At 38.5% G+C, this 144,179-nt stretch overlaps 3 protein-coding genes across 7 annotated transcripts; 2 read left to right on the plus strand and 1 right to left on the minus strand.

Annotated features, from left to right (window-relative positions):
• The first annotated feature begins 39,712 nt into the window (after nt 1-39,712).
• On the plus strand, nt 39,713-78,027 carry LOC127801240 (protein LATE ELONGATED HYPOCOTYL-like). 4 transcript variants are annotated; one of them, XM_052336174.1, is made up of 8 exons: nt 39,713-40,026; nt 40,143-40,168; nt 40,439-40,631; nt 40,849-40,960; nt 41,261-41,322; nt 75,527-75,754; nt 75,908-77,377; nt 77,462-78,027. In XM_052336174.1, the coding sequence occupies exons 3-8, from the start codon at nt 40,593-40,595 to the stop codon at nt 77,873-77,875; spliced, it is 2,325 nt and encodes a 774-aa protein (XP_052192134.1). In that variant the 5' UTR covers nt 39,713-40,026; nt 40,143-40,168; nt 40,439-40,592; the 3' UTR covers nt 77,876-78,027. The 4 variants fall into 4 exon arrangements, with proteins under 4 accessions (XP_052192134.1, XP_052192133.1, XP_052192132.1 ...); XM_052336173.1 differs by having other exon boundaries at nt 40,522-40,631; XM_052336172.1 differs by having other exon boundaries at nt 40,143-40,631.
• LOC127801242 (uncharacterized) lies at nt 44,105-51,456 on the plus strand. Its single transcript, XM_052336178.1, has 2 exons — nt 44,105-48,681; nt 48,890-51,456. Exon 1 carries the CDS (start codon nt 44,365-44,367, stop codon nt 45,493-45,495), a length of 1,131 nt encoding a protein of 376 aa, XP_052192138.1. The 5' UTR covers nt 44,105-44,364; the 3' UTR covers nt 45,496-48,681; nt 48,890-51,456.
• A 114-nt stretch (nt 78,028-78,141) lies between the features above and the next one.
• On the minus strand, nt 78,142-99,529 carry LOC127801241 (serine/threonine-protein kinase ATG1a). Of its 2 annotated transcripts, none has more exons than XM_052336176.1 (13): nt 98,998-99,529; nt 98,803-98,920; nt 98,643-98,701; nt 98,273-98,343; nt 85,844-85,937; nt 85,675-85,755; nt 85,349-85,460; nt 84,879-84,933; nt 84,421-84,743; nt 83,994-84,346; nt 78,763-79,054; nt 78,604-78,674; nt 78,142-78,517 (listed from the first exon to the last, which is right to left on the minus strand). In XM_052336176.1, exons 1-13 carry the CDS (start codon nt 99,268-99,270, stop codon nt 78,308-78,310), a joined length of 2,112 nt encoding a protein of 703 aa, XP_052192136.1. In that variant the 5' UTR covers nt 99,271-99,529; the 3' UTR covers nt 78,142-78,307. The 2 variants fall into 2 exon arrangements, with proteins under 2 accessions (XP_052192136.1, XP_052192137.1); XM_052336177.1 differs by having other exon boundaries at nt 78,763-79,051; nt 98,998-99,528.
• Nucleotides 99,530-144,179: the final 44,650 nt, after the last annotated feature.

Consider the following 144,179-nt stretch of genomic DNA (forward strand, 5'->3'; position numbering starts at 1 on the left):
GAATTCATCACTTATCGATAAGATGAGAAGATGTCCTGTGTATTCCGATGATTTCATGACTGATGAAATCCTTGGCCAAGGTGAGGTGGAAATCAAAAGGTGTTTTGATTTCACCTATCAAGTCATAAATCTGGAATGGATACATAGTTATTGAATTACTAGGGTTCCGTCGTAAAACCATACCCTAAATTCAATCGGAACATAGATTGATGAAAGGATTTTACTGTACGGTAATTGCAATTGAAAAGGTCTGTGTTTTCTTTTTTCATCGTTGGCTAGGTATTCATGGCATGTTGCTAGACGTTAACCATGATATGTAGGGTTTTAGAATTAATTTGATTAATTCTAAAACTATTAATTAAAGAGTTTAATTAAGAAGCCCATGAGATGAGTTAATGATGAAGCCCACAAGTTTAATTAAAAAGTTTAATTATTCTATTCAGTTGGGCCTTCATATAGCCCAATAGAATTGGCCCTACATCTAGCCCAATGGTGGACCTAAGGGGTCACACACTTAGGTCGAGCCCGTTCCACAATTTAAAAGAGAAATTCGGCCCAATATGATTTTGGGGCCGAGCCTAAATTGTTTAGGGGATTTCCAAGGCACAACTAGGGTTTTTAACTCTATAAATATGCCACTTATGAAGTTGAAAAAAAAATGGAAATTCCGATCTCTCTTGGAGGCGCCTAGGGTTTGCTAGCACTACTCGAGGTGTCGTGGAAAAGGCTCGATCGTGTGGACCGACTTGGAGGAGTTTGCGCTTGTAACTCTATAGATCAAAGAAGGCAGAATCGAAGCTACACGGTTGGCCGGTTCCTAACACGGACACCCGGCAAGAATTCTGCAGTGGAGTCCATCTATCAAGGGCATGGTTGCCCAGAGATAATTTAGTACTCCAGCCCCTGGTCGAAATGAGATCTTTTGGGCATTCTAGAGCACTTAGTTAGGGCAAGGTGCTAAACCCGACTCCCTGGCTAATATTTTTTACTCTTTAATTTTGTCTAAAGACAAAACAGAAGAGTAGGGGGCAATTGTGGTGCCATGGAAAAAAAAGGGGTCAAAAATGGATAAAAATAAAAACAATTTGGAGGATGGCGGCAAGGCTTGCGGCCACTTAATGGCAGGGCGCAAGGCTGATGCCTTGCGGCCTCACAAATGATGGCCGCAAGGCTCAGCCTTGCGGCCGCTGATTGGCTGGCCGCAAGGCTGATGCCTTACGGTCTCTTAATGGCAGGCCGCAAGGCTGGTAGCCTTGCGGCAGCTTATTGGTTGGCCGCAAGGCTCAGCCTTGCAGCCCAGAAGCTAGCCGCAAGGCTGGCAGCCTCGCAACACCCTACCGCAAGTTGACTCGCAGTAGGTTCGTGGTGATCCCCCTTCTTCGTTGAAGTTGTCCCATCTATCAAACGCCACGTGTCAACACCAGCCACTCTTGAGAATCGTTCCCTATAAATACCCAGCTATAGGACATTAATGGGGACTTCCAACTTCAATAAAATTTGGATGCTTTGAATACACTTTTACTATTTTTGTGAATATTCATCAGGATTAAGGACGGACTTTGGCATCAGAGGGTCTTCGCGGGGAAGATTCCCGCGAGCCTTCTAACCCATTTTCTTAGCATTAACAGGGCCGAATCCTTGCGGCGAACCTCATGGCGAGAGCTAGCGGCGAAAGCTAGTGGCAAGAGCTAGTGGCGAAAGCTAGTGGCAAGACCTCGTGGCGAAAGCTAGTGGCAAGACCTTGTGGCGAGAGCTAGTGGCAAGACCTTATGGCAAGAGCTAGCGGCGAGGGCTAGTGGCAAGACCTCATGGCGAGAGCTAGTGGCAAGACCTTGTGGCGAGAGCTAGTGGCAAAACCTTCTGGCAAGAGCTAGCGGCGAGGGCTAGTGGCAAGACCTTGTGGCAAGAGCTAGCGGCGAGGGCTAGTGGCGAGAGCTAGTGGCAAGACCTTGTGGCAAGAGCTAGTGGAAAGACCTTGTGGCAAGAGCTAGCAGCAAGACCTTGTGGCAAGAGCTAGCAGCGAGAGTTAGTGGCGAAACCCTGTGGCGAGAGCTAGCGGCGAAGGCTAGTGGCAAGACCTCGTGGCGAGAGCTAGTGGCGAGAACTAACGGCAAATCTTTGTGGCGAGCATCCTAACGGAAATCTCCCTTGAAGAAACATCTCTTACGTAACCTAACTTCACCCGACACCGAGCTCGAGTGGACCCCACATCACAAATTTTAATTGTTGTATTTTGGCAACAACAGTATGAGTCCTGATTTTAATTGAAAAGTAGTGTCTAAATTGGGCTACTCAATAGATAAGGGTTGTTGGTTTAAATCAAGCCTATTATTTACGACCATGACTTCATCTTCTTCTGAATTACTAGAGGGATTGGAAGAACTGTTCAAAGCTATATTGATGCCCAATGTTGTTTCCAAAGCCTGTTTTGCTGAAACTTACCTAACTTCTTTCCTTAACAAGTGGACAGTTCTATTAATTTCTGAATCAAATTTCAATTCACCTTGATGAGAAGATTTGGTCATGAACCTAAAAACACACAAAACTCACAAACAAACAAACAAAGGTAAAAACACAATGGACTATTATTAAAATTCACTAAATAAAAAATAATAATAAAAAAATAAAATAAAATTTTTAAATACCAAATTTGATGATAATTAGTCCCAACAATGACACTAAAAATTTATTGCGTGTCCAATGCACCAAAAAAAAATTTACTCTACTTACAATTTAGAGTAATTGCAAGTAAAGGCCGATCCACAGAGACTAGTCAATTAAATTTAATATCACAATAAATCAATAAAAATAAAAGAAAAAATGAGGAAATTTTAATGCTATAAATTAATTGACAAAAGAATAATTTAAAAGAAACAAAATTGAGTGACAAAATTTAATTGAAGACAATATTGTTTCAAGGAAAATTTCAAGGTAGCAACTTGATCACTAATTTCTTAGATATATATATTTTTCAATAGTCAAATATTTAATCAAAGATTGTCGAAAGGCAATATAAGCTTTATCTTCTCTAATTTCATTAATATGGGCCAAGCACCCAAATTAATTCTTATCAATAAACCAATTAGTATTAAGCAATCCTCATGAATTTATTAATAGCATTACCATTGCTCATAGATTTGAGAAATGCTTCCACAAAATTTGAGTACTTAAGATATTTCTCAACCTTAAGTTTATTCTAAACATCATGAAGTCCACATGATACTCATGCACTACAAAAAAAATTGATTTTTATGACGATTTTTTTTAAAATTTTGTGGTGGTTTCATAAAACTGCCGCAAAATTCAGTAAAACATTTAATTTTACGGCAATTTTCAAAAAATCGTTGCTAAATTTAAAAAATAATTAAATTCAATTTCGCGGTGATTTTTAAGAAACCGCTGCTAAATTTAAAAAATTTAAAAAATTAAATAATTTAAAATTAAAATTAAAATAACATTTGCGGCGGTTTTCAAAAATCGCCACAAAATTTATTAACAAATTAAATTTGGTGGCAGTTTTTGAAAAATCGTCTCTAAATTAAAAAATAAATAAATAATTAAAATTAAAATAATATTTGTGGCAGTTTTCAAAACCGTCGCAAAATTTATTAAAAGATTAAATTTAGCGGCGATTTTTGAAAAACAGCAGCTAAATTCAAAAAAAAATTCAAAATTAAAATTAAATTAACATTTGCGGCGGCTTTTATAAACCGCCACAAAATTCATTAAAAAATTAAATTTTTGCTTAAGAAAATAATTAAAAATTAAATTAATAAATATAAATATAAAATCTTAAAAATAAATTTAAAATTGAATTTAAATTGATAGAAAAATTCATTAAAATTTTAATTTAAAAAAATAAAAATAAATTTAACAAAATTTTAATATATAAAATTTTAATAATTTTTAAAAAATATATAAAATCTTCTTTTTATTTTTAATCAATTAATTTATTTAATTTAACTCAATTAATTTATTTTTAATTTATTCCATTATTCTTTTAAAAAATAATCAATTCATAAATATTTTTAATATAAATTAAAAAATATAAAATATAATTCTAAAAATTAGTTGTTATATTAGTATATAATATATATGTGCATATATGTCAAGGGGGCTTCGCAGATTAGTTGGTTCGTGTGCGCGCATAAGAGAGATCCTGGGTTCAAAACTTGGGGAGAGGAAGACTGAGATTTAATTTCTAGCATTGTCACGTGGTGCGTGTAAGGGCCAGGAGCGCGCATGCTGGCTAGGCCCAGGCGGCCGAGCTGGCCACGCTTGCGCACGGGCCTGGCAATTAAAAAATTAATTTTTATTAATTTTTGTGACAGTTTTGAAATCGCCGCTAAAATTAAAAATTTAAATTTTTTTTTAATTTTTTGCGGCAGTTTCAAAACCGCTGCTAAATATTATAAAAATCACCGCTAAATCACTTATTTTGTGACAGTTTTTTAAACCGCTTCCAAAAAAATAATTAGCGGCGGTTATTCCAACGGTTGCTGAAAATTGCCGCTAAATGCTCCGCGATAGCTGACTTAGTGGCGGTTTTCGAAACCGCCGCTAAATGCCGATATTTTTGTAGTGATGTAATATGGATACTTAAGATATCCCTTGAAATTCTAGAGCTACCTATTGACTTATTAAGCATATTAACAAATAAGAAACAAAAATAAGATTAATCACAAATGAAACATATTAAGGTTATTAGAACAACCTTAACATAGGACAATTTAAATTCTACAAATCAAAACTTTTTGAGAAATTTGTATTTTGATTTATGGATAAAATAATCTTGAAAAATATATTTTAAATAAATTTGATTTATTGATAATTTTCAAAACATTTATGATTTTCATAATCATTTCATAAATTCTTTTAAATTGGAGAACTTCAGGCTCGTATATTCTTATATTCTCAAAAACTGTAAAAATATATTTTGTGTAAATCGAGCATGGTATTAAACTTTTGAGAAAAACGTTTTTGAAAATAGGCTAAGTATGAAAGCCTTTTATTAAACTAAGTATATGTATCATTGAAGCTTTTGAAGGTAAAGTATTCAAACAATCTTTTAAAGGTTCTACACTTGTCTTCAATCTAAAAATGTTTTTGAATCAATCAAGTAGTGCTTAGTTTTCTAATTAATCAAGTATTGTTATGTTTAAATCGAGTATTATAAATGTAACGACCTAAATTTTTCACCTTAATTTTAATTTCCAATAGCGGAAGCAAATTGGTTAACATTACACATTGCAGGGGCTCTTACATGCATGACATAGCATCAACTAAACAAATCTAACAAAACACCTCATCTGAGCCCCTGTCCACACTCACCTCCAAGGATCTTTTCGGTCGGGAGAGCCCTGTATACATGGCTAATGGCAATGATCTGACACCATTGAATCAAACCTTGAACTTTCCCCTTTCTTAACCTAGAATGATGTTAAAACAAAGTGAGCCACAAGGCTCAGCAAACATATCTGAATTAAAGGGGGCATCATAGGAAATTATATCCCGAAAGAATCACACGACTATCCATAATAAGGATTCCCACATTTATTCCCACGCCGTGTCTCAAGTTATTGCATATATTTGTTATACTTTACGTTACATGCCCATGTCAAGTTGCATAGGTTTGTATGGCACATAATCATAATCATGTAGATGGCCATTCGGGCCGAGTTCATATTGTATACCATGCACAGTCATGCATGTTCACGTTCACATTGCTTTTTATATCATGTACCCCTACGAGAGGTTTCATATTATAATGTAACACATGCACATGCTCAATAAAATACAAATAGCCCTTAGCCTCACACTTGTCAATATGCTCAACAATATTATATATAACATCAAAGCCCATAATACTCATCAACCATACGTCACCCTCTTTGGCATGGCACCACACGCCTAACCTGTCCGAACGTCACCCTCTTTGGCATGGCACCACACGCCTAACCTGTCCGGACGTCACTGGCACAGCGATAACAGTGCCCTCGCTCAGAGGCCGAGAGGACAAATACCCATCATAAACTTTACTTGATAAACATATATACAATATCATGCATGATCATATGCAACTCACACCACCATGTATATGCAAGGGTCTTTACACAGTTGTTATGGAAATATTTATTTGAGTAGTTCAAGGGCAAAAACCCATATGTTCAGCATTATGCAAATCATGTTATTGAACCCATATTTGTACATTCCAAACATATTTATGGCACAAGGTATTAACCCCATATTCACAAGTCAATATATTGATATATGGCATGCTTTTATCGTACAGTTATGGATCCTCTGTATGGGTAAATATTTGTACCATCTCATCTTCAAGATTAGGGATACCTCTCGTTGTTACCCACATTATTGACTAGTCCAGTATATTTGATAATATTAAATATTGGACAAAGTGTAACACCCCCTCTCTTAGAACTGCCCGAGAAGAGGTGCTACGGGAAAAAATAAATAAAGTAAATAAAACTCTCTAATAAGCTAAAATCTGATACCACAACTGAACATCTCAATCAACTGAAATAAAAACTCTGAGTCAATATAAACTGGAAACCATAAACTCTGTCTAAGGGAAGATCCCTCATATGAAATATAAAATAAACCTAAACTGGCAAAACATTATAAAACTAACAAAACTCCCAGACATCTTTGATCTTGAGCAGCTCCACGTACACACACTACTGACCAACGTTGCTAGGCCCTACATCTGATACTCTCTCGCTAGAACCTAGAATGGTGAAGAGTACAAGGTGAGCTATAAAGCTCAGCAAGTAATAAGCTAAGAAGAATAACTGAAGATGAATCGAAGAATATCGATACTGAAAATTACATACTGAACTTGTACTGAGTATAATCATTGTCTATTTGCATTCATAAAAATGTAATGTACATAAACTATAAACTAAATGCAGGTATGCAACTTTGGCTCGCCCACATAATATGATAAAACATACCTGTCTAATTTGAATCTCGCATACATAAAAATTGTAAGCAGACTATGGGCAATAAGCCCCTAGCCCCCTGGTCGTCACCAAGCGAGCAACACATAAATTGAAACTAAAACTGATAGAAACCCCGCGGACAAGCCGCCTAGCGCTCATAATGCAATGCTCACATACATGCTAGCACACGATATGTAATGCTCCATAGAAAGTCATGCTCAATGCTCATACCAAGATGTATGCACATAATCTCACAGAATAATGCTGATCAGGTCAAAATAAATGCTAAACATGTAATCTGATCTTTAATATATTGGAATACAAAGATTTTATGAATTATATATTATAGTATGGGCATGTTTAACTTATCATATTCTGGCATATGAATTCAATATTGGAAGGTATTGAATACATTAATTGAATAAAACTTGAATTAGGACTCACTGGAAGCATATTTGAAATTCTGGAAAGGCCATCAGGATATGGATGAAGACATCTGGATATGAGTGGGGACATCCGGATATGAAACAAGTCATCTGGATACAGTGGAAGCACAAGGAACGAGCTATTCGGATATGATGGAAAGTATTCGGATATGGTTTAGGCCATCCGGATATCTCACTGATGCATTCGGATACAACTAGAACTATTCAAATATAAAAATTCCAACTTTTGAGAGGGGCTTCTGGATATGAAACGAGATATCCGAATATCAACTTGACTCATCCGAATGCATGGGAAAGACATCCAGATAGCACACTGAACACATCCAGATACGACTCAATGTATCCAAATATCACTTATAATAGACACATCCGGATACAGCACGATGTATCCGGATATCACTCACAAACCAATACTGACACATCCGGATATGAGAACAAAGCGTCCGGATATCACTAAGACCATCCGGATATGAATAAGGCCATCCGGATGTCACTCACATAAAACTTTTTAACTCATCCAGATAGCCTCAAGCCCATCTGGATGCTACTCACAAACTTTGAAAAATCTATCCGGATATGAGGAAACCTATCCGGATGTCTGCAACTTTTAAACTCGAAAACGAATGCTCATAGAGACTCTATTCTTGAACAATTCTTAACAAAACTACACCATTCCGAATAAAAACTTGGAAAAATAAATCCCACTCAACATGCAACAATATCAGGGATGATTCAAAGATAATATTTAATTGAATCGCTGGAAGAAACATGCATGTATTGACTTGAACTCACTGTAACGCATATATATATACACATATGTATCTACTGGCTGATATAAACTGAAAACTCAACAATGATACTGAATAATCTGAAACAACTCACAAGAACATGTAATGGAAGAGATTATAGGAAGAATGCTTGTCTTTTAATCCCTTTGATCGACTTCTACAACTTCAATGGAAATCTCCTATGCCAATATCACTATTATCTCTCTTGGTTCCCTCTGTTCTTGGCTTCCTACTCCTTCATGCTTTGAGGAGAAAACTATAGCTAATGGGCTATATATATACATAAAAGCCCTAGATCACACTCCCTTTACAACTTGGATTCCTTCTCCCAATTCAACTTGGAGACTTCCAACCCAATTCCTCCTCTCTTATGGATCATCTAATCCCTTAATCATAATAATTCTAATTAATTATTTAAATTCTAATAACAACTTCTTAAATGACCCTCATGTCCCTGCATTTAATTTTCACAATAAATAAATAGAATTAAATGCTATTTAAATGTTATTCTCTCAATAAAAATCTAAATTGCGACATTAAACAATTAAATGGAAATTTTCTTAATTAAATACTTTAATAATTAATTAAATAATTCTAAATAAATACTGGGCCCTCTAATGGGCCGTTACATGAAAGTTGGTCAATTGACCGCCACAATTACATTGAGTCTCCCTGACTCTCTAAGAACCTAGCCCACATCAGTTTGGCATCATTCCCAAAGAAGTAGGGGCGGTACAAAGCCCCGTGATGGTTAGAATCAAATATTACTCGGATTCACATATTTAATTTAAGCCCACCATTCACAGATTCAACAACAACTCGCATATTGTAAAATGGTTACCATGCGTATTAATGCGTGGAATCGAATCATGGTAAGGAAGGAATAAATTATGGAAAACAGCGGAGACTTGCATAGAGATTAAAGATCATAAAAAGAGGGTTAGGAGCTTGCCTTTATTCGGCTGATTCTCGCCTTTTCTACTCTCTTGCTGCGAAGTAAAATGTTTTATAAGAAGATGATGAGATTATGGTCTTTAATAATCAGATCTAGCCACGAAAAATATATAATCTAACCGTGAAAAATCTATAATCTAAACATATAATACTTTCAATAATTTTACTCACTTACCTAGGTATTTTAGATACCAAATAATCTCCAAAATCTCCTTGATTTCTCCAATTTCCTTCCCTTTTCCTTCCATTCCTAAGCTATCATGCACCTTCTCCTTCTTCTCCTTTATTTCTCTCTTTTCCCTCTTTATTTTCACATCAGAATTGCCAAAATTGGCCTTAAATATCACACAGTGCGACTGCTTGGCGGCCAAGGTAAAATAAGCGGTCTAGGGCACGCCATGTGGCGTGGCCAGCTGCTGTCGCATCGCCCCCACCGCCTTACCAAAACGGCACCATTTTGGCGCCTGGTCTGCTAGAAAAATCCAGCAAATTCCCTCAGCCTCGCACACCCAAGCGGAATCTAACCTGCGACCTCGCCTCTGCCTCCCTCGTGCCCAACCACCGGCGCCACACGCGTCCTTTAACCATTATAGGCACGCGATTTCTTTTAAGGTGACCCGAGGCCAAATTTTTGAAATTACACTTCAACCCCCAAGTTTTCTGGAATCTCCACTTACACCCTGAACTCCAATTTCTGCCTATTTCACTTATGCCCAAAATTTCTAGAAATTCACTAATTTAATCTATTTTATTATTTCCATAAATACTCCAAAATATAATAATTAATTACCTTAATTTTTTATTTCCTCAAAACATCATAAATAAATATTTTCTTTGAAATCTCCAAATATTCAATAATAATCCCAAATACCAAAATTAATAATTGTTATTTGTCTCAAAAAATTCTGGGATGTTACAATTCTCCCTTCCTTAACAGAATTTCGTCCTCGAAATTCATGCTCGATCGGTCTCTTTCCTCGAGATACATTCGCAGCTCCTACGATATTACCCAACATCTCCTTTAGGACACTCCATATCATCATTTTCTAGTATCTCACCTGGCACTTCGCACCACATGGTCACTCCTTAGGTCTCGCCTATACTGGTTCATATTACACTTATTGAGCTAACTACCAAACTCAACCTTCTTGTACCACTCATGGCTTACACCTGAAGCTTACCACCTATCATTATCCCTTGATTACGGGGTTCTTAGCTCCACTAGCATCCAATTGCTAAACGTACCTTAAACACTACCCAAAAGAAACAATATGAGCCACAAGGCTCAGAAAACATATCTAAATTAAATGGGGCATCATAGGAAATTATATCCCAAAAGAATCACACGACGATCCATAACAAGGATTCCCACATTTATTCTCATGTCGTGTCTCAAGTTATTGCATATATTTGTTATACTTTCGTTACATGCCCATGTCAGGTTCCACAGGTTTGTTGGCACACATTCATAATCATGTAGATGACAATTCGGGTCGAGTTCATATTGTATACTGTGCACAGTCATGCACGTTCACATTCACATTGCTTTCTATATCATGCACCCCAACGAGAGGTTTTATATTATAATGCAACACATGCACATGCTCAATAAAATACAAATAACCCTTAGCCTCACACTTGTCAATATGCTCAACAATATCATATATAACATCAAAGCCTATAATACTAATCAACCATACTACACCCCCTTTAGCATGGCACCACAAGCCTAATCTGTCCGGACGTCACCGACACAGCGATAGTAGTGCCCTTGCTTAGAGGCCAAGAGGACAAATACCCATCATAAACTTGAAAAACATATATACAATATCATGCATCATCATATGCAACTCACACCACCATGAATATGAAAGGGTCTCTACACAGTTGTTATGGAAATATTTATTTGAGTAGTTTAAGGGCAAAAACCCACATGTTCACCGTTATGCAAATCATGTTATCGAACCCATATTTGTACATTCCAAACATATTTATGGCACAAGGTATTAACCCCATATTCACAAGTCAATATATTGATATTTGGCATTCTTCTATTGTACAGTTATGGATCCCCTGTATGGGTAAATATTTGTACCATCTCATCTTCAAGATTAGGGATACCTCCCGTTGTTACACACATTATTGACTAGTTCAGCTTATTTGATAATATTAAATATTGGATGAAGGCTGGTCAGTTGACTGCCACAATTACATCAAGTCTCCTTGACTCTCTAGGAACCTAGCCCATATCGGTTCGTCATCATTCCCAAAGAAGTAGGGGCGCTACAAAGCCCCGTGATGGTTAGAATCGAATATTACCCAAATTCACATATTTAGTTTAAGCCCACCATTCACAAATTCAACAACAACTCGTATATTGTAAAATGGTTACTGTTGTGCCATAGAATTCCCAAGTGTTTACCCAAGGGTATTTCGATCATCAGCCGCCTAAGGGTATTTTGGTCATTTGGCTTAGGTGGGTCCTAATCCTAGATTTCAATCCCTAGAAGAGATCGTGGTCAAATAGCGAAGAAATTATCTAAATCGGAGTTTAAATGAGCAATTTAGAAGTTAAAGGGCCAAAGTGGCATAAGGCCAAACTAAGGGCAAGGGTGAGAGTGTAATAAAAGGGAAGTCCAAGGAGTATAAAAGAGGGGAGGCCTGGCACTATTCATCATCTCCTTCCTCCCTCCTGCTCGCGCTCCCTCCCATTTTCTCTCTGTCAATCTCTCTTCGAGAGAGATCTTCTTCTCTCGGAGATGAGTCGTCTCAGCCATCTCTCTCGGAGAGACTCTAAGTCTCTCCAAGAGCTCTCCCGTCTCTCTCGACAGCAGGGTGGTCCTCTCGGCAGCAGGGTGGTCCTCTCGGAGAGGACCAATGTCTCTCGAAAACATCGCCGCCTATCGGTGTTTCCTCCCGAAGAAGGAGCAGCGAGCTCCTAGAAGCAGTTATAGCGGATCTCTCTCTCCGTAACCCCAACCTCGCAGCAAGCTCTCGGCAATGGCGGCAGCACTCTCGACAAACGGTCGCATTTCTCCTCTCCGCAAGCCTCCTCATTCTTCTTCTCTCGGAGATCGCAACTTTCTCCGCGAGCATGGAAACCGTCGGCGATACTGGTCTCTCCGCAGTGGCGCGTATCCCTCCACTGGCTTTCTCTAGGAAAAGCGCTAAGCGCCTTGACAGCCCTCTCGGGAAGATTTCTTCTCGAGAGTGTTGGTCTCTCGGGAAAAAGTTGCTCAGAATGCCTCTTCTCGAGGGGTTTCTCTCCGCAAGGCCTTCTTCCTCGCCCATGTTTCTAGCTTATGTATTATATGTATGTATGCATATGTGTATAGTTGCAAAGCTTGCGTGAGTAACAATCCAACTATGTATATATGTATAGGTATGTCATATATGCTAAGGTTGGCATGTAATGCGTAAAGTGGGCCTGCTGGCCTTGGCCCGAAGCATGGTCGCAAGACAATGTGTATGATGTTAGATGATATATATATATATATAATGTCTAAATTATCTAACACATGGTATACCTATAGAATATAATATGTTATGTTTATGCACAAGGAAGGTGATGCGTATCTTAAAGAAACAATGGTTAAGTAATTATTGCCTCCAGGTACCTCTCACTAAGCTCGAGGTTGTGCCCAGGTAGGTCCCCTAGGGACCGAGACCCTGCTTTGGTAGCCAGCCTGAGGCCCGCCTTCTCTCAGAGAACCCCCTATACAGCCTGCCTCTCCGGGAGGGATTCCTCTTAAGCCTGTCCAGTTGCCACTAACGTGTAGATCTGTCCCCGATACCCCGTAATCGTATCATGATCGACCCCCTCTCATCAGGAAAGGTATAATTGTCTCCTATTCAATAATAGCATGCCCTATTTGTATATTGTTCCTATCTCCTATTGGTACTGACTTAAGCATCGAAGGGCATACGCGGGAGAGGAATCCCCGTGTGCATTCTAACTTGTTCCTGTGAGTGCAGATATGTCCCTAGCATACAGAAGGCCACTTCCGGGAGTTCCCAAGGATGCCCTCAAAGGTCCCCATGTGACCCTGGTTAGTACATCAAAGACCGAAGCTACCCGATGCCTATCTACACCATCAGACTCCTTGCCAGCTGTTAACTTCACACTGCCTCGGCTCTAGCTTTCCCCCTCTATAAATTCTATTGTCGTGATTTTTTTCTAGTCACTACAGTTACCATGCATATTAATGCGTGGAATTGAATCATGGTAAGGGAAGGAATAAATTATGGAAAACAACAAAGACTTGTATAGAGATTAAAGATCATAAAAAGAGGGTTAGGAGCTTGCCTTTATTCAGCTGATTCTTGCTTTTTCTGCTCTCCTGCTACGAAGTAAAACGTTTTTTAAGAAGATGATGAGATTATGGTCTTTAATAATCAGTTCTAGCCACCAAAAATATATAATCTAATCATGAAAAATCTATAATCTAAACATATAACACTTTCAATAATCTTACCCACTTACCTTGGTATTTTAGACACCAAATAATCTCCAAAATATCCTTGATTTCTCCCATTTCCTTTGCGTTTCCTTCCATTCCTAAGCTATCGTGCGCCTTCTCCTTTTTCTCCTTCATTTCTCTCATTCCCCCTATCTTTTTCCTCTCTATTTTGACATCAGAATGGCCAAAATTGGCCTTAACTATCACACAACGTGGCTGCTTGGCGATTAGAGAAAAATAAGCAGTCCACGGTGTGCCACATGGCGCGACCAGCTGCTGATGTGTCGCCCCCACCAGCTTACCAAAACGGCGCTGTTTTGGCGCCTGGCCTACTAGAAAAATCTGGTAAATTCCCTCAGCCTCGCGCGCCCACGCGGAATCGAACCTGTGACCTCGCCTTAGCCTCCCTCGCGCGCGACCGCCCACACCACACGCGGTTTTTAACCATTATAGGCACGCGATTAGTTTTAAGGTGACTCGAGGCCAAATTTCCAGAATTACACTTCATCCCCCTAGTTTTCTAGAATCTCCACTTACACCCTAAACTCCAATTTCTACCTATTTCACTTATGCCCCTAGTTTCCAGAAATCCACTAATTTAATCTATTTTATTATTTCCATAAATACTCCCAAATAAAATAATTAATTACCTTAATTTTTCATTTCCTCAAAACATCATAAATAAATATTCTCTTAAATCTCCAAATATTCAATAATAACCTGAAATACCAAAATTAATAATTGTTATTTGTCTTAAAAAATTCTAGGATGTTACAATAAAAACTAACTTGAGTATGTGTTATACAAAAATCTTATTTCTTAAACCTAAAATTGAGTATGGTATCTCTAAAATTGAGTATCTTTATATAAATTGAAATCTGAGCATATTTCTAGTCGAGTAATATTTTGTGTGTTTTTCCAATCAATCGATTATATGTTTTAGCAAAATCTATTTTCAATCGACTATTAAGGTTTTCTACTCGAGTATTTTATTCAAACTCTCTGTATTTCAAGAATCAATCGAGTAAGGATGATTTTTAATCGAGTATCTTTCTGATATTAAAAGTCCAAGTATCTCCTTAGTCAAGTATATCTTTCTTTCAATCAACTAATGTATTTTTATAATCGGTTATCTATATGTTTTAATCAAGTAAAGATTGGATTGAATTTGGCTAAGTCTCTATGTTTAAGGTTAATCAAATATCAATTATCTATACTTGAGAATATGTCCCGGTTAGTCGAATAAGCTTAGCCTGGTAGTCGAGTGCTTAAAGTAAAGTCTCTGTGGTCTGTGAGTCAGTCGAGTAATGCTCAATCATACTCGAGTGAGGCTTCTATATAATCAATTACATGTGTTATCCAATCGAGTATACTCTTATATTAGTCGAGTATGTCCATAAGTTAGTCGAGTAACTAGCATCTAATTTCAAATTTTATAATCGTTACTCAGAAAGCTAAAAGAGAATAGTTTTGACTGTTAGAGCTTTATTTCTTTATTTCTTTTCTTCTAACTGTGTTCTCTTATAAGAAATTGACAAATTATATTTATGCAAGTGTGCTTAATGCTTAACTATATAATTTGCATATGCTTTTAACAAATTTGATTATTAATGGTCAAATCAAAGAAGCTGTAAAGTTACGCAGGTCTCAATGTTGAATCAGACTCTCAAGCTTCTAATAAAAAGGTCAAGAGTAGCAAGTGATAAGAAAGTTATGAGAGCCCCACCCAGATACCCCAGCCAAGCTGAAGAACCCGAGCGAGAGCCCCACGAGGGGTAAAGAAAATGAGATAAAAACCACCCTGACTTGCCATGCATGTTCAACTAGGATCACCCATACTCATACATAAGAAACAACAGCGGAAACAAAACTCACATCCTAGGCATGCATACAAAAGATAATCAGTTATCGGGTTACATGGTGTATATACATATAGACATACAAAACCGTGCCAAGCACTCAAGTGCTAAACATCCATGGCACAACATCACAAGGTACACACCAAACTAGGATCTACTAGGACTACCCTGTACACCACCTATCGGGATAACTCAAGACCGCTAGCCTTACCCCCATACTTAGTTTTGCCCTTATCTGGAATGAAGAGAAGCAAGAGTGAGTCACAAGACTCAGCAAGCATATAAGGAAAGAAAGGCTGATAAGAGTATGGAAGCTAAATAATAAACTGCACCCAAGTGCAAAACTCATGCAAAGCATGACAACCAATCATTTATCCCATGTCTATGAATCACATGACAAATATATATATGAAAATGCTGCATAATAAAATATGTGCATATTGGTGCTTAGGGCCCACATAAGATACACGACACCTAAGTCCCTATCACAAACATGTCATTGCCTTGAAAGGCAATGTAAGTAACATCTCAAGCCATAGCACCTTCGGGTGGGAGTGACCAACACCCACTAGGGCATGCATAAGCGTCCATAATCTAAGTTGGGGCACACCAAAGCGTCCATACTCTAAGCTGGGGCATGCCAAAGCGTCCATAAATCTAGCGTAATTGCATCCATAAATCAGGCACGCCTACAGCTATCATAAACCCATCACAACACACCCACATGGCTCCAGTAACCATGCAGTGCACAAATATAATGCGGTGACATAATGAGCATAAATGATGATACATAGCCCCCATAAGCCATGCATCAAGCCTTGCTCACCCATATAGGAAATGACATACAATGCAGTGCCCATGTCTAAATATAATACAGAGGCATAGTAAGCATAAACGATGATACATAACCCCCATAAGCCATGCATCAAGCCCTTCTCGTCCCACTAGGAAGACACATTTAATTCAATATGCCCATGGCCAAGCACAATAGTCACATGAAACCCCCAAATGCATATCCCCCAGTCATGTATGCTTTTAAATGAATAATACAATGCCATGACCTCAATAGAGAACCCGGGTAACCAACCCCATAACAATACCTAGGCCGGGAACTACCCCACTAAGCCTAGCTTCATTCCACAAGGAGAGGAGGGGTGAACAAACCCTCCTAAACCACAACGATGACTCCATACTCACAACTATACTGGCCAATATTTAAGGTTAACCTCAAAAGCCAACTTACAACATCAAACCATTTTCATATCAAAGGTGTCCCTCATTTCCATGACTTTATCATAACACCATTTGTTTTACTCGTAGGCCCTGGATAGTATACCCACTGTAAGCCTCTTTCCAGATCATGTTTATGTTATAGCCTAGGTCACCTGACAACGAGACCCCATTTGTACGAGTCCAAACGAGACTGAACAATGAACATATAAGGCTAACAAATTACAATCCAAATGGATCGACATGCTCAATATGAGACCCACAATCAGAATAACCCAAAGGCCAAAGCTCATAGTACTACCACCTCACAGGACTACCAATTCATAGAAACATATATACCCTATTAAGACCACAACGGAAGAGATGAGGAAATACAGACTCCTCTCGACTTGTACCATGTTACTACAAAAACCCTAATTAATCCTCTGAGACACCCACTAGAACTCGAGAGAAAGTCCACCTCAACATCCTAATAAGGCTAGCAAGAATGACTCATAACCTATATACGCACAGTTGATAGACAGAGAGATAACTAAAGCTAAGGGAAAATAATAACTTGTGCAACAAAGAAGGAGAAGAAGAAGGAACTTGAGTATGCGAAGGAAAAAGGAATGAGAAGCTTTCCTAAAACGAGAATGAAACCAACTCCAAAAGCTAAGCCCAACCTCTACTTCTTCTTTCTCTTCTTCTTCTTCCTCACTACTCTCAGCCAACTCTCTTCCATTTTACTTCCCTCAACATTCCCTCTGATATATAGGCAAAGGTAAGAGAAAGAATAATGGGCTTAGACACGTGGGGAGCATAGAGGAAAAGTCCTCCGATATGTCGTCTGAAAGAATTGAGGTTGAGAAAATGGCTTGGGAACTCATTCCCAGAAACACGCATTCAATGGATTAAGAAGATATCTGGATGCCTAGGCATACATCTGGATATAAGAGGCTTTAATGAATAATGGAAGATTCTAGATAGATTCAACGCCCTTTCAAATTTCAGGCATAACTCTCTCTTTCGAGCTCCGATTGAGGTGATTTAAGATTATATGGAAAGAAAAGAGAAATATATACAACTTTCATATTCTGAGTTTTGAGAGATTCAGACTAAAATAAGGTCAAAATTAGGTTGCAATGGGAAATTAAATTTCTGAAACATGGGACATCCAAATGTAAAAGCTCATATTCGGATATCACCAAATCATATTCGAATGCTACACCCCCCCCCCCAATATTCGGATGTCACTCACAAAAACTCATAAAGACATCCCAATATGCCTCCAGTCATCCGGATATCACTCACAAAACTTCAATGAAGTATTCGGATATGCCTCAATCTATTCGTATGTCTTATCCCTATATCTGAAAGCATCACCACCACATCTGAATACACTAAGGCTCATTCGGATACCTTACTGACACATTCGGATATCCCAAACTCCTATTCGAATATAAATTAAATTCATTCGGATACTCCAAACATATATGCAACACTTAGAAAATAATCACCAAAATAACATCCTACACATCAAGGCCAACCAATTTAATCCTCAAGGCATGACACAACATTTGAATAACTAAATTCGAGTCATTACAAAGGCAGTTGAGGAATCATCCTAAGCTGCTGGTGTTGTTACAAACTTAACTAGCTATATTTTTTTCAAGTTATAGCAAAAGATTAAAGTAACCGTTCTTCAAAATTATTCTTTTTCACTTCCAAGCTATTATCTGGTGAGATTACTTGTATGTCTTTCTAGACCAAATAAAAGTAAGAGAGTTGAGTAGTTTATTCATTCATATCTTTCAAACTCTCTTTTGTTCAAGAGAAGTTTTTTGGTATCATTGTAATATCTTGTATTTTCTCTTGATTAAGTCTTTCACAATTCTTTGTGAAACTCTTGTAAAGGTTACACCTTATCCTTTAAAAGGTAGTGGTTATGGCTCAGTCTAGAAAGAAAAAACCTCACGTAATGGTTACTACTTAGCCTATGAAAAGCCGAGATTCCTACTTAGTTTGTTAAAAATGGAGATTACTGCTTAGTCTGTAAAAGCTGGGGTTCCTACTTAGCCTGTAAAAATGGACGTTATAGTTGAACTTGTTAAAACTTCTATCCTTAGTGGATATTATCAAATCCTTTGTGAGGAGCTACGCTAGTGGATTAGGTAGTGAGCCAAACCACTCTAAATTTGTTGTGTTCATGTTGCTTTTCTTCTATGCATATGTTTTTTATACATAAATACAACTTAATGCATTGTTTTTCTAACTGTCATTAAAATGTTATCTTGGTTGAAATTATCTTAAAAATCATATACTCTTGCATTTCATAACTGCTTTATAAACTCCTCAAAACTATATGTGTAATGTTTATCTTACATTTAGTTTTCATAAAACATTTTTGTTTCAGCTTTTAACAAATTTCATAAAAAGCTTTTCAAGCATTAGTTTCTCTGCATATAAGAACTTATTTGGAATTTTCTGACTGCATAGTCATTTCTCATTGCATTCATTTATTTCATATGTTTGAAACTAATTTATGTATTTTCAAAAATGTCTCTTACACTCTTTCTTAAATGCATACAACTTCATATTAATATTTTCATATATAAACTTATCAAATTCCTGAAGTTCACTCAAATCATGTTTATGAAAGATCTTGTATGTTGCATACTCATTCATGAATATTCCACCTGCTACTGCATCTGTTTGTAGTTTAAAAAAATAATTTTCTTTAAATAACTTTACTGCATCATTTTTCTCAAGATATTTTTATTATTTATAAAAATAGTGAAAACACTCGATTCACCCCCGCTCTTGGGTAATCCTTCAAAACTCAAGTACCATCACTTGAATGTCTGATCACTTACTCATAGAACACATTACTTTTGAACTTTGAGTAATGCTTCCACATAAATCATTTAGAATATCATGAACTCTAAAAAAAAAACTCATTCATTATCTTTAGGATGACCTCAAAGAGAAGCATATTTAAAAAAACATATCATATGGCTAAAACAATTTTAGCACATATGAGAACATTAATAGATAAATCATGCCAAAAGATAAACCTATCAAGATTCCTTGACCTTGTATATTCTCAAGGCAAGCTCAACATATATTCTATCAAGATAGGCTTATACCTTTACCTTCACTAATAATATAATTTCTATATATACAAAACATATTAATAAGCCTATGAGAACATAATATAAGAGGACATTAAAGTTTTGGCATAATGTAGTCATCATCAAAACATTCAGAACATAAAACACAACAAGATGCTTCCATAATAGTGTCAAAGTATACGAATCCACATGTAATACACAGTGGTGACCTCAAGTCGAATGATCACTTGCACAATCGCCACTAGAGATTTCCTCATATACTCTTGCAAGATCCATAAGTAATTCTTTTAGTTGGGTCACTATCCAGTGAACTTGTACTCACCAACAAGTACCCATGTACTAGCTTAGGTGTCCCATACCCATACTCTGTAAGATCAACTACTACCTTTCTTAAAAGTAACAACATAGCACACACGGGTCTCTTTGTGTCATTGATGTCCCGCCTTGATGACACTTTTAACCAATGACAGGTTTAAAGTTGTACTCTTAGGTGTATCAAGGATCTTATAATTGAAGTCACACCTCAATTACTTTTTATATAGAGTAAACTTAGGGATTTTGTCTTTAGGCATGTTGTATTTAAGTAATTATTGAATGAATAAATAAATACAAAAAATAAAGCTTGCCAATAGATAACGCAAATATGAAACAACTAGATATATTATTCAACAAATATATCACATCTTAATGTATCAAGTATAACTTAACACTTAAGCTGCAAGGCATACACTAACATGCATGTCTTGAACCTCGACAAAGTTGTAAAGTGTTTGGGAGAGCGTCTTCATTATTCGGGAGAGCATTTCCCTAGCTTGGAAGAATGTTACAGTTGTTCGAGAGAGCTGTGAACTTGTCTAGGAGGAGGACTCAACATGGGCCAACCTTGCTCCGATGAATATTATTGCCTCAAGTTCCCCATGTTGTTGTTCGAAAGGACTCCACATGTGACCAGAAGAACGTTGTCATGGAGAAGAGACTGGGAAAAGTTCTTCAAGAAGACTTACTTTAGCTTTGGTAGCTTCATTTCCTTGATGTTGCTGTCCTCTGAAGCAAGTTGACTTAATTTTTACAATTTAGCTTGACTTTTTGTTGATTTCCCATAGACAACGCCCAATTGTTATTGTTGAAATACAACAATTAAATTTATAATGTGGGAAGATTAGGCACAAGTAGAGCTAGGCAAAAAAATCAAGGTGATCTATAAGCCAAGAAAAAGTAGAAGGTTGCTTCTCAAGTAAGAAAGCTCACACCATTGTTCGAGGGAGAGCTCATGTTACTATTTGGGAGAGAAATCAACAGGCTTGAGTCTCTTGAAGAAGTAGTTATAGGCTTGAATAATTAAAGGTTGAAGTGGGAGAGAGATGTATGACTGGCTGGGGGGCTGTCTAGGAAAGAGCAATTACAAGGCACTACATGGTTGGAAGGCATGCGAGGATTCCTCCCTCGCGATCCCTTTGATGCTTAAGTCAGAAAAAGTCATGGTGTTGCTGTTGAATAAGCAGTTGAAAGTGTTTGGGAGGAGTAGTGTTTATTCCTCAGGATAAATAAGTAGTGTTATGTCATAGATTTGTCACACGTCCACTTGGAAAAGTTTTTAACGAATAAATAGAAGTGGGCATATTTTTTGTAAAAATAATTATGGATAAATAATGGTTAATGAATACTATTAATAATGTCAAATTGGTGCAAGGGTAAAATTCTACAAGGGGTAAAGGTGGTCATAGATATCCTATAAATAATATTCAAGTGAATAGTAAGGGGGTGAAGAGTAAACGAGCAATTTCTTTCAGGAAGAACAACATTCTGCCCAAATGTTTCTTTCATCCCGGATGGTGTATTTTCTTCTCGGATGGCTGTGGATGTTTCTCTCTTCCCAGATGTTGTATTTTCTTTTCAGAGGGTTGTATTTCTTTCCCGAAAGCTGGATTGTGTCCCCAAAATGCTAGAAGTTCTTCCCAGAAGCTAAAGCATTCTTTCCAGGGCTAGAGCATTCTTTCCGGGGATGGAGATTCTTTTTAGGGCTATGTATATTCTTCCCAAGAAGACTATGTATATTCTTCCTGGAAGGCTTTGTATATTCTTTCTGGAACACTGTGTATATTTTGTTAGAAGCTAAATTTAAATTAATTATGTTACTAATTTCTGTTGATTTGGTCAATTGTTAGTAGTAGTTTTTCTATTACAAAGTGGATCTGGCCCTATTATTTAGGAACAAAGTGTGGAATAGGAACCAAGAAAATAGGAAATAGATTCGGTGATAATCCTATTTATTCAATGTGTGCCAGGAATCTACTATGTGGGTGGTATTTTTGCAAAGCAGAAAAATACAGTTCTTGAGTTACCTCTATTTTGATGTAGTTTCCGTCTTCTATTATCTGTAGAAATTGTGTGTGTGATTGCCCACTGATCGAGACTGTCGAACCTCGATGATTGTAAAAAAAATATATTTCGGATCTGCAGCAAGGGTGCGACCCCAAAGTCATCTCTCAAAGGAACCTCAATACAAATCTGTCATGACAAGAACTGAACGAGGGAGGTTTTTTGATGAAAAAGAAAGTATGAAGATTGAGTAAAAATATAAAAATGAAACTGTCTATGGATCCAAACGCAACCAGTTACAAATCTTTCCCTTAAACCAGGTTTTCATCATCCCTTCTTATAGATTAGATCTAGCCGAGTTTCAACACCCAAAATCTGCATAAATAAATCTCCAACAACCGTCTAGAGATCAAATCAAAGCTGATATAAAAATCAAAGAAAACCTCCTTCAATCAGTCTACCAATTTTAATCTTCATTCACACAGATTCCAGAACCTAGTATCCGTAACCATCCATACCAAGTTATTTGTTTCTGCTTCGTTCCTTCGTGTGTTGTATCAACCGACTATAACATTAAAACCGCAATATAGAAAAGAGAAATCCACCCCGTATATGTTCATACAACCGTCTTGAACATGCACTAGAATAAGCAGAAAAGAAGTAGAGAAAACTTAAAACAAATATAATTGAAATTCAAACCAGATTTCGTAGAAGCTTTCGGGATTCAAACCATGGAATAAGTTCGGATTTGCAACTGATTACAAGTGTTTAGCCCTCCATGGAGAAGAAAACAAAAACAAAGAAAAAATGGCTACTGTTCAAGAGACAAAAAATATATATATATATCTATATGTCCCCACCTAATGGCCTCCTAAGGTGCTTAAATAGAGCTTAAGGAGGAAACCCTAGGTTATCGCAACTTCACAGCCAATTTTGAATAGGATAACGTGCGTTATGGGCTTTGTCCCCTTCATAAAAATTATAGATCAGGAAGATTATATGAATTTGGGATTTTTAATCACTTGATTTGGATATCGGACGCCCAAGTTATGTCCTTTTAAAGAATCAGTGTTCAGTGTAGCTTTCCTAATTTAACCCAGCTATCTAGTCCCGACTTTGAAGCGATGTTTGGAGGCCCAAACGAACTCGGATTTGGACAAACCATACCATTACAGAAAGACTAAGAAGTCCTCTACAATATCTCTGAAGACATCATTCACGTTCTAGGATTATAACTTGGCCAAAAATTTGAAAGAAGCACAGAAGGTCAAATCTGTCAGCACACTTTTGCTTCTTTGTCTCCAATCTCCTTTTTTCCCTTCTTGCCATCAAAATTCCTTATGACCCAGGAAGCCCTAATCTGTCCAAAATAAAATAAAATAGTGTGAAGCCCAATTCCTATAAAATAAAATAAAACAAAATTAAGATGAATAAAATGACACAACTAACGTGCAAAAAGACTAAATATGAGGGCTAAATAATATGAAAATATGCGCTCTATCACCCACCATTCTTCAGTATAGTGTGCATCTGTAAGTGCTTTCATCTCTATCAATGTGGTATCAGAGCCTAAGGTTGAAGACAACAACGCCAACATGGAATGGCGAATTTGGTAACTAGATTTGTGTTCCTGTGCCTCACTAACTCCAACTATGAGCATTGGAGTATTCAAATGAAGGCATTACTTGGGTCCCATGATTTGTGGGACATCGTTAACAACGATTACACAGAACCAAGCGAAGACTTAGCTATAACGGATGATGTGAAGGACTTACAGAGGAAAGACAAGAAAGCTCTATATTACATCTACCAGTCGGTAGATGAGTCAGGGTTCGCAAAGATCGAGCAGGCTGCAAATGCAAAGGAGCCGTGGGAGACGCTGCAAAAATCCTACAAGGGAGTCGAGAAGGTGAAGAAGGTGTGTTCTAGATGTTGAGACACGAATTTGAAGAATTGCACCAAAAAGAGTTCGAGTGCATCTTGGATTATTTTACAAGAGTCCTCGCCATAGTCAATCAACTGAAAACAAATGGGGAGACAGTGAAAGATAATCGTGTAGTGGAGAAAGTGTTGCACTCTCTTAATGACAAATTTGAGCATATCGTTGTTTTCATTGAAGAGTCCAAAGATTTGGACAACATGCATGTTGATGAACTCATGGGCTCGCTGCAAGCCCATGAACAACACCTAAATAAGAAAAGACAAGAGAAGTTGGATCAAGTGATCAAATCAAGTTGTCTTTGCAAGAAGATAAAGAGAAGGCCCAAATCGAGAAGAATCAAGGCAAACGAGGAAGAGGTTGTGGACAAGGACGAGGATGAAGTCGTGGTGGTGGTTGAGGCCATGGCCAAGGCCGTGGCAGCGACAACAATGAAGACAACAATCAACAATATTCACGAAGAGGACTTGGTCGAGGAGGTAATACAAGAGGCCGTGGCAGTAGGAGTGACAAATCTCAAGTTTAATGTTATACGTGTAACAAATTTGGTCACTACTCTATGAATGTCGGGACAATAAAAGCAATCACATCCAAGAAAAGGCAAATTATGCCAACAAGCAAGAAGAGGAAACAAATGGCACTATGCTGCTCACAAGAAGAGAATGTGATAACAAAGATGAATCAACATGGTTTCTCGACACTAGCACCACCAACGATATGTGTGGCCACAAGCATATGTTCATGGAGTTGGAGGAAAATGTGAAAGGTAATGTATCTTTTGGACCTTCATCCAAGATCCCAGTGAGAGGCAAAGGTAATATTTTAATTTATTAAAAGATGGTAGGTAGAATTTCATTTCAAACGTTTACTATGTTCCGGAGATGAAGACCAATATTTTGAGCATTGTCCAACTGTTGGAGAAAGGCTATGAAATCCTCATGAAGGATAAAAAACTCTATTTGAGACACCAAAATAGTAAGTTAGTTGCAAGGGTGGAGATGTCAAAGGATAGGATGTTTTCATTAAACATCAACAGCGTCACACAGCAATGCTTGAAGGCATGTGTGAAGGAGACCCCTTGGCTATGGCATTTACGATTTGGTCATCTCAACTTTAGTGCACTAAATCTATTGTCCAGTAAGAAGATAATGCAAGGTCTACCGATAATCGACTGTTTGGATCAATTCTGTGAAGGGTGTATTTTCTCTAAGCAACTAAGAATGAGTTTTCCAAAGGAAGCAGCTTACTAAGCACAGGAGCCACTTGAGTTGATCCATACCGACTTATGTGGACCAATAACGCCCATATCCCTCGGTGAGAATAGTTATCTTATAACGTTTATTGATGATTTTAGCAGGAAGACATGGATTTATTTTTTAAAGGAGAAATTAAAAGACTTCAATGCCTTTAGTAGATTCAAAGCAAAAGTTGAAAAGAAAAGTGGGCATTGTATTAAGGCCCTACGATCAGATTGTGGTAGGGAATTCACTTCGAAAATGTTTAATCAATTCTGTGAAGAACAAGGCATCAGGCGATTGTTGATGGCTCCATATTCACCCTAACAAATGGAGTTGTTGAATGAAAGAATCGGATTATTCTTGACATGGTTCGAAGTATGGTGAAGATAAAAAATCTGCCAAAAGAATTTTGGGCAAAAGCATCTGATTGTGCAGTGTATTTGAAAAATCATTGTCCGACCAAAAGCTTAGATAACAAGATGCCTCTTAAAGCTTGGAAAGGATATCAACCTACCATTACTCATCTTAGAGTCTTTGGGAGCATTGCTTATGCACATGTTCCTAACTGCAATCGACAGAAGCTTGACAATTGGAGTGGAAAATATATTTTCATTAGCTATGATTCACATTCTAAGGCTTACAAGCTGTATGATCCAAAGAGGAAGAAAACTCTTGTTAGCCGTGACGTGGAGATTGATGAAGCAGCTTCATGGAATTGGGAAGTCAACAAAGAGAAGCTGGTACAGCTCAAATAAGAATAAGAAGAAAGTCAGAACACTGGTTTGGTTGGCACTCCTCTGCCACCAACATTTTCACCACCAATATCTCCATCTTCCTCAACAACTTCTAGTGAAAAATTTCCAAGGAGGAATGAGAGGACACAAAGCATACAAAAGCTGTACGAGGTAACTAATGAAATTAGTCTATTTTGTTTGTTGGCTAATAGTGATGAAATCTGTTTTAAAGAAGAAGTCTGAGATGAGAAGTGGAGAGCAGCCATGAATGAAGAGATAAGAGCCATAAAAAAGAATGACACTTGGGAGCTTGTAACTCTCCTAGCAAGCCATCAATCCATTTGTGTAAAATGGGTTTATAAAAAGAAGAAGAATGCTAAAGGAGAAATTGAGAAGTACAAGGCGAGATTGATCGTGAAAGGAGACAAGCAAAAAGCTGGAATTGACTATGAAGAAGTTTGTGTTCCAGTTGCTCGGATGGACACCATTAGAATGTTGATATCGACTATTGCACAAAACAAGTGGGAGATATATCAAATGGATGTCAAATTGGCATTCTTAAACGGGGTTCTTGAAGAAGAAGTCTTTGTCAACCAACCTGAAGGCTATGTAAAAAAAGGCCAAGAGCAGAAAGTATTAAAGTTAAAGAAAGCCCTTTTATGGGCTAAAATAAGCGAGGGAACAATCGAATTGATGCATATTTCAAGGCAAATGGATTTATGCAATGGCCAGCATGCACTTTATGTGAAAATGAATGAGAATGAAATTTTGCTGGTTGCATTATATGTTGATGATTTGATATTTACAGGGAACAAACCAAGTCTATATGAAGACTTCAAGAAGGCAATGGTGCGTGAATTTGACATGACAAATTTGGGTTTGATGTCATATTTCCTAGGCCTGGAAGTAAAGCAAAACAGTGAAGGAATCAGTGTCTCGCAATAAGCTTATGCAAAGGCACTTTTATAGAAGTTCAGAATGGAGGACTACAAGCCGATAAGTACCCTTGTAGATTATGGTATGAAGCTCTCAAAGTATGATGAAGGAAATCCAGTGGATCCAACACTCTACAAAAGTTTAGTTGGAAGTCTGAGATATTTAACATGCACAAGACCTGACATCCTATATGTAGTTGGGTTGATCAGTTGATTTATGGAAGAACCAAATGAGAGTCACTGGAAAGCAGCCAAGAGGATCCTACGATGTGTTCGAGGTACAACTAATCATGGTTTATTATATTTTTGATCAACTAATAGCTTCTAGTTAGAAGGATTCTCAAACAATGATTGGAGTGGAGATGTTGATGATCGAAAGAGTACTTTTGGGTTCGTGTTTTATATGGGACCTACAGCTTTTACCTGGTTCTCCAAGAAGTAGCCTATCGTAGCTCTTTCAAGTTGCGAAGCTGAATATGTTGCAGTAAGCTTATGCATATGTCGTGCTATTTGGCTAAGGAAGCTACTGGAAAATCTGTGTTTACCTCAACAAGAAGCTACGAAGATACATATTGACAACAAATCAACAATTATGTTGGCCAAGAATCCAATACATCATCAATGAAGCAAGCATATTGATATTAAGTATCATTTCACATGGGAGCATATTAAGGAAAAAGCTATCGAACTCATCCTCGTAAAGACGAAGAATCAAGTGGCGGATATATTCACCAAACCACTTGCGGAGGAGAGTTTCAATAAGTTCAAGGAGTTGCTAGGCATGAAAGCTACATAGAGAATTCAAGCTTAAGGGGGGAGATGTTAGAAGCTAAATTTGAATTAATTGTGTTACTAATTTATGTTGATTTGGTCAATTATTAGTAGTAGTTTTGCTGTTACATAGTGGATCTGGCCCTATTATCTAGGAACAAAGTGTGGAATAGGAACCAAGAAAATAGGAGATAGATCAGGTGATAATCCTATTTATTCAATGTGTACGAGGAATCTACTGTGTGGGTAGTATTTTTACAAAGCAGAAAAATGTAGTTCTTGAGTTACCTCTGTTTTGCTGTAGTTTCCAGTCTTCTGCTATCTATATAAATTGTGTGTGATTGCCCACCATTCTTCCTTATAGTGTGCATCTGTAAGTGCTTTCATCTCTATCATATTTTTCTTGAAATGTGGTTGTTTTCTTTTCAGAATGTTGTTGTACACTCTTCCCAGAATAATAATTTCTTCTTCCCGAAACAATGCCTCTCCACGAAATGGTTTCTTCACGGAGCAACATTTCTTCCTGGATGTTTCTTCCTTCCCGTTTTACTGCCATTCTTCTCGGAATAATAGCTCTCATTCTCCTTAGTTTCCTATTTCTTCCCGGCGACCTCCAGCCACCAGACATTTCATGCAAGCCATTCCTCCGTGCAAGTGACTTCCATATACTTTATTGCAATTGACATTTCATATATTGTATTATATGATAGCCACACATTACAACCCACATACATGCAAGCACACGTGGGCTCTCTTGAGTAAGACCCATGCCTACCACTAACTCTCCCGAGCTCTCATACTTTCAATTTGGCAACACCTACATGCTCCATGTCTTCTAGTTTTTAATTATATCCCATAGACCATGCATTAATGGATTAAATATATATTGTGCATATAATTAATTAATTTTTAGTGGGAGAGAATTAATCCATACCTTATGTAACCAAACTATAATATTTATTGGAGATATTATACTAATTTCAGAATAATAGACAACTCTCGAAAACATTCTTTGTCACCTCGAGATTTCGCCAAAGCGGGCCGCTTAGAGGGTGAGAACTTGCTTTTGTAGCTCGCCGTGAGACCCACATTCTCTCGGAAGATTCCTTAGGTCACTAAATCCTTTGGGGGTTTCCCTTAAGCCTATTTGAATTTGACCAAGGACCACAGACCTTGTGCCCACGTTGTGCATGTCTATCCCCGACATCTGTTAAAAGTACTATGATTAGACCCCATCTTGCCAGGAAAAGTACCTTTTTATATTCATTAATTGTATCCGTCATTTATTGCAACTATTTTCCTACATGTACTGATTTAAGCATCGAATGAGGGTGAGGAATCCCCGCATGCTTCTAACTTGTTCTTGTGAATGCAGTTATGTCTTGAACACACTGGAGGCTACTCCCAAATGGATTAATCCGCTATCGAAAATGCTCCTGAGGGCTTATTCGAGACCCTAGCCAAATAATCAAAGACTAGAACTATCCAACATACATTTCCACAAGTAGACACTTGCCAACTCCACCTTGGTCTACTGCGACTCCAGTATTCCCGTATCACAAATCTTAATTATTGTATTTTTGACAATAATAATTAGGTTAACTAGGGCTTAGGTATAACTATGAGGAAGGCTGAAAGATTAAAGAGAAGATTCTAAAAAGATCCCTTTAAATGACGTGTTGTGAGGAAATAATAACCCCTAAATGTCAGTAGTGTGACACGTGACACACATACACGAGGAGTGCGTGGTGTTGTCTAGGGTTAAACACAGATTATGCCTAGAACAATCCACTTTCTCTCCCTTGGATGAGTAGGCATCTAGGATAATGAATGCCTTGAGGTGGGCTGTCATTCCATGGGATAATGATAGGGTCGCGAGTTATCTAAGATAAGATCTCCCTTAGTGTTCCTCTGAGAGAATGACTTAACTAGATGAATGTTATGTGATACATGTCATGCGAAGAAGACTTCTTTAGGAGAGCATCATTCTCCAGAAAAAACATTTTTTGGGAGAATGATCTTCTCTCAAAAACTTGTCCTAGAGGTGACATTTCCTTCGAGAGAACAATTTTACCCCGAGATTGGGTTACAACAATGTCTTCGTAAAATAATGGTTTAAAAATGTTTTGATGAATTTTTTAAATAATTTTACTAAACATCATATATTTAAATTATAAACTATCCCACTTAAACAAGTTGATAGTATAAATATGATAAAACTAACAAGATTAAACGAGAAATACCCACCTTTAAAAAGATAAACTCCTATTATATCTCATTTTTTTCTAGCAGTAAAGTTCAGAAATGACGGGCTACCTCCGCTTTTAGCATGAAATTGCTTAGGTGATTTTTTTTTAATAAATTGTTAAATAATCTGAAGAATCTAATAAGTTGTTAAATTATTTTAAAAATTCCTCAATTTAATTTTGAGGGCACACCTAAAAGGTAAAAAGTGAAAAAAGCCTGTTAGTGTGGAGTGCAATTTGGGACGAATTCATAAATAACCTAAAAGAAATTTAGAAAATTGTTTTTAACCACTTTCTAATAAAAAAACGTTTCTGACAAATCAAACAAACTAATTGCACTCTATAGCCACTTTTATGTGAGATGCCTAAAATACCCTTAATGAGATTTTAAATTGGAAAGCCCACCTTGCCCTTATCTTCATTTACCAAAATACCCTTGCCTCTTTCTCTTTCACTTTACCTATCCTCTCTCTCAACATTCACGCTCTCTTATTTTCTTTCTTCTCCATTGTTGAAAGCATCAAAACTCAACCATTCTTCCTACATTCAATATTCTGCTGCTTGGGTCATTCAATCTTCTTCGTCAATCACAGTTAGGACTTCATTGAAGCCGCATTCACCAAGTTTCACCATCCTCACCAACAAGCATTCTCAATCTCAAGGTATCAATTACGAAATTTAGGTTTTTAATTATTTTTATGTTCACATTGCTTATTAAGCTATGTAGAATGATTGTAATTGTGAATAAAAAACATATGGTTAGTCTATTATTCCAGATCTGAAGGATTTGTGTCGAAGAAGAGAAAAAAAAAAATTTAAATCTGCACAACCGGACCGGGTTTGGTCGGCGCCACCAAACCCGGCCGACCTAGGGACCGGGTTTGGTCGGCGCCACCAAAGCCGTCGACCCACCCCCCCACCAAATCCGGCGGCAGGTTTGGCACCTACCAAAGCCAATGCCGGGTTTATCAGGGGTATTATTTGTATAAGTTTTTCATAAAATTTTTAAATTTCTAGGAGTGAATTTTAAATTTTTGTCAGAAACTACAGAACTAATTTTTTGTCAGAAACTACATAATTATTCAAAAAAATAATATTGTAGTTTTTATGAGTCAAAAATCATTTGAATTGTACAAATCTAAAAAAATAAGTCTTTTATACTTACTAATAGTTAAAAAGAAAAGAATTGGGGAATATTAGAGTTTAATAGCTTAACTTCTTGCTTTTAATTTTGCAACAATGGATAAAGTGTCGTTGGTCATCATGTGGAACGGGAAATGGAATGATGATGATAAGTACATTGGAGGGAATAAGAAGTGTATGATGGCTAACAAGAATGCGACTTTTAGTCAATTGATTGATATTGTTTACACGGTGACGGGAATTGATAAAACAATGTACGACATCAACATTCATTTTTTTAAGTGAACCATCAAGCAATCTTCCAAGTACTAAGTTCCCTATCGATGACGACTATAGTGTTGAGTTTGTTATGTGCGAAGGAGGCAGATATAAAGTGATTTATGTTGATATGATTAGTAAAGATGCTGGAGTTTGTGGTGGTAATCAAGATACAGGTGTTGACATTCCACTTACATCAACACGTAGTCCAATGTGGAATGATGATTTTGGTACATATGGTACAACAGGTTTGTCAGGTGATGCTGCACACATGGATGATGATGGTGATAATGAAACAGATGATAATGGTGATGGTAATGAAGGAGGAGCCAGTTCGGATTACCCTGAAGTAAGATTTTCAGGTTCACAATTTGAGGTCAACCCTTTACATGGAAATTGGGTTGTTCCTGGAGTAGAAAATTGTGCAATTGAGGCAATGCGACCTGAAGTGTTGATTTCCCTCCAGGGTGATTATTTTTACCAAGGCGCACTATTTAAAAGTAAACAGGAATTGATATTGGCCTTTGGACAATATTGTGTTCATGTGAAGATGGACTATCGAATCAAACGTTCGTGCACTATTCGATTTGAGGTCGGTTGCAAAGATGTGAACTGTAAGTTTCTGTTTCGTGCAAGATGTAGACCTGGTTGTACATTTTGGCATGTGGTGAAGTTTATCCCGAGTCACACATGTACTCCAGATGTCTACAATTCACATTTTCGAAGTGTGAAGGCTATTGTCATAGGGAGTTTGTTCTCAGAACGAGTGGCAATTGGTGAATATACACCTGGAATGCTAATTGGGGAGTTGTTAGAGCAACATGGTGTGCAGATCATGTACACTAAAGCTTGGAGGTCTTTACAGCATGCAAAGAGACTTGCTTACGGCAATGCAGATGAGTCATTTCAGCAACTACCCTCATATTTTCACATGTTGAAAGAAACAAATCCAGGCAGTATCACGGCAATAGAAACAAATGAAAATAATTGTTTCTTATATTCATTTTTTGCACGTGGAGCTTCCCTTAAGGGTTTTCGGTCTTACATAAGACCAGTTGTTGCCATTGACGCCACCCACTTGAAAGGTAAATACAAAGGGGTGATTTTTGTTGCCACTTGTAAAGATGGGGAAGAGATGATTTATTCTATCGCTTTTGGATTTGGAGATGGTGAGTCTGACAAATCATGGATTTGGTTTTTGGAAAAATTGAGAGAGGCTATCGGCGTGCTAGAGGATTTGGTCATCGTATTCGATCGACACCAAAGCATTGCGAATGCGATGAGTTTTGTCTTCCCCAATGTCCCACATGTATTCTGTTTCTTCCACCTTAAGCAAAACTTAAAGAAACGATGTAGATAGCGAAAGGATGTGATGGAGACATTTTACCGTGTAGCATACAGTTATACCCAAGTAGAGTGTGATACATACTTGGCAGAAATACAGTCTATGCATCCTCAGGCGCATCTGACATTAGTGGAAGCAAGAATGGAAAAGTGGTCGCATGCATATTGTCCGAGAAGAAGATATTCCATGATGACCACCAATATTGCATAGTCTCTCAATAAATGCATGATGAAAGCACGTCGGTTGCCTATAACGAGTGCACGTGAATTTCTGAGACATATGCTTCAGAAATGGTTCAGTGACAGACGTGCTACTGTTGTCAGACTCGAAACTGAGATTACCTCAGCTGCAGTAGCGCATGTCAACTTTGTCCATAGCAAAACATTAGATCGAGGATGTAGCGTAGTTCCTATAATACACGGGAACAAGTTCCTCGGGGAACAAGTTCCTCGTGAAACATGCTAAGGAAGGCGATGGGATCGTTGACATTGCTGCGAAGATATGCAGTTGTCGTAAGTGGGACCTTGATCAATTACCATGTCTTCATACAGTTGCTGCTAGCAGGTATCATGATTTGACTTTATTATTCTTATTTCATTCATAACGTGATATTAACATTGTCTTTATTTATTGTATGGTGACAGTTTCATGCGGGTGCACTACTATTCGTTTTGCCATCCATATTACACCTCAAGATGGGTCAGAAAAGCATATGAATTTCCCATCAATCCGGTCCCTAACAAGTCTGCTTGGGTTATTCCTTTGCACATCAGAGGGGTGGTTGTACACCCACCCGTACAAAGAAGACAACCCGGTAGACCGAGAGAGGGTCGGATTCCATCCGCTGGGGAAGCTCGTCGAAGGAAAAAATGTGGAAAATGCGGTGCACAGGGACACAACCGTCTTGGTTGCCCTTAGAAATGATCTCTTTTTTATTATGTTTTAAGGGTTGATTGAACTTAGGGTGCACAACAATGGGAAGATTTGATAATCAATCAAGCAATACATGATCAAAGTGTTCTAGCTACTAAGCATAATCTTGGACAAAGATGATGTTATGATTATCTAAAAATTGATAGTGAAGTTTATAAACAATAATTTTATATAATGTTTCACGTATCGGTTTCAATGAGAAATAAAGAAAAGGCAAAAAAAAAAATCGGGTTTGGTGGGCCACCAAACTCGATTTCGGGCTTAGTGGGCAACCAAACCCGATTTCGGGCTTAGTTGGCCATCAAACCCGAAAATGTTCGTTTTTCTCTCTTTTTTTTATTTTTTTTTTATTTCTTTCCGTGACTTGTTTGACCTCAGAAATGATTCTTTTTTATTATGTTTTAAGGGTTGATTGAACTTAGGGTGCACAACAATGGGAAGATTTGATAATCAATCAAGCAATACATGATCAAAGTGTTCTAGCTACTAAGCATAATCTTGGACAGAGATGATGTTATGATTATCTAAAAATTGATAGTGAAGTTTATAAACAATAATTTTATATAATGTTGTGCGTATCGGTTTCAATGAGAAATAAAGAAAAGGCAAAAAAAAAAAAAAAATCGGGTTTGGTGGGCAACCAAACCCAATTTTGGGCTTAGTTGGCCACCAAACCTGATTTCGGGCTTAGTTGGCCACCAAACCTGATTTCGGGCTTAGTTGGCCACCAAACCCGAAAATGTCATTTTTCTCTCTCTTACATACCACAAACCACAACCACATACCTTCAACCATTATTACCAAAAATTTGTAATAATGGCAAAATTACAACACAAACCACAACCTGAAGAATACTACTATGTCAAAATTACAAAATATTTTGGCAGTTTCATGCCACTAAACCTGCAACACCACAAACCACAACCACATACCTTCAACCATTACCTTCTACAACAACACAAACCACATAACAATACACTATTTTGTTGTGTCAAAATTACAACACAAACCACATAACCTGAACAATACTATTATGTCAAAATTATAAAAAAATTTAGCAGAGTCTACCCTGTTTTCATGCCACTAAACCTGCAACAACACAAACCACAAACCACAACCAACAACACAAACCACCTTCAACCATTACCCTATATAACAACACAAACTACATGCCATCAACACAAATCACATACCATCAACCATTACCCTCTACTCCAACACAAACTACATGTCGTCAACACAAACCACATACCATCAACCATTACCCTCTACAACAACACAAACCACATAACCTGAACAATAATGTTGCTATGTTTATACAAAAAAACTAAAACTAAAATAAAAATATAATATACATCAAGTACTAGTAATCTAAATAAAACTACCTAATATATCAATCTACTACAAGTTTGCTATGTCTATACAAAAATATTCCAATCTGTCTACGAAGAGTATAGACATCCGGATTCGGGTCTGTCTGCCAGCTACCCTCATTACGCCTAAGGATGTCCTCGATGTATTTGATAACAAAGCATCCGTAGCTGGCACTGTATTAGACATACGGGTTAATTGTTGTTTCAATTGACAAAATAACCATATATTCACAATGTCTCTATAATATTTAAATTATTTACCTGTCCACTTGTTGAGGCACCTTATGAGGATCAGTACCCTCCACATCCCATTCTCTGAAGTCGTAGTTGCAGATACATGCTTGTAATATCCACTGCTTTTCAGTATAATGGGTAGGAGTTTCGCCAGTGGAGTTACAGCTGCTACCCTAATCCTCCGACTGTCTTCACTCTTGGCGCTAGAGTCGTATAAGAACAGTATTTTATTCTTCAAGCTAATTTTGATAAGAAACCAATGTTGATTCTTGTAGTTACACGGGAGCAACACCTGTTTTCGTACGTTAGTCATATACTATATTAAAATCCATCAAATCAATTAAAGAACACTTACATTGTCGACCGTCCACCAAGGGAGATTCCCTTCATTGCTCCCGTCCACAAAACATGTCCACTCCGTCCGGACAATCGCCGTAGAAGGATAAAAAACTTTCCCATTGTCTCCATCATATTCTTGAGTCCAAAAAGTTGATATATATGACTGCAAAATAAAATAAAAAATTTATATACTAAATTGAGATACAACAAAAGAAAAAAGGAGTAATGGTTGCAACACTCACAAATAGCGGAGTCGACATGATAGCATAATTGTCATCGTATAGAGGACGCGATTGTATACGTCTAAGGCAACACATGTAACTATCAATGTGACGCCCGTCCAACCATTCGCTCATGTCCTCTATGCATCGGAAGTCAGCCGAGGATAGATATTCAAGGTACTCGGTGTCACGACTACAATAACCAAGAATTATAATTTGTAAATGTCAAAATGTATTGTTAATGTAATTTTATATGGGACTAGTTACTTACAAAATGTTTTCTTTGGATGCTATGAACTTAGTGTAACCCTCAGGGGGGTTAAGATCATCGTCCCCCACTTGCGGCACTGCGTCCGACCCCTCCACCGCGACATCCACCTTTCTTTTCTTTGATCAAATAGGATCAGTGAAAGGTGTCTTACAAAATTGTGATTTTTTTCTGTCTCGCATAGGTCGCTTGCCGACCCTAACCACATCCTCTTCCTGCAACTGTACATAAACTAACTATTACAATATTGTACTTCAAATTCTGATATGTAAACGTATAAATTTGGAACTTACTACGAATGTAGATGCTTCGTCGTCGCTATCGTGATGACTAGGATATATCTGATCACCACCTAGGTGCTGCTCATCGCCATCATCGATGTGAACTGAGGAATGGTCAATATGCGGACTACATTGCGCCCTCTCTAGTTGTAGCAACTGGGCCCTCATTTGACCCATTTCTCGGTCAAAATGTGTCCTCATTTGACTCATTTCTTGGTCAAAATGTATCCTCATTTGTACCATTTCTGTCCTCATTACACTCATTTCCCCGTCAACCCTCCTCAACATCTCCAGCGTTTGAACTAGCATCTCGGTGATCTACAAAAGGCAAACACACAAATTTTTAAACATTAAAAATAATTACAAAAAAAAAATAAAAACCATTATTGTAATAATATCATACCCCGTGCTCATCTGGTCTGTGTTGAGGACTATCAAGGACTCTTGCCCCCTGCCTACCTTCTTTATATGTCTTTTTATGTAAAACTTTCTCCTCATCCTTCTCCTGATCCTCCTCCATTCTCTGCTCATCTCCATGGCTATGTATAGGCTCATCCTCGTCACCACCCTCCTCCTCCTCCCTTCTCTGCTCATCTCCATGGGTATGTATAGGCTCATCCTCGTCACCACCCTCCTCATCCTCGTCACCCCCTCCACCCCTAAATTTGAATACGTACTCTCCGACCAAGTGCTTTGGGTTGAAGGACCTCCAAAAATCTGTTTCTCGCTCATCATCAGTGGGCTCAAGTGTCGGACTCAATCCTCGTACCTACAACATAGTATTATTTAGATAGATATTAACTAAAACAAAAACAAAAATAAATGAAATTTAGATTCAATTGCACACTTACTTCATTCGTTAGATAATAGTTGTAATTTTTTATTTGTGGCCTTTTTTTTGACAACCACTTTCTGCACCTGGGAATGAATGCGCCGGGTAGTGGGATGGCCCATTTATTTTGAATCCATGTAAATTTTTTGATTAACCACCACTGTAAAGAAGAGAGTAAAAAAATTAGTAATAGAAAACAAAAAACGAACAAAACAAAACAAACATTTAATTATAGACAAATCATATACAATTAATGTAAAACAATACAAAGAGAGTAACTTGTACCTGAAATGCCCACACAAAACCATAAATGTTTTTTTTTTTTTCCAACTCCACTCAACTTGTCCTCGCTCGTGGCCATTCGAATGTAATGTTGACTTTTACTGTACACGTATGTCCCCCAAGGGAAGGCCTCAAATGCATCTAAATTCTCAACCATAGTCCACAAAAAATCATCCACACGTGCACGCTCATCTAGGCCCAACAATAACAGGTTAACCATAGCAACATAAACCAATCTAAGTACATCATCTAAAACCAGGTCCTCTCTGTTATTAAGTAGGGTTTTGATGTCGTCTCCAGACACTCCTTTATGGTGCTGTGGAAATAATCGCGCACGTAAATTGTTCGGGGCACTAGTCCTCATTTCAAGAATTTCTTTATCAATTGCCCCAAATCGGAGTCCGGTAATAAGTATGAATTCCTGCTTCCCGTACCTATATGCCAAGCCACCGATCTCAAACCACATTTCATCGTGGCAGGCACCGGGGAATGTCACCTCCCTAACTAGAACATTATATATCAATTGCGGTGCAGTCAAATGGAGTGATGGAGGGATTTTCAAGAAATGTCCTAATAGGCCCTCTAGGAATCTATCCAATCGCTCATATTGGTTTAGAGCAATCCTCATCGTCTCGAGGTGTTTGATCCCGCAATGAGTAGTAACCCGTGTTCCGGACGGTAATGCTCGGTGAGCATGAACATAAGTAAATTGCCTAATTTGTTGGCCAGCCATCTATAAGAAAAAGAAAAAAAACAATACAAGAATAACAATTGTCTTGGTCAAGATGACAAAGTGTGCAAGTAGGTGTATTCATTTACTTGTTGAAATAAGATACAATACTGCTAGATATTCAAACTCAAGATCTTATTGAAGCATGTAATAGGCAAATTGAAATTGAAATAAAAATAAAATAAACAAACAATATTTTTTGTTTACATATTGAAGTAGAATAACATATGAGTAAATTGAGATAGAATTAATATTAATTAACAAGAATCAATTGTAAGAAAAGAAAAATAAAAAATAAAATTTACATTTTTTTTAATTTTTTTTCATTCTGGGCCCGGTTACGGGCTTAGTTTGGGACTAAGCCCGTACCGCCAATAAAGCCCGGATGCGGGCTTCGTTTCAAACGAGGCCCGTATCCGGGCTTCGTCTGCAACGAGCTCGTTGCAGATCGGAGAAGACGAAGCCCGGATACGGGTCTCGTTTGAAATGAAGCCCGCATACGGGCTTTGTATTTACGAAGCCCGAGGGCTTCGTCTTCTCCGACGAGGCCCTCGAGCTGTCTGCAACGAGACGAAGCGACGAAGCCCGAGGGCTTCGTCTTCGTTGCAGCGGGCTTCGTCGGAGAGGACGAAGCCCGAGTTAGCTATGCCGGCGGCAATGGGGCTTTGCAAAGCCCCATCGCCGCCGCCCAACCCACCCAACCCAACTACAAAGGAAAACGTTCTTACCTCTTTGGGGTTGCAGGGGCGACGGTGCAAGTCAGAGCTAGCAGTGGCTGCGGCGGCCGCTGTTTGCGTTGGCGGTGGCGTGGAAGATTGGGTAAGGTGCTATCGGGTTTGGAAGACAATCGGGCTTGGTTTTGGGTGGGTGGTGGGTTCCACTAGGTAGAGGGGTAGTGGGTTTCATTTTTATGGTCAGGGTTATTTTGGTCTTTTATATTTTAATTTTTTATTTTGAATATTTATATAAAGTGTTCGATTTGGTGGGGTTAGAATTGAAAAAGTGGCTATAGGGTGTAAATCATTTGTTTGGAAAGGTCTAAAACGTTTTTTCACAAAATAGGAGTTAAAAAGGAATTTACTGTTTATAAAGTAGTTAGTTTATATAATTTTCACGTGCGATTTTGTTCACCCCTTTAACGAGTGAACAAAATTGCACTCGTTAGTGTGGAGGCTGATCACTGCCAAAGACCGACAGCGGTGGTGTAGAAGGGACACCTACGAGGTGGGACCCAACAACACGGCACAGCTGGACGCACCCCTTAAACGGTGACGAAATTGAGGCTTACAACCCGAAGCACGAACTTGTGGTGGAGATTTAAGCAGAGTTAGGCGAACTAAATCTCTCTCTCTCTCTAAAAAGTGCAGGGTGGGCTTCTCCCAGCAGCAATACCGCCACTGAAATGGTGCCACTTGGCATCATCCAAGGGCCACACGAAATGAACTCTTTCTCCTCGGCCTCCTGGTTCCATGACAGCCTCAAATTTACCCCCATTTTTCATTTTGCAAGAAAATGGAAAATTCCCCAGAAATAATAGTGGCTCAGATTGCTCCTCTCTGCAAAAATTGAACCGTTACCTGCCTCCGTGCCTAAGCTCACATTTCGCTTCTGCTTCCACTTCCGACCTTCATCTCCCGCATCGTGGGATTTCAGCATCGAATTCTTGACATTCCGATCCACCATTACCCCCTAAACTTCATGTTTCCGGGTGAATCTCCGGTGAGTTCAGCTCGTGCATGATTGGATGTTGGATCGGAGATTCGGAGGTCTCGTAACCGATATGGATTTCTCGCTAGGTATTGTCCGGATTCCTAGGGTTTCTTTTGGGTGGATTGTTGTAGTGATGGTTCTTCTTCCTGATAGCTAACTGATCGATGCCTCTTTCTTGTTTTTACTTTTTTGGGTTTTAAAGGTTTTGCCATGGTCGAGTTCCTTTTGGTGAGCATTCTGATTAAGGAATTTGCTTTTCAGTTGTTTTGGATTCAGAGAAGCTGTCTCTCTATCTATCTCTTCCCTTCCCTTCCGGTGGATTGTGATTCACATACCCCCAAATAGAAATAAGAGGATATGTTCTCCGCACTCCATGCAGTGATTTTACCGTTGGATGTGAACATTGGAATTTCTTTGCAATAGTTTGTTTTATTCAAAACAGCGAGACGGGATCTCTCTATCGACTTCTTGTTACTCTTTCTGTTCTCTTTCTTGCAGTAGAATTAGCTTATCAGGTTTTCGACCGTCTTCTGCCACGGCTAATAAGCTATTTCTATTCTTCTTCTTTGATGTCACGAGAGGTGAAAGGAGGCTATTGTTTTATCCATCCCTTGTCAGGGAGAACCTGAAGCAGCATACCCGTCTTTCTTACATGGACACTTACTCCTCTGGAGAAGACTTGGTTGTTAAGGTGACATAGACACACACATCTATACTTGACCACGCGTGCTTGAACACACACATGCACTTGTAAAATTTATGTTATGATTTTTCTTCGAAGTGCCCGCAATCTTCCGTTCTGTATTTTACCGGTTCCTTGAATATAATTGGTTAATACTTAATAGCAGTATTGCAAACTATACTTCGGGATTTGATCTCATTGATTCATGATTTGTCTTCAATGGCAGGTACGGAAACCGTACACTATTACCAAACAACGTGAACGATGGACGGAGGAGGAGCATAATAGGTTTCTAGAAGCCTTAAAACTTTATGGGCGAGCGTGGCAACGTATTGAAGGTCACGGCCTGTTTTCTGCCTTTAGTCAACTGTCCTTTACTTGCTCCTCCTGTAGTTTTACATATTATTTGAGTCTTATGTTGAACAGCATTTCCAGTTAAGATCAATTCCAGTTATTGTCATACAAAAAAAGAAAGACATTGAAATGTTATCACCCAGTTACATCTTCACCATGTCAGTTCACTCAATCAGATATATCCTCACATGAATATAATCCAAAAGCCATTTCTTTTGGGTACTTTGTGTTAATTGAAATCTATTCTTGCCTAATTCTTTACTGTCATTTTATTTGGTGAGCAGAACATATAGGAACCAAGACTGCTGTTCAGATCAGAAGTCATGCACAGAAGTTCTTTACAAAGGTGAACCTTACCTCCTCCCTTATGCTTATATGACCTAGATCTTTGTGCTCCTTGTTGCTTTGTCTTCACTACGACCATGCCAACTGAAACTAAATTCATTACTTAGTCTGCCTTTTTTCTGTACTATTTCATTCTTAATCTGCCTTGTTCTCTTTGTTTCATTCATCCACCCACTTTTGAGTTTAAAAAACAGCTTTTGTTGCATTATATAGACGTAGGAGAAGAAACCCATATTCAATGCACATCCGTGGAGCTACACAAAATAATCAGCAGTGGTAATGTCTGAGCAGTTAGTTTATTCTTGAAGTTATGGACTCTAATGTATATCACAATTTGGAAATTATATCTTGCACAAGAGCAGAGAGTAGCTTTACATACTGATGCTTTTTGTTAGGCCAAACTTTGTTCATGCTAAAAGTTAATCTACTAGCGTTTCTTTAATGTTTTTCTTGCCTTGAAGACTGCTATATTTGACACAAAAAACAGTCCATTGCAAGGTTTACTTTGAGGACTGTGTCCATGAAGTAGTGAAGTAATTGTTCAATGGCAAAAGGGAAATGGTGCATTAAAACACTGAAGCACAAACAACCATCCCCCAAAGCACTAACTAGAAGGGGCAACCTTCTGACAAGAATAATTGAGCAAGTTCATTCAAATATAATGTGGCACAAAAAGGCTACTTTTAGTAGGTAAGAACAGTTAAGACTTACAATTAATATCATAGATTTTGTTTTATTTCTAGAAAACTTGTGTTAAATCTTATCACATTTTAATTTAGACTTCTCAATAGGATGTCTGATTACTGATAAATCTGGATTTAGAACCAAGCACATTGTTCTAGTTGGTTTCCGAAACTTATTGTATCTAAGATCACAGGTATACTTGAAAACTATTTTGTTTCTGCTGGATTTATAACCAAGCACATTGTAGCATGAAGCGTTTTAGTGCTGCTCATAGAATAGTTGTTTCCCTGTGTTTGTCTGATGGGCTGAACTTCTTGACCTTCAACTTCATCTAGAAAGTGGCTGCGCTCAAAGGCTGGTGGATTACTTAATTCTTAAGCCTCTCTGTGTGTTCGTGCAGAACTTTCAGAACCAAATTAATCTCAATATTCAGCTCTGAATGTAAACAGAAAAAAGAAATGAAGAGTTCCCTTTCTTTAAATGCGTATAGATTTTTCGGTGGAGGCTCATTATAAACAAAAGCAGAGGAATAATGCGGGGATTACTTTTACTTTGTTTAGAGTATAATGCAGTATACCATCATTCCTCTTCTTAAAATTTGGAATACTTTGTGACATCATAAAACCCTATAGGTGTTTGAGGTTACAGTGCTGATCTAAGAATTGTGACACTTCTAGCATAGATGTAAATTCTGTTTTGTACTGGCTGCTACATACAATATTGGATGAAAACTGGTATGAGATGGTGGTTGTGTCCTTCCGGTTGGTACTGGACAGTACTGGCTGGTATCAAAGCACTACCCACTGTACCACTGAACACAGAGAAGCACTACATCCCAGCCCTGTCAGGGATGCAGAGAGTCTTGCAGGGATGAGCTAAACCCTGAGCATTCCTGCAATAGGATGAAGCAGGGATCAGCTCCCTGCAACAGAGACAAGATTTTATTGTTAATGGTGCTGAATACTGTACTGCAAGGTTCATATGTGTGTGCGTGTATCACTTGTAGGTCCCTTAGGATATGGCCACTCAAGAGGTGGGGTGAATTGAGTGATTAAATTTTTTTCCAATTTTAATGAATATTCTTGATTAATGATTTTACTAAAGAATATATGTTTGAATAGTATTTGAGATTAATGATAAAAGCAAGCCACAAGATATATAAATAAATTGAGGCAACAAACAATATATAGTGGTTCGGTGTCTCCACACACACCTACTCCACTCTCCCAAGTTACTAACCCCCCTTGGGGTTCTACTAATTTCACTAAAGTTTTTTCCCTAACTGACATTGGAAACTAGATACACCTAGATTTCAATAGCTCTAGGCAACCACCAAAGTTTGCACACTAGCTTACATTGAAAACTAGATCAGGGCCAGCTCAAGGCATAGGCCAGTGAGACCTATGCCCCCCAAAAAAGGGGGGGGGGGGGGGGGGGGAGGGGGGGAAATTGCAGCAGCAAGAGGCACTTCACTGCTTCAACCGTTGCACTGCTTTGCTGTTGTGAGAGAGAGAGAGCTGCTGCATTGTTGCTCTCTGAGAATATGAGAGACAGAGAGAGAGAGAGGGGGGGGAGGTGTGATTTGACTTTTAAATATTTTCATATTAAACTTTGACTTTTGACATTAGAGAGAGAGAAAGAAAATCATGAAATAATAAAAAATAAAAAATAGAACAAGGAAGGTGATGAGCCTCCTGCTATAACTCCTATTATAGCTTTTCAAGTTACAAAATTCAGTCATGAGTTATCTTTCTTTAAAAATTGAATAACATAAAGAAATTTACCTACAAATCGTAAACTATATTTTTTTATAAAATATTGATGTGAATAAAAATAAAAGAGAAATTATATATTAAAGAAACTTCTAGAATTAATTATTTTACATATTTAGTTGATTATGTTAATTCTTCTTTTTAAAAAAAATTGAAATAATTTAAAATTTATGAAGATAATTTAGATTTCTGATAGGCCGCCGGTGCACCAAACCTATCATAGACGCAGCAAGCAGCCGAAGGAGTGAAGATGAGAGTAAGAGGGGGGGGGTCCGCACATGCAAGTGTAACAACCAGCATGTGCGCATGGGAGGGGTAGAAATGTAATCCACATTGCTGAGGGAATAATCAGCATGTGAATGGGGAATTTAGTTAGACAGGTGGCGGGGAGAGGTATAAGTAGGAGGGGAGGAGAGAGAGTGAGATAGCTGAATTTTGATAGAGAATTGGGAGAGTTAGGGCCTCTCGAATGCCCTGTTTCATTCTTGTTTTTCTGCTGTAAGGAATTGGAAACTACTGATATTGGATTGTTATTGGAATTCAATTGGGGTTTCTATCAATTTGGTATCAAAGCCATTCCGAACCTGATGGTGAACTTGACGGAGAGAGTTGGTGAGTTGGAGTCGAAGATGGACGGCGTACAAAGGGGAGTTGAAGACATTAGAGGGAATGTCCAGGCAGTGGAACGCAATGTAGCGGTGATGCTTGAACAGTTCGCCTTCATGCGAATGAAGTGGGACGAGCTGGAGCGGGAGAGGAAGAACAAGTCCAAGGAACGAGAAGGACCTTCGGAATTCACTATGGATTCCGAAGTAACCCCTGGGGTTGTGGGGGGTTGCGACTCAAAGGGGGGTATCGGGGGCGGGTACCAGTCGGACTTACGTGGAAAACGATTGGAGATGCCCATTTTCGAAGGAGAAAATCCGAATGAGTGGATTTTTCGAGCCGAGAGGTATTTTGCTGTCAACCAACTAACGGATGAGGAGAAGATAGAATCCGCAACCCTGTGTTTCAAAGCAGCGGCGCTGTCTTGGTTTCAATGGGAGACAAGGCAAAGAGGAATTCGGAGTTGGGAAGGCTTGAAGCAAGGAATTCTGGGCCGGTTTCGCCCCACTCAGGAGGGGTTGCTAGAGGAGCGTTTCTTGGCTCTTCGGCAGGAGGGATCAGTGAAGGAGTATCGCTTGAAGTTTGAGACCATGGCCGCGGCAGTGCCTGATGTTCCTGAGGCGTTTTTGGAAGGCCAATTCCTCAACGGCCTCAACCCAGAGATAAGGGCTGAGATCAGGGTGTTACAACCACGGGGGCTCGATCGAATTATGGTGGTGGCCCAAAACATTGAGGACAAGAACGTAGCTCTTCAGAATTGCCATCGGGCAACCAGACCAACCAAGAGCGGTTATTCCATAACACCCACGATCGCGAGTCGGATGTCACCAGTTCCAGCGAAGAGTTTGGGTTCCTCCCAAAAGTCCGTAAATATGCCAGGGCCCAGGTTTCACCCCACTGGAAATGGTGGCAACTTCCCTTTCAAGAAGCTTAGTGAGGCTGAGTGGAAGGCAAGGCGGGAGAAGGGCCTTTGCTTCCATTGTGATGAGAAGTATTTGATTGGCCATAGGTGCAAGAACAAGGAGCTCCAAGTGTTGATTTATGACGAAGAAATGGGCGAGGCTGCAGCAGAAGAAGAAGCAGTGCAAGGGGACGATGGCTCTAAGTGTTGATGATTTATGACGAAGAAATGGGCGAGGCTGCGGCAGAAGAAGAAGCAGTGCAAGGGGGCGATGAAGGGTTGGGATATGGGGGAGAGGTGATTGAATTATCCATGAATTCGGTTGTGGGATTAACTACACCTCAAACGATGAAGCTAAGGGGACTCATAGAAGGGTAGCTGGTGATAGTTCTGGTGGACGGCGGAGCAACTCACAACTTCATAGCATCCGAATTGGTGTAACGCTTGAGTTTGTCGAGGACAGAAACGGCTGGGTATGGGGTGATAATGGGAACTGGGATGGCTATTCAAGGAGCAGGAGTGTGCAAAGGGGTGAAATTGACACTTGATAACCTGCAGATAGTGGAAGATTTTCTTCCCCTTGAGTTAGGAAGTTTCGATGTCATTCTTGGCATGAAGTGGCTAGCTTCGGTAGGGAAGATGAGTGTGGATTGGAGGAATTTGACCATGAAGTTTTCAGTGGGGGGAGTGGTCGTGACATTGCAGGGTGATCCTAGCTTAAGTAAGACATTAGTTTCCCTAAAAGCTATGATGAAGGCATTTAAAGAGAATGGGGAGGGAGTGCTGCTGGAAATTGGAGAGGTGGCTGCCGAGTACAATGAACTGCAAGTGGGACTGCCCCGAAGTTTGAAGGAGTTCTCTCCAGCCCAGAGGGATTGCCACCCATCAAAAATAAAGACCATGCCATCAATCTCCTATCCGACACTTCCTCGGTTAGTGTTTAGCCTTATCGCTACCCGTATCTTCAAAAAAATGAGATCGAAAAGATGGTACATGAGATGTTGACAGTTGGTATTATTAAACCAAGTGTCAGTCCTTATTCCAGCCCGATGTTGCTCATTAAAAAGAAGGACGGGGGATGGAGGTTTTGTGTAGATTACCGGGCTCTCAACAAGGTAACAGTTCCCGACAAGTTTCCTATTCCAGTCATCGATGAGTTGCTGGATGAACTACATGGTGCGAAGGTTTTTTCGAAATTGGATCTCAAATCTGGTTACCACCAGATTCGAGTCAAGGCTGGAGACGAACCAAAAATCGCATTTCGAACGCACAAGGGCCACTATGAATTCCTCGTCATGCCTTTCGGATTGACGAATGCCCCGGCCACCTTCCAATCTTTAATGAAAGATGTATTCAGGGAGTATTTGCATCGGTTTGTGTTGGTATTTTTTGATGATATTTTAATTTATAGCCAAAATTTTGAACAACATTTGCAATACTTGCGTTGTGTGCTGAAGGTGCTGGCTGCAAATCAGTTGTTTGCCAACAAGAAGAAATGTTCCTTTGGGCAGTTGGAGGTTGAATATCTTGGCCATATCATCTCCCAGCAAGTTGTGTCGGTTGATCGCTGCAAGGTACAAGCCATGTTGGACTGGCCTGCGCCCACTACCTTGAAGGAATTGAGGGGATTCCTAGGTCTTACGGGGTACTATAGAAGGTTTGTTAAGGATTATGGCAAGTTGGCGTGGCCCCTCACCGAGAAACTAAAGAAGAACAATTTTCTTTGGGATGGAGAGGCTGAATGAGCATTCCAGTAGCTCAAAATAGCAATGGTGTCGCTGCCAGTTCTAACACTACCGGACTTCGATCAGCCCTTTATAATTGAGTCTGATGCTTCAGGGCAAGGGTTAGGGGCTGTGTTGATGCAGAATCTTAGGCCGGTTGTGTACTACAGCCATGCTCTTAAACCATCGGAGAGGAAAAAATCGGTTTACGAAAGGGAGCTGGTGGCCATTGTGTTTGCAGTCCAGAAATGGAGACATTATGTAACACCCCATGTTCGTATGAGGTTGCCACGTAATTTCGATGAGTTTAGAATACCGAAAAATTGGCTTGATAGTAGTTATAAGTACCGAATCAACTGCAGAGAATGTCTCGAAGTGAAATTGTCTAAAGAAAATTATATGGTCTCGACGAGCGTATCAAGATAGGATTTATGGTATCGAAAGAAATCGAATTCGGAACAGTTTTCGGTACAGCTAAAATACAGCTGCCATTTAGGCTATAAAATCGAATCGTTGTAGGAGACTCCCGAAAAATCAACGGAACCCTAGGGGGGCTCCGGTTTTGCGTAATGAGCAACCCTTCAGTGGTTTAAGGATGAAATAATAGCCCGATGAAGACATTGGGACAAAATTGTTTAAATCGAGTAACTTTAAAGTTATTAATTGTGGATTTTCGGTATTGTAATGCAAATTAATTTAAGATTTAAGGGTCTAGTTGCAATTAGAAAATTGCACAAGTGTAATAGGGATAAAATTTGGGGTTTAATATATACATTTCTTTAATTTAAAGTGTAATATATAATTATTTATACATATGTCTATGTAGGCGTTGCTGTGTGCGCGTGGTGGCTGAGCAAACTTGGTGGCCAAGTTACAGAGGGGAATGGTAGCAATTTGAATGTTTCTTATGCCAAGTTTGCTGGAGTGGTGGCCAAGCTTCCTTAGCTATAAATAGGAAGAAGAATTGGAAAGCATAGCAGAATCAAGTGAGTGAGGGAAGAGAGATTGAGAGAGTGGCAGAGTGAAGGAGAAAGGCTGAATTCGGCCATAGCCGCAAGCTGGCCAAGAGTTCGTGAAGCAAAGGCCGAGCTTGAGAGAGATTGAGATCGCGAGAAAGCTGGGATCATGATGGCTGACCGGAGAGCATCAAGCAGCTGCCATAGCCGCAAGTCCAAGCTTCCAGCAAGCTCGGCCATGGCAGCCAAGCGAACAGCATCAGCAGCGCAGAGGCACTGAAGCTTGGGCGAGCAAGAAGCATGCAATAACGGCCAGCGGAGGCTCGGCAGCAAGCGAGTGGCGGCTGTTCGTGGCGGCGACGGAGGCAGGCGAAGCGGTTGCTGGGCGTGCGGCCATGGTAGCAGCCGCGCGCAGGAAGGAGAAGAAAAAAGGGAGGAAGAAGAAGAAGAGAAGGAAGAAGAAAAAAAAGGAAAGAGGGAGTTGCAGGATGCAGGAGAGGCGAGAGGAAGAAGAAAAATGAGAGAAAAAAAAAAGAAAAGAAAAAGGAAGAAAATAAAGGAAATGGAGAAAAATAGAAAAAAAAATATAGAAAAATTTTAGAAAATAGGAAATTATGTTTTGATGATATTTCAGAGATTTTGGACAAGAAAATAGTTCGGGCACGCGTTTCAAGATCAGGGCACGCATATCGAGGAAACTGGAGATGCTAAGTTAAGGTGATTAAAATTTCCTAGAAAATTTCAGAAATTCAAGAATATTATTTTATGAATTTTTGTAGTGAAATATTTGAGAAAATATTACAGGAATATTTAATCTGGAATTATTGAGGAAAAATAGGAAGAAATAGAGAGAAAATTAAAGAAAATGCCAGAAAATTATGAAAAAATAGGTTTTAATGTTTATTTAAATAATTATGGTGAATAGGATGCTTTGAGGCTTAAGTTGAAGTGACTCGTGCAAATATTGAGGTTGACACGCAAATCGAGGCGATGCACGAATTTCTAAATAGCCCGATAAGCTTGAGAAGATAAGTGGTACTCCCCAATTAAATTTAGTTTTATGAAAAATGTTTTCATCATGTTGATATACCCTGATATGTATCCATCACGTAGACTGCATACATGACTATGAAATGCATAAATACACGTTGATATCATCGATCACGCGCATTTGTGACCGTAGGGAGTACGAACTGGCACCGCTGCTTTACCAATGGTGCACCCATACACCTCGGCTTCGAAAGAGGGGGTCGCAAAAATGGGAGGTAGCATGAGGGGTGCAGTTGACACTTACGATGAAAGACATTGCATACACACATGACATAACATTATGTACCCTTAGATGATTCATCATCTAACTTGGGTTTTGCCCCTAGAATATTCAAACGTTCCCTTGGAGATTGTAGCAGATACGAGAATAGATAAGGCATGAAATGGCACTTATCAGAGTGCATGAAGAATGAAATGTATGTTACGTAGCCCTTGTATTTAAGTACTGCTACTTTAGGTTCTGAACGTTTTGACGAATGTTGAAGATGTAAGAATTTATTTATGATTAATGTTAAGATATCAGGTTTCGATCTTTGCTTTCGCATTTGAGGTATATAATGATTCTCTTTCGAGATTAATAGTTGGGAATTCCGGGACGGATTTAAGGAATGATGTAGTTTAGCCTTAGTGTTTGAAAGAAAAAAATTTATTGTCCCGGAATTGTCCCAATTTATAACGCGCTCGGAAAATCGAGGTGTTACACATTACCTCTGGGGAAGGAAGTTCATGGTAAGGACAGATCAAAAAAGCTTGAAGTTTTTGTTTGAGCAACGAATGGTGAGCCCGGAATATCAAAGATGGATGCTGAAACTGATGGGCTTTCATTTTGAGATACACTACCAGCCGGGGTTGGAAAACAAGGCTGCAGATAGCCTTTCGAGAATTAATCACCCAGCAGCCCTATTCGCACTAACGGTTCCAAAGGTGGTGCAACTCGATCAGCTGGTCCAAGGGGTGGAGAAAGATGCTTATTTACAGGGGATCATGAGAAAGTTACGGGAGGATCCGGCTTTCAGCTCAAATTTTCAGCTGATGGGTGACCAGCTCCTTTACAAGGGGTGGCTGTTCCTCCCTAAGGGTTCTTCCCTAATCCCATTAGTGCTCCATGAGGGTCACGATGGCAGTGTAGGGGGTCATTCCGGGTTCTTGAAGACATATAAACGAATTGCAGCGAGTGTTTATTGGGCTGGTATGAAGCGGGACATACGCCAATATGTAGGAAATTGTGACGTTTGCCAGCAAAATAAGTATGAGTCTTTAACGTCAGGGGGTCTTTTACAGCCTCTTCTGGTTCCTGGCCAGATTTGGGATGATATAGCCATGGATTTTATTGAGGGGTTACCGAGATCGGGCCATATGAATTCTTTACTTGTGGTTGTAGATAGGCTCAGCAAATATGGACATTTCATTAGACTCAAACACCCATTTATAGCAGGAGTAGTAGTTGGTATTTTCGTAAAAGAGGTAGTGCGGCTACATGGTATGCCTTGAACTATTGTTTTAGATAAAGACAAAGTGTTTATGAGCCGTTTTTGGGAGGAGTTGTTTCGGCTTCAAGGTACTAAGCTTAATCGTAGTACGACCTACCACCCACAAACGGATGGGCAAACGGAGGTCCTCAACTGGACCCTAGAGACGTACTTGCGCTGTTTTGCATCAGCAAGACCTATGGGGTGGTATGTGTGGCTGCCATGGGCTGAATTGTGGTATAACACATCATACCACACTGCTTCAAAGGTTACTCCCTTCCAAGCTGTTTATGGGAGGGAACCACCAACCTTGATCAGGTTTGACAAGGGGTCAACCTAGGTATCTGCAGTAGAACAACAACTGATGGAGCGGGATTTAGCATTGGAAGAACTCAAGGACCAGCTGGTAAGAGCTCAAGCGATCGTGAAGAGGGGGCTGACCGGAGACGAAGGGATGTGCAGTTTGTGGTTGGTGACTTCGTCTATTTGAAACTAAGGCCGTACAGAAGGAATTCCCTAGCTGCCCGCCCTAATGAGAAGCTAGCTCCTAAGTACTATGGGCCGTTTGAAATTGAGCAGAGGGTGAGACAGATGGCTTATAAACTTAAACTACCAGCCCACTGCCATGTTCACCCTATTTTCCATGTGTCCCAGCTAAGAGAGGCCAAGGGAGAGGTGGGAGTAAGGGTGCAAATTCCCTTCCAGCTGTAGCCTGACTTAGAAATGAAGGTGGAACCAGAGGCGGTATTGGGAGTTCGGCCTAGAAAGGGTTCTCACTTACGCGGGCTAGATATCTTGATCCAATGGAAAGGCTTACCACCGTTAGAGGCAACTTGGGAGCCCTACAACATGATTCAGCAATGGTTTCCAGCTTTTCACCTTGAGGACAAGGTGAAAGTGCAGGAGGGGAGTAATGATAGGCCGCCGGTGCACCAAACCTATCATAGACGCAACAAGCAGCCGAAGGAGTGAAGATGAGAGTAAGGGGGGGGGGTCCGCACATGCAGGTGTAACAACCAGCATGTGCGCATGGGAGGGGTAGAAATGTAATCCACATTGCTGAGGGAATAATCAGCATGTGAATGGGGAATTCAGTTAGACAGGTGGCAGGGAGAGGTATAAGTAGGAGGGGTGGAGAGAGAGTGAGATAGTTGAATTTTGATAGAGAATTGGGAGAGTTAGGGCCTCTCGAATGCCCTATTTCATTCTTGTTTTTCTGCTGTAAGGAATTGGAAACTACTGATATTGGATTGTTATTGGAATTCAATCGGGGTTCCTATCAATTTCCTTTATAATGTAAAAAAGTTAAAATTGCTTGATGATGATAATTTGAACATGTTGACACACATTTTTGTAACACCCTGCATCGAGCGATAGGAAGGTCCGGGACAACTTACCCTAATGGGCCTACGCAAACTTCCAAAGGGGTCACCCATCCTTGGATTACCCTAGGTCAAGCACACTTAACTTGGGAGTTCTTTGTCTACATTCATCTCAAATGATATCCAGCTGGTGTTGTTTCCTTTCTTACTTATTCTCGATATATACTACTCTCCTCTGGGCTCTTTGGGGTATTACACACATCGTGTCATCATGGGCCCACAATCACGGGTTAGCTCAAGCTATCGCCATTTGACGACCAGGAGTCCTGCCGCACTTGTGAGCCTCTCAATCACTCTCTGGGTAGTTGCCTTTTGGGCGACCAAGGTAGGACGAGCCCCGTGCTAACGCACCACCGCCAGAGCCTCCCCCCCTAAGTGCGGTGGCGCTCGTGGGTGCGGACCGTCTCAGGGGTGACAGAGGATAGTTCGGCCAAGGGGGTTCCCACATACAGCGCCAAATGTTGACACACATTTTTGTAACACCCCGCATCGAGCGATAGGAAGGTTCGGGATAACTTACTCTGATGGGCCTACGCGAACTTTCCAGTGGGGTCACCCATCCTTGGATTACCCCAAGTCAAGCACGCTTAACTTCGGAATTCTTTGCCTATATTCAGCCCAAAAGGTATCCAGCTGGTGTTATTTCCTTCCTTACTTATCCTCGATATATACTACCCTCTTCTGGGTTCTTTGGGGTATTACACACATCGTGTCATCATGGGCCCACAATCACGGGTTAGCTCAAGCTATTGTCATTCGACGACTAGGAGTCCCGCTGCACTTGTGAGCCTCTTAGTCACCCTCTGGGCAGTCGCCCTTTGGGCGACCGAGGTGGGACGAACCTGGTGCTAACGCACCACCGCAAGATGGCCGATTGGCCCCTAGGCATGAATCCCACATCGATTGCCCAGAGGGCAACCATTGAGGGGCTCATAAGTGCGGTAGGCCTCCCGGTCGTTGAAAGGCGATAGCTAAGAGCTGACCCGCAACTGTGGGCCCCATGATGATAACACGATGTGTGTAATACCCCAAGAGCCCAAAAGATGGTAGTATATATCGAGAATAAATAAGGAAGAAAACAATACCAGCTGGATACCTTTTGGGCTGAATGTAGGAAAATAACTCCCAAGTTAAGCGTGCTTGACTTGGGGTAATCCAAGGATGGGTGACCCACTGGGAAGTTCGCGTAGGCCCGTCAAAGTAAGTTGTCTAAGACCTTCCTATCGCTCGATGCGGGGTGTTACAAAAATGTGTGTCAACATTTGGCACCGTCTATGGGAACCCTTTGAGGGTACTTACCCATCACCCTCCCCCCCCCCGGTGGGCATTGGGGGGTCTAGGGGGCCGATTTGCCCCTAGGCATGAATCCCACATCAGTTGCCCAGAGAGCAACCACTGAGGGGCTTATAAGTGTGGTGAGCCTTCTGGTCGTTGAAAGGCGATAGTTGAGAGCTGACCCGTAGTTGTGGGCCCCATGATAATGACACGATGTATGTAATACCCCAAGAGTCTAAAGGATGATAGTATATATCGAGAATAAGTAAGGAAAGAAACAACACTAGCTGGATATCTTTTGGGCTAAATGTAGGCAAAGAACTCCTAAGTTAAGCGTGCTTGACCTGGAGTAATCCAAGGATGGGTGACCCCTTGGGAAGTTTGTGTATGCCCATTAGGGTAAGTTGTCCCGAACCTTCTTATCGCTCGATACGGGGTGTTACAAAAATGTGTGTCAACATTTGGCGCTGTCTGTGGGAACCCCCTTGGCTGAACTATCCTCTGTCACCCCTGAGACGATCCGCGCCCATGAGCGCCACCGCATTTAGGGGGGAGGCTCTGGCGGTAATGCGTTAGCACTGGGTACCCACCTCGATCACCCAGAGGGCAACTGCCCAGAGGGTGATTGAGAGGCTCACAAGTGCAGTGGGATTCCTGGTCGTTTAAATGCGATAGTTGAGAGCTAACCCGTAGTTGTGGGCCCATGATGACACGATGTGTGTAATACCTCAAAAGCCCAGAGAAGGGTAGTATATATCGAGGATAAGTAAGGAAGGAAATAACACCAGCTGGATACCTTTTGGGCTGAATGTAGGCGAAGAACTCTCAAGCTAAGCGTGCTTGACTTGGGGTAATCCAATGATGGGTGACCCCACTGGAAAGTTCGCGTAGACCCATCAGAGTAAGTTGTCCCGGATCTTCCTATCGCTCGATGCGGGGTGTTACAAAAATGTGTGTCAACAGAAGAAAAGTTGTTTAAATCTTGAAAATTTTCTAAAATATGATATGCTTTCTGATATTGATGGTTTAATTTATTTTTAGAATTAAAAGTTTAAAGGAAATTATAATCATAAAAATTAAAACATTACTTGCAATACTAAATTTTATAAAAAAAAGTAAATTCTTTTCCAAATGCATAAATAACTTGTAGACTATTATTAACCATTTTTGTTACTATAATTTTACTATGAAGAAGTTTTTTAAAATTAAAATTAATAAAATCTTATTTACATTCAAGTATGTTGATGTTGCAAGAAAGAGTAAGTAATTTGATTATATTGTCAATTAAAAAAGATTTATTTTTTAAATTAAAATACAAAAAATTAATTAGTAATTTTGTATCTTAAAAAAATAAGAAAATCAATTTTTAATAATTTTTATTATTTTTTAAAAAACCACTAAACTAATATGCCTAGTGCCCTCGATAGACTTGAGTCAGCCCTGAACTAGATACATCGCTAGATTTTTTACGATTCTAGGTAACTACCAAGGTTTTTTCCCTAACTCACCTTAGAAACTAGATACACACCTAGATTTTTAATGATTATAGGAAACCAATACAAACTACAATAAGTTTAAATGGTTACAAATATTTGTCTACAATTGGACACAAATAAATAAGCAATAAAGCACAAATATACAAGGCAATGAAATATAAATAATTAAATCAGTGACCTCGGTTGGAGAAATTTGGATTTGTCATAGAAAACTTGAAACGCTTTTCTCTTCTTGCTTTGTGGCTCTTCGGTGGATGTACAACGAAGCGTTGAGAGCCTTGCATTGCTTGGATTTTTGCTTGAGAGCTTTCAGGTGCTCTAAATATGCAATATGTGCAATTGATGAACTTCAAAACGAGCTTGGGGGCATTTATAGGCATTTGCTGGAAAACACTGTAGCATATTGTAGCAACAGTCAAATTCACTGTAGCCAATAGTCAAAATCACTCTAGCAACCCGTTAGGTCATTGGAGCGATGGTAAAATCATTGTAGTAACGGTAATATTACTGTAGCATTTTGAAAATATATAAAAATTTTACGAATTTCAAATAATTTTAATGGAAAATAATATTTTTAGAGATACATATACTATAAAAAATATTTTATCAATTAATCAAAAATAATTCAGTACTATAATTAGTATATTTAAAAATACTCTTTTTGTTAATTATCAAAACTTAATTAGTATGAGCAAATTGACTCAACATCATCCTCACTCACTTTTAAGTTTCAAAACAAGCTCCTGTTGTTATATATACATATGAGAAGAAATGAAGATTCATTTCACATGTGTGCAGTGTTCTAAAACACGCTAGTCGAGCGTCAGACTGGGGCCTAGCGCCTAGGACCCCTAAGCTGACTGCTGTTTTTTTTTTTTTTTTTTTTTTTTAAGTTTTTGATGTAATTTCATGTTATTTTCAGATAAATCAAAGTTGTAAAGATAAGTGAAATGTATATATAAACTGATATATATATATAAATTATAAACTAATATTATATATTTTATATATAATATTAAAGTTATATAAATTAATATATATATAAATTATAAACTGATATTATATATAAAATTAAACTAATAATATATATATAAATGGGTGATGGATACGTACCGGTACCAGAGGGCAGAGGAAGAACTGCCAACAACGAGAAAGATGTCTGGCGGTGGCGGCCAAGGGGCCAAGAGAGATGACCGGCAGCAACAGCCAAGGGGCCACTCCTATGATCTCATTAATATATTTGTGCTCATTTATTTCAAAAAAAAGATTGAGATGACACATCAGAACTCCTTCCGACATTAAAACACTTTCCAAACAAGTGTAACCTGGCCAGTGATTTCTTCAATCAGAACCACCACTAATTATTGCATAGAATGTTCACTTCACCCCAGAGGTCGACAGATCCCATTAGCAATTACCTGTCTCCATACGCCACTGCACAGGGACTTGATGAGATACTCGATAGTTATCCAATATTGTGACCCAATATCAATAGCTTTTGGAAATTACCAGCTAAGAATGAGAACAATTCATGGCATTCGAGAAGCTCTCACTCTCCAGAATTCTCTACAAAAAATCAGCCTACTATTTTTCTCTTCTTCTTAGCTATTTATACCTCTCCTCTGCTCCTCTCTAACCGAATTCCCCTGCACATGCTGATTATTCCCTCAACATGTGGATTACAATTCTACCCCCCCTGCACACATGCTAATTGTTACACTTGCATGTGTTGATTCCCTATTCTATCCTCCATGCTTGTTGCTTCTTATGGCGTCTTTGGTAGGTCTAGTATACTGGTGGCCTATCATTACTCCCCTCCTGCACTTTCACCTTGTCCTCAAGGTGAAAAGTAGGAAATTGTTATTGTATCATGTTGTAGGGCTCCCAAGTGGCCTCTAATGGGGGTAAACCCTTCTATTGGATCAAGACATCCATCCCACGCAAATTAGTACCCTTTCTAGGCTGAACTCCTAGCACTGCTTCTGGTTCAACCCTCATCTCTAGGTCTGCACTCAGATGGTGGGGAATCTCCACTCTTGCTCCCACCCCTCCCTTTGCCTCCCTTGGCTGTGACACATGAAAAATAGGGTGAATATTGTAGTGCGCCGGTAGCGCCAGTTTGTAAGCCACTGGCCCAACCCTTTGCTCAATTGCAAATGGCCCATAGAACCTAGGAGCCAACTTCTCATTAGGGTGGACAACCGAGTGACTGATTCTCGAGAGGCTATCTACTGCCTTATTTTCTAACCCGGGGTGATAGTGTATCTCGAATTCAAACCCCATCAACTTCATCATCCATCTTTGATACTCCGTGCTCACCAATTATTGTTCCAACAAAAACTTTAGGCTTTTATATGATCTATCCTCACAACGAACTTTCTTCCCAAAAGGTAATGCCTCCACTTTTGAACTGCAAACACCATGGCCATCAGCTCCCTTTCGTAAATTGATTTTTTTTCTCTTCGGTGGCTTAAGAGCATGACTGAAATATGCAACGGGCCTGTGATTCTACATTAACACTGCCCCCAATCCTTGCCCTGGAGCATCAAATTCAATGATAAATGGCTGATCAAAATCCGGTAGTGCTAAAACTGAAAGAGATACCATTGTTGTTTTGAGTCGTTGGAAGGCTTGCTTAGCTTCCTTGTCCCAGAAAAAATTATTCTTCCTTATTCTCTCTGTGAGGGGCCATGCCATCTTGCCATAGTCTCTTACAAACCTCCAACAGTACCCTGTGAGATCGAGGAACCCTCAATTCCTTCAAAGTTATGGGTGTGGGCCAATCTATCATGGTTTGCACCTTGCAGTGATCAGCTGACACACCTTGTTGGGAAATGACGTGGCCTAGATACTCAACCTCCAATTGCCCAAATGAACATTTTTTCTTGTTTGCAAACAACTGATTGTCAGCCAACACCTTCAGAATACAGCGCAAGTGCTACACATGCTGTTCAAAATCACGACTATAAATCAATATATCGTCAAAAAATACTGCTGGAATTATGCTCAATTAAGGCTGATCTCTAGGATCATTGTTTTATGTAAATATTTTGTAAATATAGAAAGACAATAATGTAAATTAGGATGGTAGGATGTTGTCAATTATTTCTTTCCTTCTTTGCTAATAATCCTCTCCTTAAAAGAGGATAGTGTACACATTCATTCTTAATGGAATCAAGACATTGTCTTTGATAATTTCTAAGTTGGTATCAAAGCAAGATTAAATCACAGCCATACACTGTGAAAAACCCTAGGCAGCCTTTTAATCACAGCCTTCCATTTCCTGTGAAACCCTAAGCTGCCTTTTCATCCATCAAATCCAATACCCAATGCCTATGGCCATCCCTAGCCGCCACCATCGGCCCTCCTAACTGTCGCTGCCATCGACCAGCCTAGCCATCGCCGATCTCAGGTCCGATACCCATCAATGTGGTAGCTTCTGAGCCATCGGTCTACCATAGCCATCGGTCGCGGCCTCTTCAGAGCTCGTCAACACGACTGGTTCAAATGCTGTTGACCGCCATCAATTACCACACCCAACGCGGCCATTTCAAACGCCATCCGACCACCAACCACCACAACCCAAAGTCGCCGCTACATCCTAGAGTTGCTGTTGTCCTTACACCAACAGCCACCTCCAAGGTTTTGTTAACCATGTTTCTCTTCCTGTTCTTCCGCTTCCAACTAGTTCAGTTATGTCAGAAGTTACATCTGAATCCATCCCAAATCTTACTGCTACCAACCAGACAAGAATTCCAGCAAATACTAATACAAATTGTCTCAAATACTCCCTGAATATGTCGTTCATTAAGGATTGGAAGGTGGTCAGTCCATTCATCAATCCGAAGAGCATGATGAGGAATTCATAGTGGCCCTCGTGTGTTCGAAATGCAGTCTTTGGAACGTCCCCCGCTTTGACTCGAATTTGATGATAACCAGATTTGAGATCTAGCTTCGAGAAAACCGTAACCCCATGTAATTCATCTAGCAACTCGTCAATGACTGGAATTGGGAACTTGTCGGGGACTGTTACCTTGTTCAAAACCCGATAATCTACACAAAATCGCCACCCTCCATCCTTTTTCACGAGCAGCACCGGGCTGGAATAGGGGCTAACACTTGGTTGTATAATTCTAGCTACCAACATCTCACGCACCATCTTCTCGATCTCATTTTTTTGAAGATAAGGGTAGCAGTACGGTCGAACACTAACTGGAGAAGTGTCAAGTAGGAGGTTGATGGAATGGTCCTCGTTTCTAGTGGGTGGCAATCCCTCCAGGTTGGCAAAAACCCCCTCGAACTTAGCCAACATTTCCTCCAAACCTTGAGGCAGACCCACCTGCAGTTCATTGAGCTCGGCAGTCACCTTTCCTATTTCCAATAGTACTCCCTCCCTATTTTCTTTAAATGCCTTCATCATAGCCTTTAGGGAGACTAATGTCTTACTTAAACTAGGGTCACCCTGCAAAGTCACAGCCATTCTACCAACTTGGAACTTCATGTTCAGGTTTCTCCAATCCACGCTCATTTTTCCCACCGAAGCTAGCCACTTCATGCCAAGGATGACATTAGAACTCCCTAGTTCCAATGGAAGGAAATCTTCCACTATTTGCAGGTTACCAAGGATCAGTTTTGCAAATTCCCGCTTCTTGTACAGCCATCCTGGTTCCCATTATCACCCCATATCCAGCCGTTTCTGTCCTCGACAGACTTAATCGTTGCATTAACTCGGACTCTATGAAGTTGTGGGTTGCTCTTCCATCCACAAAAACCACTACCGACTGCCCTTCTATGTGTCCTCTTAGCTTCATCGTTTGTGGTGTAGTCAATCCCACAACCAAATTCATGGATAGCTCGATCACTCCCCCCCACCCACACACACACACACCAACTCTTCTTCACCTCCCTCCAATGTTTCCTCCTCTCCTCCAGCCTCTCCTATTTCTTCGTCATAGATCATCATAACCTAGAGCTCCTTGTTTTTGCATCTATGACCTATCGAATACTTCTCATTGCAGCGAAAACAAAGGCCCTTCTCACGCTTGGCCTTCCATTCGGCCTCATTAAGCCATTTAAAAGGGAAGCTCCTGACCCTTCCAGATGCGTGAAACTGGGGTCCCGTTTGGGTCATGGATTTTTGGGAGGAGCCCAAACTCTTTGCTGGTATAGAGGACATCCAGGTGGTGATAGGTGGTGCCAAAGGGTACCCACTCTTTGGCAGTCCTGTTGCCTTGAAGTAGTTTTGAAGTGCTGTGTCAATGCCCGCTCTCGGATTTTCCCACTAGCACAGGAAGTCCAAGAAAAGGTCCATTAAGGATGGATACAGATACTCAAATTTTCAAGGGATTTCTATTATGAATTTGCTCACCAATAATATGAGCCATAATAAGTTACATAATATTCAATACATTATCATCTTGGGCTTATCGCCCATACATTTTCAAAATAAAAGGTAAGGCTTTTAAAAAAAAAATACAATAAGCCCTTGAATTCTTGCTCTCAACATACACCCACAAATCTTTGAGGCCGGGACATCTCTATACACATCTAATTTGAACTCGCCCCAAAAATATCTATCTTCTATTACCTAGAATGACAAAAGAAACAACGTGAGCCACAAGGCTCAGCAAGTATATAGCAAAGGAAGTATCCGTAGCACGATACATGAAGGCATTAATAACTTAGAGTCAAAGAAAATCAGTACCCGACATCTATACCCCTTGGGTTCATGCCTTCTAAACTAAACATTAACATCCTTAAAAAAAAAAAATACACTTGCTTATGGTTCATCAACCCATAATTCAAAGTGAGTCATAAGACTCGACAAATATATATGTATATATATATACACGAAAACAAGAAGGAAGGGATGGATGACAAAATAGAATACACCCGACTCCCCAATACAATTTAAACCCATTCTTCAATTCTCATTAATAATACCATTTCATAAGCAAGCATATATTACAACAAATGAAAAAATAGAGTTAAGGCATGGATAAATCAAGTGGAATAGACCCTACTCCCCAAGTACGAGTAGCATTTTCCATTTAGTTCCCATCAATAAAATCTTTCCCATGCCATTATCATTATGCATTTTATGCACCGTTTCATTACTCATGAATACAAAGATCTCCAGACATCATATTGGCTCACACAGCCTTTCATATACATGGATCACATTGGCTCACAAAGCCCTTTATTCATATGGATGAATGCATACATATATATATAAAATCAATTTGCCACTCATTGGCTCGAGCATCGCCTACTGGGTTTATGGCCACCTCACCTGCGTCTGACACTCTTTTAGGATATCCTTTTCTTTCCCCATTTGCGGAACATAGCCGCCGCGCCAAAATAATAGCAATAGGGCGCAAATTGTAATGCCATGCAATGTTCATGGAATCTCACATAAGTATATCATACATGCTCCATTAGAGAAATGTACACATTATGGACATCATGCACAATTAAACATTTCAATAACATATTAACTCATGAGCCCATGCATGCACATATGCATATCTTCAATCACCTCCTAGCATTTTGGAGGGTTGAGTGATGCTAGAGAAAGCAATTAACAGCAACTTAGGTTAACAATTATGCTTAATTTGGATTAAGGAAAGCCTTGGCCCACTCAAATTATCACCAAAATATATGATATTATATATCAAATTAAAGCCCTCGAAGTCTAGTTTATGACGCTTCAAACGGATCGTAATTCCGAGTTTTATATCAAAAGTTATGGTCAAAATAGCGCAACCTCGCAGTGCTGAAAAAAGTTCATTAGTCGACTTATGCTTAGTCGACTCATAAACACTCATTAGTTGACTGGGCCAAGGCTGGCACCGAAAACATGCAAAAACAGGCCTCCAATGAGTCGACTAAGCCCCAAAAATAGTCGACTCATCACCCATAAACACACAAAATGACCCCAAAACACCTCAAAACAATCCCAAAACAAATCATGTCTAATCTCCTAACCCCCAAGTTGTCATTCCATGAAATAAAAATGGGGAAAACAAGCCCCAAAGAGACCAAGAACAAGACTCAATGAAGCCTTTGGAAGAAACCCACATTTTGGGGAAGAAGTTGGAAACAACCAACTCAACTCAAGCTTCAAAACACCACTTAAAGACATGAACGTATAATCTTGGCTAAGCATAAAGATGAAATCTTGCAACAAAGGATATAAGCAACAAAGAAGGATGCTTGCACACATAAAATAAGAGTGCAAGAAGAACTTGCCTTGATGATGGAATCCCAAAGAGAAGAAGAGCACCCAACATAGACCTTTCCACTTGAAGCTTCAATGGGCATCAAAAATGGAGAAGAAGAAATAAGGAAAAATGAGAAGAAGAAGGAGAAAGGGAAGCCACAAGAGAGAGAGGGAGAGAGAGATTGGGAAGAGCATGAGAAACAAAGGGGATGTGGTCTCCCAACCACCACCACCCACAAATGACCATTATGCCCTTCACCTTACACACACAACACAAAATATCCTATGGCCATTTTAGACTTTTGCTATTTTCTATTTTTTCTTTCCCATTTTCTTTATTTAACCCCATTATGAAATTCCATAATTGCCCTCACCTTTTTCAATAAAGCAAAGACCATTTGGTCAGTTTGCATTTTACATTTTCTTTCTTATTTTCTTTTAATCCACAAAATACAAAAATACATATATATATACATATATATATATAATTCTATTTATTTAATTCCATCTCTCATTATTATACACATGGGTCTAAGCCCAATTCAAAAAGTCCACTCATACAATTACATGGGCCCAAGCCCAACTCATTGGCCCAATTAAATATAATGGCCCATTTCCATTAGCCCACACTCAAAGGGCCTCAACATATCCTCAAGCCCAATAGGCTTCACAACATTACAACAATTAAAATATACAAAATCTCCCCTTAGGCTCAACCCAAGTTTCCAAAGCCCAATCCATCAATTTAATACATAATTTATTTACATAAATTTTGCCACATAAAAATATTTCTTAACATTTAATTTGATAGGGCAAAATTTTTCAATCTCCATAAATAAAATATTAATAACCTCCTAGGCCCACTAATGGGTCTTTACATGCTGATTTCTTATCCTCAATATTTTGAGTCACTGTCATGATCCGAACTAGCCCCTAGGGTTGCAACACCCTGATCTCAGCTCTTATCTCCGGTTTGAGACCGTTTAAGAATTGGCCTTCCAAAAACTCCTCAGGAACATCTGGCACGGACACGATCGACGTCTCAGACATCAACCTATACTCCTTGACAGTCTCGTCTTGCCGGAGAGCCAGAGTAATTGTTTGTATTCAATCTTTTCATATCATCTCCCGTGGAATGGGAGTATTACATATAGGCGCAAAAGGTGGGAGAAGATGCAGCGGATCCGTCCCTCCCCAGCGGTTACAACAGAATGTTTTGTGCAGCGGATCCGTCCCTCCCCACCGGTTACAACAGAATGTTTTGTCTCTTCCTAAGGCCTTTACACGTGGCCTCCTAAAGCTAACAGAATCTAGTAGCTAGAATATATCTACTAGCTGGAATATAAATGCAATAAAGGAAATATAGCAGAATATATTTAAGCAAGAAATGGAAATAATACTGGAATTAAACGTAGAAGTAGCCACAGCCGTGACATTTAGCTTCATTTTAAGTTGTTATTGTAAACCATGCATTGTAATGTAAACAAGTAGCTAGGTTACTTTTGTTAAGCATGTACCAAGCTTGCGTGTTGTGGTTATATTCTAAACTATATGTAAACAATACTCTTAAAAATGTCATGGGAATATTTGGTAAGTATATTGGAAGCATGGCCCAGGTATGTAATTACACCAAACTCATAGGAATCCTAACCATTTTAGGTTCGATCCTGGCTTCTGAATCTCAAGATTCCTGTAACACCCCGTGTCTGTTTCAGTACTCTCATGTTATAGGAAAACGAGGGTGTTACAAAGAAGCTCCTAGCTAATGAGTTTGAAGTAAAGGACTTGGGATTCCTCAAGTACTTCCTTGGGATGTGTGAAGTTTTTTGAGAGAGAAGTATTGTGTCTTATTCACAATGTGGTATATCTATATGTACAAGGTACAACTAGCTTAAGCATAAGGTACAACCCTATCTCTAATATATATATATATATATTATATGTACAATACTATACATAATATACTAATTCTAACATTCCTTCTCAAGTGGGCGCATATATATTATATGTGCCTAGCTTGATACAAATGTAGGCAAGTCGTGGACCTCGTAACACCTTGGTAAAAAGATAAGCTAGTTGGTCATTAGAGCCAACAAATGACGTACTAATCTCTCCAAAAATCAATTTCTGTTTCAAAAAGTGATTTTTGTCTCCAGAAATCAACATTTACATCCCTCTGTCTGATACTTTCGTGTTACTCTAAAATGTAAAGACCATTCACCATAATGAATATGGCATTTATTGCTTGAGAAAGAAAGTTCATAACCATCTTTTACAAGCCTTGGAATAGACACTACATTTCGAAATGTATTTGGTAAATATAAGCAATCTTTTGAGTGTTAATTCATGCTCACAGTGTAGAGTGATAAAAGTTGTCCCTATATCCAATGGTTCTACAATAGCACCATTTTCCACTCTAAGGACAACTTGTCGCTTCTCAAACGGCCTACTCCCCTCTAGATCTTGCATGCAAACACATATATGAGAGGTTGCACTTGAATCAAGTATCCACGAGAAGGGACAATGACCAATCACATTAATCATCTCTATGACAAGAAGAGAGGATACACTTGCCCCTTGGTTCTCACCCTGCCTAGCTCCCAAGCTATGAAGAAATACCAGACAACCCCTTTTTAGATGTCCATCCCTTTGGCAATGGAAACACTTTCCATTCAATCCCTTCTCCTTTGGCTTGGAGATTTCCTTTTTCGGGCCCAACTTCTTTATCTTGAAAGAACTCTTCTTTCTTATAGAAGTTCTAGAAGAGGAAGCACCAACAAGAACTCATTCTTGCCTCTTTCCCTTGATATAAGCTTGGGCTATTGTTAAACTCTTTAACAATTCAATAAATGTTCGCATATTCTTGTTCTAAATGAACAAGACGAATGAATTTGAAAGCGATTAGAGGATGAGGTCTACTTGCAGGTCAACATCCATGCAGAGTCCCAACGAGTCCAATTGATCATTTTAAGGACGTGGTCCTCTACATCTGTGCCCTCTGCCATTTTAGAACTAAACAACTGCTTATATATCTCATATCTTGCTATTTTTTCATTCTCTTCATAAAGCTCCCTCATTTGCTCTCACTGGGCACACTTTCCCTCACTTGCGCTCTCAGGCAGCAAGGCAGGGATAAACCTCTCCAATGACCCACTATTATTCCCCTTATTTAAAACTACTTTTGATTTTCTTAGCCAATCCTTATAGTTAGGTCCAATTAAAACGAATTTGTCCAAAGAGCGCGAGGTTGGGTTTGAGATATTTGTCATTTTTGGAAAAAAAAAAAAAAAAGACAGTAAATAAATAAATGATTGTTAATTTGATTTATCTTGCATGATCCATTCAGTTTCGGTCTCAAACCAAATGGTACCTCTCACTCAATTTTTTGAATCTCACACTTCCCAAAGTGGAAAACGTGAATCCATAAAGGGACTCATAGCGGGTGATCGAGTTCTCTCCTACATGAATACCCCACAACACTATGGTGGTTTCTAAGGATACCCACATATTTGAGTAGGCAACTCTTGCCTATCACATCTCATGTGAGGTTCGATCCACTGACCCCCATGCCACCCATCCGTAACACTATGGTGGTTTCTAGGACGATGACATGTTTAGATTTGACCCATCGTTTCAGCCAACGATCCACTTGAACGTCTATGACCACAACACTAGTGGTTTCTAGGCCATATTCATATGGGGTAATCAGCAACATCTCATGCTTAGATCAGCAACTCAGTCAACTCTCATGAAATGCACCCTCAACGCTTTGGTGGTATGTTGGGTACACCCAATTGAGCGACAAATTCATACGATGATGGAGGGCCACGATAAATCTTATTTACCATATCTAATATTGGTTTGCACAATTTTGGGAAGATTTCGGTCTTTATTTTAAATGTCTCACTTTACACATGCATTAAGTTTTCCCATTATGTATCACATACATAATTAACTCATGCATACAAAAATAAACCTAATTTATTTTGGAAGTTTCACTTTGCACATGAATTTAAGTTTTCCATCATGCATCTCATACATAACAAACTCATGCATACATACAAAGTAAGATGATCATGGACTTTATGCTTATTAATTAAATTCGAGCTTTTGGACTTGATTAATAGCGTTCCTAGAGACATACATACAGTGCACATCTCATGTGCATCTCGGCCTTCTTGCTCCTTGTAGTGACCAATTCTTGATTGCTTCATTTTCATTTTACATAGAGAAATATACTATACATTTTTATAAGACAAAAATGAAAATAACAAGAAGACTTATGTCTCATTACAGTCCTAAATGAAATAAATAAAATTATTACAAACCATTTCTCAAATACTTGTAACATTCATCTATTCATTCATACATACAATCACATTGTACTAAGTTCATGATCACCCATGCATTCAATCTCATTAAAATAATATGGCGATTTAATATAAAATCCATGTTAATATAATATGCATCATTTTTCAGGCTATTGATATCTCATATCATGAGCATTAATCGATTTTGTATCATAGCAATCTCATTGCATTAAAACAGAAATCGATAAACCCAAAACAATATTGCCAGTGCCTAAAACGGTCGACCATTTTTGGGTTTCATTATGGCTAGTCGACAATTCGCAAGAACACATCGAAGGCCTCCCATTGAAACACAAACGATTGATAGCTTGCTGGGCACCTGTCGATCGTTTCTAGATTTTTCTGCAATCAGTTGACAACTTCTATAAAAACTGTTGACCGCTCCCTGCTAGAGCTTGACAGATCTACCTCCTCTTCAACTCCAAAGGCTAAGAACGCTCGATCGATGGCCAAAAGCTATCAATCGCCACTACCTTATCCTATAAAACAAAGTGCATTTCTTCCGAACACATACATAATACAAAAACACAAGTATAGATCGATAAAACCGAGCATAGGCTTTGATACCACTAAAGGGATAACGCCAACTCTTGGTGTATCTATAACGACTTGCCTCCCGAAGCTCCCGCTAATAAAGGAGATCTGTGAGAGAGTCGTCATTGATAACGTGCAAAAACACAATCCCACAAAAGCCATCCACAAGAGCACACAAAAAGTCATAAACCCTATGTATATACATATGCAACACCAAGTCATTACAATGCTCACTTCGGGCTTATCAACCCATACAATACGAAATATCAGAAGGGCTAAAGGAAATTACAACATAAAACCCAACTCCTTGCCCTCAAGACAACCCCCAAGGATCTTCAGGTTGGGAAGACATTTGTACACATATCTAACACAATCCATCACTAGCGACTAGATCTGTCACCTTCCTTAGCTTTCCTTTTATCCTTACCTGGAATGGCGTAAGAAAATAACATGAGCCACAAGTCTCAGCAAGTCTATGGAACAAGCATGGATCATAACAAAATGAGGTATGATATAATAACCACAAATGTCTCGAAAGGAACCACAATGGCCAACATCATATACAAGGTTACCCAAGAATTCTCTTGCCATGATTAAAGAAAAATAACACGAATACATACCATATGCAAATCCACCCCACTAGGGTGGATGATCATAGCATAGATAAGCTCAAGTCAAGGGTTTCCCTATCACGAGTAGAAAGGTCAACGAACTCATCGCCATAAGGATATATGGATATATCGCCAACGGACTCACTACCATACTGTCAACGGAGTCACCGCCAGAGTGTCAACAGACTAACCGCCATAATGTCAACGGAGTCACCGTCATAGTAGGATGATGGGTGTTTATACCCCTACTTACAACCACAATCACCAACAAGCATAAAATATGTACTCTCATTTCCAACATGACATGCAAATTATGCATTCTCATGGTATTGTTGATCATTATCTCATTCAAGGATGTTTTTATGAGAGGGTTTTCATCTAATATGTTTATCTTTATGCATTTATCTCACCCAAGTCCCCCATGCGCAAAACACGCTAACAGTTGTACACAAATTGGCCAAGAACATCTAAATATATTTTAAAAGCAAAATGAGACCACTAAAAACTTGGCCAAATGTTTTGAAATATGAACCAAAACGAAACTTATCAAGTCTAGTTTACAACGCAATAAATGGTTCATGAATATGATATTTCTACAAAAAGTTATGTCCAAAATAGTAGAGCATGCGCAGACTGCCAAGGCTAAAATGGTTGACAGATGGGAAGGAAACTATTGACCAATAGAGGATTTTTCACCCAAACGGTCGACAAATTAAGGCAACAGTCAACCGGAAGAACCCTCTAAACCAAGATGGTCGACAGATTATGAAAAATGGTCGACCGACAACGCCCTTTAAGCCACGAACAACCCTCATAACACCAAAAATACATGCAAGCAACACTAAATTCTTGCATGCAACTACACCCTAACAATAAACACGTCATTCCTTTTAGAAATGCGGGGTGAATCAAGTCCCCGTTCAGATGGTGGGTGCGGTTTATCAAAAATACAAGAAAAACAACATAAGTTGCAACCAACCAGGTTTATACAAAACCTCATTCCAACGAAGGGTTTTAGGAATTTTAAACCCAGAAATGGATGAATCAAGATCATCAACGGAAGAAGAAAATCAAGAATTTCATCAACAAGAGACCACAAGGGAAGCTCGCCATGTAAAAGAAATAGAATAGGAACTTGCCTCTTAAACAAAGAAATAGGAAGGAGAACATGCCTTAGTTGACGGTTGAATCCGAAAGAAATGGAAAGCCACGAACCAAGCTCCCGAAATCAGCAAGAAGCCTTCTACTTCAGCAACCAATCTCCTCTTTAGCATCAACAAGATGGGGATGAAGAAGGAGAGTCGGTGGAACAAGAGAAGAAGGTTCGGGAGAAGAAGAAAGAGAATGGAGAAGAACTAGACATGGCTTATTATATAATCCTCCCTTTCCCCAATTTACCCTTGCACTTGCTAACATTTACAAGATTGCCACTCCCCTTTTCTTCCCTTTAATTTAAATAGAAATTGGTCACATACACACCACACAACCGGCAGCCCACTTCTCTTCAATCCATCTTTATGCCCAATTTTGACTTCTCCACAACCTCCTCATTTACTTTCTTCCCCAATCCCATTTTCTTGACTTGGAATATTCAACACACAGGACTTTCATTTAATTTTCATTTTTCACAACACTTAAAATATTTTTAACTCTCTAAATCAATTTTACCAAAATATAGCGCACACCCACCAAGGCCAACATATTCTAGACCCTTACCATCGGGTCGTTACAATATCAATGCAAGGGTTTAGCATTTTCAAAAACATTTTCGAAAATATAACAAGAATGCAACGGAAATAAGTTTTAAGACCACCTTGCAAGACTCGGTTTAATTAATCATATGCAATAAAACCGAAACTATTCCATAGGGCATTTGGGGGTATACCTTATGGAGATTCCGATTCCGATTCCGATTCTGATGTAGGGGTTGAAACTCCTCCCGTGGCAACAACTGTTGCTCACCAACAACTTCCGAATGGCTCCACCGGCAGTCTCCTACTACCCCAAACAGCAAGTCGGATGACCAATCCGTCTCCTGAAAATACGAGAGACCTAATCAATCCATGCTCCTAATGTGGATGAAGCCCATAGCAAGACCTATGTGCTAGACAAGTCTCTTGTGGGTGATTAAGTTGGATTTTGGGTTCAAAGAAAAATAGATTCCCAAATCAATTATAGACACTATATAGATTGGGCTACTACAATAGCAACAAAGAAGAAAGGAGCAAAGGGAGCAATGGAATAGGGTTTTTGGGTCTGTGGAAATTGGAGAAGAAGAAGAGCAATGGCTGAGAGAAATGTAGTAACAATTGCTACAACCAAAATGCATAACCTCTTTATCATTCTTCTCTACTTTCCTTTAAATATGGACACACCCAAAACCCTAAATGCCTAATAATCGAACAAATGGCTAGAGAAAGAGGGGAGACAAAGGAGAAATAGCCCAAAAGCATCAAGGACGCATGTTGTCCTCTTGTCATTGTCCTTAAGCCACACTTCGTCCAAACAGTTGCGGAAACGACAAAGAAATCGTGCCGAATTGTGACCCTCGTTGTTGGAAATAGTCGATAATATGAAGCAAACTGTCTACCGATTTTGGCCTCTCCTTTGCTCCAAGTTTCTCCAAATTGCATCTAGGTCCGTCATTAACTCTTAATGACCATTTCACCATCTTATGATGAAACCGAGGCCCCCGTTAACTCTTAACGACATGCCTATCAACTCTTAACAGTTGCTCCAATTAAACTCGAACCCGATCCATTAACTTTTATCGGTGTCATCATTAACTACTCTTAATGATAATCATTAATCACAGCTTTATATCGCTTAGTTAACCACATTGGGATATACGTGTGACCTTCTAGGTTCATCACTAAATAGTAATCGAGACACGTCAAACTCTTTGACGCCAACCAAACATTTTGGTCTACAACAAAGATCTCTCCATCTCCCCGAAGTACCTCGAAAGACCCTGAGTGACAACTAGCATTATGTTTAGGCGATCCTACCAGTAATGAAGTCTAACTTCAATGAGAACCTTTTTGGGCTTTCGATTCTCATGTACTATAATGTTTCCATCGACTAACATCCCGATCAAGTGAGAGCCATGGACTAATCAAGCTCACTAACTCGATAGCTATGACAAGATCTAATGTGGTGTGGTCGAGATGACACATCGGAACTTCTTCCAACATTGGAAACACTTTCCAATCAAGTGTACTCTGGCTAGAGATTCATATAACCACAACCTCCATTACCACTAATCGCATAGGATGTTCACCTCACGCCGGAGGTTGACGAATCCCATAGCAATCACCTGCCTCCATATGCCATTGCACTGAAACCACACAGAGCATCTCTCACTCAGTAACAGGATGGTTCTTATCAAGGACAAATCTCAGACACCAACATACAAGACAATTGTGTTGTCTCCAGTCTAAGGACCAGTAACACAATCGAAGCCTATGATAGATCATAGATCCTCTCAGTCATGTGATCTATCATGTGCGTCACATTAAGTAGATGTTCCACTAACCTCTACCCACATGTCTATTATATCTATCTCATGGATTATGGCATGCAACTCGCCATCCTTTAACATTAGCATATCATACTAATCAAATGCAGTAACCTATGTGCTAGCCCATAATTGATTACTCATAGCCCGCTTCTGAGAAATCTAAGGATCGAGAATTAATTTTTAAGAAAACCTTAACTCGAAAGTCTTTATCACATATTCTTAACACTTAAAAATAAGACTATCATCAAGAAATCTAAGAGTTCATTCATAAGATTGATTGGAGAGGTGTGAATGAAGATATGACCTTAAAATATGACAACATATTTTATTACATTTGCAAGATTTACATCATTAGTCCCATAATTATATCCACTGGATGTCATTTAAATCAAACATTAGGACACTAACACTAACACATATGGTGTTGTCTCAATGGTGTTAGTCGATGCCCTATTTAATGGATACATGGCTATAAGGAGTGCATAACACCACAAGGATATGGGTAATTTAGTATAACTAATCATAGAACATACCATGTCAAACAAGGTTCAATTTCTACGTTCAAAAACCCCATTAAGTTGTGGTGTGTTAGGTGGAGTCAATTTTGATATTATACAACAAAATTTGAGATAATCATCAAATTTAATACTCAAGTATTCTCCTCCTCGATCTGATCATAAGGTCTTAATATTTTTTCCCATTTGGTTTTATACTTTAGCTTTAAACTCTTTGAACTTTTCAAAGGTTTCAAACTTGTACTTCATTAAGTACACATAACCATATCTAGATAAATCATCAATAAAGGTTATGAAGTAGTTGTAACCACCTTTAGCCATTTTATTGTTAAATGGCCCACATATATCAATATAAATTAATCCTAATAATTTTGTAACCCTCATATTTTGTCCAATAAAGACTCACACGTTGGACCAGGTTCACAACTCAATGGGCCAATCAATTTATATTGAGCCAACCTTGTTATTCCCCTCTCATTAATGTGACCTAGTAAAAAATGCCATAATTGATTAGATTTATTAAATTATCTCAAGAACGCTTCTTATTTATTGTGGTGTTAGCAATCACCTTTTGTCCATGCATCCAATCATGCAAATCAAGTAAATAAAGAATGCCTTTTCCAACATATTCATTACGATAATGAATAAAACACATATTTTTAGTAAAAGAAAATTCATAATTTTCCTGTACAAGCTTGGGAATGGACACTACATTCCTGATGGCATTAGCTACATAAATAGTCATTTAATTTCATTACATGTCCAAAAGGCAAATACAGAAAGGTAGTTCCTATGGCTAATATAGCAACTCTTGCTCTTTATCCTACCTTTAGGACCACTTCACACTTCCCAAGCATCCTACTTTGATTTAAATACTATAAAGAAACACATATGTAAGATGTAGCACCAAAATCTACAATCCATGAAGTAGCATATTGACTAGTAATATGATCGGTCTCAATTACAAACAAAGAAGAATTACCTTCTCCTATAGCCTCTTTGGGCTTGACTTTCAAGCTTAGAAGACACTTTAGGCAATTTCTCTTCCGATGTTTGTCCTTCTAGCAATAAAAACACTTTCCTTTGCCTACCTCCTCCTTTGCTTTTGGCTTGGATATGTCCCTCTTTGGCCTCATGGGAGATGTCTTATTATTTCTTTTCTTTAGTTTATTTTTTCGTGAAAAGGATTCTGACAAAGGATTAAAGAATCAAATCATAGATGTTAAAGGTGCGCCTAGGCGCAAGGTGTCTTAAGGCGCTAGTTCGGCGCCCCAATTGGGCCGAGGCGACGCATTTTTTGGGAGGCCCTCGCCTTGCACGACGAGGCGTCGGGGCATGAGGTGCGCCTAGGCATGCCTCATGAAACCTAAGTTTTATTTAAAACCTGGGCAGCCTAAGTCGGCAAGTCAGTTGTCACTTCCATCTTCCTCCCGAGTCCCGACGTCACTCCCATCTTTTCCCTCTCCTTCCAATCTTCAAGCCAACCGCCGAAAACATCTTGGGAGCTACTGGAAACACCCTCCTCAAGCTCTTCAGCCGTCAAAAACTCCCATCTTCTCCAACGCCAGCCAGCGATCGGCCCAATCTTCCTCTCCTCATTGTTGTCAAGCCGCACCCGCCTCCTCTCTTCCTCTCCTCTCCTCTCTTCTCTTCTGCTCTTCAAGCTGTTAAGTAGCCTGCTGCCCACTGAAACCAGTTGCCATTCTCAGTTCTAGCCTCCCCTCTTCTTGGTTCCAACCTACTCTCATGAGTTATTTACTTGTTTTATTTGATTATTTCTTGTCTACTTGCTTAATTTCTCTTGCTGGTTGTTCCTCTCTCTTTATACAATTGTTGTTTTCTAGTTTAGAATTTGCATAATGAATCAACTTTGATGTTGTTAGTTTAGAATTTGAAGATGATGAATCATGAATGATATGCATGTGTTATTATTGATAATTTGATAGTTGTTTATGATTTTATAAGATTTTGAGTTTTTTTTTTTTTTTTTTCTAAAAGGTGTGCCTCTCCTCGTGCACCTCGCGCCTCAGGCTCCAGGACCCTTTGTGCCTCGATGCACCTATCGTCTTTCAAAACTATGAATCAAATCAATTTGGAGATTTGAGTTAACCAATCAAATTGATCATTTTAAGGACATGTTCTCTCACATCTGATCCCTCAGTTATCTTTGCCTTGAATAGTGTCTTTGATATCTCATATCGAGCTATTTGATTTTGCTCTCCATACAATTTCTACAAATTCAAAATCATATTGCAAGCGTTAGTCATGTGTTCGTGTTGATGTTGCAATTCATTTGTCATGGAGGCTAGGATAGAATTCTTGGCACGCAAGTCATGTTCTTTCATGTTTTCCCAAGTGATACGCCCATCCTTTGAGGCACCTTCTGGTAAGGTAGCAAGGGGGCTCTTATCCAAGACATATGTGATCTTTTCCATACTAGGAACTATTCTTAGGTTTCTAAGCCAGTCCGAAAAGTTAGGTCCTATGAGTTGGTTTGTGTCTAAAATTCGTGAAAGCAAGTTCATATTGTTTCCCATTTGATAGTTTGTATAAAGTAAATAAATCCTTAGTTTAATCTTCTCTAGCTTTACCATTTAATTTTGGTCTTTAAATTAAATGGTACCTCCCACTATGTTTTTCGAATCCCACACTTCCCAAGTGGAAATCACAAATCCTTTAGAATTCATAGTGGTTGATCGAGTTCTCTTTCATATGAAAACCCCCCACATTATAGTTTCTTGAAGTATTCATGTAATTGAGTAAGCAACAACTTGCTATCCACATCTCATGTGGGATTCAGTCTTCTCTCCTTTGGGTATTTCTTGCACTGCCCTCTGAATTTTACCAAAATATTCAGTCACTTTGCCTGTAACAAATTTAGCTGCATTAATCCTCTCTCTTATTCTCTTCACATTCACTAACCCATCCTTTGAAGTCTTGTTCAGGATAATCCCCACTCCATACTTGGTTGATCCTTCCTTGAATACCAAATTTTATATTTGCATTCTGTTAGGAGGCACATAACATTAATTTTCTCATAATCATCACACCACTACTTCCATAGATTTTCCTATCAATGCCCTGATATTCCACTTATCCTTAATCTATGATCCTGAAACAACTTCTTTACTTGCATCCATCCATGAAAATGCGAGAACCCTTGCAGATTTAACACTACATTTGGTTGTCAATGGAGTGACCTAGTTCATTTTTCACTACACTTAAGCAATTCAATATGTTGCTATGAAGGGTTGTGCCCCCAATGATTTTCCTTTTGTCTAGAATTGATGTTGTTTGATTCAACAAGTTTTACATTGGTCATTGGCTACCTAATGCAATCTTCCTCCTTTACTTGGGCTTGGAACTGATTACAAATAAGAATATACGTGCAGAGTTGTGCTATGCACAATATATTTAAGAAAATTGAATATATTCAAATAGGTAAAATTAGCTAAACCTGTGACTATTTGACTATTTTAATCCTTTCACTCTATAGCATACGAATCTTGTTTCAATTGTATGATTTGTATTTCATTTCCTTTACAGACCCATCTTGGTGACCGTTTAGGAATAACAATTTCAGCTTTCTTACCTTTTAGTTATTTTTGCTTTTTAACTTTAAAGGTAACTTTATTCTAAAACCATGGGTGAATTATTACGATTGCGTGGGAACATGAAAAAGTTGGAACCCACAAAATAAAGCTTTAACCCTATGGGTATTGTTGGATGCATACCATATCCTTTTTCCTTTGGGTTGAAGAGATTATACACACTCGATTTTCTATTTATTATTAGTTTTCATTCTCAAAAAAGAGAGTAGATCTAATTGAATTTATTAATATGATCAATGGGAGGCTATAGTTTATTTAGAATACCTATTTGTTAAGGAAGGGACAAATATTTATGGATCAAAAACAAAAAAGGAAGAGTTCATATTTACCTGTGTAGTATATGTTTAGGGTAGATTCTCTTTCAATGGAAATTGTGCTGATGTGATAAGAAACTGACCACATCGCCATATACATGGTGTGTAGTTGGTGGATTGCGGCTATCTGTACCTGAATCTTTGATGGAATTTGGTAATATGATTCATATACTAACAAATGTTTCTCCTACAGTTGGAGAAGGAAGCTCTTGTTAAAGGAATTCCAATAGGACAAGCTCTTGACATAGAGATACCTCCTCCACGCCCCAAGAGGAAACCAAGTAATCCCTATCCGCGAAAGACTGGAGTTGGAACACCTACTTTCCCGGTGGGAGCTAAGGATGGGAAGAGTTCCTTGTCTGATTCTTCCTTTTGCACAGGCAAAGAAATACTGGACCTTGAGAAAGAACCACTTCCTGAGGTACATATTATATTTCTCCTGTATTTGTTCTCTTGTTGGAGCTGTTTATATTTCTTTGATGATTTATCCCCTCTTTTTCTTGTTTTTGGCATGTGTTTTTGTTTTATTTTGGTTTGACTTTCTGAAATCCTTCAACCTATCTATTGTTATTAGAAACCTGTTGGAGATGAAAAGCCAGGAAATAAAAAAGAAAACCACGACGAGAACAGTTGTTCCGAAGTTCTTACACTTTTTCAAGAACATTCCTCTACCTCATCTGCAGCAAATAAAAGATACATGCCAACCCCTGCACCCTCTACAAATTTATGCACTTTTAGGGAGTTTGTGCCAACAATGAAAGCAGTAACATCCCAGGATGAAACAAATGAAACGTGTATCACTGTTGAACCCAAAGGGGACCACAAGTTGGCTAAACTTGACGAGAAACATATGGTTCATGATAATGGAACAAGTAGCATCTCTAACTTTGAGGGTTCAAATGTTTCGGTTGAGAAACTAATTCAAGGCATGAAAACAGATGAAGTGAGCCAGCCTAAAAAATTTGGAGAATTGCTATCAAATGATATGCAAGCCACACATAACTACCCAAGACATGTTCCTGTGCATGTTCTGGATGCAACCCTGGGAATGAGTACCCAAAATGTTTCTCCAGATGTGCCATGCCAAGAATCCATATTTCCCCAAATGGGAGAATTTCCTGGGAATCTTAACCTGTCCGCACATCCAGCTGCAGCTCCAACAAACGAACATCATGTTAATGCTTCAAGATCTTCCGTTCAACAATTATTTCCTCCTTTACATCCTCTATTCACCCCATTCTGCAACAACCAAGATGATTATCGTTCATACTTCCTTGTTTCCTCCGCCTTTTCAAGTCTTATTTTATCCGCCCTGCCACAAAACCCCGCAGCCCATGCTGCAGCGAGCTTTGCAGCTTCTCTCTGGCCGTATGCAAGTATGGAAGCTTCTGCAGATTCTCCTGCTGGCACATTAGAAGGAATTCCCTCTAGGCATATTAATCCATCTCCTAGTATGGCTGCAATTGCTGCCTCTACAGTAGCAGCTGCAACTGCATGGTGGGCAGCCAATGGACTTCTCCCCTTCAGCAATTCTTTTCAAACTGGCTTTACCTGCGCTGCTGCACCCACAATCACACGCTCGATTGATACCGGCCTAGCTGCTGGCAGCAACAATGATAAAAGAGAGAATACTCTTCTTGAACTTCCTGTGCAGAATAAACAGCTGAACTTGAAATATTCTGATTCTTTACGAGAACAACATTCAGCTTCCAAATCGCCTAGTTTATCGTCATCAGACTCTGAGGAAAGTGAAGGTCGAGAACCGAATACCATGTTAAGTGCTGCCGATAATGACAAAGATGCTGCAGTAACTGAGCTCTATGATTCAAGCAAGACAAAAGGCAGAAAACAGGTGGGTCGTTCTTCTTGTGGTTCCAACACACCATCTAGCAGTGAAATAGAGACAGATGCTTTACAGAAGTGTGCGAAAGGCAAGGAAGAGTTTACAGAACCCGATGCAACACATCCAGCAGGTGATACTAACAATCGACGTGGTAGAAGCTGTAGCAGCACAAATGATTCATGGAAAGAGGTCTCTGAGGAGGTAACAAATAAATGAACAAATTGCTTTTGTAAATGAATTTCTGACTACTGCTTTAGCAACACTTTTGCTTTTAATTACTCGCAGGGGCGGCTAGCCTTTCAGGCACTCTTCTCCAGAGAAGTATTGCCGCAAAGCTTTTCAAGTTCTTATGATCTCAAGAATAAGGGGTACCAGATGAAGAATATTGAAGAGGAAAAGCAGCAGACAGATAGGAAAGTTGATGATGCATCACAGGTAGACCTTAACAGCACGACATTGGGATGTTCTTCTAATCATCAAGCAGTGGGCAACGACACAAGCTTGAGAAATGAAAGAGAAGGTGAACGGCTGTTGGCAATGGATCTTGGGTACGGGAAGCTGAAACCTAGCAGAACAGGGTTTATGCCATATAAAAGGTGTTCAGTGGAGGCCAAAGAAAGCCGGGTGGGAAGTACCGGCTCCCAAGGTGATGAGAAAGGTCCCAAGAGAATACGATTGGGAGGAGAGGCATCAACTTGACATTGTAGTAATGCATGCAATTTTACAAGGGAAACCTTTGTTGTTGCATGCCAGTTCTAGTCTATTTCCTTGTAGTTTATTAATGTAGTCCTGAAGCTTATGAAACTGTCATTCAGACTTAAACCATACGTTTACATGTACTTTACTCTCAATTGATCTACTAGGACACTCGAGGAGACAGAATTCTAAGGAGATGAATGGCCCTTGTTCTGGCCTCTGGCATGTAGGTAAATATGCACTTGATATGTTAAACAGAGAGTAACAAGAACGGGACTTGATATGTTAAACAGAGCGTAACAAGAACCAGGCTGTACACTGTACATTATCGATTTAAATTTACAGTTGCTATGTAAAGCATATGAAAAAATTTCCCAAAATGGATTCATCTTTCAAATCCTTGGTATTTACTCCGGGAAGCTGTACATAAATGGCTTAAGAGGTGATTGTTGACAATTTGAAGTGGGACAGATGAGATTTCAAGTTGACAATGTAGCCCAGGATTCGCTCCCTATCAGCTAGCGTCAGCGAAAATGTTGGATTGAGGGGCAATATCGTTGCTTCTCCCACAATAAATGAAAGCATAAGGATTGCTTTGGAGTACAACTCGGATGCACTGTCCATGTTACCCATAAGCTCATCCACCTGTAAACAGGAAGCCCCATTACTTGATAAAGTGGTACAACAGAGATGACGAGAGCAAGATTATTAAAACAAAGGGGTGTACTTACGCCACCAACTTTTCCGACCTCAAGTGCTGTTTGGAATATGATCTCCATGGCGTCTGGCATCTGAGTGGTACCTGAAAGATACTCGACGTGGATTTAGAAGCCTAGTAGTGCTGCTATACAATGAAACATGCGCAGAGTACATTAGCTTGGGCTAGCTACCTTTATCTAGAATCTGGTTGGACAACTTGTCGATAACATCAAATGCAACAAGAAAGCCCTGCTCCACCCAGATGGAAGCTGCCTGGGGTGTGCTAAAATCCACTGTTTCTACTGAGCTTGGGGACAAGCTCACGGATATCAGAGCAGGTCCTGATTCCTTGGCTGAAGGCCTTAAATCACCCTCTGTGGAGGAGCCCAGCCAACGACTGCAAACTTTAAGAGCTTCCTTCCAAATGGCTAAAACTACCAGTTGAACTGAGAATGATTCTAGAAACAAACCAGCATCGGACTGCTGATGGCAATTTCAAGTCAAGCACACGTTCTAAGAAATCAGTTATAGTTTATTCTAAAGAGAGTGACAGCACAAGTATTCATCTAGTTGACTAGCTGGATGACACAATTAACAAGAATTATTGAATTGAGAAAATGTGATTTCTTGAAACATAATGAGCTATTCTCATAGTTCTGCATTCTAACTAGCTCAATAATTTGCTTAAGAATTGCACGTTCTACCTAAGTCAAGGTTCTGAAGGATCAGCTAGGTCTTGCAGCTTCAGTGGAACAAGAAGTCAGGAAAACAGCATTTGAGACTAAGAAGTTGGATACCATGTGAATCAGAGCATTATCGAACTACATGCGTACAATAGAAGACAGGATTTATCACTTGATGACAACATTATCAAATTATTTATCCTGCTTATTTATTTTGTTAAAAGTCAAGGCCCCAAAGTACTACCTGGTTGGGGAATGTCCAGTCCAAGGTCATTGAATAAGAAACATATAACAAATTTAGGCAGAATAAAGAAAAAAGCAAACAAAGGAACTGTTGAACGTGTGCATCAGTAGCTGTAGGATTGCTGATATAGATGCTCTTTGACCAAGTTTTTAGGAGATTTGTTTCTCATTTTCTGTTATCTACTGGCTGTTAACGTTAGTAGCTAAAGTTTAGGAAGTTTGTTGCCTTTATTTCTGGATTTTAGTTGCAAACTCATGTATTTAAGCAAAGCATAATTCAATAAAATCAGATTGTTCCAGATTTTACAACAAATTGGTATCAGAGCCGTCATATCTTGAGGGACCTTGTGAGTGTAAAAATGCAATCTGAGACATCCTTTATGGCTGCAGCACCTCCTGTGTTCGACGGAGAAAACTATCAAATGTGGGCAGTGAGGATGGAAGCCTACTTGGAAGCCAATGATCTTTGGGAAACAGTGGAAGAGGACTATGAAGTTCCACCTTTACCAGAGAATCCAACGATGGCACAGATCAAAAATCACAAAGAGAAGAAGCAGAAGAAATCCAAGGGAAAAGCCTGCCTTTTTACAGCAGTTTCATCAACTATCTTTACTAGGATTATGACTCTCAAGTCAGCAAAGGCAATTTGGGATTTTCTCAAGAAAGAGTACGAGAGAAATGAGAAGATCAAAGGGATGCAAATGCTGAACCTAATTAGAGAGTTTGAGATGCAAAGAATGAAAGACTCAGAAACTGTGAAAGAGTATTCTGATAAGCTTCTTTGCATAGCAAATAAGGTAAGGATACTTGGTGGTGAGTTTCTTGACTCTAGAATAGTTCAAAAGATTCGGGTTACTCTTCCAGAACGTTTTGAATCAACAATTTCTGCTTTGGAGAACTCAAAGGATTTGTCCAGCATCTCTTTGGCAGAATTGTTGAATGCTCTTCAGGCACAAGAGCAGAGAAGACTTATGAGGCAAGAAGGAGCTGTTGAAGGGGCTTCACAGGCCAAATTACAGACCAAGGGCAAGAAGAAGCAGGGAAAGAAAGGAAGTGTTGATCAGCCTTGCAATTCAATCACACCTGGGGGAGCAGACAAATCAAATTATCCTCCATGCCAGCATTGTGGAAAAAAAGGTCATTCTCCTTTTAAGTGTTGGAGGAGACCTGATGTGAAGTGCCATAAGTGCCAGCAATTAGGTCATATTGCTAAGATATGCAAGAACAAAACTCAACAGCAGCAGGCAGGTGCACAAGTAGCAGATCAACAAGAGCAAGAGCAGGAACAATTGTTTGTAGCTACTTGTTTTTCCACTGCCAGTTCTGAAGAAAGTTGGTTGGTGGACAGTGGTTGTACTAATCACATGACAAATGATGAGGAGCTATTTCAGGAACTAAGCAAGTCAACTACCAGTAAAGTCAGAATCGGAAATGGTGAACTCATTACTGTTAAAGGGAAGGGAACTGTAGCCATTGAAAGTTGCATAGGTACAAAATTAATTTCTGATGTTTTGTATGTACCTGATATTGATCAAAACTTGCTAAGTGTGGGACAATTAGTTGAGAAGGGATTTAAAGTCATCTTTGAAAATAAGCAATGTTTGATCAAGGATGCCAATGACAAGGAAGTTTTCAGAATCAAAATGAGAGGTAAAAGTTTCTCACTTGATCCAATGAAGGAGGAACAAGTAGCTTATCCAGTAACTGTAAACAATACAGAAATCTGGCACAAGAGGTTAGGTCATTTTCATCATACAGCAATCTTGTCTATGCAAAGGAAGCAGTTGGTTCAGGGATTGCCTCATCTTGAAGCTGATGTGCCAAATTGCAAGGTTTGTCAGTTGGGCAAGCAAACAAGATTATCCTTCTCACAGTCAATTTGGAGGGCAACGGAGAAGCTGAAACTGATCCACACTGATCTGGCTGGACCTCAGAGAACTCCTTCACTTAAAGGGAGTAAATATTACATAGTTTTCATTGATGACTTCACTCGAATGTGTTGGATTTATTTTCTCAGGTTTAAGTCAGAAGTTGCAGGAGTTTTTTTTAAATTCAAGCAATGGATTGAGAACCAAAGTGGTTGCAAGATTCAAGTTCTAAGGTTTGACAATGGAAAAGAATATACTTCAGAACAATTTAACTTGTTTTGTGATGAAGCAGGCATTGAGCATCAACTCACTGCACCATACACTCCACAGCAAAATGGAGTGAGTGAGAGGAAGAATAGAACAATTGTGGAAATGGTCCGGTGCATGCTCTATGAGAAAGGACTGCCTAAGGAGTATTGGGCAGAGGCTGCAAACACTGCAGTATTTCTGCTAAACAGACTTCCCACCAAAGCTGTAAATGGGAAGACTCCTTTTGAGGCCTGGTATGGTTACAAGCCCTCTTTGCAAAATTTTAAAGTGTTTGGATGCTTGTGCTTTACTCATGTGCCACAGATTAAAAGAGACAAGCTAGATAAGAAAGCTGAGCCTGGCACTTTTGTGGGATATAGCTTAATATCCAAGGCTTACAGAGTTTTCCAACCTCACACGAGGAAAATTCTGATAAGCAGGGATGTGCACTTTATGGAGAATGAGCAATGGAGCTGGAAAGATGCAGAAAAGAAACTGATTGCTGATCCTTTACAAAATCAGGATGAGTTAGTTGATGATCCTCCTATAAGAGGACCTAGATTGCTCTCTGATATTTATCAGAGATGCAACGTTGCAATTCTTGAACCTGCAGGGTATTGGGAAGCTGAAAAGGATCACAAATGGAGGGCTGCAATGCAGGAGGAGCTCTCCATGATTGAAAAAAATCAAACCTGGAAACTTGTTGAAAGGCCTGAACACCGAAAGGTGATTGGAGTCAAGTGGGTGTTTAGAACAAAGCTAAACGCAGATGGCTCAATTAACAAGCACAAAGCAAGGCTAGTGGTAAAAGGGTATGCTCAAGTTTCTGGTGTGGATTTTTTTGATACATTTGCTCCTGTTGCAAGGCTAGACACAATCAGGTTGTTGTTAGCCATTGCAGCACAAAAGGGATGGACAATCTACCAACTTGATGTGAAATCAGCATTTCTAAATGGATTTCTAGAGGAAGAAATCTATGTAGATCAACCTGAAGGTTTTGCTGTGAAAGGACATGAGAACAAGGTTTATCTATTGAAGAAGGCTTTGTACGGTTTAAAACAGGCCCCAAGAGCTTGGTACAGCAGGATTGATGAGCATCTATTGGACTTAGGCTTTGTTAAAAGTCTTAGTGAGTGAACTTTGTATATCAAAGGTGATCAAGCTAATTTTATCGTGATCTCTTTATATGTTGATGATCTCCTAGTTACAGGTAACAATACTGAACTTGTACAGCATTTTAAAGAAGACATGATGCAAGTCTTTGAGATGACTGACCTGGGAGAAATGACTTACTTCCTTGGAATGGAGATTAAGCAGGAAAAGAATGAAATTTTCATCTGTCAAAGGAAGTATGCAAAAGAGATCCTAAAGAAATTCAACATGGAAAATTGTAAAAGCATGAGTACTCCAATGTGTCAAAAGGAGAAGTTGTGTAAGGATGATGGAGCTGAACAAGCAGATGAAACTCTTTACAGAAGTTTAATTGGCTGCTTAATGTATCTCACAGCAACAAGACCAGATATCTTGTATGCTGTAAGTGTACTATCAAGGTTCTTGAATTGTGCAAGTGAAAGTCATTTTAAAGCAGCAAAAAGGGTTCTAAGGTATGTCAAGGGGACCTTAAGTTATGGTATCAAGTTCAGTACATGTCAGAGTTTCAAGCTGCAAGGTTACTCGGATAGTGATTGGGCAGGGTCTTTAGATGACATGAAAAGTACCACAGGCTACTGTTTCAGCTTTGGATCAGGTGTATTCTCTTGGTGTTCAAAAAAACAAGAAATTGTTGCACAATCAACAGCTGAAGCAGAGTTTATAGCAGCCACGGCAGCTGTTAATCAGGCCTTATGGCTAAAAAAAATTCTAATTGATTTGCACTTGGAGCAAGGGATGAAAACAGAGGTGATGGTGGACAACCAGGCAGCCATAGCCATCTCTAACAATCCAGTTTTTCATGGAAAAACAAAGCATTTCAGTATAAAATTGTTCTTTCTCAGAGATGTTCAAAAGGATGGTACAGTGTGTTTGAAGTATTGCAAGACTGAAAACCAGCTAGCAGATATCTTTACTAAAGCTCTTTCTAGAAGCAGGTTTGAGTTTTTAAGAGAGAAACTTGGAATCTTCACCCACTGATGCAAGGAGGAGTGTTGAACGTGTGCATCAGTAGCTGTAGGATTGCTGATATAGATGCTCTTTGACCAAGTTTTTAGGAGATTTGTTTCTCATTTTCTGTTATCTACTGGCTGTTAACGTTAGTAGCTAAAGTTTAGGAAGTTTGTTGCCTTTATTTCTGGATTTTAGTTGCAAACTCATGTATTTAAGCAGAGCATAATTCAATAAAATCAGATTGCTCCAGATTTTACAACAGGAACAAAAGCTTACCCTCGCCTGAGCTAGTTCTGACAGAATACAAATATATTGGTGTAACGACTTAAGTCTTGTTGAAGGATGCAGTATAGACACCTCTTGCACTTGCCTTAGTGTGGCAGAAGCACTTGATGCCGATACAGAACCTTCCAGACTTTTTGGGCCACTCAAAGAACGAGCAGTGGTCTCTTTAACTGGCAATTCAACAGCAACATCCTCATTACTCCTCTTCTTTGCTGGGTAGCTCAAAACTCCACAAGAATTATTCACCAGGGATATCCCCACGGGACAAGAGAGAGATTCCGTGGAAGTAAAATGAACATTTACAAAAACATAATCTTTTTCAATCAACTCCATCGAATCAGCAGCTGTACACAGGCCAAAATTAGCAGCAGTCCACACAAATGCTTTACATAAGATTGTGATGATGCCTAAAACTAACCTGTGGGTCGACTGGATACATTGACATCACCGTCAAAAGGCATCTTTAATTCACCACATAAAATATTTGACATAAACCCCTGAGAGCCTTTGGAGCTAGATGCGCTGCCATGATCTTCTCTACAGGATATTTTCTTCTTGTCATTATGAACCAATGAAAAAGGTACTGCAGAAGTCGTCTGAAACAAACTAGAAAAATGTTGCAAATGGAGCAGAGGCATTTTAAAAGATTCCACGGATGGTGTTTTATCCAACAAACACTCTGACTGCTCAACCAGAGATCTGATTTGTGGAACAGAATGTTTCTCAACCTCCATCTTCAGCCTACAGGTCATACAAGATGGGATGTTTTGCTTATTAGATTAAAAGGTGCTTGAATGGTGGAAACAAGCCTACCTTATCTGCTGTTTTAAATGGCACAGGCACCCAGGATATTGCAAGTTAAAATTAGAATGTAACCTGGGCTCTCTCAGAAATGTATGATTGAAGAACTCCTCAAACGGTAGCCGTTCATCTGCAAAATAATTAATCATAGATGCTATAAGCTATTATTTAGTCAATGGCATAAATCATTATAATTCCAACGGCTATATTTTCCTTGTACAAGAGTTCCAAAGGAATGGCAATATGGTTTGTAAATTATACTCTTTTATTGAAATTTAAATCATGGTTTTATGAGAATTTAGTGTGGAAATAAAGCGTGCATGCTCATTGAAAGTAAATTCAAATCAGCTTGATTCAATGTTCACTTATAAATTTCAGCCAGAACCAAGAATCTATACCACATAACCATAAATCATAGGAATGTTTCCAACAAGAATGGGTTAGCCATCTCCAGTCCCAGCCAACTTCCCCCCACCCCAGCCCGCAAAAAAGTTAAAAAAATAAAGATAAATAAAAACAAAAACAAAAGATTTGGGAGCAAATACCAGGGTTATGACATAAAAGGCTTTTGCAGAGAGCCACGCACTCTGGAGTTAATTCCCCTAAAGTACCTTCTGGAAATTGTAGCTCACTGCCCCTCAGAATATTCTCGAAGAGCTGTAAGAGCAGGAAATCAGAAAATGCAAGCAATTCATAATATATACTTTATACACTGTTCCTTGTAGTTGCATTGACTTTAGAAATTAGAATAAAGAAGCAACAAATAAGATCTATTTTGTATGTTGCCCCTCTAGTTGTGTTGACTTTATCTAGAAATTGAAGTAAATTTAAATTGTGCATATTGGATATACAGCAGTAATTTTCCTCAAACCTGTGGCTGGCTATCACCATCAAATGGTGGCTTTCCAGTTACCAGTTGGAACAAAATAGCTCCAACACTCCACAAATCAGTCTGCATGTGCCAAATAATTGAAGATCACATAAGAATTTTATAGTATTTTCATATTTGCTGCCTAGGGTTAATTCTACAATCAAATCACCTTGCTGTCATACTTCTTGTTCTGTATAATTTCAGGTGCCATGTATAATGGTGAACCACATAGTGTGTCAGCTAAGCCTTGAGGTTCCAAGTACCTGAGATACAGATATTTCATGAATTTGAAAAACTGTAAAAGACATAGAACTACAGCTACTTCTTTTCAACAATTTCATTTTCAGTAACAACACCAGGGATGAGGGAATAAAAGGCGAGGCATGGAAAGGTTATGCATGCAACAGGAAAACTAGGTTTTGTTAAATGGTGATGTGGGGTTGCATTCCCCACATGGTAATCAATGCATGCCCTTCCATCAGATACCTTCACCTGTTAAATTGGCAAATGTTCTCACACTTTAAACCGTGAGTGAGACAATGAAAGCCAGTCCAACAAGACAAGCTCAGTTTGAACATGGCTATATTTACTGAAAAAGGAAGGGGGGAGCTGGTAGACATTGATTTAAAGCAAAGTTATGTAAGGAAAATATGAGAACAATAAACAAATATGTAAATTTTGTACACAACAAAAGACAAATATGAGAATGAAGGTGAGAGTTGGAAACCAAATAAAATTCTAGAGATTATAAGAAAGTAAGATAGAAATCATACTAATCAAGTTAGTGGCAGGGTTAGATTTCATATACCTAGTACATTTGTGCCACTAAGTTTGGAGTGGCACAAACATTCATACAGGGAACCAAATTGGTCCCTGGGTGTTGGAAAAAGGCAGGGGGGTGAGATTCTTATAGGAGCAAACTTGGATGGTCAAGTAAAATAAATGAATTTGAAGTAGAGGATTAAGACAATACATCAAGCTTTCAGATTTAAAGAGAGGAATGAAGAAGGAATCACAATTGCACAATTATAAGGTTAAGGTCATGGGGGTTCAATTCATGGAAACAGCCTCTTTGCAAATCAAAGGTAAGGTAGGGTACGAAGATGACGGACTGCTGACCATAAAGCAGGGAGCCCTATGCATATTGGGGGCGCCCTTAACACATTCATTGTGAAGAGAAGAGAGTACAAAATAATGCTTACAAGTGGGACAAGTACCGTGCCAAAAAAAAAGTTTTCCTTTAATATATGCATCAGGAGATGAAAATAAATTGAGGGAGAAAGATAACAAAGAACAACAAATGTGAACATAAAAAGTGAAAGCTTAATTCCATGGAAGAACAATATGATCAAAGATGGAAATCAACCAATAAGCCAATTAATAACAGCCTTGAACCTACACTGACTCCCACTCATGATCCAATCCCTACTACCTCTTGTTTGATAAGATACAACCCTTCAAGCAATACAAATATTATTAACAGCCTTGGGATAAGTAGATTTGCCCAGAGCCTACACTAGAGCTAAACAAACGAACCTCAATGAAGTAGAAGAATTCATAAGGTTTATGAAAATGGCCCCTCTTTTCAAGGGAGAACTGACCAACTAAAGCAGAATCTTGGCTAGTAGACCTCAAAAAGATCTTAAGAGCCTAGAGTATACATCTGACAAGAAAGTATCAATCTTTACCTTCCTATTTAAAGGCAAAGCAGAGTATTAACAGAGGATGACCCAGCACCAATATCAAAACCAAAATCTAAAAGGACGAAAAGGTCCTGAAAGGAGTTTATAGAGCTGTTCACTGGAAAATGAACAAGAATGAATAGGAGAAATATATTGGGTGTTTTTGGAGGCTGAATAAAAGAAATGTTCTCCTCACTTTGCATTGATCTGTAGATTGAAATATATACACAAGATATCCTAGAATATCTCCTAAAATACAGGGATAAGATACAACAAATTTAAACAACACTACATTACAGATTAGAATAAATTTGAACTTGACTCCTTCTCATCTGTTTTGAAACTGCTTCATCCCTTCTCCCATTTATATTTTTGGTTTGAAATTCTCCTACCTTTTCTCCCATAAAAACCTCATCTCTTATCCATTCGTTCATAACTCGGGATCATTCTTCTCTTATTTTCTCCAACACTCCCCCTCAAGCTAGCGAATAGATATTGTTAGAAACTGTATAAATCCCTCTTATCTTTCTTATGTACACAAAGCGTCCTCTTATAGAGGAGGAAATTACAGAATAGGAAACATAAATCATACACACTAGGAAAGATATATATATATATATATACAGCTCTTAGGAAAGTTTCCTAAGTCTGATTTCGGCAAGTATCCTAAACCAGATTTGGAAGCTTCTAATCACACACGTGCATGCCATTTTTCTCCCATAATTCATGGGAACTAACACTCCCCCTCAAGCTGGAGAGTGTATATCCAACATTCCCAGCTTGCTTGATAAATCCTCAAACCTCTTAATTGTAGCCATTTAGTCAACACATCAGCCACTTGTTCCTCTGATGGAACATAGAGTAAATGAATTAGACCTTCTTCCAACTTCTCCTTTTATGAAGTGTCGATCTATTTTTATGTATTTTGTCTTATCATGCTGGACAGGATTATGGACAATGCTAATAGCTGATTGGTTATCACACAACAGCCCAATTGAACCCTTGACTTTCATCCTTATCTTCTAGGATAATTCTCAGCCACAATACCTCACATAGGCCAAGAGTTATAACTCTAAATTCTGCCTCTGCACTTGATCTTGCTACAACACTCTATTTCTTACTCCTTCAAGACACCAAATTTCCACCTAAGAAGACACAATAGCCACTCGTTGAGCTCCTATCTGAAATGGATCTAGCATAGCCTACATTTGAAAACCCTTTGATGTCCAGCTCATTCCCTGTTTTGAATAAGATTCCCTTACCCGGAATAGCTTTTAGATAGCTTAGAATCTTCCTCACTGCTTGCATGTGCTCCTCAGTTGGGTAGTGCATGAATTAACTCACTAGGCTGACTGCAAAAGCAATGTCTGGCCTTGTGTGGAAAAGATATATCAACCGGCCAACTAGCCGCTGGTATCTTCCCTCATCTACCGACTGACTGCTAAGGTTGTCCCATAGTTTGCAATTTGGTTCAATTGGAACCTCAGACCCTTTTCCGCCGATTAGCCCTGTTTCAGCCAATATATCCAACACATATTTCCCTTGAAAGAGAAATATCTAGGTTTTAGAATAAGCAACTTCAATTCCTAGAAAATACTTAAGGATACCATGGTCTTTGATCTCAAATTCCTTAGCTAATCTTTCCTTAAGACTCCTCTGCTCTTTATCATTTGCGGTGACAATTATGTCATTCACATACACCAAAAGAGCTGTAACTTTCTCTTCCCTTGAGTGTCTTATGAAAAGGGTGTGATCTCCTTTGCTTTAGCTATATCCCATGGCTTTCATAGCTCTAGAGAACCTATCAAACGAGGCTCTTGGGGACTGCTTGAGTCCACATGGAGCCTTCTTGAGCCTGCAAACTTTCCTTGCATCTCCTTCTTGAAATCCTGATGGCAATTCCATAAAGACTTCCTCCTCCAAGTCTCTATGGAGGAATGCATTCTTTACATCCAGCTGTTGTAGATTCCATCCGAAATAGGCTGCTAATGAGAAAAGTACTCGCACAGTAGTCATCTTTACCACTGGGGCAAATGTCTCAAGGTAGTCAATACCATAGGATTGAGTATCAATACTAACTTGGTTTTATACCTTTCTAGGGTCCCATCCGCCTTGTACTTCACATTTAAAATCCACCTGCAGCTAACTGGAGTGACTCCCTTAGGTCTGGGCACTAGATCCTATGTATGGTTCTTCTTCAATGCTCTCATCTCCTCCAGCATAGCTTGCCTCCAGTTCTGATCCTTTAGGGCCTCGTCAACTATATTAGAAATCACAATTGAATCTAAAGATAATAGAAAACTTTTGTGGTTTTGGGAGAGTCGATGGTAGGATAAAAAATTGGCTAAGGGGTGTTGAGTGCAACTTCTAATCCCCTTTCTAACTACAATAGGTAGGTCTAAATCATCAAGAATAGGATCAACTGAAGCTTTGGTTGAAGGATGTATGAGATCCATACCTTGACCTAGGAACTAACGTTGGTGCATGCTAAATTTCCTAACTAAGTTGCCTTCGTTTGAATACATAAGGAAAGCCCTTCTATCTTACTAGAGATGATAGCCTTTGGGTGGTTGCTTGCTCATCAAGGGCAACTTGATCATTGTCGTGGTCATGACTGCCTCGGGATAGGTTAAGAGAAGGCTAAGGGGAAGGACTAGAGCATGGTTGATGCTGATCAGTTCTTGAGTAGATAGGAGGAGAAGATAGAGATGACTCTAGGTTAGGGAAGAAGATGTCACCATTATTGTGGCCACCATAGAAGATCTCCCCCTGGTGACCATCCTGAGGGGAACCAAAAAATGGGGTAGATTCAAAAAAAGTGACATCTTTAAACACATACAACTTTCGAGTGGTCGGATGGTAAAACTTATACCCTTTTTGAGTAGGTGAGTATCCAAGGAAAACACGCTTGACTGTCCTTGGATCAAGCTTATCTCGATGTTGTTTAGAGATGTGAACACATGAGACACAACCAAACACTCTTAGAGGAAGAGAAGTATGCAAAGTGAATTCAGGAAGGTTTTAGGGACATGATGGTGATGAAGTAGGGAACGAGCTATGTTGAGTAGATGTCTCATCCTCCTTTCATTTACTCTATTTTGTTGGGGAATATCTATACACGAAGACTCATGGATAATCCTTTCTTGTTGAAAGAATTGATGCAAGTGATTACTGAAATAATCTCTTGCATTATCAGTTCTCAACTTCTGTATAGGGGAACCAAATTGGTTAGCAATCATTTTACAAAACATGGGTAGGATTGTTCCAATAACAGATTTATCTTTTAATAAGAAAACCCAAGTCATGCGGGTACAATCATCAATGAACGAGATAAACCAGCGAGCTCCATAATAATTAGGAATTTACAAGGTCCCCACACATCAAAGTGAATTAAGGCAAAAGGTTTAGAATATATTTTATTGTTGATTGGGTAGGAAACACGATGTTGTTTAGAGATAACACATACATCACAGTGAAACCTATTAGGATCTATCCCTAAACAGAGTAGGAAACATGGTTTTTAAGAGAATAAGAGGATGATGACCAAGACGATAGTCATGTAACCAAATGTCTTTATGATCTGAGGGTGCCTGCAATGAGTAAGCAACCTGTAGCTGGCACCCATTAGGATAAGTGCCCTCCCTCATCAGATAGTACAACCCATTCTTTTCTCTAGCAACACCAATCATCTTCCCCGTTGTCATGGCCTGAAATTCACACATATTAGGGGAGAAAATAGCACGACAATTCAAGTCTTTGGTGAGCTGATGGATAGAGATAAGGTTGGTTGATAAATTTGGTAGTACATGCAACACTTGTTTAATAGAGAGATTGGGGCTAAGGATGACTCTGCCATGACCAATGATAGGAATTGAGGTTCCATTAGCAATTATAATTTGTTTAGAGGTTTCAAGGGGCTTATAGGTGGTAAAAACATGAGGGTTAGGTGTCATATGGTCGGTTGCTCCTAAATCTAAGATCCAAATATCATTACTATCAGCTTTTGAGGTAGAAAAGAATGCAGAGTGTAGGCAACAACCTAGAGTACCTTGATGAGTGAGTGAGCAGGCCCTATCCTGTATGGTCTTTAGGAAAGACTTGAGTTTATTGATCTCATCAACATTCAGTTGAGTAAGATCAGAGCCTAAGCTGGACTCTATCTTATCAATTGATCCTCCTTCCTCTTGTCCCTTGTAAGATAGGTAGACTTGGTTCTTTGTGGTTAGGTTCTTGAAGCCTCCACTTCTACTCAGCACAGCTTCCTTTCCATGAAGCTTGAAACAAGTATCTCGGGTGTGCCTAGGTTTCTTGCAATAAGTGCACCATAGTCCTTTATTAGTGGTTCTGGTTTGAGCCTCTGCTTTCCTAGCTCTAAGCCTTGTTCCTTCTCCTTTATTTGACACCATAGAAACCCTTCAAAGTTAGATTCACCAAGCATTGCTACCCTTCAATTCTCTTCACTTCTAACCATAGCAAAAACCTCATTAAGGGAAGGGAGTCTTTCTCTACCAAGGATTTGCACCTTCACTTGGTCAAACTCAGAGTTGAGCCCAACTAAGAATTCCACAATCATATCCTTTTCAAATATTCAGCTAAGAGTAGCAGCATTTGCACTGCATACCATCTTTATATTTTGGTAGTGATCTAACTCTAGCCACAAACCATTCATGCGGTTATAATATTCTGTGACAGCCAACCCTCCTTGTTTAGTGCTACTGATCTTGGTTTTAACTTTAAAAATCACCGAGGCATCTTAAATCTTAGAGTAAGTTTGTTTTACAACTTCCCAAATCTCTTTTGCAGAACCCAAAAACATATAATTCTTACTTACCTCAGGTTGCATGGCATTCCACAGCCATAACATAATCTGAGAATCCTCAATGTCCCATGCTGGGAATGTGGGATCAGTAGCTTTTGGAGGAGGAGCAATCGAATGGTTGATCTTCCCACGGCCATTGAGGAAGGTCCTTGCCAACTAGGCCCATTGCAGGTAGTTTCTACCATCTAGACAGTAGAATTGATGAATGTTAGGCAACTCTCTTGCTGCTACTCGAGTTCCAACTTCGGTTGATTGATCAACTGGTGTGGATTCTCCAGTTGCCATGTAGGGGGTGACTTCTAAAATCTTGGACATTATTTCCCTTGTCGTAGAGTAAGAAGCAAGGCAGCAATGAAGGCTATGATTAACGCTAACAGATGGGAAAAGAGATGTGCAATGAAGGCACACTAGAGTTTAGGAGGTATCGGAGGCTCTGATATCATGTTAGAAACTAAATAAATCCCTCGTATCTTTCATATGTACACGATGCGTCCTCTTATAGAGGAGGAAATTACATAATAGGAAACATAAATCATACACTAGGAAAGATACATATATACAGCTCTTAGGAAAGTTTCCTAAGTCTAATTTAGGCAAGTGTCCTAAACCAGATTTGGAAGCTTCTAATCACACACACACCATTCTTCTCCCATAATTCACGGGAACTAACAGATATCTATCATTCCCAGCTTGCCTCTAATTAATTCAAATCCTTGTTTTTGCATTGCCTTAGTAAGAATGTCTACCTCTTGAAACTCAATAGGAACATAAGAAAGGCTTATACCCCCGTTTTTAATTTCTTGTTTGAAAAAATATCGATCAATTCTCACATGTTTCATCCGAACATGTTGCAACGAATTATTTACAATACTTATTGTCGACTTGCTATCACTATAAATCCTTATTAGGGAGGATATAGGTATGTTGAGGTCCTTCATCAATTTTTCCAACCACATAACCTCACATATGCCTTGAGCAATGACTCTATACTCTACTTCTACACTACTACAAGCCACTATAGGTTGCTTTTTGCTTCTCCATGTAACCAAATTACCCTATAACTTTGTGCAATAACCTAATGTAAACCTGCTATCCTCAATGGAACCAACCTAATCTACATCTACATATCCCATAATTCCCTTGTCTTGACTCTTTTCAAACAACAATCCTTTCTCGGGTGTTTGCTTGAGATACCTAAGAATGTGGTTTACTGCCTTAAGATGTTTTTTCGTGGGAGAGTGCATAAATTGACTTACTATACTTACAGCATATGCAATGTCAAGACAAGTGAGAAATAGATAAATTAGCTTGCCAACTAAGCATTGATATCTTCCCTTATCTACTTGGTATTCACTTATGTTGTCTTCTCTATTTTTCCAATGTGGTTCTAGTGGAGTGCTGGTAGGTTTGCAACCAAGTTTGTCTGCTTCCTTCAGCAAATCTAAAGTGCATTTCATTTAGGATACGAAAAATACCTTCTTTCCTTCTAGCCACCTCCATTCCAAGGAAATATCTCAGTTCACCTAAGCCTTTTATTTCAAATACATGCCTTAGTTGCTTCTTGAGATTCTCAACTTCTTGACTGCTATCCCCTGTGATAATAATATCATCCACATACACAATGAGAATTGTCCTTTTTACATCTACTTCAAGTTTTGTAAATAGGGCATGGTCTGTTTGTCCTTGTTTGTACCCAAGCTGATTTAGAGTATCACTAAATTGTTTAAACCATACTCTAGGGGACTACTTAAGGCCATATAGTGATTTCTTTAGTTTACATACCTTCCCCTTTGTATCCTCAATCTCAAAACCAGGTGGTATCCTCATACAAATCTCTTCTTCCAGCTCACCATTCAAGAAAGCATTCTTGATATCCAGCTAGTGCAATTTCCAATCAAGATTGATTACTAATGAGAGTAACACCCATACAAAGTAACTTAGCTACCGGGATAAAAGTCTCCTCGTAGTCAAGTCCTTGAGTTTGTGTGCAACCTTAGGCTACTAATCTAGCCTTGTACCTGTCAATGCTCTCATCTGACTTATACTTAACTATAAATACCCACTTGCTATCAACAATCCTTTCGCCATCAAGTAGTCTCACAATATCCCAAGTGTTACTAGTTTCTAAGGCCTGCATTTCATCCATAACTGCTTCCTTCCATTTTTCATCTTGTAGTGCATGATATATATCTCTAGGGATCTCAATTTCATCGATGCTAGCAGTAAAAGCCCTGAACTAAGGAGATAGGTTTGAATACCCCAAATAATTAGAAACAAGATGTTTAGTACATGATCTCACCCTTTTTCGTAGTGCTATTGGGATATCTAAGTCATCAAATCTTGTAGATTCCACTCTTTCCATAACATCAACATCTGGACTTATCTCCAGATTGGACAATGGGCCTTGCTGAGGATCACAGGGCCTTCTAGAATAAACCAATGGTGGTTTTTCAGGAGCCTAGCCTTCCTAGACCTGGTTGTTTTTATCTTCCCCTTGATAAGGCACCAACCTTTGGGCAAGAATAGGAACTGTTTCAGTAAGTGGTTTAGTAGGAACTGTAGGAACTATTTCAGTGGGAGAAGTAACAAAAACAATAGAAAGAAGAGAAGAAGGTAGGAAGTGAACAAGTGGGAAGAGAGATGGTGGGGTCCCAATATTGCTCTGTACTATATGTGTCCACCTACAGAGGAATATGAGGAAAAAAGGGTTGATGCTCCAAAAAGGAGACATCACAAGACACAATGAATCGTCAAGTAGAAGGATAATAGCACTTATATCCTATCTAGGTAGGAGAATAGCCAACAAACACACATTTAAGAGCTTTAGGTTCAAGTTTGGATTGAAAATGTCGATACTTGTGCACAAAGACAGTACATCCAAAAACCTTCGGGGAAAGGGAATTAAGGATCCGGGTATGATGTGGGTAGAATTCAAGGAAGACACTTAAGGGAGTTCTGAAAGAAAGAACCTTAGATGGAAGTCGATTAATGAGATACGAGTCTGTGAGAATGCCTTCCCCCTAATAGGAATTAGGCATTGAACCAGTAAACATGATAGCCCTAACAATCTTAAGGAAATGGTAGTTTTTTTCTTTCTACTACCCTATTTTGTTGAGAATTGTAAGGGCATGAACTTTGGTGAATGATGTCATGCTCAGTTAAATAATGGTTGAATTCATTTGAGAAATATTCTCAGCCATTATCTGAACATAGAACATGGATGGAGGATCAAAACACATTTCTCACCATTTGATGAAACTTTTTGAAAACAATATAGGCTTCAAATTTGTCTCTCATTAAGAAAACTCAACAAACTCTTGTATGGTTACCTATGAAAGTGATGAACCAACGAGTATTAATTAAATTAAGAATTCTTGCTGGTTCCCAAATATCACTATGGACCAAGAAAAATGGTTTTGAAGGCTTATAGATATGAATTGGTTGTGGAATTCTAGTTTTTTTAGCAAGAATACATTGCTCACAATGAAAAGAAGGGCTTTTCTTATTGACGAAGAGAGAAGGGTACAAAACTTTAAGATAATTAAAGCTAGGGTGCCTTAAACGTTGGTGCCATAACATGACTTCAAAATCTGAAATAGCAAACAAGGAGGATCGAGTGAGTGACCAAGATCCAAGAAACTGACAAGGCCTTGAGATATATAGAGACCACCTTTTTCTTCAGTACTGCCAATCATCTTCCCCGAATATAGATCTTGAAATTCACAATGAGAAGAGAAAAATGTCACTAAACAACTCCTCCCTCTAGTTAGTTTGCTTATTGATAACAAATTACATTTCAAATCAGGGACATATAACACTGATTTTAGAATTAAGCCAGCCTGCTAAAGATACTGTCCCTTTCCCTTGAGCCAAAGATGTTGTACCATCAGCCATGGAGATGGTTACACCCTAATCACAAGGTTCGTAGGCTAACAAGACCTTGAGTGAACCAGTCATGTGGTCCGAAGCACCTGTATCTATGATCCAAGAATCTGTAGTGAGTCCATGAGAAAATAAGAAGTGTCTAGGTATACCTTGTTTGGCCAGAGATACTACCAGATTGGGATTATCTGTAGCATCAAGTTTGATCACCTTAGTTTGGCTCAATAGTTGTTGTAATACTTCCAACTGATCGGCTGAAAGGCTCAAAATAGTTGGTTTTCTAGCTTCAGATTCTGCTACATAGGCAGATTGGGTTCCCTTCCTCTAGTTCTTTAGCCTCCAATTTGTTGGTTTTCCATGGATCTTCCAGCAAATATCCCTTGTATGGTATGGCTTATTACAGTGGTCACACCATTGTTTATCTCTTTGGGACTCTTCTCTAGATATGTTAGGAGTTTTCATCCTTGAGGTAGCCAGGGCTGATGTTTGTGGGTATGCATCATTATTGGAAGACCCTGTTGAAGTTAGCATCACTCTCTTCCTTCTTTCTTCCCATCTTACTTTTGCAAATGCTTCTCTTATAGATGGGAAAGTCTACGTCCCAAGTAATCTGCCTCTAACTTCATCTAAATCAAAATTGAGACCATGTAGGAAGTCAAATACTCTCTCTTTCTCTATCATCTTTTTATACTTTATTCCATCTTCAAGACACTCCCAAGTGATTTCATAGAATAGGTCCATCTCTTGCCATAACTCTTATCAAAGTATTATAATATTCAATAATAAAACTAGTACCTTGCCTTACTATTCGAATAGCAAATCGAACTTAAAAACACTAAGCAGTGCTTTCCACGTCAGAATATATTTCTTGTACCACTTCCCAAATCTCCTTAGTTGTCTTGTAAAACAGGTAGATCCTCTCAATCTTCGGCTCCAGGGAATTAACCAACCAGGCCATGACAATAGAATTCTCCGCTTTGAGAATGCCATAGGTTGTTGAATTTGTGCTAGGCTTAAGGACTGCTCCAGGGAATTGACCAACCTTCCCTTTTCCCAATCTTTGCGTCCTAATTTTGTGCTAGCCTCAAACCTCTTATCATCATCAACTACACCTTATAGGGTTGGTGACACAACATTTGTAATGTCAATTAACTTCTAAAAGTCACATTACAAATACAAATCCAAGCAAAAGAACAATATGATAAAATTTTATGCAAAATTAAAAATCCCTACAACTATTACAAACCCTTTCAAAGAACCATTAACCAAAATCTAGAAACTTGCCAAGATAAATAGAGAACTTATACAATTTATCCATTTCAAACCAAATCAAATTAATAACATAAATCCAAACATCCAAAAACACATCATAAACTTTCTCTACACTCAGTTTACAAATTAATCCTAGAAATTGTCTTTTTGACAAGAGCATAAACCTTCATTAGCCACCTTAATAGTAACAAAAAGAAGACTCACCAAAGGCACTTTGTGACTTGAAGATAACACTTCCAAGCATCAGCTTTAGCCAGACAAGACCTTAGATAAAATCTTCTAATGGTTGGTAATCAAAGTACTTGCAAAAAATCCTTCAACTTTATAGAAGCCATTATATTGGGCAAGAGAGCAACAAATGAGGTATTCAAGCTCCTCTCAAAACTACCAAAGGGGTATATAACTCTTTTAAGTTGTAGTACTGAAATCTTTGTTCCACATCATTCTCTACAAGGCTTCCATCTCCTTGGCTCCTACTCTCTAAAATAGGCCTTTTCACACTCCCTTCACTCTTCAGGTAAAAAATTATAATCCAATCAGAAAAGTATGAGTCTTCATTCTCCCACCTCAAGATAAAGATTTTCATGGAGCTCCACAATGTCACCACAAGTCTCATCCTCACTGGCAACCTAAACCCATCTATCATCAACTTTCTTAAGTGGTTCATCTCCTAGATGCATTACCCATCTAATGAAAACATTTCTAAACCTAGAAAGATGATTAATATTTGTGCACTCATTGACTCTAAGATGAAGAGCCTCTTTATTCCAGATCTTTGAAAACTTCTTCAGCAACTGCAGTTGCCTAGTTAGACAAAATATGGGAAAGACATCTACCTCATACCTATCCCCCAACCCATGACCATGCATTGTTAAAACTTAAAAAGAATAATGGATAACTAACTTCTAGATTGAATAATTACAAGGACACCTGTATACCGTACCTTGCAAAACCAAAATCACCAATCTTCAGTTGAGGGACTTCTTCATTATTGGACTTGGACAAAAGAAGGTTCTGCAAGTTCAATAAATATAAGCAAGAAGAAGAGTACCAGAATGTGATAAATTCATGTCAGTGCCATGATTCATTTGGAATTGAATTGGATTACAGTTAAATTTTTAGTCATGTCTGAGGAAGACCTATAAAAGAAGCCAAAAGCTAGGATGCAAAAGTCAGAAGGCCCACGCCCAGATTCCAAGATAGACAACTATAACTAATTTGAACTTCGGGTGCGTGTGCGTGTATGTGTGTGTGTGTGTGTGTGTGAGAGAGAGAGAGAGGGGGGGGTACAATATGCTGAGAAAAAACCATACTTGGGGTTTCAAATCTCTGTGAATGACATGGTTTTCATTAAGAACTTGCAGTCCTGCAGCTGAAGAAAAGAAGGTTCAAACAAACGTGTTATTCAAACATAATCAGAGCCAATACCTCCAAAAATAAAAATAAAAATAAAAGCATATGAGCGTAGAGCACCTAATTGGTTCATGAAGTGCCTGGCAAGAGCTTCGGAGACTTTGCCGCGGCGATGTATGTAAGCAGCAAGGTCACCGCCATTACAATACTCCAGAACGAGGTAGATTGTGTCCTCAGTCTGCAATCAAGTCTTGATTTCAAGTTATTGAAACAAAAGAAGGATAAGAAAGGGGACAGAGAGACAGAAAGCAGAACCCGGATGACATCAAAAAGGCGGATAATGTTGGGGTGACGAATGTTGGTGAGTATAGATATCTCTTTGAGGAGATTGTCGCCAAGCTTTTTGTGGGCGAGGTAGAGCCGCTTCGTGTCAATCTCCTTCACCGCCACCTCCGCGCCGGACTGCAGGTGCCTTGCCCGCCACACCACCGCAAAAGAGCCTGACCCAATTCTCCGTTTTAACATGTACTTCCCCCCTACTACTACCACTGGCCTCTCTGCACTCTCATCGCCCGCACCCAAATCCATTACTCTTTTTCTTCAATCAACGCTTCGATGATGATCATCGAACGATGAAGTTGCCGCCGGCGGAATTGAAGGCCACTCGGAGTGGACCTCTTCTTCTCCTCTTCTTCTTCTTCTCTTCTGCTTCTTCTTCTTCTCGTCACGCCAACCTGCCCTGCTCCTGCCCTGCTACCGTTGCCGGAAGCCTGGAACTGGGAGACTTTATTTTTGGTTTTCTTTCTTCTTTTTCTTTTTTTCACCCCGCGGGGGGTTGGATAAAGGAGGCTTTATTTAGCAAATACCAAATATACACTTCCTTTATCTGAACTGAAGCTCTAAAGATAAACAAATCAATTTTGAAAACACTTTCCAGAAAAACCACCACCAAATTTTTAGATTTTTATTCATAAATTTATTTTCCTATTTATTCATTGTTGAATAAATTGTAAGCTCGGTTTCTTATTTATTTATGTATTAATGGTCCCTAATTTCTTCATAAAATTGGGAAAAATAAAATTTAAAAAATAATAAAAAAAATCAAATCAAATGACTTAAACTACTAAATAGTCAAACTTTAAAAGAATAGTCAATTATAGTTTGACAATTTTAAAAATTACCCAAATAGTTTGATCTGAATTTTCAATATTAATAAACTATCACATCAACTATATACAAAAACTAATAGTACGTTCTCTTTACTTTTCAATTTTCAATTTTGTGTTTTAAATTCATTTTCAATTTTCTATTTTGATACTCTATTTTTAAGAAATTGAAAACGTGTTCTCTTTGTCATTTTGAAAAATTATTTTTTAAAATAAAAAATTAGAAAACGCGTTTTCTTTAAAATTTTAAAAATATTTTTTTAATAAAATTTTATTTAATAAATTTGATTATTAAGTAAATTATAAATATTTAATGTTAATATATTATTAAAATATATATATACATTTTAAAGTTAATAAATTTTATAATATTTTTTTCTATTACAATAATAAAATATGAATAAATAAATATGTTTTGAGTTTTGAGTTTGTTTTGAATGAAAACACTCAAAATAACTTTTGTTATTTTAAGTTTTCTTTATAAAATTTTTTTTTGTTTTCAAAAATATATTTTTAAAAATAGCAAAAAAAATGTATTTTCATTATTTTAGAAAATTAAAAACTAAAAATAATTTGAAAACAATAAAAAGAACATAACCTAAGTTTTCTATAGTTTAAATTTTTTATTTCATCACAAAATTATGAATTTTAATTAATTGTAAAGTAAAATAATAAATTCACAAATAAATAATCAAAATATCTTTAATTTTTTTGTTAGTCTCATTAAAAAGTAAAAAATATCATTATTGTTTATACTTTTCTTATTTTTATTAATAATTATTAATTGTTATAATTGAAACCGCTAAAATTGTTCAAAGCACACCCTTATCTCTCACTTCTCTCTCACATTGACAACAAAATTCATATTTTTGTCTCTTCTAATTTTCTCTTCTTTTTTTTCTTTTTTCTCTTTTTTTTTTTTTTCTTTAATTCTTTCTTTTCCCTCTCATTTTAGTCACCTTCACTAATAAGCCCTTGGTCACTACTTGGTTCCTTCTCCTTCACTAATGAGTTTTTCAACAACTCATCTCGACTAGAAACTCTAATTTTCTTCCTCTACTTCTCTCATTCTCTTCTTTTCCTTTATTTATTTATTTTTTTGCTTTATTTCCTACTTCATCTGTTGCACCCCGTGGTTGATCCCTAAGCCCTTTTATAAGTGAGATCATTGCCCAAAACATCCCACCACTGCCATTTCGCCCATCATTGCTAGGGTTTTTTACTAAAATAATATTATTTTTAAATAATATTACCTAAATTGTATTAGGGCAAACTTATTTATCAAAAGAATAATAAGATTGCCTAACAAAACTCTCGATCGTGTGTTTAAGACTATCAATTAATTCTTATATTTTCACCTTAATATAATCTTTAGAATAAAAACAATTAACTAGCCATTATAATTTGTCAACAGACCTATAAGAATCGTCGATCGATTTATTACACTGCCAACTTGTTGTTGCTGAGATAGAACAATTAAAATTTGTTTGTTATGGAAAAACTGTTGGTTTACATAGATCTCATCATATACGTAGTAGAATAAAATTTAATTTTTAGGTATTACATTTTTTAAAAGTTATGGTTTACAAAAATTGAAGGCAAAAATAAAAGAATACCTCTTGATGAATTTCGAATTCACCATTAGATTCTCCACTGTATAATCCTCCCAAATATAAGATACCGAGTCGGTTCATCTAAAATCACTTAGATCCAAGAATCTCAAGAGAAAAAGAAGTTAAAATTTTCTCAAAATTTTTAACTCACTTTTGGATTCACACACACACTTCTCCAAGAGTTCTATCAACTCTTAAGTGTTCCAAGAAGATATAAATGAAGGGGTTAATGGAGTTATTTATAGAGTTCCAACATAATCCTATTCTTTTAATGAGTTGGACTTCTCAAATCTATTCCATTTAATGTTATTGGGCTAAGCTCAATCTAATGGAATTTAATTATGTTAAGTCCAATCCAGTAATGTCATTGGGGCAACCTTAGTGCTGCAAAAAGCCAACCCAATTAATAATTAAATAATTATATTGTAAATATAATTATTTAATTATTCTTATTTATCTAATAAATAAATGCATTATTATTACTAATTTTAAAACTACTAATTTATCTTTCTTCTTTTTGAAAATGATTTCTTTTAGGTGAGACTTTTTGGATTCATAATCAAATTGGCAACGAGAATAATCAACTATTAATTCTCATAAATCATGAGTGACATCTAACAATATGTCATGATTACCCAATTTATTGTGAAGTAGATATTGTGAACCTCTTACTGCAATACTATGCAATATAGTTCTTCTATCATCTTATATCCCGACAAAATATGAGATTATGGTCAACAAGTCGAATATTTTAATCTTGTCATATGACCAAATTCATAAGCAATCTTAACTAATTATGATACAATCTTATAGAACACATTCCATCGTCATATTACCTCGGCCAAGGATTTATCATCAAGTGATTATTGGATCGCATAGGATATCCTTCTTATAAATCTTCAGGTGATAGATTTCACGTTTGATGCACACATACCTCATGTATTACTGAACTAGGAACATAGATACGTATAATTATTCTTGATTTGAACAACCATATAATATCGTTGATATCCTAATCCACGAATACATAGATATCCATTGTAACACCCTATTTTCTTGAGCGTGTTATAATTTAAGACAATTTTGGGATAATAAATTTTTTTCTAAAAAACTATTGCTAAACCATATCATTCCTCATATCCGTCCCAAAATTTTCATACATTTATCTCGAAAAAGAATCATCATAAACATCAATTGCGAAAGCTAGAATTGAACCTAACATCTTAATATTAATCACAAATAAAGTTATACATCATCATTAACCATAAATGAGCTTATACATTATCATTCTTCAAAACGTTCAGAATTTAAAGTAGCAGAACTTAAATACATAGACTACATAACATACATTCAACTCATCATTCAATTCATCATGCACTTTGTTAAGTGCCATTTTATGCCTTATTCATCATTGTTTCTACTACAATCTCCATCTAGAACGTTTGAATATTCTAGGGGTAAAGCCCAAGTTAGATGATAAATCATCTAAGTAAGGGTACATCATTTAATACACATGTATGAATGCGATGCATATAACATCATTACTCTTACTGTTGTTGCCAAAATACAACAATTAGAATTTCTAGGAGTGGGATGCACGTGGATGCCGTCGGCCCAGGGACTCGATTGAAGATTTGGTTGCAAAACTAAGGAGGCTTCCGAAGGGTTCCTTCCGAAGGGATGCTTCCGAAGCCTTCCTTCCGAAGGGTATTTGTGGGCTTCCGAAGGTCACTTCCATGGGTAGCTTCCGAAGGGTTCAAGTGGGCTTCCGAAGCTCACTTTCGTGGGCAGCTTCCGAAGGGTTCAAGTGGGCTTCCGAAGCTCGCTTTCGTGGGAAGCTTTCGAAGGTTGAGGGGAGCTTCCGAAGCTCGCTTCCGTAGGCAGATTCCGAAGGTTGAAGGGTGCTTCCGAAGCTCACTTCCATAGGCAGCTTCTGAAGGTCCAGGAGAGCTTCCAAAGGTCTTCTCCAACAGCTTCCGAAGGGTTTTTTGTCCTTCCGAAGGGTATTTGGTTCTTCCGAAGGAACTGTAGCGGACAAACAAGGATTAAAAGGCTCACGGGATTTTCCTCCCGCGAAGGCCCTCCGATGCTCAAGTCAGTAACGGAAGGAAAATAATAGCAATGAATGGAAAAGAATACTAAGTTTCGGAAGGAAAGTGGGAGAGAAATATCGATGTCCGGATCCCTTTGTGAGGATTGAACTTGGCCTTTTATAGAGATCGAGCAGGGAGCACACGTGGACCTTCTGAAGGGTTCCTTCCGAAGGAACCTTCCTTAGCCGCTCTCGAAGGAAGCTTCCGAAGCTCCTTTCTCAGTAGCTTCCGAAACTCTCCTCAGTAGCTTCCGAAGCTCTCTCAGCAGCTTTCGAAGCTCTCCTCAGCAGCTTCCGAAGGTAGCTTTTGTTAGTGTAGGTGCTCTAGACCCAATCAGATTGGGCATGTTGTACACTGACAATTGTAATCATGTTATTATTTGAATAAGGAGTTGTTCAAATTCACAAGAAGTCATTCTATTAATTTCTTGTTATTATTGTAATAACCGAATGAAACTAGATAGAAGTCCATATGATGTATACTGTGATTAATCTATAAAGATGTGAGATGATGCATCACAGTTTCTAGACATCATTAAACGTCTCAAGTCGTAACAATGTCAAGAATGGACATTGACAATTGCGGTAAGACTTGTATGTGCTATGTTTTTGCTATGTGATAGCAATTGGGGTCTCACACCCATAGGCATGGGGATGCCTAGACAAGTACATAGGTGACCAATGTTAGAGAACGTGTCACTGGACATGACTCGCCATGAGAATCCATTTTGGTTAAATGTTGATGGAATTCTCATACGAGATGGGTGTAACTAATCCTTGGACCTGAGGTTGTCACGGTCATCTCATAAGAAGATCGGTATACTTTGACATCGTTTCGATGGGCCTAGACAAAGGCTGCATGTGGGCGATCGTTGGGTATATCGTGAGGCTTATGGAGATGGGTGTATAACCAAGATGGGACTCGTCTATCCCTTGATAGAGGATGATGTATCTAAGGCGCCTTCGGTGGATATTCACTTTAAATCCATGGCCATGGTGAAGGAGATCAATAAGGAGTTATTGATTTACTTTCTAATTAAGTGAAGATATCCGGAAGGCCGAAAAACGAGGCCACGCGGGGCCCGCACGCGCTGGGCGCGTGCGCGTCCAGGGGTGGCTCAGCGCGCGCATGGCCCTGGCAGGGCACGGCCTTGCGCGGCCGCGTTCGCCTTGGGGCTGCCAGGCTCGCCCGCGCGCGCGCGTAGGGCAAGGCCGGGCGCGGGTGCGACTCGCGAACCGCGCGCGGACCCGCAGCCGACCCGCGCGGCCCTTGCGCGCCTCGCGCGGCCCCAGTAGCCTGCACTTGCCCCCCAGCAGCCCTCGCGGCCGCGGCCAGTGCGCCTGGCGCGGCCCACACGCGCGCCAGGCGCGCCCAGCCCGCGCCAGACGTGGCCCAAGTGCGCCCAATGCTGCCCCAGCCTCGCCCTTTGTTTGTTTGGGCTGCCTAGCATTTAATTATATTTCTAGTTGGACTAGAATAAGACCACTTAATATTCTAACTTAAATTAGAATTAATGGGCTAGCCCAATCCATTAGGGTTTTAGAAACCCTAGGATATTTCATTATAAATATCCTTTTATAGGTTGCCCATTATTGTAGTGATTTTTGGTGTCATTTTTCAAGAGTTGAAAAACGTATTGCCGTTCACTCTTGCCATTTCTTTTTGGCATCAATTTGAAACGTGGGCGTTCTTTTACCGTTTATACACAAGCCGCGCAAAGGAGAAGGAGCTAGCACTCCTATTCTGCTCTCCTTGCCAACGGACGCGTGTCGCGTATCACGAGTTAGAGGCCGGACGCTTGGACGGCTCGAATCCGCGAACGACTCGATAATCTAAAGGTTAGATTTATTTATTTATTTGTGAAATAATTAATTAATTGTTGCGACGCTTGGACGGCTTGAATCCGCAAATGACTTAAAAATCTAAAGGTTAGATTTACTTTATTATGTATGTGATTGTTTGATTTCGATGTTGATCCAATCACCGGGATCGGGGTAAGGTTCAAAATTTTGAACTACGCTGCTTGCCCCGTAGCGATCTTGCTTTACTTTTAGTGGTATCAGAGCCATCGTCGAAATATTTCAATTCCTTACGTGCGGATTTGGTTATGTTGTTATTTGTGAAATAATTAAATAATTGTTGCGTTTGTATTTTTTGGATTGCAAAACGTTTTTGGGTGAAGGGCAAAAGATCGTGTATGACACGAAAAAGGGCGAAACAGGGTTCAGGGTGCATACGGATGCATTGGGACGTCGAAAGACGCGGCCAAGCGGGGCCCGTGCGCGCTGGGCACAGCCTGGGGCGGCCTGGGCGCGCGCAGGGCCCGGCCAAGCGCGGCCCTGCGCGCTGGGGCGCGGCCGCACGCACGCATGGCGCGCACAGGCGCGGCCGCGCGCGCACAGGCGCGGCCGCGCGCGCACAGGCGGCCCAAGCCGCGGCCGCGCGGGCACAAGGCGGCCCCAAGCGCGGCCGCGCGCGCGCATTGCTCGGCCGGGCGCGGCCCGCGGGTGCGACCCGCGCGCGGCCCCTGCCGCCCGCACGGGCCGCGCGCGCCAAGCGCGCCCCATGCGCGCCCAGCGCGGCCCAGCCGCGCCCCATGCGGCCCAACCGCGCGCCCTTGGCCTTTTTAGGCTGCCAGCCACCTCCCGGCCCTTTCCGCTCCCTCGGGCTTTGGTTTGACCATTTCCCGGGGTCCACGTGAAGCACCCAGGCCGACCCTTCGGTGGCCCAGTGCGTTCCGTAACCTCAGTTGGGGCCCGGCCAAATTGTTTAGCTATTTTTATTATTTTTATTCTATCCATGAGCGTATGACACCTATGGGCCGTGATTAAAAATAGGGCGGGGTTGTTAATTAAATTATTATTAATTATGGGCTGCTAGTGTATGTTTGACATGCATTGGTTGATTCAAGGCCTGTTGAGCCTTGTTAGTTAGACTAATGGATGGAGCCCAAGCCCAACACAATTAAAACAAGTTTGTTTTTCCAAAATTATATAAATTTTCAATTTATTGAAAGAGTTTCATTAAGATTAAAATAGATGGGACAATTAATTAACATAATCTAAATGAATCAATTAGATTGATTGCATGGGTGTATGGTATGGATCGAGTCGACCATTTATTTTATGTTGGGAATGAATGCTTGTAAATTTGGTTTTTGAAATAGGGCCTGCGTGTCCTGCCTCTCTTATACTCTGATGTACATTCTCTTCTCATCTCACTCCCCCCGAATGTAACTCGGGGTTTCTGATTCTATGTAATGTATGTAGAATAGAATAGAGTAGTGATAGTTGTAGTTTGTATGAAGAGCAAGAGATGGAGCCAAATTGAAGACAAGATTCGAAGACCAATGAAGGCTTGAAGAATGTGCTTATGAAGCAAGATGTGATTCTTCACCTAGGTTTGACCCGCTAGCTTCCCTTCTATGACTCGAGGGGACTAGCCGTAGTTATCCATACCATACACCGGTTTGAGTCGTTTATTATGCATTATTAATTTGATTAATTACATGTGATGAGACCTAAATAAATAAATAATAAATCCCTCATTAATATTAAGCCAACTTGCCTTCCATCATTATGAAGCATTAGGTTTCTAGCTGGCACTTGATTTGTTGAGTCACTCAAGGTCATGTGTCACCTATGATTCCCATGCTTCATGGGCCATGAGATGTCCCTGAATGATGGGTTCGACTTAACTAGAAAGGTGGGGTTTGTTGAGTCACTCAAGGCCTTACTGAGTATAGAGGCAAAGATTGGGAGTCACATAAGATGTGCTTGACAAGGAGTTGTCAACCTAATGAATCTAGGAGTTGCATGGAGTTGCAATTGGTAGCAAGTACCTACCTAATCGATCCTATCACAATTTGTTGAGTCACTCAAGGTTGTGCCAGGGGAGATGGGATCCTAGCCTGCTAGGAAATCTTCCAACGGGATTTCCCGAGTTATGTCTAGAGGGTGGCAAACTCGTAGAAAATAGTGGGAGCAATCATAAAATGTTACTTCTTGCAAGTTATGATTTCGTAATTTAATATGATTATAATAATATCTCTATTCAGTTGTTGATCCAGAATGTCTGGAAACATGTCGATAACATCGATACTCGAGGGCAATAATACCTTCAGTGAGACTAATTTCTATAACTGGGAGATCATCTTGAGAATAGTCCTCACACATGATAAGATTCTCTATGTGATAGAGAGATCTCTTCTTGTGAAGCCACCAGTTAAGGAAATAGTAGCACATAAGGCCTGGGCGATGCATAAGGGTGATATGATCATCGCTTGGTATATCGTCTTGGCTGCCATTAAGATCATGGCTAGGCTCAAGGATCATTTGTTTAGAAGCATGTCATGGAGATGATATGTTTTATCAATAGGTTGCTAGAGTTAAACTTGGGTATGGATGCAGAAACTTACCCCAGACTTGGTGCTACAGTCCTTCCCTAAAAGTTATGGATAAGACTCTTGGAAAGTAGCTGTCCATACTAAGGGAGACCGAGCCTAAAATTGATTATAGGCCAAGGAAGTGTTCTCTTAGTTGAAGGGCCCAAGGCGCACAAGGGCAAGCCTAAGAGTAAGCAAGCCAAAAGGAAGAAGAGTTCTTCCATAGCGCAATCTGGAAAAGTCCAGAAGACCAAAACCTAAAAGGGTAAATAGGATGCGATCTATTTCCACTATGATAAACCGGGAGGTGTAGAGTAAGAAAAGTTCTACTCAGGGCACTTCAGGTATTTATGTTATTGGAATTAATCGATCTACTTCTGATCAGTCCACATAAGTATTAGATACTGGATCTAATGCTCATATTTACACTTTCGTGTATGGGCTTAGGAGTACGAGGAAATTAATAATAGGAGAAGTGTACCTACACGTGGTAAATGGATCAAAAGTTGTTCCATTAGTTGTAGGGACCTATTTATTGACATTATCCATAGGGCTTGTATTAGATTTACATAACTGTTACTACAATCCTAATTTGACTAGGAATATAATTTCTAATTCTTGTTTGACAAGGATGGATATTCATTTTTTATTTAAAGGACAATAGTTGTTCGTTTTATAAAAATGAGTTGTTTTATGGTAAAGCAACAATATGTAATGGTTTGTATGTCCTTGATGTTGATACTCCTATCAGTAACATAAATACTAAGCGACTTAAATCAGATGATTTAAATAGCACTTATTTATGGCATTGTCGCCTTAAGCCATATAAATGAAACTCGCACATCCAACTTGTATAGAGCTGGATATCTTAGCACATTTGATTATGAATCATATGGTGCTTGCAAATCTTGTTTGCTTGGCAAAATGACTAAGTCTCCTTTTAAAGTAAAAGGAGTGAAGGCCACAAAAGTGCTAGGGTTTGTGCACATTGATGTATGTAGACCCATGTCTACCCAAGCTAGAGGTGGATATGTCTACTTCATAACCTTTACTGATGATAGATCATGTTTTGGTTATGTGTATCTTATGAGACACAAATATGAGGCTTTTGAAAAGTTCAAATAATTCATATTTGAAGTAGAAAAACAAACTAGAAAAAGTATCAAAGTACTTTGATTAGATCGAGGTAGTGAATGTTTGAACAGTGAGTTTCTAGATCATCTGAAGCAGAATATGATTCTCTCACAATGGACTCCACCTGGAACATCAGAGATGAATGGTGTGTCTAAAGGAGGAATAGGACTTTGTTGGACATGGTCTGGTCCATGATGAGTCGCGCTGAACTCCCTATTTCATTTTGGGGATACGCACTCCTCACTGCGATCTTTGTTTTGAACAGAGTTCTAAGTAAATTAGTTACTCAGACTCCATATAAGATATGGAAAGGAAAGAAGCCAAATTTGTCTTTCCTTAAGATTTTGGGTTGTCAAATTTATGTTAAACGTGTTGACAGTAATAAGCTACAACCCAAATCGACGAGATATCTATTTGTGGGATATCCAAATGGATATTACTTTTACCACCCATGTGAACAAAAGGTGTTTTGTTGCCAAGCATGTGGTGTTCCTTGAGAAGGAATTCTTAGATGTTGTGGCTAGTGGGAGGAATGTTAAGCTCGAATAAGATTCGAGGCAAACCACAAACAAATACTCCCCTCCAGGAACCCGAGAAAGATCAGACACAAGAAGTTGTGTCAACTCCCCAACCTTCTACACAAGAACCTCATTGGTCGATGAGGGTTCGTCGCGAGCAAGAGAGATATGGATTTCTCATCTCGGCACATGGAGATGTGCTTTTAGCTGAGAACGATGAGTCTACTACCTATGATGAGGTAATGTCTGGCATTGACTCTAGGTTATGGCAGATGGATGACAAAACAGCTTTCCTTAAAGGAAACCTGGTCGAGGATGTGTATATGACACAGCCTGACGGTTTTGTTACTCATAAACATGAAAATAAGATTTGCAACTTGCAAAGGTCCATTTATGGCTAAGGCAAGCATCCCGGAGTTAGAATCAATGTTTTGATGAAAAGATCAAAAGTTTGATTTTTCACAAAAGGAAAGTTGATCCTTGTGTTTACAAGAAGGTTAGTGGGAGCGTGGTGGTCCTTTTAGTCCTACATGTGGACAATATATTGCTCATAGGGAATGGTGTTCCCATGATGCAATTAGTTAAAATATGGCTTTCAAAATATTTTCTCTATGAAGGATTTGGGAGAAGCAGCCTACATTCTAGGAATAAGAATCTATGGAGATAGATCCAGGAGGTTGCTAGCACACTCCCATAGCACGTACATTGACAGGGTGCTAAAGAGGTTTAGCATGGAAGATTCTAGGAGGAGAAGTCTTCCCATGTCACATGGAATACATCTCTCCAAGGCTATGTGTTTGAAGACACAAGATGAGAGAGATAGGATGAGTCGAGCACCATATGCCTTGGCTATTGGCTCGATCATGTATGCCATGTTATGTATGAGGCCTGATATCGCATATACTATGAGCATATGTAGTAGATATCAAGCTGATCCAGGTAAGAAACACTGGATTGTTGTGAAAAACATTCTTAAGTACTTGTGAAGCACTAAAGAGATGTTTTTACCATATGGAGAATGAGAGCATACCATGAAGGGGTTCATGGATGCCAGTTTCCAATTCGACCATAATGATTTTAAATCATGTACAGTCAAAATTCATATTCTGCCTATATGGCTGGGCCATGAGTTGGAAGAGTTCCAAGAAGAGATAGTGGCAGATTTAACAACTGAAGTCGAATACATAACAACCTTCGAAGAAGCTAAGGAGGTTGTATGGATCCGTAAGTTCATTGATGAACTTAAAGTGGTGTCCAGCATTGTTGATCCAATAACAGTTATTGTGACAACAATGGAGCCATCGCGCAAGCGAAGGAACCACGGTCTCATCAACGGACCAAATTTGTATTGCGACATCACCATATGATAATGGAGATTATCAACTGAGGTGACATATATAGAGAAAGTGTCGACGGATGACAACGTCATAGATCCCTTGACTAAAGCTCTATCCCAGGAGAAACGTGAAAGTCATGTTCGATCATCAGGTATAAGATACATGAGTGATTAGCTCTAGTGCAAGTGGGAGATTGTTAGTGTAGGTGCTCTAGACCCAATCAGATTGGGCATGTCGTACACTGACAATTGTAATCATGTTATTATTTGAATAAGGAGTTGTTCAAATTCACAAGAAGTCATTCTATTAATTTCTTGTTATTATTGTAATAACCGAATGAAACTAGATAGAAGTCCATATGATGTATACTGTGATTAATCTATAAAGATGTGAGATGATGCATCACAGTTTCTAGACATCATTAAACGTCCCAAGTCGTAGCAATGTCAAGAATGGACATTGACAATTGCGGTAAGACTTGTATGTGCTATGTTTTTGCTATGTGATAGCAATGGGGGTCTCACACCAATAGGCATGGGGATGCCTAGACAAGTACATAGGTGACCAATGTTGGAGAACGTGTCACTGGACATGACTCGCCATGAGAATCCATTTTGGTTAAATGTTGATGGAATTCTCATACGAGATGGGTGTAACTAATCCTTGGACCTGAGGTTGTCACGGTCATCTCATAAGAAGATCGGTATGCTTTGACATCGTTTCGATGGGCCTAGACAAAGGCTGCATGTGGGCGATCGTTGGGTATATCGTGAGGCTTATGGAGATGGGTGTATAACCAAGATGGGACTCGTCTATCCCTTGATAGAGGATGATGTATCTAAGGCGCCTTCGGTGGATATTCACTTTAAATCCATGGCCATGGTGAAGGAGATCAATAAAAAGTTATTAATTTACTTTCTAATTAAGTGAAGATATCCGGAAGACCGAAGAAAACTCATGTGATCGTTATCAAGCAACACATCGCTATACTTGAGATCACATAAGATACATTGACGAGAGGATCGAATTACACGGTAACCATACTCGTGAAAGGTTATTTGCGGATTATGAATCCTTCTGAATGATTTGGTAGGCATGATGCCTTGCTAGAGGCCAATCTTGTCTTATGTGTTTGTACTGACACATTGCCAACATATTCGGAAGCCTAATGAGTCATACACAATAGGCATGGTCCCTGGCTTAAACCAAGAGAGTGGACGTATGGTTAAGTGGGACACTTCGACAAGAAGTTTTGTCGTCGTAGGTTCTCACGGAAAAAGAACAAATAGACGTAATGACGTCGATATGACGAGGAGTCATCATAATGGAAAGAGTTTCCTAAAAATGGCAATTGATTAAATTAGGAAGGAGTTTCTAATTTAATAATTTTCTATTTGTTGGAGTGGCAAATAGGAAATAAAATATATTTGGGCTTAAGTTAATATTTGGACTAAATTAGATTTGGGCCAAATATTAAATTAAATATTATATTTGGACTAAATTGGATTTGGGCCAAATATTAAAATAAATATTATATTTGGACTAAATTAGATTTGGGCCAAATATTAAATATTATATTTGGATCAAATTAGATTTGGGCCAAATGTTAAATAAATTATATTTGGGCCATAATATTTTATTTAACCTATAAAAGGATTGGGCCATTTAATTATATTTCTAGTTGGACTAGAATAAGCCCACTTAATATTCTAACTTAAATTAGAATTAATGGGCTAGCCCAATCCATTAGGGTTTTAGAAACCCTAGGATATTTCATTATAAATATCCTTTTATAGGTTGCCCATTATTGTAGTGATTTTTGGTGTCGTTTTTCAAGAGTTGAAAAATGTATTGCCGTTCACTCTTCCCGTTTCTTTTTGGCATCAATTTGAAACGTGGGCGTTCTTTTACCGTTTATACACAAGCCGCGCAAAGGAGAAGGAGCTAGCACTCCTATTCCGCTCTCCTTGCCAACAGACGCGTGTCGCGTATCACGAGTTAGAGGCTGGACGCTTGGACGGCTCGAATCCGCGAACGACTTGATAATCTAAAGGTTAGATTTATTTATTTGTTTGTGAATGATTTAATTTCGACGTTGATCCAATCGCCGGGATCGGGGTAAGGTTCAAAATTTTGAACTACGCTGCTTGCCCCATAGCGATCTTGCTTAACTTTCAGCTTTCCCGCCATTCATGGACTTCTCCCTTTCGATTTTTTGGGGCACCACACTTACGTTTGGGTCGACCACACCCAACTGTTACTCGTCTTTTTTACAATCTCCCTGCTAGACCGAGGTGTATAGGTGCACCCTTGGCAAAGTAACGGCGCCAATCCCTAATCTCAAACCCATGCAACGTATGTCAGGGCCTGCTCCCGGATATACCCTCTAGCATAGGACACCCAAAAGAGAGCCCTTCCAAAATGGAATACAGAGCAAACATATCCAAAAACTTCATATTATAAACGAGCTCACTTCTACTAGGAGCGATAATCTTTCTTACGACATTTCTTTAGGCTTACAAGCCATACAATTCTCAAAATAAATAAAGGGCCCATAAACATACAAAAGAAATAACCTTTGACACTGGCCCTCCTCACACGTCACAAAAAATCTTTAGGTCTGGGGAGATCTCTAAACACGACTGAACTCAACTTCAAGCCCCACTAGACTTTCTTTTTGCTATAGATTTTCCCTTATTTGAAATAACAACAAGCATAAATATAGCAAAGGGAATAAGATAGATTGATCTCTGAAGGCATGCGTAAGATAAGAGTCAATGGAAGACTTCTACCCGACATTTAAAAACAAATCTTTTGATCATGCCTTCCTCTTTAATAATATCTCAGAAATTTGTATTTTATCACTTAACAACAATGCACACATTTAATTCATAGAGTAATATTCTCACAATTTACGCAATGGCATAACACTTTTTTTCCATACATGACTCATAGCAAGAAGTCATCAACCCATGCTCATGCAACATTATATAATGATAGAAATACATGCCCACTCTGGCCCTCTAGGCCTCGACATCCATGAGACTATGCGAATACATATATAGCAAAATTCATCAACCACCCACAGTGGCAAAAGCATTGCCTACTGAATTTATGGCCACCTTACCCGCGTCAGACGCTCAATGGGATATCCCGTCTCACACTTGTGGAACTTAACTGCCACACCAAAATAATAATAAGAGGTGCAAAGATAATGATAGCAATGCATCACACAAGAAAAGAGATTTTCGTGGACATGCCAACCAAAAATATTAAGTAACAACTTCCCAAAACATGATCGTTATGGTTAATATAGATTTAGGAAAGGCTTAACCGACTCAAACCATAACTAAAGTATATGATATTATATATCAAATTAAATCTCTTGAAGTCTAGTTTATGAAGCTTCAAACGAATCGCAATTCCGAGTTCTACATCAAAAGTATGGCCGAAATAGCGAAGCACGCACATTGTAGTCAAGTTGCGACCGAGTCGACTCGCCTGAAACCAAGTCGACTTGGGCCAAGTTGACTTGACCTCCTGGACGAGTAGACTTGGCTGAAAACAGGAAAAAAATGCTAAAAGAAACCAACTTCGGCTGAGTCGACTTAACCCACTAAGTTAACTCGACGTAACCCGAAATGCACAAAATGAATACAAAACACCCAAAACCACCCATGGCTAATCCCCTAACCCCCAAGTTGTGTAATACCCCATATTACATGATAATGGAGAATAATAATTTTTAGTGATTTGAAAGCACCTCGGGTGGTCCGGGAAGCCAAAAAGTCGGTTTTAAGAAATTAATTAATTAAAATTGTCGAATTGGCAGCATAGAGTGCCTCGGGACGTGGATGTTCAGGGAAGAGGACAAGAGATTGATGAGCGTCTCGAGATAAGGTTAATGACGCTAGAAGCAGTTCGATTGGGAATAATTTTCAGAATAAATTCTATATATACCCGAATAGGTGCCAGTACCGAATTGTCGTAGGGGACCTCCGGGAAGTTGAGGGGACCCTAGGGGTGGTCCGATTTTGCAAGTAAGACAACCCTGAGGTGTTTTCGAGTAGAGAAAAGGTCACGTGCAGGCATAGGGATGAAATCGATAATTCCGAGTAAAAGTTGGATATTAATTTTCAAAGAAATTGAGTTGGGAGTGGCTTGATGATAATTAATTTAAGACATGGAAGGTCCAAGTGCTATTATTAAAATCCCAAGTGTAATTAAATTTCCTTAATTATAATTATGGAAAATTTGAGGGATTAATAAGTAATTTATGTGTTTATATGTATATATATATATGCGGGTGCGTGAGTTGCTGTGGAAGATTTCAAAATTTGAAATGAAAAATCAGAGAAAGAGAAGAGAGCTCGTGAGGGCAGAGGATGAGTGTAACACCCCGCTCCCACTTACGGGTGTTACTCGTGAACAATTGCCCGAATTGTCCACCTGCCCGGCCTTTGGTGAAGGGCGGACCATGTTTCAAGATGAAATGCCCTAGGTGGGAACTAGGTTCGTCCTTCCCTTCCCTCAGCCCTAGGATTCATTAGCGGAATTGAGCTTCAACCACACCGCATTTGGTTGAAAGAAAACTCATGAAGATGCCCAACAGCCATTTTTTTAATTACATTTAATTCTTTTTCTATTCAAGAATTTTACTGGGCTCCATAAATCACCATTAAAATCAATCCATTGGTTGACTACCAGTTTTGGAGGGAAAACTCAAATTTTCAATTTTCTAAAATTTCGGTATTTTCTCCAAAATGCTTGAAAAATCCCTTTATTTTGAAAATTCCTCTGGGGCCCAAAAATCAATTTAGAATTGCCCCTTAATTCCCCCAAATTCCAAATTTTAAAAAAATTTGGCCGACGAGGCCCGTTGGCACTCCCTGGCCCGTGCGGGGCCCCGCTGGGGGCTGGTCGTGCATACTGTCCGCGCGCGCGGCCACTGCCACCCGCGCGCCCGGCCTCCTGATGTTCTACCCTTGTGTTTAGTTTTGATGATGAAAAACAATACCTTGTTTTATCCCTAAGTCATGAGTCAAGTCTATGGTTTTCAACAAAAATCAATTTCAAGTGCATTGTTAAAATGAAAACCAAAAAGATTTATGATTTTCTATTTTAGTTAGAGATTTGCAAAGTCAAGTTTTTAGTCTTAAAAGAATCTCCTAAAATGATTTTCAAATTAGCTTTGAAGTCATTGGTCAACATAGAGCTAAAATTGTTCTAAGGCAAAAGACCAACTTGAACATAAATGTGTTTGATGAAAATTCAATCTTAAGTATGAAAAATCATTTATGTTAATCTCATTCTTCAGAATAAGCTTTCATATTTTGAAGCATGCATGAAAGGTTTTGGTTTGAAACTTAATCGTATGAAAAAATCCTTTAGTTCATGCATCATGTCTTGAAACTCGTTTTGATAACGCTTCAATATTTTTCTAAGTCTGGAAGACTAGCACCTTATAAGGAGACATATATGAAAATGTTTTCTTTTTAGAAAACTAACTCCCGGTAATTCAATAACTAACATTCATTAGTGATAAAATGATTTTTAACGAATTTTTCAAGAAATGAAAAGTATATATCTTGGAGGTGATAAAATCGCAAAATCCTAAGTTCCTACTAAAATCCAAATTCTATTTTTTTATTCTTATGGATTTTGATTTTTTAGATATTTTTATTGAATCCAAATGGGGGGTACTTTCTTATTTACATTTATGTATTAAAGTAAATGGAAGGTAAAATATAAATTAAACAAAATGAGGACAGTCGACTATGCTTGTTCAGTCGACTATGTTCATTTTACATAGTCGACTATCCAAATGGTGATGTTTTGTATTAATCAAGTGTGCTTCTACATGTTATCTGTTAAGTTTCCAGATTTTCCAAGAAGATAGTCGACTATGCATAAGGATAGTCGACTATGCTTGTTCAGTCTGTCGACTATATCTTGCATCTGTCGACTATTTTTGCATCTGTCGACTATTGTGAAAGGATAGTCGACTATGCTATTTCATCTGTCGACTATGTTTGTTCATGAATTTCAAAATTTTCTTTGTAAATTTTGATCTGTCAACTATGTAAAATGATCTGTCGACTATGGGATTTTTTGTGTTATAAGATAGTCGACTATGCTTTTCTGTCTGTCGACTATGGCTAGTTTTATTTGATAAAATAGTCGACTAATCTATTTTCTCTGTCGACTATGTGTTTCGCAAAAAGCTTCCAATGGCTATTTTTTCAAATCCCAATGGCTCCAAACGACTATATTTCTCTTCAACTTTGTGGGACACTTATATATACATGTCATGGATGATCAAGAGAAGGCTAATGGACGGAAATGAGATGATCTAAATATTACAAATAATTTTATTTGTGCTTACAGTGTTCTCTGTGCTTTCATTGTTATATTTTTCTATGCAAGGCTTTGTTCTATCATTGTAAATCTATTCTTAAGCCTAGTTTTCATTGTGAGAGAACTTGTAACTAAGAGTGTTAACTCTTAGCTTCTCTCTTTCATTTGTATCGTTGTTATTTTCCTAGCTTGTGTAGCTAGAGGGTCCATTTGAGTGGGAGGTTGTAATTCCTAGTCTCGGACTAGAGGACCTACTCGGGTTGAGTAGGGGGTTGATAGTGGATGGTTTGAAAAATCCTTAGTGAGGAGCTAAGGTAGTGGATTAGGCTTGGGTTAAGCCGAACCACTATAAATCTTTGTGTTCTCTCTTGCTTATGTTTTTTGATTTGTTTATCATTGCTAGCTTTTCATTATCCTCACTTGCATTGAATTTTTATTTTCAATCAAAAGGATTTCAAATTTTTAAATCAAGTTTTTAAAATAACCAATTCACCCCCCATCTTGGTGTGTGCCATAGCACTTCCTGGTCTAACACCTCCCACGTGGCCCTGCCTACGTGCGCGGGGCTGCTGCTGGCTGCTTCCAAAATCTTTTTTTTTTTTTTTCTTTGGGCCTTCCTAACCCAAACTTCCCAGAAAAATAATTTAAATAAAATACTTCACTTTCATCAAAATTTTGTCTCTATTGTCCAACAAAATCCTTTTAATTTACATCTTGGTTGCTTCCCACAACACACCTAACAATGAGGCTTTCACCCAACCTAGGCTTCAACATGCCATAAGCCAATGCCTTATTTCAAAATAAAATCAAACATTCCAAAATATAGATTACACACATGATCTTAGGCTTGAACAAGCCATCACCAACCAAATAAATTTACATCTCATAAATCAAACACAACAACATAGGTTTCCATAAGCCATAACATACACTTGAATCTTCTTTCCATGCTTCCACATGCCATTCCACCATTTCCTTTACTTTACCATGCTTTCACAACCTACATGTGAGGGTAAAATCTCATGAGCTATTAAGCTCAATAAGGGTGCAATGTAAAATAAATATGAACATAACAAGTTTATATGATGCCAAATGCATGCAAGTGTGGCTAGGTTTCTTTGCCCTCAAAACCCTTCAAGGTTAGAGGCAATCAACCCACCATTTCAACCATGTTCCCAAACTAACTTATGGCCATAAGTCTCATGAACATAAAAGAACATACCAAATGCAACATATACATTTATGAAACATACTTACAACCTATTGCAAGGCCACCCTCCCATGGGGCCATCCCTAACCTCATTCTTCTCCTTGAATCTTTAAAAATCTCCTTGCTTCATTGCCTTCAACCTTTGCTCTTTCTCAAGAAACCTCTTAAAAAAAATAAGGTAGCTAAGCCACTAAACAAGAATGATAAAAGGATTTTTCTCTAATAGAATAAGGTAGAAATCTTACCTTTGCATTCTTCCTTTCATCTCCATTCTTTCCTTCCTTCTTCATTTATTTCTTCCATGAGAGACTTCTTCCTATCTCTCTTCTTTCTTCCTTCAAGACTCTTCAAATGGCAAAAATTTGAGACTAAAGCACTCTATTCCCTTTTATACTACTCTTGTCTTGAAATCTCACTTTCAAGACTTCATCTTAACCCTTGATTTTCATTTTCTTTTTGAGAGAAAATCCCAACCACACAAGGAAACACAATCCATGCCATTTCCTCTCTTTAAATTTCAACCATTGGATTATTTTGCCTTTACAAGACTTAATCTCCACACTTGAAAGGAAGCACAATCCATGTGCCTTTCAAAGAATTAATCTTAGCCATCTAAAATTAGTCTTTAAATTAAATCATTAATATGTTGGCAATCATTGCCAACTTTCAAGACTAAATGTTGGCCCTTAGATCATTTCCAATTCCAAGAATCAATCTCATCCTTCCAATTTTTCATTTCTTTCCCATTTAAATTAATGGGACTATTTTCACCCATCACATTTGAGAGACATAAATACTTTCTTATGTATTTAAATAAATCCCATAATTTCTAAAGCATTAATGCATGACTAATTTAATTTCTTTTTGGATTTTCTTTTTATCCAAACCATCATGCCTCTCTTTAAATACTTGAAAGACTAATTTCAAATCTTTTGCATTTAATTAAATCACTCCATTTATACTTGAACAAGACTTTGCCAAGTGTCACTTTTAGACATTAACCTTGGCTTCCAAGCTTCCATCTCCACCATCCATGTGACATTACCACATTTATTCACCAATTTAGGAAAAAATAATTATTTTCTCAAATAATTGCATATTCTCCATTTCCCTATTTTTCATAATTAAATTCCTTTATGGAATTAATTCCAAAATTCCCCAAATACCTTTTTATGAATTATTAATCCCATATATCTCCACATAAATACAAAATTGAGATTTAATTCATTTACTCACCTAATTCCACATAGGAATTATTTCCAATTTACCAAAATATCCTTTATATTGGACTTTACTATCCAAATTACCAAAATGCCCCTATCTCATAGGGCACCATCATTCTCAAAATCTTTCACATTCTCAAGGGCAATTTTGGAATTTTCTCACCTCTATTCTCATTTTCTTAACACCGGGTGTTACAATGAGAGAGGCCGAGACTGGGATAAGGGGGATCGAGATGGTGAGAGAAGGCCGATTAGTGACCGGTCAAAGACGCTGAACTAGCAACCAGCGGGTCGAGGCAGCACCAGCGGCCGAGCAATGGCACTGGGTGGAGCAGCAGTGGCTGAGGTGCGCGAGTAACCGGTGGTTGTGCGGCTGTTGAAGGCGACCGATGAGCAAGCGAGCAGCTGTGGCAAGGCAGCCATGAGCTTCGACGATCATCCATGGCAGCAATGCGCAGAGGAGATCGATGCTGGCAGCGGGCTCGCGGTGGTTTAGGGCGGTGCGATGCGGTCGGTGGTGGCGCCGTCAGGCGATGGCAGTCGACGGGAAGGTGAGGCAGCCGATGGAGCAAGCGGTTGGCGAGGCTGGCTGTGCGCAGGCGCAAGGAAGAAGAAGAAACAGGTTGTGCGCGGGAGAAGGCAGTGAAGAAGAAGAAGAAGAGTGGAGGAGGAGAAGAAAATAAGAAAAGAAAAAAAAAATAAAAAGAAAGGAAAATAAATAGAAAAGAAAATATGGAAAATGGAGAAAATAGAGGGAAAATAGGAGAAATTTTGGAAAAATTCTAGAAATTATTTTGTGGCCCAAGGAGAGTGCCGGAAGCTCGAAAAGGAGATTTGGGCGCAAGATGGCAATATAGAAGGCAAGGCCGGTGGGGGCGTTTGTCTGATTTTCTCCTCCAAATGGATTAAGGTAATTTAATAATTTCTTTTCTAGTTATTTACATTATGTGGAATAATGTAATGTGAAGAGTTGGGTTGGATTAAACCCTTGATCGGGATTGATAGGAAGTTATTGCCAGATAATTTTGCGATGTGTGGCAAAATATGAGCCCCGGTTTAATGTTTGTTGTATTGTGGGGTTTTTGTGTGACTGGTATATAGGTTCAACTAGAGAAGCGGTGGTCCTAGAAGAGTTCGAAGCAAGCTAGCGTTCTCACTTTCGGCAGATGAGGCTTCGAGCCAGGTAAGGGATGGCCCCACGTGGAGGTGGCCTTGCAAGTTGGTAAATATGTTTGATAATGTTTTTATGTAGCATTTGTATGTAGTGGTTATCACTTGCATGATGTGAGATCTAGTGGACCTATGGCCATATGGAGGACTAGTGTTGTGGGGGCTGATAGGTTGATGCCTTAAACCTTGGTAGGTTGTGAGGATGAATAGGCCTAGCCTCATTTTCATGCATTTGGCATACATAAACATGGTTATATTCATATTTACATGCATTGCACCCTTACTGAGTCTTTGTGACTCATGAGGTTTTACCTCATGTGTAGATGATGCGAGTCCAGATGCAAGCAGGGATGGTGCTGGGAGGCTGTTGTGGCAACTAGCATCGTTGCACGAGATGTGTGGATGTGTATTTTCTTATATGTATTCATGTGTTTGAATGTAAGCGTATTGAGCACTAGAGGTATCTAGTTGTTGTAATCATAATAGTGTGATAGATGATTGTGAGTCTGCGTGATGTATATGTGGCTTTAGTTGTTGAAACCAAGTTCGGACGGAGTAAAGAGCAGTGAGGTATGTTCTCATAAATCCCCAATACTCAGTGAAGTGTTTGATATGCTAGCTTTGTGCCTGGGTCACCTTTGGTTTGCTATAAGGCGAATTGAAGAGAGGTGAAGTTCACTCGGGTTTCAGTCCGTTGTGTTCTCTTGTTTGAGTTGGGACTGATTCCTGAGTGGAGCGAAGGGAAGAACAAAGCCTAGTTCCCACCTAGGGCATTTCCTGTTGAAACATAGTCCAATTCTTCAGTTGTGGTTCATCGGGTGAGTAATCCGATCGATTATTTACCAGTGGCGCCCGTAAGTGGGAACGGGTCATTACAAGTTTCCATTCCATGAATGAAAGATGGGGAAGAACAAGCCTTATAGAGACCCCAAAACAAGACCCAGTGACCTCTATGAAAGAAACCCACATTTAAGAAAAGATGGAAACAAACCATTTAACTCAAGTTTTCAAAACACCATTTAGAGATATGAACATATCAACTTAGCCAAACATAAAGATATTGTTGCCTAGAAAAATACCCAAGAGGGGGTGTGAATTAAGTTTTTCAAAAATTAATAATTTTATCTCTTTGGAAAACTCTTAAATTTGTGATCTTAATATGTGGTGGTTGTAGTAGAATTGAAAATAGTAAAATCATACAACCACACAGAACAAGAGAAATTTATAGAGGTTCGGCTCTAAAGAGCCTACTTCTCTCTCTCAAGATTTAGCTTGAGGCTCTCAAGACTTAACTTGAGGTTCCACTAAGGAAAATCAACATTAGCTTTTAATTGGAGTTAGAACCAACATACAATCTCTTGCTTAAGCAAGAACTACTAGCATACTATTATCAAATACAATCTTCTCACACAACAAGTGAGTAAAAATAACAAACTTACAACCAGAGACAATTACAAACAAGTCACAAATAGTTGAGAATTCCACCGGCCAACACACTTCCAGCACTTCGAACTTTCTCACTCTTATTTGAATGCTCTATCAAATTTGTTCTATCTTGAGCCTCCATACTTACCCTATATATATACATCTTCCAAATACACTAGCCATTAAAGAAAAGGTTAATATGAAATTAGAAATTTAAAAAATGTTTAAGCTTTCTCAAACAATTAGAAAACATGTCTCACCTTTAATTCAAAATAAATTTATTTTTTTCATGAGAAATCAAGATTTGAAAATTTAAATATAACCTTTTGAGACATAAATGATTAAAACAAGAAAACATGTCTAAAAACAATTCTCCTTTAATTCAAAATGAATTTACTTTTTGCATGAGTAAGAGAAAACATGTCTAAATATAATTCTCCTTTAATTCAAGATTTGAAAATTCAAATATAAACTTTTGAGACATAAATGATTAAAAGAAGAAAACATGTCTAAAAATAATTCTCTTTTAATTCAAAATAAATTTACTTTTATATGAAAAAGAGAAAACAGGTCTAAAAGTAATTCTCTTTTAATTTAAAATAAATATACTTTTTGAATAAGTAAGAAATGCATTTATCAATAAATGAAAATTCAAACATAAACTTTTGAGACATAAATGATTAAAACAAGGAAACATATTTAAAAACAATCCACCTTTAATTCAACATAAATTTACTCTTTGTAGCCACTTTTAATTCAAAATAAATTTATTTTTTATATGAGAAAGAAATATATTTATATCATAAAAATATTTTTGTTATCATCAAAATCGTATTTACTTACCCTTGAGCTTAACAGATATAATCTTGCATCAAAAGATAAGAGAAATGAAGAGGGATGCTTGCCTTTTATATTCATAATTGAAAATTTTCGATAAAAATGAGCCCCTCACGCGCCCTTTGAGGGTGGCCCACGCGCCTTCACTCACAACCGTGATAGCACTGCATCACTTTCGTATTTCGACCATATCTCCCTCATTTTAACTCTGATTTGACCCCTGTTTGAACCTACAGGTCTCTCTCTTCTCTCTCTACAGGAATATTAAAACAAAATTGGGCTCACCTTGCCTTTTTATGACTATTTGGGACGAGTTCTGACGAAAACCCAAAACTACAGCGAGGCTCGTTCTTCTTTGATTTCTTCCATTTTTCTTGCAGAATTTTCTCCCATCTCTTAAGAACAAGCTCCTCACCTTAGAATCCCTCAAGCCTCAAACTCCCTTGGAAATATTTGAGAACAACTCATGGTCCTTATTTATAGATTTCTCGGACCAATCACATGACGCCACTTGTCTCTTGATAAGCTTTGGACTCTAAAGACTCAAAACTAGAATTGAATGTTGCTTGAAATCCAAAGCCATATTGGATTTAGTTTTGAAATCCACCAATCACATGATGCCACTTGTCCCTTGATAATCTTTGTACTCCAAAGACTCAAAACTAGAATTGAATTTTGCTTGAAATCCAAAGCCATATTGGATTGAGTTTTGAAATCTAAAACTAATACCCCACACTTCTTCCAAATGCCATTTTGACCCTTATTTTAAGTCCTCAAGGTTTGATATTTTACCACATGAACTCCTAATTTAATCCTTATTTCATTTGAATAATTCTTTAATTACAATTACACCCTCAAATATCAAATTAATTCTCATTGAGATATTTAAAATCCAAAATCAATAACTCAAAGCTTACTCGATAAGGACGATTTTATCTCTACACCCTCTCAGGACCTTTGTTTCGTCTTGAAACCATCTCAGGGTTGATCGTTATGAAAAAAACAAAGCTTCCTTATGGTTCCGTTGACTTCTCGGAAGCCCCCTATGATGATTTGATTTTTTTCAGCCTGAATCGAAGCTGTATTTTAGTTGTACCAAAAACCATCTCAATTCCAATTTCTTTTAATACCATAAATCCAATGTCAGGATGCTCATCGAGACCATATCTATTTTCTTAGGCATTTACACTCCAGGGCATTCCATGCAGTCGAAGCTGTATTTTAGTTGTACCAAAAACCGTCTCAATTTCAATTTCTTTTAATACCATAAATCCTATCTCGGGATGCTCGTCGAGACCATATCTGTTTTCTTAGGCATTTACACTCCAGGGCATTTCATGCAGTCAATTCGGTACTTGTAACTTTAAAAAATTATACTTAAGTCCTTAATCATTTAATAATTACACCTATGACCCAAGTTAAAATTACTCATAAGCCCTTTTGAAAATTTGGGATATTACATCCATGTCATCTCAAGTCTAAGGACTAGTTGCACATCCGTAGGTAACATTAAATCATTGACCCGTGAGATATAAGCCATGTGATTTAATGTTAATAGTCCCGCTCAGTGAACTCGTTCTTGTAACGAGCACCCATTCATCTTCTTTCTATATCTCATATAGAATGACACGAGACTCACCAACCTTATCTTTCAGTATTTCATGATGTTTTGCCTTTGATATAGTTTTGATGATGAAAAATAATTATATTTTTGATAATGAAATTATTAATGATTATTATCTTGATGCACCAAATTAAATGAACTCATATTATTTCCCCAAAGTTTTTCATATTGGTTCTCAAGTTTCAAAGATGTTTGGTCAAAGTATTTTCCAATATATATGTGTTGTTATGATTTAAGAGATTAGAAAAATAAAGTATTAAATTTCAATTAAATCTCAAAATATTGAAAAATGAAGTTAAAGGAAAATTTATCGCATTTGTCAACTAAGTGGCCATGATCTATCGACTAAGCCTTAGACTCTGTCGACTAACAGAACCAATGTATTGGTACTGTCGACATAAGGCTTCAATTTGTAAACTACGTCTTATATTGTATTGTGATTTTGTAGACTAACTCATTTATTCTGTTGACTTAGTCTTGTAATTGGCTTGAATCTGTCGACTAACCATTTTCTTCTATCGACAGTTTGTGTCTCTGACAGCTTCCAACGGCTAGTTTGTCTTCTCCAACGGCTATATTTTTTGAATGGGCTCGAGATGCATTATAAATAGAAGATAGATGGATGACTCAAGAATTGCAAGAGAGTTCATTACAAGCATACAAGTGTTTATTCTTCAAGAGCTTCATTATTTTATTCATTTTTCTCTCAAAGGCTTTACATTCATTTTGTATCACTTGTTTTACAAATCTTGTGATTTTTGATAGATCTTCTAATCTAAGAGTTTCATCTCTTAGAATTTATTTTTTGTATTACTTCTTGTATTTCCTAGCTTATAAGCTAGACGACCTACTTGTGTACAAATAGGAGATTTGTAATTTCCTAGTCTTGGACTAGAGGGCCTACTTGGATCAAGTAAGAAGTTTTAGTGAATTGGTTTAAAATCCTTAGTATGAGATAAGGTAGTGAATTAGGCTTTGTTTAAGCCGAACCACTATAAATCCTTTGTACATTTTTTCTTTCTCGCTTTATATATTCTTTAAGCTTTGCATTTGTTATTTTATATACATTATGTTTTAAATCACTAAAATCTCATTTGGAACAAAAAGATTTCAAGTTCTATCATCAAGTTTTAAATCACCCAATTCACGCCCCTCTTGGGTGCGTGCCATAGTATTTCAAAACCCAACAATTGGTATCAGAGCAAGGTTCCCTCTGTTTTTCATTGGTCTAAAACCTAAGGTTAAAGATCCACAAATGGGACACATTTTTGGCTCATCAAAATTTGAGGGTCAAAGCACCACTCATCCATCTTTCTTTAATGGTACTAACTTTAATTTTTGGAAATCAAGAATGCACATCTATCTTATGCAGGATACAAGACTTATGCAAGTAATTAAGAAAGGGGTTACATTGGCCGATATGGAAAATATGGAGACTTGGATAGTGAAGGAAAAAAATATATGGAGATAAACACAAGAGCCACAAACACTTTGTTTTGTGCTCTTTGCGCCGAAGAGTTCAACCTAGTCTTAACATGCAAAACGACTAAGAAGATTTGGGACAAATTGGAGGTTACTCATGAAGGCACTAGTCAAGTCAAGGAATCAAAGGTAAATTTACTAATTCATGAGTATGAACCTTTTTCTATAAAATCTTGGGAACCTATTAATGAGATGTTTACTAGGTTTAATAATATTATCACAAATTTAGAGGCTTTAGGAAACACTTTTTCAAATGGAGAGAAAGTTAGAAAAATCCTTAGAAGTCTACCCAAGGAATGGGACCCCAAAGTGACAACCATTTAAGAGGCTAAAGATTTAGATAACTTATCTTTTGATGATTTGATTGGATCTCTCATGACTCATGAGATTATGATGAAAATAGATGATAATGAGATAAGTAGAGATAAGAATCTTCTTTTCAAAATTTCACACTAATCTAGTGATGATGATGAAGATGATGATGATTTAATGATAATTACTAAGAAATTCAAAAGGTTCCTTAATAGAAAAAAGTTGAAAGAATTGGAAAGAAGAAACCTAAGGAAGAAAAAAGGATAAGTTTGAATGGGAGAAATATAGAAATGTAGTTAAATGTTATGAATGTCAAAAGTATGGGCATATCATATCCGAATGTCCATCATTCAAGAGGTATGAGAAGAAGTTCAAGAAGAAAATGGATGATTCATTTTCTAGTGATGAATCCCAAGTGGAGGAAGTGGTCAACCTATGTCTTATGGCCAACATAGAAGAGAAACTTTCCCATTCTAGTGGTTCAATTTTAAGTTTTACTCTTGATGAATTGTATGATGCATTCAATAATTTGATGAATGAATTTGAAAATGTTAGTCTGAAAAACAACGTCTTAAAGAAGAAATTAAAATCTTTAGATAAAGAAGTAAGCTTATTAAAAGAAGAAAAAGATTCTTGGAATAATGAGAAGAAAATGTTTAAAGCTCAAAATGATGAACTTCAAGAGGAAAACAAATGTTTAAAATTATCTCTTGAAAAAACCAACAAATAGAAGAATTGAAAAATGCCCTTGAGATTAAAAGAAAATATTTTCATAAAAGAAGAAAATGGAAAGGTGGCTTTGTGAAAAGAAAACAAAATTTCACCTCACATTCTAAAATCACTTCTCATTATTGTGGTCAATGTGTGCATTTTATAAACAAATATTTTATAAGAAACCATCCTACAAGATATAAACAAATATGGGTTCCAAAAGAAATTTCAATGCTAACTATGGTGACCCCAAAGAGGGTTGGGCACCAATCTTGTGGATGAGTTATTTTTGTAGGTTTGCTTGACATCCAAATGAAGCTCAAAGTGAAATCTTTATGGATGAATCAAGCATGAAGGAAAGGGGGATGAAGGAGAAAATCAACCCCAAAAGATGCTCATCTTTTTTGCCAACCAAGAGTAAGAGAGATTGTTAAATTCAATCTTGATGGTATGTTTTCTATCCCTAAACTCTCCATGTGTTATGATGATTTTGAATCATGTATTGCCTTTATGATTTTACTTAGAATTTCTATCCAAATTTCAATCATATTAGTTTCTAAAATTAAGGGAGAGTTATAATGTCGAAATGATTTTAAAATTTTATGATTTGATCAAGGGGGAGAATAAATCTTTTGATATGTGTTATTAAGGGGGAGTTTGTAAAATTTTATTTTTCACCAATGTATTCTTACCCCATTGATATTTTGCCCAATCCCCTCCTAGTCTTGTGTTAAAATTCTTTTAAATATATCCTTTTGATTTATGACAAAAAGATGGAGATTTTTGGATATTTCATGAAATGTTTTATCATCATAAAAAATAGGGAGATTGATGTTTTGCCTTTAATACAGTTTTGATGATGAAAAACAATTGTATTTTTGATGATGAAATTATTAATGATTATTATCTTGATACACCAAATTAAATGAACTCATATTATTTCCCCAAAGTTTTTCATATTGGTTCTCAAGTTTCAAAGATGTTTGGTCAAAGTATTTTCCAATATATATGTGTTGTTTATGATTTAGGAGATTGGAAAAATAAAGTATTAAATTTCAATTAAATCTCAAAACATTGGAAAATAAAGTTAAAGAAAAATTTGTAGCATTTGTCGACTAAGTGGCCATGATCTGTTAACTAAATGACTTCATTCTATCGACTAAGCCTTAGGTTCTGTCGACTAACATAATCAATGTATTGGTTTTGTCGACAGAAGGCTTCAATTTGTAGACTAAGTCTTATATTGTATTGTGATTCTATAGACAAACTCATTGGCTTGTAATTGGCTTGAATCTGTCGACTAACCATTTTCTTTTATCGATAGTTTGTGTCTCTTAGGTGGTGCGCGAGAATAGAGGATTTGCACAAGAATAGAGGCAATGCGTGTTTTTTGAGGTATTCCGAATTTTGTGCAAAATGTGAGAGTTCCTACCCCAAACTTGGTTTTGTGAGACTTCTATACTACAAATCCTATTTTTGTTCTCTTATGTGAGAATCCTGTTGCATGAAACATGTTTTGCAAAGTTCTTATTCGTAAACTCTTGTTGCTTTCTTTCGTGAAATTATGTTGCAGATATGAAATGTGTTTTCTTGAAAAATATATGCCATTGGTTTTCAACTATTGCATTTATAAAATCCGTGTGGCTATACTGTTGTATCTATCTATTGATAGCCGAAGGCAAAAGTCGGATATCCCCTGAGAGGCGCTATGTGTGAGCCATCGAGAAAGCTCTCGTGGGGAAGGCCGTGAGTCTAGGGGGCAATGGATATGGTACTTACATGAGTTCTATAAGGTTGGGTCAAGATGGCATGGTTAGGGACCTCCCGAGAGGCGCTATGCATGCGCCATTGAGAAAGCTCTCATTGGAGGTTAGCTATGTTTGCAAGGCACTTCGGAGTAGTCCTCGTATTTTTCCTCATACATTTTATACACATTCATTCATTTATATAAACTGTTTTGGAGTTTCTCACCAGAAGATTCATCTTCTAATTGGGTTATGTCTCTGGAATATTCAAACGTTCTAGTTAGGACTTGCAGTTAGGGCAAGGAAGTGTTTGAGAAGTGATGACACTTGGTGGTGTGTCCGATGGTCTTGGCAGGATGATCCCAGTATTTTGATTCTTTAGATAAGTCTTTAGCTATGTTCCGTTGAGGATTAGTCTTGTTAAATGTAAGTATGGCTCAATGTATAATTGAGGTATTTAGTTGTTATCTCTTGATGATAAGTCTCCATGTATGTAGGCATTTGAACATGTACTATAGTACATATTCTTATTTTATGATTAAAGTGAATTCAGTTGTGTATCATATCAGGTTTCAATTATCGTTTTCGTAGTTGTAAAAGATATGCTAGGGTTTTGTTTGGAATTCGGTACGTGAGGTTTAAGAATATGTACCGTGGAAAAAGGAATTTATGTATTTATGCATTTATGTTGAGACTTAGCATAGTGACATGCTCGGTAAAAAAAAAGGGGGGGTGTTACAATACCAAACCATTCTCCATGCTTCAAAATAAGGGCTTCACAACCACTTGATGCTTACAACATACATCAAACCAAACACATAAATCCATACTTTTAAACTTCAAAATCTTTAAACTACCATTACAAACAAAACTCAAAGTCTTCTTCATGAGCTAGCATACATCAACCATTCAAGGTTTCTTTCCCCTTGGAGCTTTTAACACCTACAAAGAGGTCCAAAATGACCTTATGAGCCATTACTCAGTAAGGGTTCAATGTAAAGTAAATAAGAGCATAAGTAATCATGTAATGCAAATATGGGTAGTCATCCTAGCCTTCACAATCTTTTAAGGTGGAGGCTTCAACCAACTCCTTTCCCAAACTCCTAGTCCTCCATTTGGCCAAAGGTCCTCTAAAGCACACAAATGCATGCAACCGCAAGAAACTCATAAGCAAACACTTACTAAGCATGCAAGACCACCACCCATGGGGCCATCCCTTACCTTAAACTTCTTTAAAACTCCCATAATCTTTAGCTTCCAAGACTTATTTGTTTTCAACCCTTTAAGAAAAACAATCTTTGATCATTAAAACTATTTTCAAAACTATGGATTGAAGAAACTATAAGTCTTTCTTTCTTTAAACTCAAGGTTTACCTCTTACTCTACACTTGAGCTTCTCCTTTTCTTCTTCAAATTCACTCTCGACCAAAGAGGTTTGGCCTTCTCCTCCTCCCTTCTATTTATATTTTTTTCTTTCTTCTTATTTCTTAAATTTCTATTTTCAACTCAATATTTAATCCAAACTCTTGGATCTTATGGGATTAGAAGAATAAATCTCCACCCTTCATTACAAGCACAATCCATGTGCTTAAAAAGCTTTCAATCTTATCCATTGATCAAATAGGATTCAATCTCTACCCTAGAGAAGAAACACAATCCTTGTCTAAAGAGAAGATGAAATCTTAGCCTTTGATTTCCTTATCCAATAAGATCTCCACCATCCATTTCCTTTTATTAAACTCTATGCATATACCTATATATATATTTGGAAATCCATGCCAACTCCAAGAATTAATTTGAGCCCTTAGATCTCGCTTTCCTTCCAAGACTAATTCTCAACCATTGGATTTCTTAAACTTCAAATTTCTCACCATTTATTTAAATGGAACTATTTTCATATATATCACATTGAAAGACACATTTCACATGATTTCCTACTTAATTTAATGAGACTATTTTCCATCATAAATGCATGGCAATTTTCCATTTTCTTTTTCATTTTCCTTATTTACCATAATGATTGCTTTCATTAAATGCTAGAGTGACTCTTTTCTTTTCCCTTTTGATTTATTTTAATCACTCTTTCTACTCAAAATATCCACACACACACACACACATATATATGTTTTCCCACAAAATAATTTGCACCTCTTCTCACAAAAATTTGCCAAGTGTCATCCATATACTTAATTTGGCCATTTCTTATTCCTTTAATATCTCATATTCTTGAATGAGAATTTGCCAAGTGTCAATATTTGACACCTACTTGGCTCCCAATCCTTAATCTTGGCCATCCACTATTTCTCCATAAATCAAAAAAATTTAATTCTTCACATAGAATTTATTTACACATTTCCACCCATAATAATTCATCTTTAATGGGATAATATCCAAATTATCATATTGCCCTTCTCATCTTAAATTTAAAAGTTTCCATCGACCAACTAGGAAATTTTGGAAAGCCAAATACCTCTATTTTCATAATTTATTTAATTAATTTCACACTCACACATAGGGTGTTATAATAACTTCCAAAGATAAACCTTCAAGGTGAGAGTTCCTAACCAAAGCTTGGTTTTATTTTGGAATGCTTCTGAGTTGGAACGTAATGCTTGACATGATAGTGAGGTGATACCCAAGTTCATGCATGGTCATTTACCCTCTTAAGCAGGATTGTGTTATGTCAATGTGTCAATGTGGTTATGTTGTCTTTCGAGAGATTATTTTTTCCTGAGATATGGGTTAAGTGCTGTGTTGGATTCTCTTAGGCTGGGACATGCCGGGATTGTTGGGAATGATTTAGGTTGAGTGTATGTTGAAAAAAAAAATATGTTCCCAAAATCTCGAGTTAACGTACGCTTGGGAAAAGGCATTAGCATGAATCGCCTCGAATTCAATCAAATCATGTCCATGTATCATTTAATGTTCAACTAAATCCAAGAAATTTGAGGTACGTGGACGCGAGAGTGGCATTAGTCTTCCTTTTGCCTTAATAGTCAAAGCAAAGATTGGGGGACAATTGTTGTGCCATAGAATTCCCGAGCTTGCACCTAGGGGTATTTTGGTCAATAAGCCAAGGTGGGTGAATCCTAAAAGTGGTACCGAGCTGGGACACATTTTCCAAGAAGATTTTATGGCTAAAGAAGCATGAATAGTGGCAATGTGGTAAATAGGCATAGTTGGAGGGGCAAGGTAGTCCAAGGGAAGGATGGGTATAAAACAAAGAGGCAAAATGGGCAGTTGAGGTCTTCTTTTTGGCGTCTTCTAGAGCTCCTTGCCAAGACCTCTCCGAGAGAGATTTTCCTCTCTCGGAGAGGATCCTTCCTCTCGATAAATGGTAGAAGCCTCTCGAAGAGGCTCCCTACTCTCGACAGCTTTCCTCTCGGAAAGCCTAACTTTCTCGGTAAAAACCATCGCCTATCGGCAGCCTCTCGGTAGTGCATGGCCGCCTTTCGGTGGCCATAGCAGCTTTCTTGGCCAAAGCTGTAGTCCTTTCAATAAAGTAGAATAACCCTCTTGGAGAGGGCTACAGTTCTCTCAATGATCGCTCTCTCTGGCCATGTCTTCGCTCTCGATAAGGCAGTAGCAGTTCTCGGCTATGGCTGCAATTCCTCTCGGGGACGACTGACTTCCTAGCAGAGAGCCTTCTTCTTACAAGGCCACAACCACCCTCTTGGGAATCCTTCTTGTAATATCTCAAACTTTAATGAATGAATAAGTTGTAATTATGTAAGATATGGCATTTTTCGTTATGCTAAGAAAATCTAAGAGACAGTTTAAAGATTTCAAAATAGCCGAATCGATAAAAGGGAATACCCTAGGACGTACATGTCTAAAAAGAAAGAGATATCCATGACAAGTGCTTTAAGATAGGATTTTTAACACCAAAAGAAACCAAATCGAAGACTATTTTTGGTACAACTTCAATATAGTCTAGAAAACTGAATTAGCGTAAGAGACTTTCGAAAAGACAACGGAACATAAAGAAGAGTTAAATTTTGTGTAAGGAACAACCCCAAAGAGGGTTCGGAATAAAATGAACAAGTTTTCAATTAAGCATGATTTTTCATAAGTTTCGGGCCTAAGTGTAATTTTTGAATTTTGGTCAAAAAAATGGAAAAACGAAACTTCGAGTACTTTTTGTGAAAGAGGAAAATCTAAGGGTCATAGGGGAATTTTTGGGAACTCAACAGGCATCGCGGAAAGACTTAAAATAGACTTAGGGGGTCAAAATGAAAAAAAAAAGAAAAAGAAAAATGAATAAGGTGAAGTAGCCATGGCTGTTAGCCACCACCGCCAACACCAGCCAGCCTTTGGCGGCTTCGTTAAGGCTGTCTAAGGGCATAAAAATAGGGCCCACGGCAAGGGGGTTGATTGGGATCGAGATTGGCTCGAGGAGTAGCCGAGAATGACTGGGATTTGACAGGTACGATGAGGTATGGCCGCGGTTGTCAAAAAATTAGAGAAGGGAGAAATTGAGCAAATCGTCGTGATTTGAGGAAAGGTAAGGCCGGATCAAGCATTTAATGCTTGGATTAGACTAGGTATGGCTCATTAAGGCTTCAAAAACGGGTATAAATAGAGGTTCGAATGTGGCCGAATGCATCAAAGTTTAAACTTTGGATTTCTCACGTTTGGGAGTGAATTGAGAGTTTGTTATAAGGGGCTTTTATTCTTGAGGGTTAGGGGAGCATTTCTAGAAATTTTTGCGAGGTTTCATGTAGGTTTTGAAAGGTTTCAAGCTTGGCTGGATTTTCGATAGGGTCGTCGAAAAATGGACTAGTTTTGGCCAATATAGGGTACTTTCAAGTGTTGTTTCGGGTCAAGAAAGGTGCCAAGGTGATTGACCAAAAGAGGGCTTTCAAGTGGTATAAGAAAATTCGGGATTGGTGCGTCGCCAACGATCGAAATTTTGGGGAAGGCGACCAGTGCGTAGTTGTCATGCATTAGTTAACCTCTCAGGCCACTCGCCAGTGTGTGGGGGCATGTGCTAGGTTGGATTTTTTTGAATTTTTTTATTATTTTCAAAATATTATTTTAGGATTTATGGCATAGAAAAAAGTTGGAAAAATACTTGAGTAGGTATTTATTTGAGAATTTTTTTAGAAGAAAATAAGAGAAAATTATGAAAAAAATAGATTATTGAAAGTCTTGAATAAATGTGATGGCTAGGGGTTATTAAGGTGTCAAGATTTGATCAAGAGTGTGGTTATTAGATCTCAGCACGTAAATTAAGGTCATCGCGAATTTTGAGGTTTTAATGATAAATCACTTTCAAAGGTAAGTGGTCCTTCCAAAATTGATCCAGTTTCATGCAAACATTTTGCTATCATGTTTTCATATCTTGGTATGTTATGCATTACGTAGAGTGCATTTACATTTTCTGATGATGAAATATGCATATGTGCACGATGAGATTTTTGATCATACATCTCATGGGCTTGGGATTAGGGACTGGCACCGCTGTTCTACGAAGGGTGCACTAATACACCTCAACCTAACAGGAAGGCTATAAAAATGGAGGGCAATAGTTGGGTGCGATCAACCCAAACATAGAGTAATGATGATATGTTGCATTGTATACATACATGAGCATTGAATGATGTACCCTTACTTAGATGATTCAGTATCTAACGTGGGTTTTGCCCTTGGAATATTCAAACGTTTTAGTTGGGGTTTACAGCGAGGGCACAAAAATGGTTGAGATGTAACGACTCAAGGCGTCATGGATTTGATAAAGTTATTTCCTGCATTTTGCTTCTTCATGAGGATCCAAATATGTACTAGTCATGTTATATTTTCAGTCATGTTGAGAACTTATGTTTCATTGATGAATCGTCTTGTATTATGGATGATGTTTAAGGAATGGTCATGTAATGTCATTATGATTCGATGTATGTTTAGATTCGATTCTTGGTTCCACTTTGATGAATACCTAGTCTAGCATATATGATGTATAAGGAAACTAATGTCAAGCAGGTAAAAGGGAAATTTTGGGAGTTCATATCATGTTGAGTTATTTCAAAAAATAAAAAAAAAATAGCCAAAATTTCCTTAATTATAACACGCCCGAGAAAGTGAGGTGTTACAGTTGGTATCAGAGCAAACTAAGTAGAAAACTTAGCAGTGGCTTGAGGAAATTAGAAATTATGAGACTTGAGGTTTCTACTTAAAGAATTTCTAATAGGCTTTTAATGAAATTTAGGATAGCGGGGAATTCACTTGAGCAGGTACTAGTTGACTACTAGGCTAATCGAATTGCCACTAGGGAACCAGATCCAAAAGAAAATATCTATGATTTTTTAGCAAAAAAGGAGGAGATCTTTGAGGATATTCCACCCAATTACCGTTAATACCTCGACTTAGTTCCCTTTCAGATAGATTTTCTAATCGGCGTCTTGGAAGGAAAACTGAAGACTTTTGCCGAGTGGGTTAGGCTAGAGGAAGATTTTGATGTATTTTTCTATTTTTGTGAAAGACTTCGTCAGTTGTTAGACAAAATGTATGAGGAAGTGATAGAAGAAAAACCAATGGAAGAAGAAGAAGAGGAAGACCCTAGCAAAGATGAGAAGGACGAGGAATATGTAATAGAAGTGGAAGTTGAAAACAACCTTCCTGAATTTGAGTACATCAGTTCTGACGATGAGGAGGACTTAACAGAGTCTCGAAATGACCTCGAATGACCTATCCTTAAGTCCAAAGATGAGGCAGGTGCATGGATTTGGAGGTCCGCAGGTCCAAAGTGAAAGGACATGTAGTAGGTTTATTAGGTTTTGTTAGATGTTGTATCAAGTAGTGATGTAATCATGATATTTTGTTGACTTAAAAGAAACATGCATCATCATTCGAATTTATGATGAGCTATTTAAATTTAGTTGGTGGATGTTAAATTTTCAATGTCTAATAAAAAAAACCATGTTTTCATATGGTAAACACTCGTCGAACCTATATAGTAGAACCTACGACACCAAACCATCAACGAGACGAGATGGAAAGGCTTACTACCAACGCTCCCAGGAGTAGCTCAAGTCGAGACGAAGAAGGGATGAATGGAAATCGATTAGACCAAATCGAAAGGATTATGGGAAGCATGGCAGGGGTCATGCAAGGAATGAAAACCCAAGGAGGATATCCGCCTTATACGTTAGACCTATATCGCTGACAAACACCCATCTTCCAAGGAAAGCCGGGAGTCGATCCTAGTGAGGGAGAATTTTGGATTGAGCAAACTGAGAAGTTGCTTGACCATCTTCACTGTGGTGAGGATGAGAAAGTCAACTGTGCAACTTTTATGTTGCAAGAAAAAGTGGATAGGTGGTGGAGGGGAACGAAGAGGGCGATGATCGCTCAAGCACAAGCGGGACCACAGTACGTCAATTGGGAGAGATTCAAAGAGCTGTTCAATGAGAAATATTTTCCTCTTAGCTTGAGAATGACAAAAGAAAGAGAGTTCATAGAATTGAAGTAGACGAGAGACATGACTATGGCACAATACAAAGATGCCTTTACTCATCTAATCAAGTATATGCCAATATATGATTCGAATGAGAGAATCAAGGCACACAATTGTTTGGGAGAATTAAAACTAAGGATTCAGAAGGCCCTCAGTAATATAAGTACTCGGTCTTATGTTGAGGTGGTGCTGCAAGCAATGACTACTAAGGCTAATTTGGATCAGATCGATTCTATCCAGGGAGCAAGCCAGCAAGCCTCAATTTCTAAGCTAGGTACATGAAAGAAGTTAGATCCCAAAAAGCCCTAGTTCAAGCCCAGTAAACCTTGCATGAAATGCGGCAGATAACACTCTGGAAGGTTCTGCAGGCAAGGAATGAGCGACTACTACAATTGTGGGGACGATGGACACCTTAACCGAGATTGCCTCAAGAGAGGGTCAATTTGCTTCAACTGCCACCAACTAGGGCATTTGTCAAGGGATTACCTAAAACCAAAACTAACAGGGTAGCCTAAGAGGCTAGTGATAAATTTAGGAGCTTAGTAAGAGAAAGTGTTCAACTTGACATGACAGGACACGACTGAGGATCCGACCGTCATTCAAGGTACATGTTTACCTCTGGTTTCCCTATAAGGTCCTAGGGATAAAATAAAGAACCAATACTGCAAAATTGTGGGCTAGAGAGGCCTTACACGCGCCCGCACGTGCTGGGGGAAGGACCCCCAAGTGCCTGCACACGCAGCAAGCAGGTGGCACGTGAGCTGCATGTGCTGCCCCTCCCATTTGACTGCTTGCTATTTTTTGGCCCGTTCTCCCTCACCCGAACTCCGATTTGACCTCCGTTTGAACCCACGTAACCCTTATTCAATTCTCTATCGAACTACAAAAATAAATTGGAATTACCTTGTTGTTTTGATGCTGTTTGGCTCCTTTTATAGTGGTGGCCTGACTTTTCTGGCAAAGTGTTTTTCCACCTCGTTTCTTGGCAAAGTTTCTCCTCTCAAACTCACCTCCCATTTCCTCTTGTTTAATGGTAAGAATGACCCTTCCAAAGGCTTAATATTTATAGACATCCTCGGCCAATCCGGGCTCTCCATATGTCACTTGGATAAGATAGATAATCATTGCTTTCATAGGATCGCGCCACGTGTCCCTAGAGATTTTTTCCTTTTCATGCCCTTGCAACAAGTGTCCCTTGAGATATGAGCCACCACATGTTTATTTTTGTTTTCATCATTGCTTATCATTACATCCCACATGGTTAATTGAATTTTTCACATTTTCCGTCATTACACCTTAACAACTAGTTAGTTTTACTTGGTTACTCTAAGTGTTAGTTAGAAGATATTTTAAGTTTCTCACAAATAACTCCTTAACCCAAAAGTTCTTTGCCCTTATGTCACTTAAGCTCTAGAATTGCCTGAACCCTTCCAAAATCCCTTAAGATGATGATCTCTTGCTTTAGCCTCCACGATCCTTCGAAAATCCTTCATTTGCTCCTTAGAAGTTCACCCGGGAATCACACATGTGCCTACTGAATCTTTCGATTTCAAAGGAAATGCTTTATTTCCCCAAGTATTAGAACCTAATAATCCCAAGTATTACATCATATCTAAGTTGAAAATCTAGGATGTTTCAGAACATCATGGACAAAATCATAACTGTGATAAATATAATCTACACAAGTAACAAACTCCTACCATAGCATGGATAAGGCACACTCTAATAGCCTTGCTGCTATATAGTCTCTAGAACCCATCTAATGCTCTAAGCACAACATCCATTATCTTGCAGTATCATACATTCATATCACAAGGTAACCCACTCTCGGCCGATAAATCTAATCCACTCTGTAGCACTAGCACTTGCTTGTGGTACCACACGACAAATATGTAGTGGCCCCATCATGGCAGTGCCCTCAATCTGCTCTCAACTCTGTGGAACTAACACACGCCTATGATACCACACGCCAAGTATGCAGTGGTTCCATCACAGTAGTTCCCTCAATCAGCTCTCAACTCTCCTCAATCTGCTCTCAACTTTGCGGCACTAACACACGCCTATGATACATACCACACGCCAAGTGTCATAAGTTGTTGTGGGAGTCGAACCCATAGTCTTACGCATCACAAGATATGGTTGTTGTGGGACTCAAACCCACAGTTTTATGTATCATAAGATATATATATATATAGTCGTTGTGAGACTCAAATCCACAGTTTTATGCATCAGAAGATATAGCTGCTGTGAGACTCAAAACCATAGTCTTACGCGTTAGAAGATATGGTTGTTGTGGGAATCAAACCCACAGTCTTACGCGTCATAATCACAAGCCAATACCACCACCATAGTCTACACATGCGCATGAATTCATACGGTACCTCTTATCTCTTTCTAGAATTATAATTACCAGAGTTGATCCTGGGTTTTCTAAGGCCCAAGACAAATTTTCTCAAGTGTGTCCTTTTATACAAATTAAATAAAAAATAAAAGTTATTAACTAATTAATTTTATTAAAATTATAAGAATTTACAAAAGAAAAAGAAGAATACTTTGGGGCCTCATTAAAACCTTGTTTGGGGAAAACCTAATGGGACAAAACCCCAAACAGGGTACAAGCAACAACTTCTTTTGTTAATTTTTTTTTTTAATTTTTCATATACATATATACATAGGCTTAAAAAAAAAATTTGGGCCCTCTTCAGTTGTGGGCCTCGAACTGTAGCCTTGGCTCAAGGCCGGCTCTGATAATTACAACCATGGTGTATTCTTAGACATCCTCTTCCACATCCAAAATCACAAAGCATTCCTCAAGGGATGTGTCCACACATCATAAGAGAATATCCATGAATTACACCTCCCAATTCATATCTCTAAATGACCCACTTCCCAACTCATTTACCAACCCTTATGTGCACATTTAAACCCCAAAAACTTCCCATTTAAGTCATACATGCGTAATGCTCTCCAAACACAAGTTCCCATATGGACCGATACTAGATCATCGTCATCCTCAAACATGCCTATCATGAATCCTCAATTCAGATAATGCCTCGCCATTGAATGCATAACTGTTCTCAAGAACATATAGATATGTTTTCAGACCAAGAATAAACCACTCAAAACTTAGCCAAATAATTCAAATCCTATGTCAAATCGAATATTATCGAGTCTAGTTTACAACGCATCAAACAGATCTCAAATCCGATTTTTCTACTAAAAGTTATGCCCAAAATAGTGGAGCATGCACAAGTTGCCACAGGGTAGAAATGGTCAACCATTTCTCAAAAGCGGTTGACCGATCGGAGTCGAGAACTGCCCTGAAAACCCTCTAAACATGCAAGTTAAACACAAATACTTGCGCCAACTACATCCTAACAAAAAATACATCATTCCCAAGGGGTTATAGGGTGGAACAAGCACTATTTCGAAGTCCAAATGAAATTAGCAAGATCAAGCAAGTGTTATGGAAGATTTATAAACATTTCTACATAGCTTCCAACAAAAGCTTTTCTTGAAAACTTAGGAGTTTTTTTCACCATACACCCAAACCAAAGGATCAAAAAGAAGAAGGGAAAAGTAGAACTTGCCTTTAGAAACCTTTCCTTTTTGGGTCTTGCTTGGAAGAAGTCCCTACAATAACAAATACTTTACTCTTCACTTCAAAACAAAGATAACTCAAGTAAAAGAATGAGAAGGTTCAATTCTGACGGACTAAATATCTTTTATAAGGAATTGGAGGAAGACACGACAATTTTTTCTAAGAAATCCCCAACGAAAGATATACACTATTCCTTCTTTTCTATCGAATCGATCATAACCACTCCCTACATTCCACAAAATTGTGCACCACAAATAGGCGCTAATAAAGAGACCCGTGATCCCATAGAAAGACATTACGAGTCCTTGTGGAAAAAAAAATGATTTGTTGAGATGGAAGGACCTACCACTAGCTTGCTTTAGCCCTTCCAAAGCTTAGATGATCAAAGAGGTGGAGAAGAAAGTGAGCCCTAGCCTTCCCTTGGCTTTCTCAATCACTCTCTCTTCTCTTCTCTCAATTGCCTTTTAATCTCCCTTTTCTTCGTTTGCAAAAATGAAACTACCTCCTTATATATAGATATATATATATATATCCACCCATAAGGCATAATGACCAAAACGCACTTATTACTTAATAACTTAAATGCTTATTTTCAAATGATAATTTAAACATTAGCTACACTACACATAACATTTTTACATACATGTCGTAATTAGTCGTGGGTCTCATTTTCGACAAAGTTAAATATTTGACTTCCCATCATTTTTTTCCTTCTTGCCAAGTCACCTAATAATACCACATATAATCCTTCGAAAATTATGGCTTAATTAAAACAAATATTTCATTCTCTTACATATCCCCCGAGCCCATTAACGGGTTATTACATAACATGCATCCTGGTGGTCTCCCCCTTGTCTCCTCACTCTCTTTCTCCATGTTGTTTATCCGATTTGGGTTAAGTTAGGCGTCTAGGGTTTTTTGGGTATTCATATTTAAGCTAAGAAGAAGAAGAACGAGGAGAGCCAACTTTTGCAAATTGGTTGCAAACCACTCTCTCAACCTTAGCTCGTTTACTCTCTTGTTTCTAGATCCCAAAATCCCTCATTCATTGCTCTTTCTAATTACCCCTTTGTTTTCTCTATTATTGGAATAGCAAACCAAATATATAGAGAGTCTAAGATATCAACAATCCCACCAGAGAATCAACAACAAACAGTGAATCGGGATATTAACAAACAGTCAAAGATTTAAAGAGTATAAAATGTAAATGAACAAATAAAAATCCCCTTCAAACTGTATGGATTCCAAAGCCTATGGTAACAATCCAAAGAGGGGGTAGAAAACCCTAGAACAGTTGCAAAGACACACACACATACAGAGCATGAATCTTATTTATTTGACCTAGAAAGAAGCTACAGTTTAGTAAAATAAAATAGAGAAAGAAGCTTGTCATTTCATAAGACACATTTTAAGAACAATATCTTCCTCCAATAACCACAAAAGTTGGAGACTTTTCAATAACATTGACAACTTGGATATATTATTTCTATATTTCACATTCCTTATGATATAATTGTATAGCAATGGCACGCACCCAAGAGGGGAGGTGAATTGGGTAATTTAAAAACTTAATAAAATTTGAAATCTTTTTTACCCAATTGAAGTTTTAGTGATTTAAAACATAAAGCATATAAAATAAAAATGTAAAGCTTAAAGAATATATAAAGTAAGAAAGATAAAAGGCACAAAGAATTTATAATGGTTCGGCTTAAACCAAGTCTAATCCACTACCTTACCTCCCACTAAAGATTTTAAACTAATTCACTAAAACCTCGTACTTGATCCAAGTAAACTCTCTAGTCCAAGACTAGGAATTTACAAACCTCCTACTTAGACAAGTAGGCCCTCTAGCTACCCAAGCTAGGAAATATAAGAAATGTACAAGTGAGAATCTAAGAGATAAAGCTCTTAGTTATAAGATCTCTCAAAATACAAACAAGGCTTAATGAATAGATACAAATTAAAATCAAAACATTGAAGAGAGAAAAATAAAGCACAATCAATATAAATACAAATGTGTATAAGATGTGAGCTCAAATCATTTCATTTTTATTCATTAGTCTTCTCAATATCTCCTTGATTTGTATTTATAGGCTTCCCAAAAGCTTTTGAAAATTTAAGAGATAAATCTCTTAGTTACAAAATCTTTCAAAATACAAACAAGGTTTAATGAATAGATACAAATTAAAATCAAAACCTTGAAGAGAGAAAAATGAAACACAATCAATATAAATACAAATGCGTATAAGATGTGAGCTCAAATCATTTCATTTCCATTCATTAGTCTTCTCAAGATCTCCTTGATTTGTATTTATAGGCTTCTCAAAAGCTTTACCCAAAACTAGCCGTTTTTAAGCTGTTGGAGATTGAGAAACTAACCGTTGGAAGCTGTCAGACACAAACTGTCGATAGAAGAAAATGGTTAGTCGACAGATTCATAAACAATTTAAGACTTAGTCGACAACAGAAAAGAGATAATCAACAGAATCACTAATAAAACAATGCTTAGTCGACAGAACAAAGAAGTTAGTCGACAGAAATAATTTTTATATTTTGTTAGTCGACAGACTAAAGGAGATAGTCGACAGATGCATGGCATATAGTCAACAAATAAAGCACGTAGTTGACAGTTCAAAAGCACTTAGTCGACTATTCTCTTAGAAAAACTTAACACCTAGTTGATAACATGAAAAAAAATATTTGATTGATATAACTGAGATTCCAAACATAAAATTCTTTAACATTCCAAACTTTGATACAATATTTTTAATCAAATAGAAACATAATATCCAAATACCATCAAGAAATTTATCACAAGATTTTTGGTATTGGATTGCATGATAACATTAATTTTCATTTTGGTGCTTAATAGAATATATAAAAGGAATTAAGAGCACCAAATTAAGAACATTAACAAAATAATTTTATGATCAAAATACAATTATTTTTCATCATCAAAACTATATTAAAAGCAAAACATCACCTTACTTCTCCCATTTTCTCCCCTGTAAAAGAAATCATTTGGAAATAAAATACAAGAGAAAATTATAATAAAACAATTGCTTTTAGATTCTGTTGTAAATGGAAGTAAGATGACAAGTATAATCGGATTGTGAATGGTTCCAGACTTCCAGTACAGACTAAAACGTGGTACACACGCATGCCGCAACAATTGTGCAATAGGATACATTGGTGTTAAGTCTCACATTATCGAAACGAAAAGTACACCTACGCATTAGAGCAGCATCTTTTAGAGCATTATGCATCAATGATCATATAACTTGCTGTATCTGTATGATTATTGGCATCCCTTCCACAAAACGAAGTTTATAACTCTTTAACAGAGAAACCAGATATCTATGGGTGCAGCAGTACAAGACACTAAATCACCATATATAGACACAGTTGTAACAATGGGAAATGTTGAACATGTGAAAATGCAGGAAAAATCTAGCAGATAAGGATTGGCCACCTGAAATATATCAAAAGTGTAAATTAGGCTTGCGCAAGAACAGGAATGTGGAAGTGAGGTCAACGGCCATGCTCATGCTCATGTAGGCAAGGGGGTTGCAACAATGACACTACAGTATATTATTTTTTTCCAGTTAAGCATGTAAATCCATTTTTCTAATTAGAGTATTATATATAGACAATAAATGCCAAGACTCCAATATCTCAAATCAGCATGCTGGTATTGTAGAAAACTAAAGCAATATCGATCATCACACATTATATCTGAAATGATAGTAGATGGATGAGCTTCGCACATGACAAATATGCTGTATAAATCATGTTCAGTCACTATATCACCCTTTTCTATAACCCAATCATGTAGGCCCTGTTTTTCATCCATACGCAACCTAACCTTAACACTAAGCCATTCTTCAACCATAATAATTTTGTCTTAGGGAAGGTAATATTAAGAGAGAAGAATAATTTGAACAGACAAAACTTGAATGAATGAGATGACATGATGAGAACTGAAATGCAAATGGAGAAACCTTAAATTGAGAGAGAGAGAGATATACCTGAATAGCACAGCAAAAGAGGCTTCAAACACCAGAATTGCAGGCCTCACCTAATGAAACTTTGCTGCAACCTT

This window comes from Diospyros lotus, chromosome 5 (genome assembly GCF_014633365.1).
Source record: "Diospyros lotus cultivar Yz01 chromosome 5, ASM1463336v1, whole genome shotgun sequence".
NCBI lineage: Eukaryota > Viridiplantae > Streptophyta > Magnoliopsida > Ericales > Ebenaceae > Diospyros > Diospyros lotus.

Excerpts from the sequence above, each read along its gene's own strand:
- LOC127801242 (XM_052336178.1), top strand. The coding sequence starts at position 44,365 with ATGGTGAACTTGACGGAGAGAGTTGGTGAGTTGGAGTCGAAGATGGAC.
- LOC127801240 (XM_052336172.1), top strand. The coding sequence starts at position 40,593 with ATGGACACTTACTCCTCTGGAGAAGACTTGGTTGTTAAG. Across the intron at positions 40,632-40,848 it reads GAGAAGACTTGGTTGTTAAG|GTACGGAAACCGTACACTAT; the intron begins GTGACATAGACA and ends CTTCAATGGCAG. Across the intron at positions 77,378-77,461 it reads GGAAAGAGGTCTCTGAGGAG|GGGCGGCTAGCCTTTCAGGC; the intron begins GTAACAAATAAA and ends AATTACTCGCAG.
- LOC127801241 (XM_052336176.1), bottom strand. The coding sequence starts at position 99,270 with ATGGATTTGGGTGCGGGCGATGAGAGTGCAGAGAGGCCAGTGGTAGTA. Across the intron at positions 84,347-84,420 it reads TGTATCCAGTCGACCCACAG|CTGCTGATTCGATGGAGTTG; the intron begins GTTAGTTTTAGG and ends GCCTGTGTACAG. Across the intron at positions 79,055-83,993 it reads CAGAACTAGCTCAGGCGAGG|CAGTCCGATGCTGGTTTGTT; the intron begins GTAAGCTTTTGT and ends AATTGCCATCAG.